The sequence below is a fragment of the Prinia subflava genome, chromosome 14 (assembly GCF_021018805.1).
Source record: "Prinia subflava isolate CZ2003 ecotype Zambia chromosome 14, Cam_Psub_1.2, whole genome shotgun sequence".
NCBI classification, from domain to species: domain Eukaryota; kingdom Metazoa; phylum Chordata; class Aves; order Passeriformes; family Cisticolidae; genus Prinia; species Prinia subflava.
Window position 1 is genome coordinate 17,230,205 of NC_086260.1, and position 121,896 is coordinate 17,352,100.

Here is a 121,896-nt window from a genome sequence, read left to right on the forward strand (position 1 = left end):
GCTCTGTTCCACGATTTTCATTTGAGTACAGGCACTGCAAACCCTCAACAGTCCTGCTCCCAGTGCAGGGATGTACAGCTTGAGCCTGCTGTCTGTGCACAAAAAAGTTCAGAAGGACTTCTTGGCACCTGAAGTCTACAGGAGTGTGGTGCTAATCAGTGTAGCAAAACAAAGGCAAACTGAATGTTTCACTGAAAGGAGCAGAGAAACTGGCTGGCACTTAAACCTGGGTACTGGTTATCTAATGCTGTTCACACAGCTTGAACACTTCAGCTTCAAAACAGGTCTTCCCTAGTATGAGAGAACAGCTGAAGGAAAAGGTGGTATGATGCTAACAATATATGTGACCTGCTGGATCAATTTAGGGAACATTTAGAATTCCTCATTAATCACGTAACGTAAACAAGGAAAATAAGTTTTTAATGATTAGGAGGTTCCTGAAAGACATATGGCTTATTTTGCATTCTGATTTAATTTTGTAGAAGAAATGGCCTGCCACAGTCTGCACCAAAACAAAAACAAGTGCCAAAACACAGTGAGAGGCTGTAGGGAACCAGGTGAACCATGGTGGTTCCTGGAGATTCATGTGTGTTGCCAGGGATAGCTTTGGTTGAAGAAATGGGACATACTGAGAAATTTGTGGGCAGCCTGGAGCCAGGACATTTCACAGAATCTCAGAGCAGGCTGCTTTACAGGGACATTTGCCACCTTCCTGACATGGCCAAAAGTGTGGACAACTGGAAAATAGGAGACCTCTGAGCAGGCTGACTGGTAAACAATCTTAAAAATAGGACAAGATGCATATTTTTAAGGCATAGACTCTTAAAGTGCTCTAGCACAATTGATCTATTGCCTGGAGTACCAGAAACAGGTTGGAATGTAATAGCAAGAAGTCATGCACTTAAAGATTAATTAGAATAACTGCGAGTGAGCTCAGAGGTTCATCAAATGTGAGATTACAAGAGGAAGAATCCAGGTACATTATTGGTTGTAGGATAACTATGATGCCACTGTAATGTGGTCTTAAAAATGCTAATGTATTCTGGGATGCATTGAGTGAGGTATTTTCAGGAGACGATGAGATATTAATATCGTGGTACAAGGCAGTTGTTAAGACCTTGCTTAGAACACTGCACACGGGGTAGAAGGTATAAAAGGACGCTGGAGGAGAGGAAAACCTGTTTGGAGAGAAGATTAAAAGCAAAGCAGAAAGGCAGAATGGATGATCTAATTAGTATTTATAGGGACATTTTAGGTAAATATCAGAGAAGCAAAGTTAGTTAATTTGAAGGGTAAAATGGTAAAGACCTAATGGCTATAAACTGGTACTGAATACATTTACACTGGAAATTAGAAAGTTTCTAGTTTCAGAAGAGTGGATACTGGAAAAGCCTTGAAGATAAAAGCAAGGCACCTTGGCTGTCTGATGGCAGCTTTGTTACCCAGTTCATCCTCCAAACTGGATAATAGAATGGTCTTGGTTTTCTCACAAATGGCCATTCCTGCAAAGGGGGTATAAGGAGATTTAATCCCCGTGTGATGAAATGTGTTTTTGCAGTGTGTTAGCCCCGTGTTTCAGGAGTTTGCTGACGTGCCAGAAGGTCCAGCAAGACTCCACTTCCTTTCCGTGTCTTTTTAACCTCCAAATCACCAGAGATGACAGAAAGTTAACGTGTCATGGAGCTGGCCAGGAGCAGGTTCTGTAAACAGCTGTCCTTCTGTAACTGAATGACGATTAATAGGACACAGAAGATCGTTTAGATGTTTCACGGATCAGACTGGTGGATCACGTTTCTTTCTCTACGCAGTTGTGTGTACCAAGGACTCATTTCCAGGATCGACGAGCAGTCTGAAAGGGCGTGCTCCTTGCTCTTATCGGCCTGAGAAGTTGGTGATAACTGACTTTTGAGGTTTTCTTCCCGCTGCACAGTAGTTTTGGGCTTTTGCAGAACAGGTCCTCCGTCTCTCGCGGCTGTGCTCTGTCCAGGGGCGGCTGCAGTGCCTGCCGGTGGCCGCGGAGATGTTCCGGGGGACGCCCGGAGCCCGGCCGGGCTGCCCGGATCGGCGCTGGGCTGTGCAGGCTGTGTTCGCTGGGGCTCGATCAGGCGGTGCGGCGGCGGCTTCGCTGGAATTGTTAATTGCGCGGTGCCGCGCCGGGAGCGCTCGGCGGGGCCCCGCGGATCGGCATGGCGAGACACCCCTCTAGCGGAGGGCCCGGGCCTCGCCCGCCCCTCGGCGGGAACGGGAGCGGGCGGGCCGCCGCGCCGGGAAACGGAACCGCGGGCAGGCAGCGCTCCAGCCCCGCGGGGGCCGTCCCTGGCCCGAGCCGCTGCGAGCCCCGGGCGGCTCCTGCCGGGCGCGGGCCCCGCTGTCCCGGGCGGCGGGCGCGATGGGCTCCCCCCGAGCGCCACGGGAAACGTCGTCGCTTTTTTACTTCAAGCCAGTGGGAAACGGAGGTTTCTTATCCTCGTGGAGAGCAGCATCTCTCCTGCGAGAGGGGCTGCGTGGCCGGCTCCGTTCCTGCCTGGCATCGCAGCGCATCGCTCAGGAGTAACCGGAGCCCGGCACGTCTCCGCGGTGCCGCGGCGCGCAGAGCGGCGTATGCGATCTGCCCGCTGGATGCGTAATGAGCAAGTTCATGGTTCCATTCGCTCTTCCTGCCCGCTGTTCCGGCACTGACGCTCTTGTTTATTTGTTACACTTTTTTGCTCCAGAGACAAACCATGCAGCGCACTCCATCCGCCTGCTCTTCGCCTCCAACACTCATTTCGGTCGGTAGCAACTGGTGTCCAGCACGGTGCGAGGGCACGTAGGCACGGATGAGCCCCGCTGCCCGCGGGCTGGGCGAGCCGGCCGAGAGCCCGCGGCCCGGAGCGCGTCCGTCCCGGCGGCGAGCGGACCGGAGCGCGGCCGCTGCGCTCCCGCCGCCGTCTCCGGCCGCCGCCGCCGGCGGGCGGATGCGCTCCCCGGGAGCGCAAAGGTTTTTCGCGCCCTGCTGCCGCTGTCCCCCGCCGACCGGCGGGCTCGCTGTCGGCCACCGCCTCGGTGCGGACCGGCTGCGCGGATCGGGGCGGGGAGCTCTCCCTTTCCGTCCCTCCGTCCCCGCCGCACGGGCAGGAGCGCGGTGTTGCACAACCCGCTTCCTTTTTCTTTCGCTTCGCTGCGCCGCGGGCAGCGGCGGCGAGTGCGCGGGGCGCCGGTCTCCGCCCCGGCGGGGGGGACGCACGGCCGGTGCTGCCCGCTCGCTCCCCGCCAACTGCGGCGCTGGCGCGGCCCCGCCGGCTGCGCGGCCCCGCGGGGGGGCACCGCCGGTCCCCGCGCCCCGACCGACGGAGCCGGTTCTGTCCGAGGGGAAGGGGGCTAAATCCTCGCCGGGGCGGGGGGGATGGAGCCGGGACCGCGCATCCCGCGGCAGGCACGGAGCGCCCGCTCCCCCGCCGGGCCGTCTCCCTTCCCGCGGCGCCCGGGCAGGGCGTGGACGCCCGTCCCGCCCCGGCAGAGTCGCGGTGGCGGCGGCGCGTCCCGTTACCGGCGGCCGAGCCCGCGCTGCCCCCGGCGCGGCGGGAGCAGGTGTCCGGGGGCAGCAGCCCGGGGCAGCGCGGCGGGGGCGGGGTCGGGGCCGGGCCCCGCGGGGCCGGGCGGGCGGCGGCGGCGGCGGGCTCGGCGCGCCCGCGGCAGGAGGGAGCCGGAGCGCCCGAAAAGCCGTGAGGGGAGGGAGGGCGGAGGGGCGGGAGGGGGGAGGCAGGCGGGCGGGCGGCGGGCGCATGCGCTCTGGCGGGCCGTGCCATATTGGAATGAGGCAGTGAGCGGAGCGCCGGGGAGCCCGAGCCCCGGCAGCGGCGCAGGGCTGGAAAAACTCCCCGCAGGTGAGGCGGGCGGCGGCGGCGCCCGCGGGCGGGCGGAGCGGCCCCGGGCGCAGCTGCTGGGGACGTTTTGCCGGCGGGGCGCGGGGCCCGGAGGGTTTTTCCGGGCTCACGAAGTTTGGATGCGGGAAAAAGGCGGCGAGGCGGGAGGAGGAGGAGGAGGGAAGAGGCAGGCGGAGCGCGGCGGGGAGGCGGCGGCGGCAGCGCGGGGGGGACGCGCCTTCGGCCGCGCCGAGGAGCGATGCGCGGGGCCGGCCGGGCGCCGCCGCGCAACTGCCCGCGCGCAACTCTGCGCGCTCCCGCCGGGGGCCCGCGGCGTCCCGCGGCGCGCTCGGCCGAAGTTGCCCTCCCGGCCGGCCCCGCGCCCGCCCGAGGACGCGCCCGGCCCCCGCGGGAACTTTGTGCGCGCCGCGCCGCCGCCCCGGCTGGTCCCTGCCCGCGCCCGCGGGGGGCCGAGCCCACCGAGCGCCTCTCGCTCGCCCCCCTCCCCCTCAAAATGGCGGTGGAAGGGGACCTTTAAACCCCGCTCCGCTCCGCACCCCCGCCGGGCGCGGCCGCGCTCCGCTCGGCGCGGCGCGCGTCCCGCCCGGGGCAGCGGCCGGCGTCGGTCCCCGTCAAGTGGCCCGTCAGCGAGCGGCTCTCGCCTCCCGGCCGGGCTGGCTGCCTGGGTGGGTGTGGGGGGAGAGGGGCGGGCGCCGCGGCCGCGCCGCCGGCTCTCCCGCAGCGCCGCCGCCCGCGCTGCGGGGCCTGCGCTGCCGCGGGGCCGGGCATTGTGTGCGCGCCGCGCCCGCCGCCGCCGCTCCGCTCCTCCGGCGGCTCCGCGCCCGGCGGCGCTCCGGCGAGCGACGCGCAGCCTTTGTCTCTCGGGGGCTCGGTCTGCGCTGCCCGCCGCTCCCGCACCTGAAGTCGTAAATCGGGCGCCGGTGACACTGCCCGGGCGGGCGCCGGGGATGCCCCGGGACGCCAACTTCGAGCTGGGGAGGGAGCGGCGCCGGGGCAGCGGCTGCGGGAGGGCTCCCGCCCGGGCAGCGCCGGCTGCGAGCGGGAGGGCGGGATGCCCGTATCGGAAGGACTGAGCAAGTTTTCCGTCTGTGGCTTTTGCGAACTTGCTACCGGCCCCCTCCCACCCCCTACACGGTGGAAATAATGAAAGGAGAAGAAAAACAGAGCGGGCAGTTAATTGTGAATTTGTAACTACATTCGCTGCTGCAGTTCTGCAAGGCCCTTATTTATTGAGAAATAGGCCAGCGATGCCTGTTTCACAGTCACATGCCCGCTTCAGCGAAACAATTATATCTACTTTGGAGAAACTTGTTGCCATTATAAAAAGATTGTACACGGTAACCCTCGTGTCTGACAGTTTCACCCACTCTGACAGCAGAATTCCGGTGGGAGAGGTTTTGCAGCAAAAGAAAAGGCCTAACTTGCTGTTCCTTTGCTGTTCCTTTGCTATTCCTTCGCTATTCCTTCCTTCCTTCGTGGGAGCTGGCTGCTGTCAGTAGCCCAGGAGGTTACCATAGCAAATGGTTCTGCCAGGCAGAATATAAGGTGCACCATGCAAAACTCACGCTGGAGAAAATGATAATCCACCTTGTAACTTCAGAAATATCATTGTTGCAACCTACTTAAGGTTTCTGATGGGTGTGAACTGGTCAGAAACATCTGATTCGTAAGAGGAAAAGTTGTTAATGGCAAGTAGTCTCACTCCATGAGGGATGGGGCTGTAACTTGTAGCATCTACAGCATCCAGCAGGATGGATTCCTGGTCTGGCTGCGGTCTGTGATTACTGTTTCAAAATAGCCAACTGTTGGGACAAAGTAAATCAATGTGAAGATAAAAATAGAGCAGTTAACTGAAAGCTTAGGTTTCTTGTGTGGAGGTGGTACTGACATGGATTTTACAATTAAAACAAAAAGTTAAAAAGTATCTGTCTATCTAAAAGATCATCTCTAGTGAGAAGACTTAGTGGCCTTCCTGCCTTGTATTCAGCCACTTCCTCTTTTGCCTTTGGTTTGTGAATTGTTGCCGTGATTGAGGGATGAGAACGCAATCTGGCTCTTCCCAGAACCTGTGTTGTGGAGATGCTTATGGACAAGACAGGCAACCAAATCAAGCTGCTCTCACTGCCTTTTTTAGTGACTCCTAGTGAGGAGGTGGCAGGGTAGTGTTGGGAGAATGGCTTTTGTTTGGTGTGTCTGTGCCAGGCATTTGCCCTGGCACACCTCAGGATCCTGTCAGGTTGGAGCTGACGCTCTCCTCATGGGAGACAGCAGGGAAACAGTGGGAGATCTCTGTAGTTATTGATCTCGATGGGTTTTTCTTTGCTGTTTTTTTCCCCATCTACTGTTTATTTGCTGGTATTGAGTTATCTTATCTGATTCTTAAACCTGGCAAATCTCCTCAGCAATTGTTGTGTGGGAAAGGTGGATTAAGTGTAAGCTGACATGCGAATGACTGGTAGAGTTTGCATGGTGTGATCTTTATATTCTGGGAACCTTTTCACTGCCTCATGGGGAAGATATTAATGAGTACTGCAAAAAACCCATGTGCCATGGTATGTTTTGGTAACACTTTTCAGGGTTTTTTTTGTAATTTCATGGCAGACCAGTGACAGCTGTAGACCAGTCTATCTGTCGTGGTTGCCTTTTGAATCCACTGTACCTGGAATTCACCTAAACATCCTCGCTGTGCTTCCACTTGTGAAGTTTGGCAGTGGCATGATCATCATGCAGTGATGCAGACATCAATACAGTCATTTGGTGCTGGCTTGACTTAAGTAATTGTCCTACAGCTGATGCACTTGAGGCACGTGGCAACTTAATTACACGAGCACTCTGACAGTGAAATGATTCATGTTAAATCCACTACAGTGTCCTTTAAGGGCATGGGAAAATTAAACCTGGAGGTGCTCAGCAAGGGGCATTTTGGGGAGAGAGCTTCCAGTGCCTAAAACCACAGGGCTTGCATTACATCCATTGTTCATATAATGACATGGCAGCTTTAATGCTACAGAATTGTCTTGGGATTTGGTTTCTTGACTTTTTAAGTGTGCAGTTCTGCGTCTTGTAGATTGGTCATTGACTTGAAACAGTGTAGCCTGTGCAAGTTACAAACGTTTTCTGGACCTATAACAGCTTTATTTTGTGTTGTTCATCTGACCCATCTTGTTTGATGATTGAGAGATTTTATGTGTCTTCTTTGTTTTGGTCTCCTGGAGCATCAGTGTTGCTGCTGGTAGTGGACTTGACTTTGTGCTCCTTTCCTTCTGCGTTTGGGAAGTGGCTGTCAAGTTTTAGGTCATGTGTTTAAACTTGAAGTGGGTGTTATTTAAAGCTTTTAAGGTCGGGGAGGGGGAGGTTCTCCCTCTCAGGGTTACTTTCTTACTTGAAAAGTCAAGGGATAGAATAAAGGGAAAGGAGTTGATTTCTTTTGTTTTGATTCAAGTGCTTGTTGAAATGGTCCTGAAGGCAAACACTGTGTCAGGGTGTGAGATCCTGAAAAGGAGATTTAGCAGTTCACATTCTTGAAGTTCAGAAAAAGTCAAAAACAAGAGTAATTTTTTTTCTTAGTTTTATATTAGTATCTTATGATTTTTAAAGCCATGACATCATTGCAATATTTTGTTGTAATTATGTGTTTTTCTGACTTTAATCCATCATTCTTTCCACTGCACGCAGTTTTCTTTATATTAATAAAACTTATGAAAGAAGCATTGAGATGCTAATTAGTGCTCTTTTGATTTTAAAATAGTTTCGGTTCCCAGGGTACAGAATATAAATGCATTTTTTAAAGTTAGATTTGGTGCATGTAAGACGCACATTTTCTATTCACTTTGTATGTGTGTTGATTTTTCCTCCTTCTTCCCAGACTTGCTGACAATCTTTGTGGATTGATGGTGGTCATAGGATAATAATAGTAGTAATAATAATAATAGTAATCATAATAATAATCCTAGTAACAATTATCATAATTGTTTTGCTCCTATTTATGGGTGAGAGTGTGGTTTTTTAAGTGTTCCTAGTAAAGGCTAGAATTAAAGCATTAAAACATGAATTTTTCTCTGCATTCTTAATAGGGCATCTCTTAGGGGAATTACATGTTTGAATAGTTTAAAAGTTCCCCTGTGAGAAAGGAGGGTGTGAGCTTAGGCTGGAACAAGATATTGTGCCTATCAGCTGGGACTCTCCAGGTGACTCTCCAAGTCTCTGGGAAATTAGTGAATTTTAACTAATGCAAAGCATGGTAGTTACTGAGTGGTAGGGGAATGCTTTAATAATCTTAGAAGATGGAAAGCCATAAGTCTTCAGGGGCAGTTTTCTGCTTTGTGTGGCAATGTTGGCTTGTCACCCACAGACACCACTGAGGTGTTCATCTGGGAACTGTGCAAATAAAGGGGGCCTGGGAGGCACAAGGCTGGGGAAGCCCAGGTCCCAAGGGCTCTTTCTTCCCGTCTCCCCTCCTCTTTTTCCCTTGCTTTTTGTCTTGTGGGTTGTCTGGGATGTCTTCATTCATCTTTCAGAGGAGACAGTGATGTGTAGATTTATTTTCCCTGTGAAAATAAGCATCCTAGTACAACACTTGTTGCACTCAGCACCATATAAAACCCCAGACCCTCAGTCATGTTTTGTTGACTTGGTTTGGGAAAGATTCATGAGAGGAGAGGCAAAAACCTGCACACAGGCAGGTATTCCATGTTAATCTAACAAGCCTTGTTTCCTAGGATAACCAGGTAACAAAATAATATTAAAACCTGAAGTAAGAAGGGCTTTAATGAGGTTTGCAGTAGAACAACCATCTCTTCAGTAATGCCTCACTCTAGCACTGGGATTCCTGCTCTTTCAAGTGTCTTTTTTTTTTTTTTTTATAAGACAGAGCAGTCTTAAGTGACACAAGCTTTTTGCTGCACAGATTACTTGTGGTAAATAATGCACAAGTAAGAGTTTTCCCTTCACTTAAAGTTGTTGGCAGCCATATATATTTTGTTCTGGTTTTTTTCACCTGCTGGGATTTGGCACATGGACAGGTTGTGCATGCTTTTACCTACAGTGCAGGTGAGTTGTAGCTACAGAGGTAATCTTAGCAATTTGTTCAGATTATGTGGACATTTAAAATATGATTATTGTCCCTGGAGTCATCCTGAGCAGCAGTTTGCTGGTTTTCAAGGTCATTGTTTATATTGCTGTGGCACTTCATTTACACTGGTTTATTTGCTGTTACACTTGAGGACACTCTTGTTCACTACAGAAATGATCTCTTTCTTCAAACAGATGAGTTGGGAAGGAGATTAGTGGAATGTGATGTTATCTAAAAGTGATGCAGCTATTAAACCAGCTTTAAGATTCTCTGAGAGTACTGATCAGTGAGAGAAGAGATGCATCTTGGATTATTTTTTTCTCTAAGAGTAAATGATGCAGGGCTGAGCGACCTCCTCTCCCATTTTGGCTGATTGGAGTTGAGGGCTCTCAGCATATCTCAAGAGGTGCTCTGTCTTGCAGAATTGGGTCATTGCTTGAAAATAATGATGGTGGTGGGGAACCCTGCAAGGTTTTACTGTTTGTCACTTAATCCTTTTCAAGGATGTGAGGGACTGCAGCAGTGATCCTCAAGTAGATATCAAGTGGATTGGAGAAGATGAACTCTGTCTTGATGTATTTAGAGACTGTAGTCACTATTTCTTCTGGCAATGGGTGACAGAAAACCATAAATAGCACCTTCAGATTTGTCATTGTTTCCAGGAGAAACCAATCAAGTCAGGAAGTGAAGGCACTTCCCCTCTGATGCTGGGTGCACATTTATTACAAATGGCTCTGTGAGTCCTGTGGGTGTCTCACCTCTCTGTACTGGAGCAAGTGATGCTCTGGCATTTCTTATCTTTTTTGTGATCTCTTGACCTGGGAAAACACATACAAATGCACATTTTTAAAATTTTTTTATCATTTAGTATATTTTTTCTTTTTGTTGCCTGACTGAATGAAATCCATTTGGGATTCTCTGCCTCCTCTGGAGCTGTAGTAATGTGCACATTTGCAGCTCAGGCATGCACTTTGCTCTCTGCACGGGAGCTGTGGCCTCTGGTTTAAAAAAAGAAAGTTATTTGTCTTGAAATCATAACAAAAAATTTAAAAAAATTAATCTAAGGACTGTGAAACTCCATTATACTGTAAAGCCTTGTCTGAAACCACAGTGGGTTTTTGAGAGCATCTTTCTTGTCAAAGCATCTTTTGAAAGGAGGCCAACGCTGGCTTTAGTGCCCAATGCCTTTGAGTGAGGGCATGGTGCTGAAAAAGCTGTGGTGTTTCACAGCAGTGTGGAAAAATGCCAGTGAAGCCTGACAGGGGTAGGCACTACAGACAGAGGCTTGCCCTCACATATATAGAAATACTAGTATTTATTTTTTCCTAATGTCAAGTTCCAAACATGCCCCCATTAATGTGTTAAGCACTAGATTGTTCTAATTGTGTTTTCAATAAATTACAGGGCCTGTCATTAGATTCCTAAGGAAATGTCCAGGTAGGGAATGCCAAGCAGACAGGCAGGGGGGAAAAAAACACTGAGATGCTTCCTTGCAGTTGGGCCAGCAAAACTCACAGAGAGCACATCCCAAAAAAGAAATTATTGAAGGTGACAGTGATTCCTTCCAGGATTAACTCTGCTCATTGCTTTTTAAAGTGTTACCATGAGGGTTAAACTAATGGCCCTAAGAAATAATGCAAGCACAGGATCAGTCAGAAGTGTTACAGATATAGCACTAATTGGCCAATTGAACCGAGCTAATCAACTCCTTTTAAATTAATGTGACCATGGGCACGGGCATAGGGAAATCTTCCCCTCTTCCAGGGAAGCTTTTCTCCTCTTTTTGCAAAACAAAATCCGGTCAATTTAGCTGTGAGGCTTTTTAGTCCAGTGGCAAAGCAGAAGTCTTCTTTTTCATGTGATTATTTTATATCGTAAGTTATTTGTTAAACTTTTTAAATAGATTTTGGAGAGGGAGAAGGAGCTTAATTTTGAATTCCTCTTTTTCTTATGGCCGAGTCTTACATTTTGAACTTATTCCTTAGCAAATTCAAACATGTACTTTGTCACTCCCTTAATGAAAACCAATGTATTTAGGGAAGTGGTTTGCCAAAGCACATGGGTCCAGTTTCTTTTGATAATAAACCAGTTCTAGATAATTCCAGCCTCACTGCAAGTGTAGAGGGAGTGTGTCCAACAGCTGCTTTGGCTGGGTTTGATTTTTTTACTGGTTCATCTTATGTAAAAAAGAGATCATGACTGGAAACTGAAGAATCAGGGAAGGTTGTTTCTTCTTCTGGTCTTCATACAAAAAAAAAAAAGACAGCAGAATAATAGCTGGAAGGGGAAGGTGACAATAAAAGTCACAAATTTTTAAACTGAAGTTAATGTTTCTTGGTTTAACTCTATGTTCTTACTTAATGAATACCAGAATATTGTTTTCTTTCTTTCTGCCTTCTCTGTATATGCTTTTAAGGTAAGAATACTCATTATCCAAGTAAAATGAAAGTGCAGTTTCTATTTCTAATTGAAGTTCAGTTTCCATCTAAAAGCAGCATGACAAAAATTATAATTCTTAATATTTATCCAATAAGAAGTGCTGAAATTACCTTTTCATAGTAAATCTACGTTTTTATTTCAGCAGTCAGTTTTAATCTTTTACATTCATATTTTGTTTCCAAACAGTGGTTGCATCTTACAGGGAACTTATTTTAGGTTATTGAGAAATTGCAGTATTGCATAGTTTAGTATGCTTTTATTTAAAGCAATTCATATAAGTGCTTTCCTTTTGTACTGTGATGTAGATAATGACATCAAGATACACTTTGTTAGTCTTGATCATTCCTGCGAGCAAATGTGGGTGTAGATAATATTGCAGAAAAAAATAAGAACTTTCTATCAATTACTGAAGGCATCTTTATAGAAAAGTAGCAGCATTGATGCTTCTGAAGAGGTGTGGTTTTAGGAAGCTGGGTCACAGTGGTTGCAGTGGTCAGGCTAGATGAGTCCCCAAATGAAGCTGTGTTTTTTGGGTTTCAAAGGCTAATGGCTTATGATTTCTTCATTATCTGCCTTACCTTAATGCATCTGACAAACAACATGGCAAAATCCCCTCCCATGTGTAAAATTAACCCTTCTGAGGTTCTACCTTAGCCATGGGATTTGGAACAAAAATACCACTGCAGTGGCTCTTGGGCGTGGCTGGGAAGTTTCTTTGCATTGCTGGAAGGAGAGTGCCTTCAAGTCTAGCTGAAACTGGGATGAGCATCAAAATTGCCATGATGTGTCAGATCAGACACCTAGTCCTGTGTCTTACCCCAGAAATCTCTTGAAATGGGAAGAGGCAGTGAAGTGGAGCAGGGCACGCTCCGCGCCGACGCGGCCGCGCAGGAATCGGGGCTTGGAGCTGTTCTCTGTCACCCTGATCCCTTCTGAGTCCTCATCTGCCTGTGGTCATGGGTGTGCAGATCATTGTGTGCCCTGTGAAAAGGTGCTCAGCCTGTGTTTTCTGGTTCTGGTGGTAGGAGAAGCAAGGAATAACCTTTCCTTATAGTTTTTGATACTAGTTTTGATTTGGCATCGCTCTGGTGCTCTCCCGTAGTCGCACTGTCCAGCCCAAAGAAGGAAATCTCTTGTCAAAGAAGGAAATCTCTTGTCAAAGAAGGAAATCTCTTGTGTTGTACAGAAGATGCTGAAGACTGTCTGTAGCTTGTGTGTGCAGTGCTGGACAGGGGTGGGTCTTGGGCATTTCTTGTCTTTGCTATAAAACTGAATATACATCCATCCCTATTAGTATAGAAATATTTCAAGCCTCTGATGCTCTTTCTTACCTTTTTTTTTTTGTACATCTTCTAGTATTTCCAAGGCTGTTTGACACCAGCACTACAGGCTGTGTCAAGGGGCTCTGGATTTCTAGTATTGTAGTACAATGTTTATTGTTCTTCTCCATTCCTTGGGGCTCTTAATGAGCATGAAATTGATGTTCCTAGAGAATTAGCTGTAACAGTTTCAAAATTCTGAGTTGCAGTAGCTAATTTAGATCGCATTGTATAGGTGAGGTTATTTCTTTTTCTATGTCTTATTATCTTGCCTTTAATTTCATCTGCTATTATCCTTCTGCAGTTCTTAGCAAACAGCATTTATTTTTTATCTATTGAATGGTTCTGTGTTGTCTTAAAACTTTGCACTCATTTCATGTTTGTGTGCTTCCCTTGAGAAGCAGGACACAGTGCATTCATTGGTCCTCCTTGTATTGGGAATAACTGCTTTTTCTTTCTATCATTGTTTTAGGTCTTTAAAAACAGCCTTTTAAGTATGAGATGTTCTAGAAGCAGCTCCACAATATTTCAGGTCTCATTGGGTGAGAGCACCCTCTAACCTGAGGTGGTCACTGGACTTGGGTTTGGCCTTAATGCCCAGGTTGTATCATCTGCTTTCTGCAACTCTTACTTCTTGGCAAATTAGTTGATGAATTACCTTCATTTAATGAAGTTTTACCATTTAGTGATCTTTGACTGGATCTGCTGTGCAGCATATGGTGTGGAATGTAACACTGATACTTTCAACTTTTAAAAAATATTATTCTGAAGTTCCCAGGTTGTGAAGCTTTTGCAATACTGGTAATTCAGATGTGTATTCCCAGACACCAAGCCTACATGCTGTGCTGTGAGTAGATCAGTTTGGAAAAGGACAAAATGAACATCCCTGGTCTGGAGGAAGGAGGTCAAATCAGTCTCCTTGTGGTGGCTCCACGGTGCCTTGTGGCCACACTTGTGTGATGGGCACAGGAGAAAATGTGACTTACATTTAATCCCTATTGTATGGGAATATGCCACAATCCAAAGGATTTATATTCCACATGATTTACATTCATATAAGGTAATAAGTATGCTGGAGATTGTTGAACTAAGAAAAGTGATTTTATTTTGCTGTTAATGAGTGTTTTTCTGTCACCTTTAGAAAATCTATTCACTCTTTCTCTGTACCTCAGCGGTTTTCTGTTCATTTTGTGGCCATTCACTTCTTCTGGGTGTGGCCAGCCTTCATAGCAGAGAACAAGCTTTTAATCTTTTGTGTTTAGAAGACCCTTTTTGTAACCATAAAGGCTAACAAAGTACCTTACTGAGAATTAAAGTTAAGATGTTGCAGAGATGTTGACCTCAGCTTTGGAAAGCTTTTAGGGAGTGTTTTTCTAGGCCAGTTCTTCACTCAATTGATGTTCTTGCTTTGCATAGAGATCTGATAATTCATTTTTTTACATCCCTGTTGCTCCTGGAGCGATTGTGGCAGTGCTGGGCTGTGCAATTTCCAGTTGCTGCTGAGGGCAGCACTTAAGTGGAGATGGTGTAATTTGCATCCAGTGCTGCACTTGCCACTTAATGTTCTCTAGCAGCTCCATTTCTATAGGGAAAAAATCAAAACAGACTCGGGCTGTCAGCAGAGATGTGTTTTTTAAACACAACCAGGCAACCGGTTTTCTTTTCCATTTAATCAAGAGTATATTTAGAATTGAATGTCACATCAGAACATGTGATTATAATACATACAGGTATTTCTAGGGGTTTAGCTCTAAAGAGCTTCCATGGCCTACGCTTAGATGCTGAATATTGACACAAGAGAAGAAAATGCAGGAGACTTCATAAAGTAACTTTCAAAGGTAGTGTTTTTAGGACAAAGATATCCTTTGTTGTTTTGGGGTGTTTTTGTTTTTTTTTTTTTTTGTTTTTTTTTTTTTTGTTGTTTTTTTTTGTTTTTTTTTTTTGTTTTGTTTTTTTTTTTTTTTTTGAGGCTGTTTTTATTACATCCTGCTACAGAATTAAAATTCTGATTTAATGATCACAGCTAATGATTCCAAAGTTGAAGTGGAACTTGAATAGAAGAGTATTATCTCTCTCCTGTATGTATTAATGGAACAAGGTTACATGTGACAGCACGGTGCTGATTGGAAAAATATATACTGAACTTTGCAGGGAAAGAGCTGCAAAAATAATTCAGTGGTGGGGGGAGGAAGTATGAATTTGAAAACACTTTTTACGACAGTGTAAATGTTCCAGTGTTGTCAGGATCAAGCTTGGAAATTGTACTTCTAAAATAGAAAAATCTTTTTCAGTTGCACTCTGTCTTTTGAGCCCTTAGGCTCAAGTCTTGTTTTTCTCTCTGTATGAACAGACATGAAGAAAAAATCGTACAATGAGAACAGATTTTCTTGTAATTTTACCGTTCCTGATGTTTGGGTAATAAGAGCATCATGCCTTCCTGTGAGCTCTTTACTAAAACCTTGTGCTTTAACTCTTCTTAGCCCTTTAGGCCTGTAAATGTTCTTTGGATTTGAAATGTGTAGTTGAAAGCTGTTGTCTTTCTTTTCTTATTCTTTCTTTTTTTCCTTCCTCTCTTTTTAAGCTTTCAGTACTTTTCGAAGGGAGGAATGAGAAGGGAGCACATCAGTTAATGAGCAATAAAAAAAGGCAAGGCCATATTTTTGTGGCATTTCCTAGAGAGAGAATTCCATGATTTAGCACAGCTAAATAATAATAATAAATAAATACAGTGATTCTATTTAGAAGGAGAAGTTCCAGGGGAAAGCTCCATTTTGCCATCACAGTTTGTGTGTGCAAGGAGCAGTAGGTGACTCGAAAGGAGCTCTAGCAAAGCTAAACCCAAAGCTTTGGCAAAGCTTTTAAAACAGCATTTCAGTGGAAAGTGCAGGCACAGCTCACAGGCTCCAGTGAAAATAGGTGTCTGCTCAGCTCCCTGTCAGAAGGCTTGAAGATCATCTTTGGCTGAAGATGTTTCCAAGATCATATGCAGGGACTTATGATGATTATTTATGTTGATGTCTGAAGTCTCTTGGAATTAATCAATCCCAGAAGACCTACACTGGCATTACAGCCAGGCTAGTGTGTATGTTTGTCTCAGTTTTGTGGAGTTAAAGTGCCACATTTAAAGCCTTGTTACTCTGAGATGTTTTCTCAGCCTGTTATGAAACTTCACTTACTTCACTTGAAAGGCTCCGGTACTGCTCTAACACCTCAAGTGTATGCAGTGATCCAGGCTGTAAGGTGAGAAGGAACCATATTTCTGTGCTTTTAGCCTCTTGTTATTTCTGCTTGGACATAATGCTAAGAGATCTACTGGCAGTGGAACTGAAATAGTGGCTGGATTCTGCTCGGTCAGTAGTGATAGCTGGAGAGGGAATTTCTTTTCAGACACCAGAAGTTGTGCCAGGGCACCAGGCAGCCAGGAGCAGGTCCTGCTGACACAGTGGCAGTGTCCTCCAGCCAGCTCGTCTTTGTGAGATTTGTTGGATGTCACAGGTAGAATGAAAATTATGTCATGGTACCCAGATCTGTAATTTCACATGCAATAGTGTGTCCTGTAAATACCTGCTGGTTGAGCAGACTTCTTCTAAGACATTTGTGATGGAACTTGGAACGTTGATATTCCAGGGTTACCTTCAGATAAAAAGGGAAATTTTTGTATGTTATCCTTATAATGCACCTTCTCTAGATATGCATGCATTTCCATTAAAAACCCATTTGCTAATCTGAGCTGGAACCCTTTTAAAACAAAATGTGAATAAAATCCTGGAAAGCAGTGGGAGACCTCGGGACTCTACAGTGAAAGGATTGAACTCTGCCATCCATAGCCTCTTATGAATAAAGTTAGCCTTCTAAAGATAAAAGAAAATTCAATTACAAAGCAAGAAGGAGGGCGAAGGGGTGTAATTAAAACACATAATCCTAAAAACAACATGAACAGTGCTTTTTCATGTTATATTTAAAGCGGTCTGCTTTGTGTGTGCAGTTGCTATTTGCTTAAGATTATTGATTTAGTTTCCTGGGGGAAACACTTTTGAGAGGATGTGAAAAGGATGACGTCTGTTGGTGTGATTTCACACGAGCATTCTACTTAAGGCAATTTCTGGAGAGTTTTCCTTCACTGCTTGCTAATCTTTCTTTGAGAAAAAAAAAATAGAAAAGGGCTGAAATGAAATCTGCTTCTCCTTTTTTCTCATGCTGCCAGCAGTTGTCCTGTCAGCCCGAGTGCTTCAGGCAGCAGGAGGAACCAGAGCAGCACGGGAGCAGCTCGTCCCCCCCCTCACATCCCATCCAGCACTTGATTCCCAAAGTTCAGCAGTTTGCACCTGGATTTTCAGGGCGTTTTCAGATCCACTCAGTCTTTGGTAGGATGTACAGCCTGAAGTCCCGTTAGTCTGGGAACTGGAGAAGCCTCACTGGAGTTTTGTGCTAATGGGGTATTGTAGTAAATACACATCTGCTCTGCCACAGTGTCTGTGCTAATTAGGAGCTCAGTCTTATGCTAATGGCAGGAGCTGGGTTAGACCACCTACCTTCTTGGTATGAGGAGTTAAAGCATTTCTTTATCAGGAGTGGCTTTTAGATAGAAATATTCTGATTCCATCCACAGCAGGGTGAGGTGCTTGCACACACTGACCTGCTCTGCAGCTGGGTCAGAAGGGAGAACCTGTAGGTGTTCATGAGTAATTGAGTTTGACAGGCTGTCCATCTCCAGACCTCATTCCTTCAGGAGCTGCAGCTGGTTTGATTGCACAAACAGGGATGATGTCTGATTTGATGGAGAGGAAGAAGCTGTGAGGAAGGAAAGGTGGGAGGCAAAAGAAAAATGAAAATGAGTATAGAGATCAGGGTTGAACATGAACTTGACAGTCAAGAGGTTTCAGAATATCTTTTGAATGCTCCTCTGTTCTGCTCTTAATACCATTCAGAAACTCATCTCTTTCCCAGTACTCTAGAGTTAAGTATTACCGTTTCCTTGCGTTATTTAATACTTTAGGCTGATAGCTTGATAAAATTTTAGTGGCATTATTTCATAAATTATTTTCTGCAAAAAGATTTCTCTGTTAAGGAAAAACTTTGAATTATTGTAAAGAAAGTATGCATTTCTTATAGGAGTTGATGTGCATGTCTTGTTCTCTGCTTAAATATTGTCTGCAACCTTAAAGAAACATTGCTTGAGTAAAGTTAATGTAAGAAAAAAAATATATAAGTTTTGTTATGAGGTTTCATAGTCAAAAAACATTCTTGTCTCTATTAATCTTTTACCTGGAATACTGTATGTCCTGTTTGTCTGCTTTTGTAAAAATAGCTTGTGCCATCAATTCCATTCCTTTGATAAAACTAATAATTAGAAGATATGCAATCAGAAACTAAAAGCAGCTATGCTTTTCAGCTGGAGAGAGCAAGTGTGTAATCACTGCTCAGAGAACAGGTTCCCGAATTCAGGCTGCCACCAGTGCATTTGCATTTTGAATCTATTAAAAAAATCAATCCTTTCAGAAAAAGTCAGTGGAAAACCTGTTTCTGGAAGAGATGAGCTTGCTTGTTTTCTCCTGATCTGCTGGGAGATAGAAATGGAGGAACCCAAACATGTTCATAGTGTTTTGCATGAATTGAAACACTGTGTGTGATTGTGGTCCTTCCCTCAGGACGTGTTTCCTGGCAGCTGTGTCTGACTGAGAAGTTCTGGGCTTCAGTCTGAAACTGGCCTTTGCCAAACGTGTCTTGCATTAAAAGTTTCACAACAGCTTTTAAATGCCTTTAAGTGGCTGTAGTCCTTTGAGGAGCCTCATCTCTGATGGGTTTGGTAATTAGCTGCTGGCAGTGGGTTGGTGTTGCTGGGCAGTGGGGATGTTCTTGATGGTGTCTAAACCCACTTTTGGGATGGATTGAATTAATGATGCAACTGCAGTGGAGATGTTTGGGTCTTGGAGATTGTAACAGTGACTTTCAAGTATTTCGTGAAGTATCTTGGGGAGAAGTTTGAGTATCAGTAGGAAACCACATCAAGAGAAAGGTGGAGATCTCTGAAAATAAAATGTATAACAAACTTTTTTGCTTTTAGCTGGTCTCATGTAATCTGAATGTTGAAAGTCTTTGTGGATTGTTTTAAGGGCTCCTATAGCATACTGTCATGTTGAGCAAATATATTCTAGGTGTTTCCCCACACAAAGAGTTACAGGACTCAGTGGTTTTCACCTGCTGTAGGTGCCAAAGAGGTGCAGAGAATGATTTACAGAACAGATTAAATACAGGGTAATTGTGCATGCCCACAGGTGGCTCTCTTCCCCAACAACAGCCATTTGCCTTTTTTACCATTGCCACTTTTATATGAGTCGGGTATTTTTTGATTTATTATTTTTGATAAATAAGTCACCCACACTCTGTCACACCTTTCACACGTTTGTATCTTCCCAGTTTTGATGGGCAATTGTTAATTCTGAAGTCTGATTGTTGTTGTCACTGCAGTGCTGGGGATGCACTTCTGCCAACACTCACTTTCAGCAGTGGTTTTGTTTTGATGTCGTGTCCCTCACAAGCCATGTACAAGGAGATGCACGAGGCATTCCCCTGTGTTTGCAGGCTGTAGATGCTCTTGCAGATGAGGACTGCCTTTGCTGGCTTGGTCATAAAATACCTTCTCTGCCAACAGGCTGAATCATTTCCATGCTACAAATACAAAGTTACGAGAGCTCCCAAATTTGTGAGATATTTTTCTTTCACTGTTGGCTAAAGTTTGCTTCAGGGAAGCAAGTGGAAGTTAATAGAAAGTGAACCTAGGGTTAGTTCATCCCCTGGAAAAACTTGAGGAAGGATGATTTGGAAAATTTAAAAGAAAAAAAATATAAACTGCAAAGGCATAGCTTTAATTTGCTGCAGATATGCTAATGCAGAGTTGATCTTTGTGACTTGTGTCTTTCAATAACCAATCAACTGTAAACCAAGAACTTGTAGCAAGATTGTTTTAACTTGAACTTTATTTTAACTTCTCTGTATTGTTATTCCCTTATATTGGTCAACAACACTTTATATGTGGCTGCTGATTAGCTTGATTTTATCACAATAATTAGTTTGATAAATTGTTGTAAGCCTAAAAAGATAGTTTTGACAGTCCTCTGTAGGAAGCTATACTGATAAATAATGTTTGCTGATAATTTTTCATTATGTATTTAACTGTTATTTGCAAAGTAAACTGAACTTAGACTAAAGCTCTTCCCATCGATGTGGACACTACAGTCATGCTAGATAGATTAACATTGGAAAACGAAGCCTTTGCTAATTTATCTCTTTCTCTCTTACCACACTCCCCCCTGCAGAATGAGAAAGCCTTTGCAGACTTTATATAAATAAAAAGGCTGAAACCATTTGTGCTGTCATGAAAATAGTGCAAAGTTTTGCAGTAACCTTAGTTCAGAGTTGCAGATAAGAGGCATAATGTGCCTTCTGTATTTTTGTGGGTTGCCTATCTGTTTTTAGGAACTGAAATAGAATATTGTGTTAGAATAAGAAACAAGATTGTATCTGCCTAAATACGAGAAACCCTTAAAAATTACACTAAGTGACATGAAAACAGAGAGTTCATGTCTGCTTGTTCATGCTATCAGTGTGATTTTGGGCACAAGATGAAGAGTGTTACATTGAATACTGTGGTGGAGGAGAGTTTGAGTCTTGACCAGGGTAAGGGAGGTACCAGTGCATGGAAGGGCTGGAGTTAGCAGTATGTCCCAGAAATAACAGGTTTCCAGAGTGAGACAGCCTGGAATGGAGTGGCCTTGGTTTAATGTGCATGTAATACACTAAATTAAATGTTCCATTTTTGATACCTGCCTGTTCTTTGTTGCTTGAACACCTTCCATAACAGTCTTTTGATCTTAACAATCTCTCTCTTTGAGAGACCAGGAAAGAAAAAACATTTTAAAAAATGCCTGGTTTTGGCTGTTGCAGCTTTTCAGCCATTACTCTGTGTATGTAACTGCAACAAACCATTTGTCTCTTCCAGTTAGAGCAGAAAGGAGTTGTTTTTCCTGTGGGCTGAGCCCATTTCTGGCCAGGATCAGGGATGCAGGGAGCACATGGGTGTTGTCACTGCCCTGTGGTACCTGCCTTGCTTTGTGTTATTGTACTGTCTTGGTTTGGAAAGACAGGTATCTGTCAGGGAAAACCAGAGTTTCCCTTGGAATGGAGAATGTAAAACCACCTCCCTCCAAATTATTACAATTTTGCAATTAGGAGCTTTCAGGCAAAAATATGGGAATAGGAGTAACAGTTCTTTATTAGGAATATTGAAAAATACAAATGCAGTAATACAAAAAACAAGCAAGCAAACAAACAAAAGTCCTAGAAAACCCTGGAACAGAGTCAGGAATACAACCTGACACCCTGTTGGGCAGGGTGTTGGAAGCAGTCCAAATAAATCCTCCTGGAGTGACAGATGTGCTTCTGTTGGAGTAGACATGATCCTGTAGTGGTTTTGAGATAAGTCTGGTCCTCTGGGAATCCAGTGGAAAAGAGGATGTCTGGGGTCCCTGTGTCCCCATTTTTGTCTGGGTAGGGAATGGTTGGCTCCTCCCCACTGTGTAGTGCATCTCACAATGGGATGATGTAATGTGTCATGGCACTGGTGAGCCTTAGTGGCCCATTAACAGAAGATATCCCCCGGAGAATGGACAGTGGTGAATGAGATAAGAAACACTGCCCCACCTGGTTTTAATTGCTGGTCTGTTATCAGAAGGCATTTGCCCTCCCACCCCTGGAGTTACAAGAGATAAAGAGAAAATAAAACAGAAATCATCTCCCAACTGCTTTCTACAGATGAAATAGAATACACTTTTTTTTTTTCTTTTTTTGTTTTTTTTTTTTTTTTTGTTACGTATCCCAAGACATGTACAGACACCATCAGTGGCTTCTGACCTGCCAGCCTGAGGCTGCCTCACATGCAGGGCTTCCTCTGCCTCTCAGAAGTGCTTTGGTACCAGGTTCCCTCCCACACCTTACTGTGCTCAGCCCAGCTCACACAGCAGCAGGGAGCGCTCCCAGCCTGCTGAGTGCCCAAGTGAGATCTTACACTGATCAAACTGGGAGCAGCTCTAGGTGAGCTTTAGTGTCTTGCAAACCCCCTGAGCCATCCAGCTCTCTCCACATGAGTGTGTTAGGTGGACTTTTCAGCTGCTTGACCATGACTGATTAAGAGTGTGGGGAAACTTGTGTGCTGTTCAAAATTTCTGTCTCCCCTTTACTTGACTTCAGTTTCTCCTTAACTATGAATTTTCCTTTGATGATGTCTGGTTCTCGTCCTAAATTTACATCATCTGTTTCTTGGATGTTGTCATTTTATTGTGTATATAAAGCCGAAAGGTATTTCACTGAACAGGGGAAAAGCTAGATATTGGGTCTTGTTTATTCTGATATCTAATGCAAAGCTGTTGATAAATATGTTTTAATAGTTTAGACAACTTAATTTTAAGGTTTATAACTTAATACTTTTGAATAACTGAGGGGGCAGTCAGAGTTGCTATTGGAATAAGTGCTCCCTGGAGCTTATAGAGAAAAATTGGATAGAAATTTTGAATAAGAAAGGTGTGATGTGAATAACTATAGTGGATTTCTGGGAAGTGCTGACATGTTCCACATGTTTTGAGCTGTGCTGAAATGTGGTTGTTTGGACCAACCCGAGATCTGCAATTTCTCCAAGCTGTGACTAAATTTTGCTTTCCTGTGTGACATCACATATCGTGATGTCATTCTGCTGGGACTTCTGCATGGTCTCATTCACTCATGGCACTGACCTGTCTGGTTTAGCCTTGGCTGGGGTGGGTCTGCTCTGTAGATGCAGATACTTTCAAAATTACTTTAATCTTTATTAGCTTTCCCTTTTTAAAAATCATGCTAAATACTCTCTCTTTGGAAGAATGCCTTTTTTCTTTTTTACTAAACAGTTGGAGGTGCAAAGCACGGTGATGTTTGTACAGCAGGTATTATCACACAAGTCCCACATGCCCTGGCACACCTGAGCTGAATTCTCCAGCTCTGTTTGTGTTACAAGAAGCTGTTGTGAAGTTCAAGTGCAACACAAACCAGGGGGAGGCACCTGCCCCCTCCTGGGACACCTGATAGTTTAGAATAGGAGTCTGAATCTCTGGGAAGCAGAAATTTGATGTGAAGGCTTGGGTGGTACCTGGGGCATTACCCAGCTCTGGCAGCAGATGATTCCTGTGCAGTTGCAGGGTCAGGAGTCAAGCAGGGCTCTCAGAAAGCTGCCAGGTGTTTTTTGCTGTCTGAGAACAACACTCCTGTATTAAGTCTTTAGCTTGGTGCATCAGAGAACAAAAAGCACATGCTGGTAAAGTAGGAGGTTATTTTCTGCTTTAGTGTTTAATACAGGAGATCTGGAGTGTGAGCCTGGAATCCCATATTGCTAAAACACTGAAGTGGCAATGAAGACTAAACCAAATGTCTCATTTCCTCTTAACAGCTCCCCAAGAGCACTTGATTTCAGTAGTTTTTCTTTAGATACTGATAGTGGATTAATTTGGTTACATTATAAATTAATAAGCCCTCATGGCATTTAACTTAACTCCCACTTTATTTATTCCTTTTGTAATTATTGTCTTTAACATCAGTGCTGCCATAAACTGGAAGCTAACTTTGAGTGTCCTCTGCCCACAACTTCTTCATAGCACAGTATTATAGGCTGTGCTACAGTGATGACTAAGAATCACTATAACAGAATTGTTTTGGGGTTTTTTTGGTAGGCATCTGTTTAAGATCAGGATGTTTCTAAAGACACTGTCATTTATGTCCCTTTTGGGTAGTTAAAAATTCTTGGTACTAGATGTCAGTGATGTGATCTCTCTCTGAACTGTCTATAAATGCATCAGCTATGAACAAATGAACTTGGGGTTTTGCATTAAATGAAAAGGTGCTAAGAGCAGAGGCAGAGAGCCAGTGTGGGTTCACTCGAACCCAGAGCACACCCAGTGTCCCACAGCACTGCTGAGCTAACCCACCTTGTCTGTGTTCAGTGCAACTGAAACCAGAACCCACGGCACTTTTAGCAAATTTGATTAAAAGATTGAAAAGACTGTGTGTGGCCTGAGCAGCTGTGTGGCAGTGCTGGGTGTCACCTCCTGACTGCTCTTGTTGGCTCATGGGTCAGTTCAGTGGTGCTGCAGAGATGGCATTGCCACCACTGCTGGGCTTTATTTGTGTTTGTGGTGGCAATAAGGAGCTGGCTCTGGAGCAGAGAGTGCAGGAAGCTTTAGAGCAGCTCTGAATTTTATCTTCGACTCCCGAGCAGCATTTGGCTTTAGAATCTTTAATCCCCAGCTGCCTCCTATGAAGGCTGTGGCCTTTGGGAGAACTTTTCTGATCAGCCTTACAGCAGTGGAAACAGCCAGCCTGAGGAAAAAGCCTGCCATAAATTCCATATTTCCTGATTTTTCTCACTGTGTTTTCCCTTCATGGGTGGGAGGATTGCATCTCTCTGTACTTAGATGTAGCACTTTCAAATCCTTCTAATTTCTATTCTTTTGTCGTCTCTGGCTTTGAAGAAAGCCAAGACTAGGTAGACAAGCTGCCTGGTGCCCTGGGGTTCATTGCCTTGCTTTTAGAGAAGAGTGCCAGGGCTGCAGGGCACGGCAGGAAGGTTGGAATGTCACATTCCCTTCTCCAGAGCTCAGCAGCAGGCAGCTGTCCTCCTGCTGCACTCTAGAGGCAGCAGGGGAACGTGATGTGCTGGGCAGTAGAGACCTCTGAACTTAGAATTTGCTGCTCTTTAGATCTGTTCTACCTGCGTTACTCTAAGCTCAGGGGAAATCATCTTTATTCACCAGTCCAAAACAGATAAACCACAGGCAAATTGAGTAAGCCTCAATTAAAATTAAAGAGCAATTGCCCAAGAAGAACTGTGAAGTAAAACCCACAAAATGACATTATATTATCTTGAGCAAGGAGTGAAATGAGCAGGCTGAAGGGTGGATTTTCTAAGGTTTAACAACTGGTGCTGTTTGTCCCAGGAGCCAGGGGCAGAGCACTGCTGGCTGTGTCTGTGCCATGGCTGTGCCAAATGGTTTTTCTGCTTAGCCAAAGCAGAAGGCTCACAGATGATGCTCAAAGGCTGATGGCATTCCCCACTCTTGTGATAGATCTGACATCATCACTGTAACATAATCAGTGGTTTTCAGGTAAAAGCAAGGAGCTATTTCCTCTTCTAAGCTATGAGTTCCACAGATCTGGTCCAGCTGACTGCATTGTGCAGGATAGGTGTCTGAGGCTTTTGGTAGTTGTAGATAAAAGTATGATTTCCCATTCTGTTCAGTGAGAGCTAAGGAAGATATATCCATTCACCTAAATCATTAATAAGTAACACTGAATTATCTTGACAATGGATTTTTTTTTCACCTGAAGAAAGCTGGAGTACAGGTGCTGTGTTCTTGACAGTGACTGATGGATGCAGCCCAGACTCTAAACTGTAAGCTGGCTTTCATATTGATTAAAATGTATTTGTGTGCCTTAAAATTTTGATCTGGTGAGCACAGATGAATTTTCACATATAAGTAAATGAAACATCTATAAATATATAAATGAAACAACTGTTTTCACTATGCTTGGGGTTCAGTTTGTATTCCTGATCTATAGTAAATGAAGTTGAACCTTTAAAAGCAGCTGCTAAAGTAAAGATTTTCATTTGACATGAGGAGCTGAATCATGTTTCTCCTCTTACCAGGTTTTTTTCCCTTGGAACTAGCACAGTTGCTGTTGGGTGTAAGTTCACTTGAATTTCAGAGGTACCAGACTCTGCTATAAACACAGCTGCTATTGAGTAAAATAGGTTCAGACTTCTCTAAAGTATACAAGTTCAGCGTTAGTGCAATAATAGATGCTTATTTCATTTACTGTCAGTCTGCCTGTAGACTTCCTTGGCAGACTAAAACATGAAGTTCCCCATGTGCTTTGCTTTCCATTAACTGATAAAGGATGCACATGGAGGGTGATGCTGCAGCTTCCCTGGGAAAACCTGCATCTCCTGGTCACCCAAAGGGTTGGATAGAGGGGCTCCTTCCCCAGATTTAGTGTGGAAGAATCCATGCAAGGATGTGCAAACCATGGTACTTATGCTGGTTAGGTTAGTTTATATAACATGCCCAAGTGTTGGGCACAGTTGTGTGTACTTCAAATATCAGCACAGATAAAGTCATCTCAGTTCAGAGCAGGAAACTGGTCAGGAGCAATTAATCAAGTACTGGTGAATGCTGATGGCCGTGGTCCCTCCAAGTCCTTGGCAGTACTGCTGGGGTCAGGGAAGCAGAGGTAACAGCCATCCACATGGAAATCCTGATTTTATTTTGTTGGTCGCTGTATGCTTGTGTTTCCTGTGGCTCTTTTTCTAACTGAGAGAAGGTGGGGATTTTTTAAAATTATTTTTTAGCTTATGGAGGACAGCTTATTTAATACATAGTGAAATGGCATAGTGATACAACTTAGCTGATAAATGAGAATCTCTGCATGACTGTGCTTATTTCAGGCAGTTTGGGCATAATGGTTCTCTCATCAGAATCAGCTTTAAGGAGACTGATCTCATAGAGGTGTCTCAGTTCTGCAAGTTCTTGGGTTAAAAAAGTGAAAGTGCATCATGGAATTTTGTCCTTAGGGTAACTAAAATATGATTTAAATAAAACAGGTCAACTTTGTGTGTGCAACCATCCAATGACTGAATATGTAGAACTTGTTAAATATCAACAATTAACTTGTATAACAAGGCTGAATTCCCTTGTTGTGGTTGTGAATAGGTGTTTTTGAGGACTATGGTGTGTAGATCTCCTAGAGCAGCAGGAGCACTGCTCTTCTGTTCACAGCACAGAACCTCTGGAGTGTGTGGGTGGTGCTCTGGTGGGTGGAAAGCATTGAGAGGAAACAGGGTAGAAGGGGAAAAGGGGTTTCAAGGCTTCCCAAACATTATTTGTGACTGATGCTCAAAGAAATCAATTGCTGCTGTAAATGCAGTTAACCTGAAAGTATGATCCAGACTCCTGTTTTGTGTTTCAAAACTCACTGAAAGCTGCTGTGTAGCTCTGAAGTTGAGCTGCATTGATCAGCCAAGTCCTAGATGACAGCAGCTGTCTTCCTGTGGCTTCTCCTGGCACGATGCCTGGGGAGATTTCCAAGATGTGAGAGGCACAGAGCAGTGCCAGCCCTGCTCCACGGCTGCAGGACAGGCTCGTGCCTCTGCTGCGCATCCCTTCTCAGCAAGAACACAGTCACTGACCTGTGTGCTGAGTGCTGCCAGGGCTGATGCTGCCAGTTGATGCCTGCTGGAGAACTTGGGGCAGTTCAGGTGAATCTAGAAAGGGAACATTTTCTTGCCTGAGCTCTGTGGTTTCTGGTCTGTGCTTGGGTATTTCCCAGGCTCCATCAGAACGGAGCCGCGGCTCTGTCGTCCTGTGGAGTCAAAGCACAGTGTGACAGCCAGGGTGATGGGGCACTGACAGCATGATAAATCACTGAACAGTGGGAGTTTCATTCATCCCTGCTGCTAGAATTGAATACTCTACCTGATCAGGAAGATGAGGGGGGTAGTAGTTGTTTATAAATCTTGTAAATAAAGGTTTAGCCTAGACGTGGTCTCCTCTTTGGCTTTGCTGTGTGAGTTCGTTCCAGTGGAAAGTTTATTGTGGGGTAGGGATGAATGAGTGGGGGTGGAACTACCTTCTTCAGGGCAGTGCAGCCTTATTTTGTGTTAGTTATGAGTGGAACTGCAGCCAAGTTATAAAGAGTGTTCACAAGTCTTTTAAAAATGTGTAAGTGGTGAAATCTGGAAACAAACATTTTGAGCTGCATTTCCTTGTTCCATGCTGAGGCTGAGCCCAGAGGAGCTGTTATTCTCAGGAAAAGCCTGACCTCTTCTTTCAGGTTCCTCCTCTTTCTTTAACATCAAAGGTTCTCATAGCACATGTTGAGGCAAGAAGTTATTTGGACCTTTACTGTTGGTGCTTTGATTTTTGCTCTCTTCATTGTTGCTCCCTTGTTTGTGAAAGCGTGGTGCTTGAGGAAGATTTTTGTGGTGCAGACCCTGGGTCAGTGTGATTTCCACCATTTCTTCACTGAATCCAGGTGTGGAGGTGAACAAAGCCATTGCACAAGGGCCCTGCTTGTGTCAGGGTGGTTGGAATCAGAAGCTTGAGACAGCTCTGCATTTTCACTTCCCTTAAGTCACCAAAAATCTAAACTGTCTGTGAGTGCTGGACTAAAATAAAATTTAGGAGAGGAAAAAGCACTAAAAAATTTACATTTGTTCTATTTTTCTATCTCATGCTGAATTCTAAGAGGCAGAGTCTCTTCCCCCTTTCTCCCCTTCAGAAGTTGTCCTTTTTGAGCCCTGGAAGCAGGAATGGCACTGAGCTCATCCTCAGCCTCCTGGATTGCCCTAAGCCAGCATCAAGCCATGATGCATACAACAAATTTAGGCTAGAAACAGGCAGTAGGCTTTTTTCTTCTCAGTAACTGAGTTTTGTCACAGTAACTGACATTCTAATGAACCAACTTGTAATTAATGTCAATGAATTTAGCTTGGTTGTTATTTAAATAATGCAGTCATCTTGGTAGCAGCATTTGTGGGTTTTTGTACCGTCATGTAGAGAAGACAGTGTGGAAAGTAGAAGAGTAAAAATCATTGAAAGCTAGCGATTTTGGAGGCTGCGAGAAATACTTATGGTGTTTATTGTAGTAATGAATGCTGTAGAGTTCATGGATGCAGAAAATGAATAAGCTCTTTGGGACATTGTTCTCAGAGTCTTTTCTCACATCACAGAGGATGATGCGATGGATTTGTTTGGCTGAAGGGAAGAAAAGCTTCTAATCGTGAAAGAAACTGCTTAGATGGACCTGGGGTGGCTGCTGTGTGAGGAAGAGCAAGTTTTTAGTTAGCTCTTTGTTTTGGCAAAGAGTTTGACAGAATGAGACCTGGATAGACAACTTTTATCTTAATTTGATTTTTTTTCCTGTGTTCTTTAAATCTAGGAAATAATCACTGTAACCCTGAAATATAAATAAATTGGACTGGTAGGGCATGAATTTTAAATGTAGAAGAGATTTGCTACTGTGGTATAGGTCAGTAAAATAAATTACAGAGTCTTTTGCTGAAGTGTTGGTGGGCTTGGTCCCCAACTTCACGGAAATCTCTGGGCTAACTGGTTAATGTTTAAAGAAGGGAATTTTGTTTCTGAAGTAACTGGCTGTTTTCTGGGTGTTTACTCTTCCTTTCCCCCTTAGTTCCTCTGTTCCTGAGGGCAAAACTGCAGTGATTGCTTTTACTGGGCCCCTCTTTTCCCTCTTCTTTCCCTTGCTCCCCCCTCCCCAGCTGTGCATGTACCAGGACGAAGAGCCTAACACCCTTTCCTTCTTGAGGCTTCTCTTATCAGATTTAAGTTTTTCAGGCATGATACTTCTTTAAATAATTATGATCTAATGTGTCTGTGGTCAGGGAATTGAGTGGTGCTAAAAGTGATCTTGTTGTCTGGAGAATATTTTGCTGTTTGCTCTTTATAATCCAGGCAGCACTAAGGATGGAAAAGTGCTGTTTGCAAGGCAGTAGTGAATCTCCACAATCAAAAATGCTAAAAAAGTAACTGGTACCGCTGAGTGAACACATGTGTAAGATAATGTTTAAAAGCCCATGGAAAGAAAATGTGTTTGAAATCTGCCTTGCTCAAGGTTTCAGAGTAAGGTTTGAATCAGAAAAGCTCCTGATCTCCCTTCCCTGCTACGTTTGCAGCATCGGAAGTGCCAAGGTACAGTTTCCAAAAGTTCTGACTTCAGCACTGCAAGGCTGGAAGAGCATTGTCTTTCTAAGTAAAAGTTTTCTAAATTTTCTAAGTAAAGTCTTTCCTGAGTGATCCCAGCTCCAGAGCTGCCAGGTGTTCATTTAACCTTCCAGTTTGTCATTACATCTTTTTGACCTGCTTGGTAAAAGCTGCCTCTTTACAGAGTCTCCCACAAGTTGTTCCTCTTTTTTCCCTTGGAAGCCCTTGCTTCCCTACAAAGGCTGATTTGCTGTGATCTGTCTCCCTTACCTCACAGCACTTTTTCTCTCCTTCCTATTCTGATAGCTCCTATTTTAGAGAGCTGCAAGTTGTAACCTTATTTTGCTTGGTTGGGTGAGGAGCCTCGATGCATTTCACTGCCACTGCAACCTTACAGATGCTCATCAGCATCTTCACCTTTGCCTTCTTTCCTTGAGCACTTAGACTTTAAAAATAACCTGTCCTTCTATGGCAAAACCTTTATCCTTCACTCCAAGAATTAAAATTAATGTGATTTGCACACATCTGAAGTGAAAGGTGCCATTTTTCTGTGGAAAAGAAGTAGCTTGCACAGATCACCTATGGCACAAAGGTATGAAATAAGTTTTGTAAAATTAAAATTCAGGTGGGGGGTTATGCAGATTGCCTCATTTGAATATTTAAATGTTCTGTAGCTTTTTGATGACTGCTTTATCATTGTTTTCCATATATATGCAATGATGCTCATTTACAGCCTTCCCCAATCAGTTATACAGCAAATACCACTGCTATAAATAAAATGTCATTTGCAGGAGACAGGGTTTTGGAAGTTAAACGAGGAAGAAATATTAGCTGTGATCAGTTGGTCAGGATTTTCTCTACAGGATTATTAAAAGGAGTGGTTGAAATGTAGATTTTCCATTCCCTTCTGATATTAGCCAAGGAATACCTCAGGATTCTGGATAGTGTTTCAGAAAGATTGTCCAAGAGAGGAAAAAAAAAAAAAGTCTGGGGATGTTATCTGGTGTTGCAGCTTAGTCAGTGTAGTATTTGGCAATGAGAAAGCAGCAGTGCTGCTTGTCACCATCCCTGGCCATGCAGCCTCGCCCTCCTCTCTGCCATGGCTGCTGTCTTAATCCTGCAGTCAGCTGTTTCTTCTCTCCAGCAGGAAACTAATAGCTGTTGGGTTTTTTTTTCCTTGTTTCTTACTTGGTCAGATCAGGCTTTGGCTTATTTGGTGCTTCTGCACTGTCTGCTAAATAATTCAGATATTTCTGTCTAGTTATTCAGTATCACTGGCTTTGCTTTTAGCACTTGAGCAGTGATGGTAAACTCGTATTTGTCACCATCAGTGCAAATACACTTATTTTTGCAGTCACACTCTGGAGCCCCAGCAGCATCTGCCAGATGCTCACACAGGCACACCTCGGGCTGCTCCTGCTCCTGCCACGGGCTTTCCTGCAGCTGCAGGGAAATGTCTCTTCCTCTGCAGGTTTATCATGGCTCACGTGGGAGCGACAGATCCTGCGCTGGGCTGCTGAATTTTGTCGAATCAGTCCTGAAGTGACTGAGATTAGATTAGTTCAGGTGATTATACTCAAGACTCCCTCATCAGCCACTCTATCTTTGGAAGATACCGAGCAGCTCAGGTCAGATTGCATCTCACAGTAACACAGGAGGTGTTCAAGAGAGCACAGGAGACCTGTGAAACAAGCTGGGGGTCTGAGTAAAGGCCTGTTGAACCCAGGCTGCAGAGGGCTTTTTCTGATGGAACAACTGATGGAACTTAGGATGAGGTGCTCTCAGCACTCATTTTTATCTCTACATATACATTGTCGGAAGTTGAATTTTGCCTCATCTAGGGTTTCTGACTTGAGGTGATAATTTTCACTCAGTGGTTGAGATGGCAAGTGATTCTATTTAATAAAAATGGAATTAGAAGTTCTCATATTCACATTTGGAGACTCGAGCAGAGGGACACAGGCTTTGAGATACATTCCCCAGTGGCCCCCATGCATGGTAGAATCGTGGTTTTGTTTTTGGCCTCCCCTCAGTTTTAGGGTGATAATTGACAGTCACGTTTTGGCTTTTAAACTGGGGAGTGCCTGTGAGTAGGAAATCATTGTAGTCCTGGCAAGGATTCACGTTTGAGTGGTGTAAAGGTGACGTGCATTGCATTGAGCTGGTCTGCTGGGGAGGAGGAGAGGAGAACATAACCTTACAGAAGAAGTGGAACCTGCTGCTGTTTAGTTTTCTGTGCTGCTGGTGTTTCTGTGCAGAGCTGGGGGAGGACTTTGGGAAGGGGGGTCAGGTCCAGGTCACAGGAGCTGTGAGGAAGAGGAGGAAGGGGTGTCCTCACCCGCTGTCCCTTGTCCCCAGGCTGGCAGAGCAGGGCTCTGTCTCCCTCCTCCTGCAGATGCTGTGCTGGTGCTGGCACCTGCTGCCTGCAGAGATATTTGGGAGTGTTCCAGGACTGCTCTGGTAATCAGACTTGCCTTGCACTGTGCTGAAACAGTGAAATTTAGCTGTGACAATAAAAACCTGAGGCACACAAGTGCTGAAGCGATGCTGGACTCTGAAACATGGGTTTGTGAAGAAAATGACTGGGCAGGCCCCCAGACCTGACTCTTCAAAGTTTGTAGTCTCATTCCTTCAGGTGTCATCTGAAATGAAGAACTCAGCATTTCTGAAAGCCAGCACTGCTGGCCTTGATGATGAGGTGGCTTTGTGGAGTGTGGTCAGTGTACATTGGGTTGTCACCTTTTAGAGTCCTTTTAGAGTCCTCTTTCCTGTTAATCTTCTCGTTATTAGGTACCACAGCGTCCTTGTTAGGGAAAATGAACTGAGATGTGACTTTCCAAAGACAGCTTCTGCAGCCACAGGCTTTCCCTGTGTGTCTGCCTGTTCTGTGCCCTGTGCTGGCCACTCAGGAATAAGTTGATTTCTTTGTAAGGAAAATCCTGAGTTCTTAGTCTGTTTTGATCCAGCTTGATTTGTTGTGATCATTGCTTTTGCTAAAACTGTGTCCTGTTTGCTCCTGCAGCTCTTATTTGCAGTCATGGAGGGGTTTTTTTTTAGTGCCACTGCTTGTTAAAATAGGTTTTCTGTCTCTTGGACAGTTTGATTTGCAGTTGCATCTGTCTGTACAGACCTTATGTTCAAAATATCATTAGTGTGCATAAAAACAAATAAGGATGCTGTAATTAAGGGGTTTTTAAATTGAAATTATTTAAGATTAACTGACTTAGATTGAAATTATATGATACCAAAACTGCAAACTTTGAAATAAGTTATTTTCCATCTTAATTTTCACTCCAGCCTGCCACTGACAATTTGACTAACAGATTGTTTGTCCAAGGAAGAAGGCCTGATGATCCGTGTATGCAAAGAAATATAAATGAAGTGCCACTCCCTTTGCTTTCTCCTAGTATGAATACCAGTATTTTAAAAACAGGAACATGAAGTTCAACTGCTGAGTCAATTTCTTAACCCAAATCTGAGTTGTCCTGTGGTTGTGGTGGCATTCAAGGGAGAGTTGCCCTTTCAGAGTGTAGCTTATGGATGAGAAATGGGTGTAATATATCACTTTTCTCTGTGTTGTGTACCATTTCAATGGCATGATAAGGGAAGGAAGCAAGTAGGAGTGTGCTTTTACATACAAAAGGTGTTTTATGTCATGGATTTTTTCTTAAATGTCTTATTTGCAAGGTACCTTCCTTCCCCCACCAGTCTTCTCCTTTAATTGTTGTATTGTCTGCAGTGATGACATCCATTAGTTGGTTCTCTGAAACAGGAGTTCATTTTCAAAGGATTTGGAAGATTGTGCAGAGTTTTTTTTCCCCTTTATGTGAACTGAGTGCTGAGTCAAGTTGAGTGTCCTGTTCAGATTTGATTCAAAGGTTTTCCTATAACATATGCAACAGAATAGAAGTTGGCAGTGAGGACTTGATGAATTAATTGAGCCTCGTGGCAGTATTAGGAACTATTTATTGTAACTTTGTGAAGACTGCAATGACCTTCATATGTTGTCTGCAGGCCTGACATCCTTTATAGATTGAAATTAATTTCCCAATCTGGTATTGTGACGTTTCTCCAGTAATTCTCATGTTTCAGGCACTTACGGATTAATTTGTATCTTTGTTAATTGCCTCAATGTACGTGCAATGAAGGTACCTTTTTGATTTAGAACACTTTTCCCTCCCACAGTGGATAGGCTCCTCAGAGGGAGTGTAAAGGGTTCCTTCCTCTGCCAGCAGATTAACTCTTGCCTGCCACTTCATCCCTTTCCCCATCACTGTATCCCATGGGATTCTGTACTTACATGCACCAGGCATTCACATCCAGAGGCAGAAGTCAGCTCATTTCCATCTGAGTGCTCTATTTCATCTCACCATGAATCATACAACATTTTACTGGTAGAATATTTGCTTGTTCATGCTGCTTGTCTTTGTACAGAGGATAAGAAGCTGCCAGGCTGTTGTCTGGGACTTGGGAGCAGCAGGAACCTCACGTTTTTCCTTCATCTTTTTTTCCAGCTTGTAACTTCAGGCAGTTGTATTCATGCACTAGGACATGAATTTAAAAAATCAACAATGAAAACAGAGCAGTCTGTTCTGTCTGGTTTCTTTATTTGGCCCATAAACCCCAACGTGCTCGTAGTCTGCATGCCATGAAAGTCGATGAAGAGAGCAGAACAATGCTGGAGATTTTGCGTTTCAAAAAGAAAAACAAGCCTTAAGGACTGGACAGGACTCCCAACTATCTTAAACGTTAGAGACAAACTGTATTTAACAGCTCCTATTGGCAACCACTTACAAACAATGGAACTTTTGGGGACACCCTGTTGTGTGTTATTCCCCTGTCAAGTCAATGCTCTCTCTGGCCAGTGGCATTTAAATTAGCTGGGAATAGAGCTGTGAATTTTACATTCTCACCCGGACTTAACCTGCAGTCCCGTGGAAATTGCTTTACTGGCTGGGTAGCACAGCACGGGTTATAAAGTCAGATGCTGTGATTTGTTGAGCTGGACCTCAGGATTGTTGAGGTGTGTTCTTTTGTGTGTTTCAAGATTCATTAACAAGGCTTCCCAGTTCTGGATGGTCAGGCAGGTCCAGGCACTGAGTCAAATCCTGGAAGCCACTGGACTTCAAACAGGGGTCAGGATTGGAAAACAGACATAAATTGACCTAATCTAAGTGGAAAAGATAAACATTGCATATCGTATCAGCAAAATTTTGCTAAATAGGTTATTGTTCGTTGTTTTTTTCTGTCATGTACAATAGCTCTGATGAAAGATTGAGTTAAAGATATGAGCACTGGTTTTGTGACCAAATAGATTTTCCTGTTCTCTGGTAAGTATTTTCATGCTAATAAAATGTACATTCACAGACATCTCCGCATTTTCAAGGCAGAAAGGACTAGCAGGCTGTAACCTTTGAGTCTGCTGTGAGGTTCCTGTTTGTTTGGCTGTGTAATGCCAGCCCTTGCTGTATTTAACCTGACCTGGGTGCTCTGGTTCCCAGGTGCAGCCCTGCCCTGTCCTGGTGACACAGCCACCCTGTCCCTGTGTGCTGCAGGCAGGGAGGGACCAGGAGCACAGCAGGATGCTGCTGTGGGAGTGCATCCCTCGGACACCCGTGTAGGTCCTGGAGGTGTCTGTGCATGAGGAACAGCAGTGTTAAACCCTCTAAATAACTCTGGGGTTTGCTGGTTTGGTGTGGGCAGAGCAGCCTGTGCTGGCTCTGCACACCTTGATGGTGGGCATTGGCTCAGGGCAGGGAAGCTGTCACAAACAGGCCTTTTATTCTGAATAAACCCTTGGAGCAGAAATAATAGGCTTGTTGTTGCATTGCAGTGCAGTGGTGCAAGCTGACTGAGCATCCTCTGCAGGGGTGCTGGATTTAAAGCATTTAAAGCATCCTATTGCATGAATACAATCACGTTCTATTGCTTGATGTGGTTACTTCCATGTGGAAGGTGTATGTTCCAGAGCCACACAACTCTCTGAAAGCCTGGCCTGCTGTTGCTGGCAAAGGCCTGGATCCTCCACAGCAGAATCTTTGCCCCTTTTACGACTTAAGAGAGTTTCTTTGAGAGTGTAAGAACAGAAGGTGTGTTCTTTAAATTCACTTCTCTTCGAGGAGGCTCAGCGTTGCTGTTTCAATGGAATGGATGAACCCGAGTTCTCTTCTGCTAAGACAGATTTGATGGGAGCAGCAGGGAGTTGTTGGGGTTACTGGTCTGTGAGTAGAGATTTCAGTGTGGGTGTGAGAGAAATTAGAGTAGGTTTTAATAATGAATCTAACTCTGGTGATAGTTCCTACTTGCGTTTATCTGCATGTATAATCTTCATGTTCAATGATATCAGCAGAATTCTGCTGCTCAGATAAGACAACCTAAAGGAAATGTTGGTGTTCCTACCTGCCTAAAAGGTGATTCAGTGGTTTGTTTGTCTTTGATAAATCCTTACAGAAGCAGGCAAATAAGCTGCTTTTTACAGGCCAGCTGTTTCATTTCTTGCTTTAAAGAACTGCAAGTCAGCCAAAAGTTTCTGTTCTCCCCATTGGGTGGGATAATTCCTTCAGCACCTGTGACTAATGAAATTGGTAGGTTTTTTATTGCTTTGTTATAAAGGCATCAAACTTTATTTTGCCTGTCCGTAGTCTGCTTTCTGGGATTTGCAGGAAAGATTTGGGGTGTGCTAACAATGCTGAGCCAAGGCTTCTGTGACAGGTAGTTTTCTTTCCTACAGAAACAACTGAAACTGATTGTTTTTTTCTTGTCACAGAACAGCAATTAAAATGGCTTGAAAATTTGGAATTTCAGCATAAATTGGAGATTGTAAGAAGTCTTCCACTTTGTCTTTTGTTTGTGGGAGGTCAGGTACTAAGAAGGCTTGTAAAATACTTATTTTGTTTATACAACTGAAAGTTAGAAAATATCTAAAATATTATCCAGGCTTCCAGCTGGTAGGGACTAAATAAGAGAAGACAAAATTATAAGGAAAGCCTTAAACCCTGTTTTGACTGTAAAAGGCTTGGAGATCTAGGAGCTTGCATGAAGTATGGGACTCTGGAGACCCTTTCTTGGAGAAGTAGGACCTCTGCCAAGGGAGAATGGCAGGAGGATGGAGCAAGAGGGGAAGGCATAGATGTGTGTACAATAACAGTTTGCTTCCCAAGAAAATACTTTTAAAGTCCTGTCTGACAGAAATTGGTGTGGTTGTAGAATGACAAAACCTGACTCATATTCCACGTGGCACCTGAGACAGAGGCTGGGTTTGTGCCCACCCTGCTCCTGCACTGTGTCACTGGAGTTAAAAATCCCCCAGGTGGGGAGAGGAGATGGGCAAAGCCTTGGTGGCTTTAGACACCCCAGTGCTGGTGTCACACTGCTCCTGCAGCTCTGTGGGGAGTGAGCTGCTCGTCCAAGTGCAGCAGCAGTGATCCCAAACAGCTCCTTCACAGGTATTAAAGGTTTCCCACACCAGCTGCTCTTCTGAAGGTTTGTTTGCTTTTGCCTCTCTCAGCCCCGATTTCAAGGGTGGGGTTTTTGTTCAGAGGAGGCAGAAATCTGCCCTGGTGCCTGGTAGAGGTGGTTGCTGCTCTGCTGTGGCAGGTGTGTCCTTGCACCCAGCTGGCAGCAGTGCTTAGCCAGAGTCCCTGGCATTTTCCCCAAAAAGGATGGGACTGTTTTAAGGAAATGTACTGACCCCAGCATGGGAGTTTGGGTATTTCTGTAACTGCGAGTGTATTGCTGCAAAAGACTGAATGAAACTCACACTGAATAGCTTGCAAATTAATTTCTCCAGCATGGTTGATTTTTGGTTCTGGTTGAGAAATTTGCACAATATATCATCTATCTTGTTTTGTGCTGAAAAGACTTAACTAAGAGGTATGAAACTTGCCAGTATATCTGGAAAGCATTTCACAGAAAAGTTTATGAATCAAGTACTACAAGTTGGAAGTTGAACCTAAAATTAAGTTGCCTCCTACCTGAGTAGAGTATTGCATTGGATTCTTTTTGTGCTGTAGAATTTTAATTTTTTTTTTAATAACACACTTCAATTTAAGTTGTCATCTAAGAATGTCCTTTCTATTTTTGAACTAGTTCTGTCAGTGAGGAGTCGGCAGAGTCTCAGGCTGGGTGGAGTCTCTCTCCTCTGAGTGGGTTTAAATGTGTTTTCCAAAGGGCTGATGTTTTCTGCCTGGCTTAGGACCCCGTGCACCTGCATTTCTCCCTGAGATCTGCTCACATTGATCAGGTGTGTGGCCTGCGAGTACCCAGCACACAAATCTTGATTCCCACATTCTCCCCTTTTCCCCTGGAGCCACTGTGTCACTTCGTGTGGCACAAGGGCCAGCTGAGACCTGTATTCGTGACTGACTGTGGTGGTGTTAGGTTAGGAAAAAGGTTTAAAAGAAAAGTGCTTGGAGTTGTGGTGGGGTTTTTTTTTTTGTGTTTTGTTTTGTTTTGTTTTTTGTAGGCTGTGGGAATTGCTCGTTTCTGCAGAGGCAGGGGCAAATAGAAGCAGGGGCAAATGAAGGGTGGGTTGGAGCTGGGATTTTGCAGGGCAGCGTCAGGAATTGGGGTCTGTGCCCTGTGGGTTGGAGCCTGTCCGGTGCAGTGCCAGGATTGGGCCCACCATGAGGAGAAAATAAACTGTTAATTAAAATAAATTGTTACAAAAAGTCTTTAGAAGAAGTGCACGTGTCCTTTCCCCTCCAAGGAAAAAATTAATCGCTGTTTCTCGGAGTGAAAAAGCGCAGGGAGTGTGTGAGGGGGCACAGGGAGCAGGAGGAGGCTCAGTGCCTCTCCTCACACCTCCACCAGTAACAAAGGGAAGGGATCCTCCGGGGCAGAGGGATCCTCCAGGGGAGAGAGGGATCCTCCAGGGGAGAGGGATGCTCCAGGGGGGAGAGGGATCCTCCAGGGGAGAGAGGGATGCTCCGGGGCAGAGGGATGCTCCGGGGCAGAGGGATGCTCCGGGGCAGAGGGATGCTCTGGGGCAGAGAGGGATCCTCCAGGGGGCAGAGAGGGATCCTCCGGGGCAGAGGGATGCTCCGAGGGGGAGAGGGATCCTCTGGGGGAGAGAGGGATCCTCTGGGGGAGAGAGGGATCCTCTGGGGGAGAGAGGGATCCTCTGGGGGAGAGAGGGATCCTCTGGGGGAGAGAGGGATCCTCCGGGGGAGAGAGGGATGCTCCGGGGCAGAGAGGGATCCTCTGGGGCAGAGGGATGCTCCGGGGCAGAGGGATCCTCGGCTCCCTGCACATTTTCGGGTCCAGAGCTGCAGTTTGCAGTGCTGAGGGACCCTGTCCTGTCCTGGCAGAGCTGGGACAGGGTTCCTGCCTGCCCGTGCCCAGAGCAGCTCCGTGGGTTTGAAACAGATTTTCCTGGGTGCCTTGGCACGGAGGAATTCACTGAAACCTGATCCTTGCTGGAGCTCTGTCCCCAGTCCTGAGGGGTGGCTCCTGTCCCCACTGGCTCCTGCACCTTTGTTTCAAAATAATATTAAGCCTCAGACACCAGCTGATTTACTTTAATTCAATATCCAACTTATGTTTGATTTCTTTTCATATTCAAGTGAGCCATCTGGCTTTAATGAACTGTAACTGTTTTTAATGCTGCCTCCAGTTGCTAACATCTGAATATTTCATGTGCTGAAAGGAGATTTGAAATGCAGAAGTGAGACTGAGGAGTCCAAAGTATTTCCAAATCAGCTCTGTTCCAGCAGCACTTGTGCTCCACTTCCCTCGAGATTTATCAAAAAGTAATCTTTGGGGTGCCAGACTGTAAGCAGCAGCCGTGGTGGGTGCTAATTGCAAATGCTCTCAATTTTGTGTACATAAAACACCACAACTGCTTATGAAATCCTGAATAACAACCCAGCTTGACTTGGGCAGCATATCAATCAGCTTCAACAGGAGCTGCAGTGTTTGGCATCTTCTAAATCAACAGATTCAAAAATCAAATCAGATTCAAAAATCAAATTCTCTTTGGTGCTCGGGGTTTGGTTTTGTGGGTTTGTTTTGGCGTTTTTGGTGAGGAGGGTAGTGTCCAAAATATTCTCATTAAAAAAAAAAAGGAATGTACTTGCACCACATAGTTTAGTTATAGAAGCTAATTGAGAGCTGTATCCTATAAACTGAAAATAGCTTAATTGCAGTTAATTCTGAGTATACTTTGCCAGGACTACACTATTCTAAAGCCGTGGCATATCCCCAGACCTGTTGGAATACGTGCCTTGCTCACAGCATTGCCTTTGTTTTGGCTTAGCACTGTGACAGCTGACAGACTTGGGATAGGGCATTACCAAGTCATGTTTTGATTAATGGTTAAAAAGTGTTTTGTTGGTTAGTTCTTCTCTGTGTGCTGAGCATTGTGCCAGTGACATCAGCTTCCAGCATCACTTTTTAAAAGAGGGAAATAGATGGAAGCTCAGTCTGTGTAGGAGGAAGGTCTTGGGAGAGGATAGTCAGGGAAGATGTGCTTGAGTTACTTTACCCTGCACTGCTTTGTCCTGTGAGCCTGGAAAAACTCAGGCTCACTGTGTGAGGGACCAGTGGAGAGTGAGAGTGGAGCCTGTGCTTAATTTCTCAGTAACTTTCTCACAGAGCTGGACTGGGAGTTGATGTGTGACCTTGTAGTTACACGCTGAGCACAGATTTTCTGAGCTGGAGTGGAGCAGGTTAGAAGCCTGTAGCAGAAATTAGCAGCTGGGTTCTATTCCAGACACACTCCTGTGAAGCTGTAATGAATAAAAGTTATTAGTGTCTTCTACACAGTAGATTTTTCTGGCATTCAGCTGCCATTCAATTGGAGCTCTTAATGATAACTCTTGCTACTCTCAAAAAATTTTTACTTTCACTTGTAATGACAATTTTTGAAGTTGGCTGTAGTTTTGATTGTACTTGAACTCCTTACATGACTGACTGGATTTTTTATTCTATTCAAGTCTGTTGATTTATTTGTGTGTGAAGGAAGCTACCAGTGTTGTGTACCTCTAAGGTTATCAGGTACTCTGCATAGACACCATAGCTGTACAAAACTCAAAATCAGAGACTTTTCAAATGTGTAGGACTTCATTTTTATAAACCATTGTTATTCAAAATGTGTTCATTTCAAAAGCACAGCCTATGTTTTTAGAACCTGATTTTTAGTCCTCTACATTATTTCAGGTATCTCACTTAAATGAAACGGGTACTTCACAGATACTCAGCAAGAATGCAAAGGCTTTTTGAAATAACCTTTTCCTTAGAAGAGTTTTCAAGCCAATAATCTTGGTTTTATGGCCGCTCATCTCTTTAATTTATATGAAGATGTCAGTCAAAGCATGTTATTTGTAAAGAAATACATCACCTAGACTCTTATTTGCTATACAGCTTTGCTTGGAGAGTTTTGTAACGAAACAAAACTTGTGGTTCACTGCCAATGAACAGGTGGGCTTGCTTTAAACCTGTTTTTACTTATTTTCTACCATCCATAATGGAATAATTGTTTAATTGCTCATAGTACTAGGTTTGTAAATTGGATATTAGGAAGAAATGTTTCCCTGTGAGGGTGCTGAGGCCCTGGCAGGGGTTGCCCAGAGCAGCTGTGGCTGCTCCATCCCTGGAATGTCCAAGGCCAGTGGGGTGGGTCCTGAGCAGCCTGGGAGGGTGGAAGGTGTCCCTGCCTATGGTGTGGAATGAGATGAGCTTTGAGTTCTCTTCCAACCCAAACCCCTCTGGCATTCTACCTTAAAAGCAGCTAAAAATCCCATGAAGGTTTTCTTACCAATTGTTCCTTTCAGGTTTTTTCCAGGATCCCTTCTTGAATGTCTCAGCTGCTGTGGAAGGCGGGAGGCGGCTCATGAGCACCCAACAGTGACAGCCTTGGACTGCCCTGCTTCTGGCTGTGGGAACAACCACTGGGTCCTGTGGAGATGAATGGAGAACAGCAGTATGATGCAGGTAACAAACAGTGCAGCCCAGCTCCCTGGCCAGCTTTTCTGAAAGGATTAGCAGTGTGGAAGAAAGATGAGCCCAGTGAGTGTCTCATAGTGCGTGTGCCTGGGGCTGCACACAGGGAGAAACTCCAGTCTCACAGATTCTGGGTTGTGTCCTGGCTGTGGGGCTGTCATGGCTGTGTTTGTTACTGCTCTGTGTCAGAGCAGGGTGTGTCACTGGCTTAAAGGGAAACAAAATCTGGCCCACCTCTCTTGGTGGTTGTGTTTCCAAGAAGCTGTGACTTTCCTTTTTGTGGTACCACTATGAGATGGGCTGATGAAAAGCTTGGTGGTGTTAACACTTAAGGCATTTATCTTTCAGAGTGGTTACTACCTAGTTCTGTCCTTGTGTTCATCTTCTTCTCAATATTTTGGCAAGCTTTTGCTGCTGGTTGAAAAAGTCAGATAACTGGAGCTGTTTGCTGCCACTGTAATCTGTCCTGTTTTTCTGAAGTGCCTTGGTGTGTCCTCTTTGGTAGGCTTGTGATATCAATTCCTAACCTCCTGAGAGTGGTGTGTTGTGATAAATCAGCTCAAGTCTTGGATCACATTGGAACACCAGGCTAGGAAGAGCCTGGGGTGGCTGGGAATGCTAACAGCTTTCTGAAATGGTTCTGGAATTGTGGGGCTAGGGACCATCCATTTTCTCTTGCCTGCCATGACTTGTCCCTTTTCTTTGAGGAGGTCCCAACCTATTACAGTTTATATAAAGCAGCTTTTAATTTGTAGTTGATAGTGTAAACAATTGAATCAAGATTTTATCTGAGTATTCGTTTCCTTTGGTACTTGTCCAGCAAGATGCACTTCTCATGGGACAAATTCATTATTGGTAATTTTTGTACCTTTAATTTATGGAAATCTAATTGTTGTCAGCGTTGCTGAAGAAATGGTAAACATAATTTTAATCTATAGTGGTTTTTAGGAGAATGCTGTGGTCTGCTTTATGATGCTGAAATATGCTTTTTGATTGTTAATTACAGAAGTCAGTCAAGTTGTTATCAATGTTGTATCCTCAAATAATCAAGAAAAGGCATTATGGATGTGGATGTAGAATTTCTCCTGACACATGCAAATACTTTTTCCTTGCCTAGTGGGAACTGCAGGCTTCTGTCACAGAGTGGAAGGAGGGGAGAAGTGGTGTGAGAAATTGTTTACACAGTCAGCAGTGATAGTCCACAGGCTGTGAGAGCACATCCTCAGTCTTAAAACCTTTATTGACATTTTTCCAACTTCCTCAAAAAGTACCAGGTCACAGAGTCCTCTTTCACTGTGTGCTTTTGAATAGCTAAGGAAAGGTTTGATGCTGGTTTGAAATTACTCAGCAGCTATTTCCCTGAGCATCCTTTTGTGCCAGGTTTGAGTACAGGAGGCTGTGAAGAGCAAACAATAAATGATGAGAGCTTTACTTGCATTCAGAGATAGTTCCCAGCAAATGCCTGTGTAAGCATAAGCACACTGGTTTTCTTGTGCCCTCTAATATTGTTTTCTGAAGTGCTTTTGAGTTACAGCAGTCCAAACCAGTGCTGGAATGTTGCCTTCATATTCTTTAACTGGTGTAATTTTCTTCCACTTAATAATTTGCAGCAGCTTTTGGGGATGCTCCTCTGTTTTTCTGATTTTTCATCCAAGTTATCTGGCTCCAAGAACCCAGACAGGGCTCAGGGTTGTTGGTCGTGATGCTCCCCTGCACTGTGAGGGGAAAAGACAACTTTTATTCTTGTCATAGTCTTTCCCAACTCCTGAAATTCCAACCTGTCTTTATTTATTCATAGCCTTGCAGCTGGTGGAGATGAAAAAGATTAACTGTTATTAAAATCAGATTAAACTATATCTACATTTCAGGGTGAGAAACCTTTGGGTTAGCCTTACTGAAGTCTGCAAGGCCTTCAGTTGTGATGTACTTAAATGTCCAATGTGACAGTCTTCAACTAAATCACATTAAAGATGCATGAAAGTTATTTGCAGTGAGAATTTAGCTCAAAGATGAGAACAGCCTAGTGTAGACTGTTTCCATTTCACATATTTTTAAGGGCTAACTTCCTTAATATGTCACTACATTCTCCAGTCTAAATGGTATAATTCCATATTCTTTCTCTACCTGTATGTATCAGAGAGCAGCAGGATGTAATTTGTGATAAAATTCAGGGAGAGTGAGTGTTCCCAGTAATGCCAGTAGAAATAGTGACAAATGGGAAGTGATGCACCTGCCTGGGAAGCTGCTGATATCTTACAGAGAATTTTCTCACCTCCAAAGTGGATGAATATTCTCTTCAGAACCTCTGTAGGACACTTCTCAGATTGTACTTAAGAAAATGTTACCTTGATTTGAAAATTCTTCTGACACAAACTGGTTGCATGGCAAGGCCAGAGAGACTGGAACTGTGTCAGGTTTCTTCCCCTGCCTTTGCCAAAGTTGTGCTTTGCCTCTGGGCTAATGTGCTGCTCAGTCATCCTGTCCAGTACAGAGAAATAAGTCTCCACATAGTAGAAAGCTGAATTCATTTAGGGCTTTTAAGTAGCAATTAAAGATATGGGGAGAAAGGGAGAGTATATGTACACCCATGCAGCATTAGATGAATAAATTGTGCTTTGGAATCAAATGCATTAAATATTTTTTGCTTGTTGTCATCTGTCGCACTGATTTGCAGGTTTTCTCACAGTAGCAAGGACCTGTGCTGTAAATGCCTGAGGTTTATTGAACATTCTGAGCTCAGACTGATCAGTTTAATGCAGACATGTGGCCCCTCAGGAATGTGGCTTCGTTAAACTGGTCCTGTTTCTCCGGGGATGTGCCAGCCTGTGAGGATGGAGCTGTGCAGTAGGGTCTGCACAGAACAGTGCAAGGGTGTGGTTTAAGCAGGGCCTGCTCTGCTGCCACTGTCCTCCCAATAAAACCAGAAAAGGGATTGGATTCTGACTCTGAAAGCCTTACCAGAGAGATGGTCCTTTGCTGCACTTTTGAGGGCTTCTGCATTCAGGTGTTGAAAAAGAGAGGCTTGTTTTGGGGGGTTTTTCTTTGTTTGTGTAGTCCTACCACATGCCATAATTAAAAAGCTAATTTGCTGCTCTCATTGTGAATCCTCATACAGCATTTTGGCTTGGAGCTTTTGTCCTGTGAGCTTTTCCTATTCCACATTGCTCCAGAAGGAGCTGTGCTAAATAACCTGGGATGCTGTGGCAGCTTTGTGAGAAGCAGCAAACACGATGGTCCAAACCCTCAGCTGGGTCAGCCTTGAAAGGGAGGAAAATTCCCCATCTCCGTGCTCAGTGGTGGAAGTGAGAGGCTGATCACCTCAATTCTAAAACCTTTATAAAGTATAAACACAAGCTGAGTTCAGCTTTTGTGAATGAATGGACTGAAAAAGTTGTGGGTGCATTTTGCAGAAGTTTTTAAAAATCCCTCAGACTGAAGGAAACTCCCTAAAAGAAAGTGGCAAGCATCTTAAATTTGCCATGAGTGTTGTGGATGGGGATATGTGGTGGGGTTTTTTTAGGGTGGCTTTGGTGTTCGGGGTTTTTTTGCTTGGTTTGTTGGGGGGTTTGATTTGTTTTTCCCTATGAAAAATGGGGTTTTTAGTGAGCTTTTGGCTGTGCTGATGAGCTGTGGGTCCTGAGCAGTGCGGAGCAGCCTGAGCCCTTCCCTGCCAGGGGAGAGCAGCTCCGGGTGTGGGGCTGAGAGCCCCGGGAGGAGCTGCGCTGCCTCATCCCGCCGGGAATGGGTCCAGCCGCAGGCAAACCGGCTTTCCTGGGAGCTCCTTGTAGCAATTAAGTGGCAACATCAGTTACTAATTGACCCTTTCAGTGTGTGAAGTGACCTGTGGCTCATTTAAGGAGCTTAAGTGCCCCTGAGTTATCTGATGATAACGGGCCCGAGGAGCTGCTGCCTTTGGGAGGCGCAGGGCCACGTGCAGGGTGGTTGTCTGTGGGAATCCAAAAGGCAGAAAACCCCAGAAGGTGCAAAAAAGTCCCAGAGAGTAGGCAAAAAGCTGAAGAAAGGCTGGGAATCTCAAAACTTTCCCATAGGAAGCTAAGAAATTAAGAACGAAGTGAATATGTTTATACCTATCATAAGGAACAAGAACAAAGACCGACTGCTAGTTCAAGATGTAAAAGGTCTTAGATATATGCTTTGCAAAGATAGAAAAAGTTTCAATTTTAAATAATGAATTATTGTGTATCATTTCTTAGGTTTACAAAAGTCTTTCTGTTAATATTAAACCCACGTGAGCTTTCTCTGATTTGCTAGACTAATATGACTCTAAACTTCTTCTTGTAAACTATTAGTTGAGAAAATATCTAGAAAAAGGCTCCACATCAGCTGTGGCCTTGTCTCTGATCTAGCTTTGCATGGATTTTGTTGTTTTCCTGTGTCTCTAGCTTATTGCTTGTATGATATGGACAGATAATAAATCCCAGGTCTGCAACTAGACAGAGTCCCATCGTGTTTGTGAGATGCTGACTGATCCAACAGTTACCCAGGTTAATTTTGTTTTTAATGTCTGAATGCTAAACATAACAGGCATACCAGCAACACCAGCCACTGTATGATATCATTAGCATTTAGAGAAGATTTAAACCCTTCAAAAACTGGTGGGGTAAACCCAAAGAGCTGAGTGAAGGGTTGGGAAAAAATTTCCCCCGTGTTATTTCCTCACAGTAGGTAGCATTATTAAAGTAACCCCAAAAACACACAGTTAGGGTGTTATAGCTCTGAATCCATGTGCCTTCCAGAGGAAGTTAAAATTTTATCCATGAACTCCTCACCTTGTGAACCCATAAAGCAAACCAGATAACAGCCACAGCAGCCTTAGTTATAGGGGCTGTGTTTAGATAAGGGCCTGCAAATGGGGGAAATATAGCCATGACCACCCAAACCAGGGCAAGCTACACCACATGGTGCTGTCCAGCGAGGCCCCATATGTAGTACACAAGAACCTAAGCACCCAAAAACTGCTATTCCCTTCTCTCAATGTCCTCATGGCTGCTTCTCTTCCCTCCTAACAGGACAAGGTTCCATCGTGCAGGACCTGCTTTTTGGGGGCTGGAGGGGAGTGGGGTTTGTTGCTGCAGGGTGATTTTTGGATGGTTTTCTTTGGTTGGAAGGAAAATTAGAATTCGCTCCTAGGTCTGATTGACCAGAGCTGGTGTTTGTTCCCTTTTGATTCTGAAGCTGTGAACTGAAGTGTTTTTATGGTCATATAAAAATAAAGTTCTGTTTAAATGAGTTGAGAAATCTTACTCGATTTTAACAACGTTTTGCAATGAAATTGTTTTTCTTAGAATGGCTTACATCCAAAGCTTTGATCAGCTCCACCCTAATTTGCACACAACCGTGGTCTGTGTCTTAACCTTTTCTTCCCTCAAGAAATTTCTAAATAAAACTCCTTATTTGTTTCTGCAGGTGATTTCTTTAGTAAGTTAAAAATTATCCCTTAAAAGTGATAGTGATATTCAAGCTCTGAATCTTTTGAGCTCTTGGGCTTATGAAAGGCCAAAATAACCAGTTGTGGTTGGTTAAAAACAGACAAAGCTGGGTTCTGGAGAGATAAGAGTCGCTTTTAAAATAGATAATGTCATCAGCAAACAACAGCTAACTGAATATACATGTTTAAGTTTTGGGAAGTGATAACTCCTAGAGTCACAATGAAAAGTCAAAGATGAGTTTAACCATCAGTCTGAAGATAAAATGAACCAAATAAACTCAAGACTTGCAGGTTTTTAGTCTATTTAACGTATCTCAGACTTTTGGACAAATATTTGCTTTTCTGTTGGAGGACTGGGAATTGTCCCAGAGCTTACTTAGCAGGTTGTTAGCCTGTCCAGGGGTTGGATAAGGGCATGTGGTGGTAATTAATTATTTTTCTTCTTATGTGTAACATTTCTTACTCAAACTACTGCTGCTTGAAAGATCATTTACTGCCTGTCCTAGGAAAGGCACAGGGTGTAGGAAATGCCAGTGTCCTGTAACCTTTGCTGGGCTCTCCTCGGGCTTGTGATACACAGAGATTTCTCTGTTTTCAAATATAAACAAGGTATCAGATTTCCTGGTCCTGAGAGGGGGAAAGCTCCGTTGTTCATTCATAAGTACAGCTATGGTGCAGATGGTGGAATCAAGGCTGAAAATGAAAATGAAAGCTCTGCTCCTGTCACTGCCACCCTGTTTTGCTGCTGAACCTCGTGTGTTGAGGTTAAAAACACTGCTTGCATGGGCTGGGATCCTCCCTGGCCATCTCACTGTGTTCCTGCAGGAAAAATGTCACATGCCTGCCTCTAAATAGGGGACCTGAAATCCACCCTGTGCTGGCTTGGTGACTTTTAGCAAAGTGGGTCTGTGCTGGAGAAAATGGGAAGAGGAGAGGAGAGGGGAAGAGGGCCAAGCCAAAGCTGAAGGGGAGACCAGGGCTGAGTTACAGGCTTGACAATAATGATAGAAAATTTGACTAATTTGTAGTGTTGCTTATTATGGGTGCTTGCTTTCCCAACAGCCTGAGTGAGCTTTGAACGGTGGTTTGAGTGGTTTTAGCACATTTCTGCTTTAAATGCATCTCATGATGAAGTTTTCTTGGTTTAAAGAAGCTGTTACACTTTATGAGCTGGGCTTTTAAAGGGACCAAGTTGAGTGGACTTTACTTCAGTTATGTCTCAAGTTGTTTTCTTTAGAACTACCCTGAATCCCTCTCTTTGCTTTTGGTGTTTTAGAATAGCTAAATGCATATTATCTAACTTTAAAAAGAGCACAGTCATATTTCAAAGGGTTTTTTAGACTTTTCAGATTTCTTACTAGTGGTATTGCTCTTTCCTGGATGGTTTTTAATTTAAAACACCAACAGTGCAGTGTGCCTGGAGTTCTGGGTCTCTCATATTTGTTGATACAGAGCTCGTCTGCCTACGGTTCCCTCTCACAAATTGTAAGCAAATTTGTGCTAAACCAAAATCCTCAGGATTTTCACTGTTTTCCAGACCAAGTCCAGCTTGAAAGTGCTGTTCACAGGCAATGAAAGACCAAGTGGGATTGTCTATTCCTTGAAATGTGTTCACTGCACACTTGTGTGCTCAGCCATTTGGAACTGAAGTGGGTTTTGCTGTGGTTTGTAGCAGCCTAAAGCTACGGAGTTAGAAGTGTTTGGCTTCTCTTCCAGATGCTGGTTCCAGTGTGGAAGAAATGGAATTCAACTGGGATGAGTATCTAGAAGACACAGGAGCAACTGCAGCCCCCCATGGATCTTTTAAACACGTGAGTAAGGGAATGTGTGTGTGCTTAGCATCTCCTGTATTGTTTCTTTAATACACTAAATATGCAGGGTTGCTTCGAGAAAGTTGCTACTCTCAAATTTGGAAGACTAACTAGAATCATGTTTTTATAGAGAAATGTAGAATTTAACCTTTTTATTGTTGTTTCTTGTCATCCTCTCTGTATGTAGCACAGGGTAACCCCACCCACAAGTGCTGAAATCTAAGGAGTTCAGGTCTTTCCTGCACCAGAAGATAAGCCTGATTTTTCTCAAGAAGCTCAAAATATTCAGTCTCATTCTTCTTTTGTTGATTGCTCCTGCTATGGAGGAGTAGCTTCAGAAAGCTGGTGGCAGAATAGTTCTTGAATAGCAGAATTCCAATGTGCTCTCAAAGAAGGCTTTAATGGCAGACCTCAAGGAGGCAAGGAGAAAATAACAGCTCTGCCAACACCTGACTGTAGTAGTTAGGAAACAGGCTAGGATAATTACTGATCACAGGCTTAATGAGTATGATGAAGTCTTGATAAGCCCTTGTCTTTGCCCTTGGACATCTTAAATGTTTGCTGGTAAGGTCCTGGAGAGCAGTGTCCCATTGGGGGAGATCTGAATGTGAGATCTGCCTTCTTGTACAGGGTCCTCAGTGAAGGTGAGCTGTACAGAGCTGGTGGCCAAACCTGTTGGTTCTCTTCCAACAATTAAAGCACCTTCCAGACTGCCAGACTGGTGACTGTGTGTGGCACATTGCTTGGAAGACACCCTGTGGTGCTCAGGCTTTTGGGTCCAATACCATGACTTTCAGCATGAGAAAACTCAAATCAGCAGGAAAACAGACTGAGGTCTGTTTGTGAAGGATCACAAAGCATTTTGAGTCCAAGCGTAACCTGGAGAAATGAAGACTATTAAATTATCTGTTGAAATATGTCAGTTGTGCTAGTAGTAAAGATTCACAGAAAATACAGACTTCACAGAGGCTGTTAGAACACTGGGATGCAATTGTAAGTTTTTTGTTCAAAGTAAAAATTCAGGTATCTCATTTCTGAAGGGAAGTGTACTGTGCTTGCTTTAATTTTCCTGGATGTGCTGAGGCTGTAGCAAGAGCCAGCTTAGAGTGGTGGTGTCCATGCAGCTCACACTGAGGGCACAGCAAGGACAGAGCAATGGCATTTTGCAGTAGTGCAAGGAATGGTCTGTCTCTTCTGGTGTGGTTTACCTCACTGGTTCTGTTAAGAGAGGCCTGCTATCATAGCTTGGACACTATACATTACAATTAATTGTAATGCCAGCTTTACAGCAGTGGCCAACTGGATTTTGTTAATTAGCAGGAGACACACTTTGAAATACTCACTGCACCTGCACAAGCTCAGCTGGGTCAAGTCTGAAGTCTGGTGGCTGTGGCCATGGTTGATAAAAATACGATTAGATTTTTAAAAACCTCCACATCTGTATTGTTATTACTCCCTACCTGTGAGGAGCAGAGTGCAGTTTGGCTGGTGAGGGGACATGGTGATGGAGAGTGGTTGGGTGAGGAGGTGTGGGCAAAGCCCAGCCCCTTTGTCCCACTGCCCCGGGGGGCTTGGGGGGCCTGGACTCATTGATGAGTGTGGAAATAGATGCCTGCACATTCAGAATGGAACTGTTGAGCATTTTCTACCAGAGCTCCCTAGAATTTGTCCAGACCAGTGTTGGTGTTCTCTGTAGTGAGCTTGACATAAAATTCTGAGAAGTTATTGCTGACACTGAACTGACAGGCAGAGGGAGGAGCATATTTACATCAGAGTCTTGCTGTTAATAGAAATGCAGGAGTGCATGGTCACATGCTGGGGGTTTCTGGTCCATGAGAAGGTGATGTGTTGGGAAAGGTGGAGCAGAGAGCCTCGCTGCCTCCCAGTGGAGAGTGACAGCCTGTATTTGTGACAGGACACCGAGACAAGGTTAGTGTGACCCCAGGACACCTCAGGTGAGTGATCTTCAGTGGAGAGCAGGCAGGCACTGCTGTGGCTATGCTGTGGTTGTGATCCCTCCAGCTCAAATCCATGGTCCCAGGTTCTTGACTTTAGCAATGACATACTTTATAATCCACCATCAGGAGGGCTAGCAAGCTTTACTCTCAAAAACAAAACAGGAAAAATCTGAGCTGAAGAATGGTATTGGCACAAGAGCAAATGAACATATATGATAAATTAATTAATATAAATGCATTTTTAAGTGGAACTGTGTGGTTTTACTTTGGTTCTTTTTAAATACTGAAGTATTGAGCTCCCATTGTGAGTTGTGGGTGAGAAATACCTGACTCATGTTGTAGGAGAATACATGGTCAGGTTAAGAAAATGTAATCCATGGTTACACAGCCTGTGTTAGCAAAGAACTGGACTTGCTGATGGGAGAAGTGTCTTTCTATATTTGCATGCTTATATTAATTCTGAAAGTTTTGCCTTGCTATGAGTAAGACACCTTGGAAAATTTAAGCCACTTCTCAAATTGTGTTCTAATGTTTAATTTGTTAGCATTTTAAAAATGAAACAATATCAAGATCCAAGTGACTGTTTGGCATAAAATATAGCAGGAAAAAGAACTTACCAAAAAGCTTGAGCTGTAATGAATGCCAGTGTTGTTATCCCCCAAGTCTAAATACATTTCCTCTAGAACTGGATGCTCTTTTTTAATTCCTTTCTGCTCATGTGTGTGACCATGAAAAACAAGCTGATGTTCAGCATCATCTGAACACATGTATTTGCTGTGTGTTCTTACATGCTCTTAATCCTTTTTGTCTGTTCCTTGTAATCTCCCCCTGAGCTGAGTCTCATCCCTGGGTCTGGCTGGTGCCGTGGCAGAACCTGGGGGCAGCACCTGGTGGGAAGGAGGGGCAGAGCTGGAGTCTCTGGAGGGCAGAGCCAGCTCTGCTGCCCTCTCAGGCCCAGAGCTCCAGAGATGCTCTGAGAGCTGCAGAGGTGCTCTGGAGGTGCCCATCGTGCCCACCCTGCTGCCCGGGGAGCCTCCCTGGAGAGCCCCGCGGTTCCCCCGGCCCAGCGGGCGCGGGCAGCGGCTCCGGTGTTCCCGGGAAGGGACCAGGAGGGCTCGGGAAAGGCTCCGGCTGCAGGGAACGCTCCTCCTGCTGCTCTGGTTTGGCTCCAACCTGCTCTCCCTGCCCCGAGGCTTTGTTGAAAGATCGGGTACAGAGAGCAGCACAGATTTCCCAATTCTTCAAGGGCTGCGTTGAGCTCGAGGCTTTTCTCTCAGGAATTGGAACAAGTTTTGGGAATATCTCTTCAGCAAGACAACTGTCTTTTTCTAAGAGACACCCTCCATAATACCACTTCAAAATGCCTGCAGGTATTGGGTCCTGCTGATTAGGTTTTTAAGAAGAGATTTCTCTAAGTAGAGGGTATTAACCTGAAGAATATGAACAGTTAACACAAGCATATGCTTTTCTTCCTGGTGTAGTTCTCTTAGTTTTATTTTTAGCAAACCAGTGTGTGCTGGCTGATGAGACTATAATAGCTATGGCAGTTACTGAACTGTCAGCACAGAACTGGGAATAAATACCCCAGAAAATATCTGCTCCATCTGCATCATACTGAAAGCCTTTCTTGTAGTTGGTTTAAAGAGGAAATGGAACTTGGGACATCTTAAAAAAGAAAGAAAACATGAGTTCCAGTCAACTGAGAACAGGGAATTGACATGTCAGAGTTTTAATTAGGACTGAGGTCCTGGAATTAAGCACAGATCAGAACATTCTATAGAGAGAGCAGAGCAGGGTCCATCTGCTCTTTTGGGATTATTTGAGTTAGGAGAAGGTAAGGATATGAGAAACTGAAGGTATTGTCTTCTCTTTTGAGTCTCCCATTTCAGTGTCTCAGTGCTGTGCAGTCAGATTGGTCACCTGCCCACAGCACTCCCAGTGTTTGGTGCTTTATTGTTGTCAAAGCTTGAAGAATACAGACTGATTATGTTCCATGCAATTTATGTCACAGTGCTGCATATAGAATTGTTTAGGTTCTTGCACAGAGAGGTTAAAAACCCTTATTCTGCACTTTGTGCAGGTTTGTGACTTCTTGGATGAGCATGGTGGAAGAGACAGATGCTGTTACCTAAGGCATGTGCATGTACTCTAAATGGGCTTTTTGTCCAAAGGCACTGAATGACACAGTTTAACACAACAAGTCAAAGTTGTGCTGCTGAGTTTGGCCTTCAGTTTTGCTCAGGTTGACAGCCCAGCTGTGAGTGGGAAGGCCTTGCAGTGAGCAGAAGGGTATTGTACAGGGCAGAAAAATGAATGGCACTGCATTGCTTTAAGCTTGAAAAGATACTCTGAAATGCAAAGAAGATTTCATTGATGATGATTCCAGTTTGGGTCCCATAATGTGATAAAGCTGTTTCTCTGAAGAGGCTGGGTGGCATTTGGCTTGGGATTTTTTGCTAATGAACTTGTCTGAATTGTTCCCTCTGTCATTCAGCAAAGTTTCTGAGAGCTGCTCAGATGTGATGATCTTCTTCCTCTTCAGGTGGATACAAGTTTGCAGAATGGTTTTGCCCCTGGCATGAAGCTGGAGGTGGCTGTCAAGTCTGACCAGAACACCTACTGGGTTGCCACCATCATCACCACGTGCGGGCAGCTGCTGCTGCTGCGCTACGACGGCTACGGCGAGGACCGCAAGGCCGACTTCTGGTGTGACATCCTGACGGCTGACCTGCACCCCATCGGGTGGTGTGAGCAGAACAAGAAGGTTCTCAAAGTGCCTGAAGGTACCAGCTCCGTGTGCAGGAGCAGGGGAGCAGCCAAGGGGGGCTGTTGTCCCGTGGCAGCCGGGCGGGCAGCCTGTGTAGCTGCTGTGGTGTGCAGGTGCTGTTGCTGTGGGGAGGAGCTGAGGTTATCTGCTGTGTTTTCCTGAAATCCCATGACAGAGACTTGTGGTTATCTTAATCACCATCCGCCAAAATCTACTGCTTTGACATTTCCTTTAAGTTTTTAGTTTTGTTTTGTTTCTTTGTTGTAAGTTGTTACTGGTGTGTGGCAGATTCCCTTGAATTAGGCAGCGCAAGGGTGTGGTAACGTTTTGTGTCTGAATAATCTTCATCTGGCAGGAAAAGTCACAGCCTTTCTCTTTCACTCTTTGCTTAGGGATCAAGAACAAGATACCTGACCAGGAGGAGTTCCTTCAGCGGGTGCTGAAGGGGGCCTGCAGTGCCCCTGCTAACCTGCTGGAGGGGGTAAGTTTGACATACTGGGTTTTGTCTTGGCTTTGCCCTTCATCATTAAGGGGACCGTATTTGAATTGGAAGTTCAGTTCCCTTTTGAAGTTTAGGGAACACTGTAATATGCTGTTGACCCTAGAGTTCCACTCTCTAGTGTTTCCTGTTTACAGTGTTTAATTTTTTTGGTGGTGTCCTGAAACATATCTGTTGCTGCAGGTTTGGGTTGTTCATTAATCCTGGCAAAAGAAAGACCTTTTTCAACTCCCTAAGGTTTCAGTCTTCTTATTCTGTTCCTCCCCCATACAGCTCTAAGAAAATAATGCTTTATTTATATGGCTTTCATGTTGTCTTCTTTCTCAACTGACTCCTTTCACTTTGCATTGTTTTGTTTTGGCATTTTTTACCAATGATCATGTTATTGTTTCACTTAAATATTACATCTTTGCTAGTGGAGAACCAAATTTTTATCTCCTGCTCTGCACTTAAAACAATATCTGCATCTTATATCAGTGTCTGGTTGTAAAGTGCAGAACATAATGGTTTTTGGAAAATGCCTTTGATGTCTTCATTACAGCTAACAGTTCTGTCTGTGTGTTTCTGTCTAGTCATCTTTGTATGCTGGATGACTCAGTTTTGGAAAGAGGTTATTCATGTTTCCTTCAAACCTGGAATATATGAATGATAATGTCTCTCCAAATGATAATGAGGACTTCAGTGAAATGTGTGACTGTAGGTACAGGCAGTGCAGAATCTCTGACACAAACACCAGAGATCCTGAACGTTGTCACTTCTGACTTGAGTTAGGAAGGGACTCGGATTCCTGTGCTTCTGTGTTCATTCTTCATTTATGCAGACAAAATGTGTGTAAAGAGGTGGAAGTACAGCACTTGTTTTGTTCTGTTGCACAGAATAATTTGTGTTCCTTTTGTAGCTCCACAGAGGGAAGAATCCATTGGACCTCATCGCACCCGGCTCCCGCCTGGAGCTGCAGAACATCCGGGATTCCCTGGAAGCCTGGATCGTCACCGTCGTGGAGAATGTCGGGGGGAGGCTGAAGCTGAGATATGAGGGCCTGGAGGATTTGGACAAATTTGACCAATGGCTCTTCTATTTGGACCCTTTCCTTCACCAAGTGGGTTGGGCAGCTCAGCATGGATACAGCCTGCAGCCACCTCTAGGTACCTGACAACATGGATCTTGCACGTGGTGATCAGAGGCAGAGGCTGCTGCTTGAGTGCTCTGAGTTGTCCTTCTGGGTGCACGTGGTGGTCACATAATCTGTGTGACCTGACAGGTCCTGTGCCTAATAAAATGCAGCTGAAGGTACAAAGAGTCCTACAAGACTTTGCACCCACCTGTTCTAAAGCTGCCAAATGCTTCTGCCTGTCAAAGCTTTCCTCCTGTTTGTGCAAAGGAAAGGAGTGAGGAAGGGATTGCCTTCATGATTTGGGTATTTTTGTTGGTATGTTTGTTTTCCTGGGGTGGAAAAAGTCTTATGGTTTTGGAGTATTGCTCAGCAGGAGCTTCTGCAGTTGAGACCCTCAAGCCTGCTGGACTGATTTAGATACTGTTTAAAGATATAAAAATGTCCTTTAAAAGAAGGAACCAGTGCATGGAAGTGGAGGCAGAGGCTGGGACAGATGGACACATCTTTCAGGCGTGTCCATGTCAGGGCAGGTCATCAGAGGAGGGGGCCAAAAGTGGCAGAAACACAAAGGGAGGCTTATGAGCTTGCTAGTGATGTAACAGGTTTCCTGATGAGGGGAAACATTGGGGTAAAGAATTTGGCAGTTTAGAGGGGCACAAATTAAACTTTATTGCTAGTGTTCTGTGGGAAAAAGAGGAAGAAAAATGACTAGTCACTCTTTCCCTCTCTTTTTCCTTAAGCCATTAGGTCCTTGAGGAGTGAAGCAGATTGGCAGGAGATCCTGAAGAAGGTGAAAGAGGAGGAGGAGGAGTCATCTGTTCCTACAGATCTTTTTAAGGTAGTTTAATGCTGTGGATGATACCATGGAAATGCTATATTCTTGAGAAATGATTCAGGGCAGTCAGTCACCCAAAATTCTGTCCTTGTTTTGTTTTGTTGGTTTTTAAAATTTATTTCCTTTCTCTCTCTGGTTTAAAAATGTGATTATAAGGAAAAATAATCCGTATATAATCCTGGTATCAGTTCTTGGTAAGTTAGACAATGCACCCATCACAGTTAATGTGAGTCATGGTTCACATGTTTTAGTCCTTCGGGTTCTTCGTTCATTTTTCTGAGCTTTGTTTGGACCCATAAATAGAGGTAGAGGTGCTGTAGCTCTTTAATTTGTTGGGTCATGTACAGAGCAGGATATAGATAATTCTGGAGCAGAGCCCTGCTCTGCAGGTTTCTGTTAGCCTGGAGATGGAGATGGCCTGGAACTGTGTGGTTCTCATTTAGTGTAGTTCATGAGGGGTGCTACAGGTGGCAGGAAAAACCTCAAAACATTTCTGTCGACTTACAAGACCACTCTGTGTTATCAAGTTTTACTTCTGTGTGGAGAATGTCACAGGAAGAAGTCACAGGGACTCAATTCCCTAGAACCCATCAAAGGCTGTCAGTCTCAGGGGGCATTGTTGGCCTTTTCATTTAGAGAAGTTGCTGGGACATGGGAGGTAGGTACTGGGACAGAAGGTACTGGGACATGTTGATTTCTTAGAATGAACTGATAAAAACTCCTTTAAAACTCATCCTCTTTGGATGATTTATGAGGTGCATCTCTGTTTTGGAGGAGGGCAGGTAGTCACAGCAACACATCATTTTGCAGGATAAACCTGTGATTGGGGTGCACTCGTTCTGTGAAGGGATGAAGCTGGAAGCTGTGGACCCAATGGCTCCCTTTGTGATCTCTCCTGCTACAGTTCTCAAGGTACCAGGGTTCTTAAACCAGCCCTGCTAAGATTCAGTTCTACTGCTACTTCTATTCTTAAATGCTCAGGGAATTCTCATTAACTGGTTATCTTAAAAGCTTGTGTTAGTTTTCAGATGAAGTGTTTTGTATGTCTCCCTCAGGGGACAACTGATAAAACAACTGCTGATGGTGAAGCCATTGGAATTCAATGGAGGGGAAAAAGTTCCATAAAGATACAAGCTCAAAAGATCAAATGATGAGAATTGTCAAACCCAGTTTTTTAAAATTTGATATAATCCCTCATAATCTGAGTATCCATCTGGAGATAGTTTTTTGGGGTTTTGATTTTGTACACATGACATTTAGATGGCCTGATTTCCAAACAAGGGGTTTCAAAGTTGAAATGAAAACTCTCCAGCATGATCAGGTGTTACTTTTCTTGCTATTTACTTGTCCTGCTTCTATTTACTTTAGGAGTGTAGTGGGTTTATTTGTGACAGTCTATCCTGGGACACAGTTCAGCCTTGTTGAAATAAGCAGTTTGTTATAGAATAGTAAGAAGACAACAAATGCTAATTTTTGTGCATCTTTCATGAGAAAATTCCCTAAAGCACTTGATCATCTTATCTTTTAAGTGCTCAGACATCAAGTTTTATTATTTATATCTGTTAAATTTCTGGATAACACAGTTGAGTCTGCTGGTTTATAAATCCCAAAGATTCTTTTAATTTAATTTTTTTTTTGTAACCCTTCCAGTATTTGGAGGTAAAGGGTTTCCATCAGGCAGTGTTGCTGTTTAATAAAGTTCTCAGAATCTGCCTCTCACAGGAGCCCGTGGTTCTCTTTTGGCTGACTCCAGGTGTACAATGACCAATATTTCCTGATAGAAATGGATGACCTGCGAGCCGAGCGTGCGGGCGGCCAGCGCTACGTGTGTCACGTCGGCAGCGCCGGCATCCTGCCCGTGCAGTGGAGCCTGAAGAACGGGCTGCACCTCAGCCCACCCCCAGGTACGCCTGTGCAGCCTCCTCCTGCTTCTCAGGGTTGCTGTTCCCCAAGATTCTCCTCGGGGTTGCTGTTCCTCGAGGTAACAAGGTTTTCTCTCAGGGTTGCTGTTCCTGAGATTCTCCTCGGGGTTGCTGTTCCTCAAGGTAACAAGGTTTTCTCTCAGGGTTGCTGTTCCTGAGATTCTCCTCGGGGTTGCTGTTCCTCGAGGTAATCAGGCTTCCGAGCTTCCCTTGCCCAAAAGGTCTCACATTGGAGCCAGAGAAGACAAGCTGAGTCTGCCAGTGCATGTTTCCAAGGTTGTTTATTCTCCATCATCTCTCAGTTCTTTCTCAGCTCTGCAGGGCGTCCCCAGCAGAGCAGGACACGCGTCAGACTGGGTGGATCAGAGGGTCCCGGACCTTTTGTACCATTTCTCTGACCCAACAACCATCCACAACAAACTTTTTATTTACAGAATCTTACCAATACTTACTACCTATGTTAACATGTCATTTCTACTCTAACCAATCCTTGTGATACAACTCAACAGAAAATGGGGGATGAGAGCAAGAACAAGGAGGACAGGACCACTCCCCAATTCCTCTATCTTGCCTCTTCAAACCCATATACTAAAAATCCTAGATTCTACATTTACACTCTGTGATAAACTAACTACTACTTATTTCAAATTCTCTCAGCTTGTAATTCTTCATACAATGTGGGCATTCACTCCCGTGGCCAGGGATCAGAGGCAGTGTCCTCCTGGGCTCTGTGTGAGGCTGGCTGACCCCCTTGTACAGATCCCAGACCCCCCTGTCCAGTGTCCAAACCCTCCAGGGTGGCCAGAGGGATGTCCTGGACTCTGACACCTGCTCACCCCTCTGCCCAGGACAGCCCAGGGCACGCAGCAGCACCAGAAAGATCCACAAAATCAGGAAGTTTGAGTTTGGGGAAGTGAAGTTTCCCAGGCGCCGGCGTGGGTTTGGGAGGATGGGAGAGGCTGAGGGTGCTGGTCATGCATAACAACCTGAGCACTTTGAATGAATGGAGTGAGAGCTCCAGGCATGAAAGAAATGTTGATTTCAGACTTAATTAACGTGGTATCAGAAGCCTGTAGTCTTTGCATTGGATTTTTGCTTCTGGTCAGAATGGAACATTGTTATTCAACATTTTATAATATTTTTAGGCTATCTTATCACTCAGTAGTTAATGAATTATTTTTTATACCAATGGCCTATCAGGCACTGTTGCAGATTGTTCAAACATTGCTTCAGGACATAAGGGAATAGGATAGTATTCCTGCACTGCTGAAAAATTTATTCATTTTCTCAAACTGAAAATGTCAATGGTACTGTAAAACCTGGGCCTCTGCTCTCTTATTTGCCACCTTGAAATTCAGAATGTTTTGTTTTAGCTGCTCCTTGCTCCAGAGGAGCAGGGACCATAGGATGTTTGTCTCCTGCCTTTCCTTGGACAAGGTGTGAAAAGTGACTCTGCCTGACCAGCATTTCCTAGAATTTTGCACGTGAAAAGTGAAATCTCACTTTATAGGCATGTGACTGGAGCTGACAAAGATTTCAAGTTTCTCCCTGGACATTGTGGAGTTCTGAATTGTGTGAGGTCTCAAGAGCCCTACTGGCACTGGTAAAACTGAGAAAAATGAACAATAGAGTCTTCTGTAGTTCAGCCCTTTCTGAGGAGAAGAGTCACAGAATAAGTTAGGTTGGACTGGTGAGGTCATTCCTCAAAGCCTGGCTCCAGTTTTGAGCCTCTCACTACAAGAGAGACATTGAGGGACTGGAGCATGTCCAGAGAAGGGAATGGAACTGGGAAAGTGTCTGGAGCCCAAGTCCTGTGAGGAGCAGCTGAGGGAGCAGGAGGTGCCTGGAGAAAAGGAGGCTCAGGGGGAAGCTTTGGCTCTCTCCAATTTTAGATTGTCATGTTAATACTATATTCTTACACTGAGTTTGAAATTTTGTTTGATTTCTTAAACTGTTGTCACAGGTGTCCCTTCAAGGGGAGTGGAGTAAGTGCAGCACTTATGTCCTTGCTAATTTACTGCCAACCTCAAACTGACATGACAGCACACTTTTGTGCCCCATTCCCTTCAGTTATTTGCTTTTTTTTAGATCACAGGGAAGCCAAGTATTTCCCCCAAGAAGAATATAATTTATCTTGGAAGAATTCTCTGTATCCTGATGGATTCCTTGTTAAGACACTTCCCTTCAAACATGTGCAGATCTACAGCTGTTATCAGACTTGATGAGGCTCTTGGCACATCTCACTGCTCTCTTTAATGATTTGGTATTAACATGTCTGTGAGAGAGTAGCATGTTGATACTGTGCACATTTTGAGAGCCCTGTTTTAAAAAAATAGTTTCAGAGCAGACACAACAGCAGTTACAGAAATCTTTCCTGAATTTCATCAGTACTCTGTGAAAAGGGTGAAGCTGCTTTCCCGTGTTCCAGTTGCTGCCCTTGTCTGCTTGGCAGAGTCATGATTCAGGTTAGAGTGCTCTGACCTCACGTGGCTCCCTGAAGTCCTAAGCTCACAAACCTGAGTGACCCAAGCAGCTCTCAGTGCTCTGTCAGGGGGTGTGAAATGAGTCTCAGCTGTTCAGCTCTCACCCTTGGCTCTCTGCTCTCCTAGGTTACCCTGGGCAGGACTTCGACTGGGCTGACTACCTCAAGCAGTGCGGCGCTGAGGCAGCTCCCCAGAGCTGCTTCCCTTTGGTAAGGCTCTCCTGCAGCAAAATCTCCTCTGCTGCCTCAGTGACATTCCTCGTTCCAGGGAGAGGAACCTGCTGTGTGTTTCTTACTTTATTGCCTGTCCAAGTAGAATAGAATATTTCAGCTGGAAGGGGCCTGCGATGATCAGTTATCCTGTCCAATGCCTGACCCTCTTCAGGGCTAACCAGAAATTAGGGGTTTGTCCAAACCCTGACAGGGATGGAGCTTTGGGGCCCTCTCTGGGGGCTGTTCCAGTGTTTGGCCACCCTCTCAGTGAAGAAGTGCTGCCCAGGCTCAGGTCTGGCCCTGCCCTGGCACGGCTGGGAACCATTCCCACACATCCTGTCACTGGAGATCAGCACCTCCCTCTCCACATCCCCTCCTCAGGAAGCTGCAGGCAGCAGTGGGGTCACCCCTCATCCTCCTTTTCTCCAAACTGGACAACATTTCACCAGCTTTGTTGCCCTCCTCTGGAGACATATTTGAATACCTTAAAATCTTACCTGTGATAACTCAGGAAGCAGGAGAGATAAGAGAGTATAAATGAGTGTGAACTGAAGGTGCTGCATGCCAGCTTCCTAGATAGGGGAGCAGTGGACCAAATGTTTCAGTTATGATAAAGCAGACTGCAAATAAATGTTTGTTTTGTGAAATTGAGATGTGTAAGAGTCCGTGGAAGAGACACAGAACAGCATCAGCATCAGCACTCCTGTAACTGTGGAAACAGGGCCTTTTAATAGACCTCACTTTCATTTACTAAGGGTACTCTTTCAATCTTCCATCCTTTCAGCCTGAAAAATTAATTCCATTGTATTAATCAATAAAAAGCCATCTTAAATTAGTACCAAATAATCATTTTACATTAATCAGTGCCTGAAGGACGTGCAAGATGTTGGGCTTTTGTTGGTTCAGTGACAGTGTTGCTGTCCCCCAAAGCACAATACCTTGTCAAGCAGAAAAGGGTACTTTTAACACCTGCCTTCCAGTTCCATTTACCATACTTGGGCTATTGTAGTGCTTAGGGGGAGAAATTGGAATAATTATTAGTTTTTGAAGAGAGTGTTACTGGCTGTGAATTCCTGTTGCCCTTGTTCTGTGTTGTAAACTGTGGCATCTTAGAACAGGCCACTGAATTTATTATCCCTTTTCTGAGAAGAGTTGATCACTGTAAGCTAGTTCCAGAATTCAAAATGTATTGATCCTGTAATTACATTGCAGAGTGGCTCTGGGAAGAGGAGTCCTCTGTCTGGCTGAGATAAATTAATTATCTTTAATTCAAGAGCTCTGGAGCTGGATAAATACCTATTCTTATGTTTTAGGGATTTTTTTTTTTTAATATAAATGCAAACTATATTGGTGAATAAAGTAAGACCCTACTTATCCAGAAAATGTAAAATGAAAAGAAAGCTTCCTATTCTGCCTGCCAGAACTCAGATGAGGCAGGAATGTTATTCGCATACGTAAAGTGGATTTCTAAGTTAACATGATAGAACAGAGACCCTGGTCAGACTATTTGTCAGACTTATCACTCAGGTGGCAAGCAGCAGAGAATTTCTGATTGCTGAGAATGGACTCAATCCTTTCAGTGAGCCTCAGCATCCTTATTTTTTGAAAACAAATACTTTGCTAGGTCTGTCTGTAGAGCCTTTTTTAACTTAAATTCATTGTAGTTTGTAGTATATCTTACTTGTATTCAGTGTGCTGATTATCTGAAGTCTCCTCTGTGTTGAGTACCTTTCTGTGTTATTCAGGCACTGAGGGTTTTATGTGTTGCTCCTGTTCATGGATATTTATATCCTATCCTGGATGCACAGCTGGTGTCTCACTGAGGTATTCTGGCTTTTTCCTAGTTGACTTCTGACCACGGATTTAAAGAGAACATGAAACTCGAGGCTGTGAACCCGGTTGATCCTGAAGAAGTTTGCATTGCTACAGTCACCAAGTTAAAAGATTCGTACCTCTGGCTTCAGCTGGAAGGTGAGCTGATCTGGGGGAGGAGAGGAGTGCTTGCCCATCACTACCCTTGCTTGTAGTGCCATCCCCAAACCTCAGCAGTGTTTGGAGCAAACTCACTGTGTTCAGAACACGGTCAGCAAGGCACAGTTTCCGCAGTGAAATCACAACCAAACCCCACTTGCATTGTCTGTTTCCAGCTTGCCTTAGCTGGCAGTGCTGATTTGAGCCAAAAATGGCATTTGTGCACTGCAGTGTCAGTGCTGGGCTCGTGCAAAGGCCGAGCGGGGCTGTGGAAAGCAGGGCCTTGTGGCAGTTTCACAGATGAGTGACTTGCATTCTGAGCAAGCTTTGGCCAGACCTGGGAAGGAAAGTTTCTTCATTAAGATAGAGTAAGCCTGTGTCAGCTGTTCTCCATTATAATCCCATTTCTTGATTGGAAGTGCATCAGCATGCACTTACTATGCACTGTGCATCTCTGCTAAACTGCGGAAGGAAAATTCCCATCTCCAGCCTTTAGGAGGAAGTAAACGAGGTCAGGAAAGAATCTGGTCAGTAAAAGGGGATGAATAAATGATTGTTATTGTGTTCCAGATACACCATAAATAAAAGCAGCTTCACTAACAAACATACAGCAAGTGTTAACCAAATCAGGGGTTTTATGACTTGTTTCAATTTTTCCTTTTCTAAACTGAACAGGCTCCAAGAAACCCGTCCCTGAGTGTATAGTGAGTGTGGAATCAATGAATATATTTCCAGTGGGTTGGTGTGAGACGAATGGATATCAGCTCCGGCCTCCTCGCAAAGCAATAGGTACCAGCTCTCTTCTATTTGCAGTGTTGGGTTAGAGACCTGCCAGAGCAAATTACTGCAGAATTATTGCTGGCATCGCTGAATTTGGAAACATTCATCATGCTCACAGAGTCTGTGTGTTGCACAACTGTCCCCCAGGCTGTTGGGGCCAGTTGGAAGCCCTACAACAGCTCCAAACCCCCCCAGTGTTGGCTTGAGGCCCCTGCATGCTGTAGGGGCCAGTGGGGACAATCCATTTGTCATAACAAAGAAATCCTATCTGTGTATGGACACCCCCCATGCTCTGCATCCACTCCTGTCTGAGCTGTTCTTGCCTTGTGTCTGGCTGATCCTGATGCTGATTTTACACTTGACTTGTGCAAAGTAAAGTTATTGCCACAATAAAATGGTGTGGAGGGTGTGCACATTTTGGAGTCAAAATAAAGAGGACTGATTTTCTCAGTGGGCCAGCTGGTGATGATCCCTCATGACAGAGGGCTGAAGAGTAAACCCGACTTTTTTAACTACACTAGTAGGTAAAATAAGATAGTGTCTTCTCTCAGCTGCTTAGGGAGACATGTTTATTAAAGTTTAATGGGGGTTGGAGAAACTGAAGAATTTCTTGAGTGTTCATTAAGTAAGATAAGGAAAGTTTTAGATTGAAATAGCTGTCATTTTCTGCAAGTCAAAGCAAGAGAAATTAACCCACTTGCACTGCCAAGGACAGGTGAGGAAGAAGGGGGGATCCCAATTAGATAAAAGATGATTTGAAAAATAAATCCAGAAATTTGTTGGGGCCAAAGCCTGAAATGCTGAAGAGGCATCATGTTGCATTACGTTGTTTTATTTTCCTACCTGTTTGTGAAAGCCAGAATTAGCAAGTGGACCCATCACCTAAGTGACTGACTTTGTTGCAACAGTGTTTTCCTTCATAACAATTGTCTTAAGTCATTTGTGTTTCTAACCAGCTGATTTCATTCCATTTCAAAGTCAAAGTGCTGAAGTTACTGTGCCAATAAAGTGGCAAGTTGGGCTGAAGAACATAACCTCTGTGTGCTGACAAAGACAGCATGTCATTCCTTTTTGGCTGGTAGTACAGATGGTTTAGGGGCTCTGATGCAAAGAAAGAGGTTCAGAAGGTCAGATTTCGTAGAAAACTGGGCATATGCATGCTTGATTTAAAGAATTTCTAATGGAAGTTGAAGTAAACCTTCTGGTTTTCTTCAAATGACTTGGGCCAGTGTGCCACTCGTGCAGCTGGGTCAGCTGTCTGACACTGCAGTGGTGGGAACACAGATCCTTTTTGCTGTGTAACTTAGAAGAAATGAGTCCACTGTATATATATTGTTCTAGATGCTTCATTGGTTTGCCTCTCATATTTTGCTATTTTTTTCCTTTCAGTAAACAAGCAGAAAAAAATTGCAGTAGTTCAACCAGAGAAACAGTAAGTACCAGGTTATTTGCTATTATTTTTTGTTGATGTTTCTCTCTTTATTTTTCAATTGGAAAATTTGCTGTGTTAGGGAAGATGTAGATTTGCAGAAGTGCTGTACTGAGGGTTGAGAGATTCCATAGTGCATTTGTGTTAATGCTGGTAGATTCTGCTGATGTTCAAAAAGACCCCTTGCACTACAGGAGGAGGAGATGGAAACCTTGGAATTTGTTTTTTTGTAATTGTTCGTTCCCAGGTAAAATTTGGCAAAAAGAAGAGTTCTACTAATATCTACAATTAGTGTAGAAACTCTGTGTCATGCATGTAGAACTCAGTCTTGTGAGCCTGCTCAGAAATGCTCCATGGAATGCTCACAGTTAGCTTTATTGACTCTTACAGCTTTACAAACACCAGAGCTGTCAGGAGTCCTGCCAGTGTTTGCACTGCTCCTAAAATACTGAGCAGACTGTTCCCCCTGTTTTGTAATTGGGATCCTTACCAGAGTACTGGAGTCATCTTGGTTGTATTTTGTGTAAAATGCAGCTTTCTCAGAATGCATCAGGTGAGGCTACACTGCCTTGTGCCATGAGATGTGGAGTTCAAAGGAGTCAGGGAATGTAAACTCCTGTGGGTAGCTTTGGGAGGTGTCTGTCACCACGGTGGTCCACGGACTTCAAGCAAGGAAAGATTGCTGCTGGCTGTAGCAGGACAGAAGTCTTTTCCAAATGGAGTTTAGTCATTTCTGCATGTTATTGTGAAACAGGGGAGCTATGAAAAGCAGGTTAATAAAGCTCGAGCTGAGGAGAAGAAAAGTGTAAATGTTTCAGTAACAGAGAGGTGACTGTCATGACTATCTGTCTGTTTTCCCAACCTCCTTCTTTTCATTTCAGAATTTTGTCTTCAAGGACAGTTCATGATGGGCTAAAGAACCAGGAATTGAACTCTTCTGACTCAGGTATTGATCACAGAGGTCAGACTAACAAAGAGTTAACCTGTAGGAGTCCATCTGCTCAACCCTGCTAGAAGAGGGGAGAGGAGGAAAGGGTTTGGAGATTTTCATCCCTTGATGATTTGTTGAACTTCAAAAATGAGTGAAACAAACAAAAACCTGCAGTTACTTGTGTTCTGCATTTCATATGTGCATTAAGCCTGGAAATCAGATTTTTGCACCAGCACATTGCCCCTCCAGCAGAGGATATGTGAAGCTGATTTTGTACTGTGACACGTGCAGGTGACCTTTCATTGTCACCTGTTACCTTTGATACTGTGGGGAAGCAGGTGTGCTGTGTCTGCACTGAGAGCTGGTGGATTCTGGCTTTGGGAAGCAGATCTCTGTTTTTTGTGTTAACTTCATCATGGTGATAAACAAAACCAATTCAAACAGTAAACTACTTTGTGTGCCAGATGGCAAAATCTAATAATTTTCTAAACTGTTGCGAGAAGGAATGTGATGAATAAGTACATCTGCTGGTGAAAGTCACACAGATCCATCCATTTGGCAGCAGAGTGCCTCCTCTGCTGTTTTCTGTACAGTGAAGTGCACATCTGAAGCTTCACCAAAAGCAAGTGTGATAAAAATGATGTGTGCTTGTTTAGCATTTTAATTGGCTTTTAATAGAGTCATAATGTAAATTTGACTTCATTTATTTATCTGCCAGTTTTCAACTGCTGAATTTAAGGTCTTTAAGTGATAGTGTTGCTCAATCAAGAAAAACTACAACACTGCTGGGTGAAACAATATTGGTTTTGTACATAAGTGTATTGCAATATATATTAATACTTGAATTTTGAGCAATGCTGATCCATTGAATAGATGTAGGGAGCTTGATATCAAAGGTCAGTTTAGCAGTTCCTGTATCTTTTGTTTGCTAATCAAAGGAAAAGAATCTAAAAATGCAAAACAATTTGATGCAGCAGTTTAGGATAAACAATGGAGAATAACTGCCAGTTTCTCTGGTGGCAAGAGTTTGGGGGAGAGAAAATTGACTGGAAAATTTACCTGTAATTGCTGTGTAGGAGCTGCTTCTGCCACCAAAAAGTTGGGATTGTCTTTGTCTGTTGTTCTCACTGGTGTGATACCATGAAGCAGCAGACTAGCCAGGAGGGAATGTTTCTTTTCTGATGCATAACCATCTTTATTTACTGCAGCTTGACAATTTGCAAATACGGGTGTGAAGTGTGAAAAATGTTTTGGCAGCGTGGAATAACTAATGCTGCCATTGGAAACGTGACACAGAAACTACCTCAGATCCCTGTCATTCAGGACTTTTCCCTCTCCTTTTCCTACAGCACACAAACTGTTAGGTGCTGCGAGATTCTTTCCTGGGGCGTTTGCAGGTGTGATTTAAACATTTGTTTTGTCGTTTTTCACTTCTCAGTGGTAATTAATGGCAAGTACTGCTGCCCAAAGATCTACTTCAACCACCGGTGCTTCTCGGGGCCTTACCTGAACAAGGGCAGGATTGCAGAGCTCCCCCAGTCCGTGGGGCCTGGGAACTGCGTCCTGGTGCTGAAGGAGGTGAGCTGGATAAATACACTGCAAAAAGCAGTGTATCCTAAACACCAGAGTGTCTAATTACAGATGGGTAATTCAGAAATGTAAGCTGATGGTCAGTAAAGGGTGTTTTTTGCATATAATAAAGTATAAATCAGGAATGGTTTTATGAACGGCTGATAAGAGTAAAAACCTCTCATTTATCTAAGTAACACTCAGCCTTCTACTACTAAACTTTATTTTCTGTTAAAACAGTATAACCTATAATTACTACAATCAAAGGAGTTAGTATCTTTTTTTATAGCTGCAATAAATGTTTCCATTTTAGTTAACAGAATTTAGCTGGAGATAATACCAAAATTCCTTTACGGTTTGCACTGTTGATGGTAAAACAGAGGTTTTCTTAGTCAAAATGGCAAACTACATTCAGTAATTGGGAAATGAAAAGAGTTATCTGTGTTTTATATGTTGGATACAATTTGCTTGGATCATTTGAAATTGCAATTTGGCTTCTTAATGCAATTGAGGGAGAAGGAGGCCATTCTTTGATGCCAGAGAGCTTCTTCTCCAGAAGGTGTTTCACAGCAAATTTTCAGATACTTTAATGTAATAATTATTTTTCTGAAATTTCAAACAAGATCATGGGGTGCTTATTATCTGACCTGAGAGGCTGGAAATCTCCCAAGACATAACTAACTGGATATGCACTCTTGACCTGTAATGAAATGATCACTTTATATATAAGAATTGGCTCAACATACCTGGAATTTTTGTCTTCACTACCGAGTATCTTAACAGGGAGGGACCTTAAGAAAGACTGTCTGGCAGACATGGTGTAAAACAAGAGTCTGGTTGTCAAGAATCAAGCAGATTATTGAAAAAGGTCCATTTTTGCATGCAGAAAAGTACCCTATCCTTCCTGCTTGTTTCAGTACTTTATTGTAAGAACTGCAAAAGAGCAAATGTGAAATTCTGTGGCAGCTTCATTTAGTCTTGAAGGTTTATTCTGCCTCATTGCCTGGAAGCAGAAGGGGTGCCCAAATCCTGCTGATGTGCAGGTGCTGAGTGGTGCTGAAAGTTCAGCCAGCATGCTCAGTTGTATTCATTTCAGTCGTGAGTCTTGTAGGAAACCTAGAGAGAGTTTGGTGCTTGCATTATATGTGACACTTTTCTTTGATTTCTGGACTGCTGTATTAGTAGCAATGAAACTGCAAATTTGTAATGTCAAGGTTGTTATGCACCCAGTTGGGAACGATTTGGAATAAGCACATAGTGAGCATAAAAAGTACAATTAGAGTGCACATTTCATACCATCCCCCACTAACTTCAGGTTATTCACAACTTCCAAGTTACTTTACAGTACCTGAGAAATTATCATTTTATTAAAATGCAGACCTTATCATGGTTCATGGAAGCAAAACAGATGAGAGTTTAGGATTCTGCACTGTGGTTTTGTTGTAAGCAGTAGGTTAGCAGGCAGCAAAATCCCGCAGCATTTTTTGGCACATCTTCACATGACATACAATCTTTAAGATAATGGCTCAGATTTAGCCAAGGTTATGCAAGTTTGGGAGTACTCAGCCCCAGGCATTAATTTAGTGATGTGTAATTCAAGGGCAATGACTTGGAAATTGCTGGATACACTCGTGACTCTGCAGACAAATTCTGAGGGCTGGGAAGGCCCAAAGTGTCGGCTGCTCTCAGTGTTCGTTTTGGCACCGTCAGGAGGTGTCTGTAATCCTGCTGTGAATGAGTGCTTTGATGCTAGATAATTTGGATGAATAGAAGTAATTTCCCATTCTGCCCTGGCACTTTAAACCAGATTTATTGTACAAATAACTTACACGTGTTTTCTGCCCTTCCCTCCCGCGCTGCAGGTTCTCACTTTGCTGATCAACGCCGCCTACAAGCCCAGCCGCGTCCTGCGGGAGCTGCAGCTGGACGAGGAGGCTGCCTGGCATGGCCATGGGGAGACCCTGAAAGCCAAGTAAATTCTTGTCCTCTTCCCTCTCTGGTCACTCTCAGTAGCTGTTCTCCACAGTCCGTGCTTTAACTTGCATTTTCAGGAAAGGAAAAATCACTTGGAGCGTATCAAGATGCCAACAACCATTAAATCTTAAATTCTTTATAAATTTCTTTATGAATTCTGGTGGAGTGCATGTGGTTTTAATGCTCCATAATATGGCAGTGTACTCTGCTGCAGGCATGTGAGCAGCTAGAGACTGGTGTGGCACTGGTACAACATTGTACTGACAGACTTGTGGGTGAGGTTTAAGATTACTTAATTCATCTGAAGATAATTTGTCAGTGTTTTAAAGCAGAAACATGTACTGCTTGGGAAGCTTCTCAGGCATTTCCACTGAAATTTCTTAGTGGAAAAAGATGCTTCAGAAATAAAGTTAGAAGCTTTGAAATGACCTGACATGGATGTCTTTCTACAGCAGTCTACCCTAAAGCACTCCCAGTTTTCCTGCTGAGCTTTTTGGGTTGAAGCTTCTTTGCAAGATTACTTCTACAGCTAGGAAAAAAAAGCAGTGAACATATTTGCATATATTTGATAAGTCCAGATATTCCTTTATAGTCTAGGGATGGTTTTGTAATTAGGTCACTGTGTTTGCATATTAGAGATTAGATTTTCCCAATACGCCACTACACACTTCCCTACATAATTTTGAACATGTCAGTAATTCTTTTGTTGGATCTGTTTCATATATAAAAAGACATCTTTCCATATATTGAAGGATTGCTCTGAATTGGGCAATAGGAAAGTGACAAAGGTTAGTGTAAATAGAAGGTATAGCTGAGGAATAAAGAAAAATATATTTGTTTAGTCTCACTGAATTTACTGTTTTCTTTCATTTGCCACAGTAGTGACACCAGGGGTATCTGGGCTATGATGATTCAGCTGTTTATTTCAAGGTATTAATTAGGTACTTGCAGGCTGAAACATCTCTGGTAGATATCAGCACATGCTTGTAGCTGTGCTGGGAGAGCAGAGCAGAAATGCTGAGCAGCTCTGGCAGATATTGCACAGTGCAGCTCTTTCAGTGTAATGGCAAGGCTGGTGGACAAAAAGGAATGATTTCTTCATTTAAATCAAACAGGAGCAGTATGGGAAGTCATGCAAGTGACTGTCCTGGGGAATTGTTCAGCAGCTGGACAAAAGCTGGTTGGGAATGTGGCAGTGGTCCCCCTGCCTCCATAGGATGAGCACAGAAAGGCTCATCATCACCAAAAGCTGTCTGCTGGTACCTGAATGAGCTCAGTGGGCGCTCTCAGCCTTGGTTTGAGGAATATGTGGCCATGTCACAGTGGGCATTTCTGCAGGCCCATAAAAGCAAAGAGAGAGCAAACAGTCTGTAAGCAAAGAAAATGAAATATCTGAACTGTGGGACAGTCCTCTCAGATGGTGTTTTGTACTTGTTGATGGGGCAGTGTTGCTGTGCTTGGTACTGCAGCCACCTTGGTGACGGATTTTCTTTATTTGGGGATCTGACATAAGAGACAGGAGCTCCTGTTTCCCAGACTTGGCAGTCCATAAAATTCATCATTGCTCATATTTTCCTCAGTTTGATCTCAGTATTCTTGTACACCTCTGAATTAAGTCCTTTTTTTCCTGATAATTAGGAGATCCTTAATTATGCCCTGTTTTCAATGCTAGATACAAAGGCAAGAGCTACCGTGCGACCGTGGAGGTTGTGAGGACGGCGGATCGCGTGGCAGATTTCTGCAGGAAAACGTGCATCAAGCTGGAATGTTGTCCAAACCTCTTTGGCCCTCAGATGGTGCTGGATAAGTGTTCAGAGAACTGCTCTGTCCTGACAAAGACAAAGTACAGTGAGTAGTTCCCTGGTCCATACCAAGGTGGAGCTTGGAGTGTTATGTTTTAGTTTCTTTTGGCTTTGACATGAGAAGGAGCAGCTCAAGCACTACATAGAGAGGCCTACAAAATATTCATGTTCCAATGTGTAGGGGAGAAAAAATTCTGTATTAAGTGCTTTACTTCTGTTGTGTGCTTAAAACTTTATCTTTTTATAGCAACTTTTTGTACAACTGACCAATATTGTAATTTACGTGGCATTATAATTGCTTTTACCAATTTGTTGTGGGTTAAAAATGCAACACCTTCAAGCTCTTTTCTTAGTTTTTAGGGATTTTGTAGGCTGGCTTTAACCATTTGACACTGTGAGAATGGAAAGTGCATTGAGGCCATGTTTAAAAACTACAAATCATCATAAAAGGCACCATTAGATTGGACCATGTCTTGGATAATTTTTGTATAAAATAGGATCATTTGGGGGCTTCCCAGAGATGGAGGAAGTAAATCTTTACAGAGCAAACAAAACTGATCAGTAACTCTTGTTCCTTAAACCAAATTGAAGTGCAAAATACAGACATAGTGATTTGGAAGTTTTGCAGAAGTGGGATTCCTATTGGGAAATGTCCTTGTACTGATTTTCCAGTCCTGATGAGGGGCAAACATAACCAGTGGCACTGAAGGTGCATTTCCACACTTTGCTCCTTTCTTCTGTCCTGGTAGCACACTATTACGGAAAGAGGAAAAACAAGCGGATAGGTCGGCCCCCGGGTGGCCACAGCAACATGGAAGTGGCCATGAAGAAACCAAATAAAAGACGGAAGAGACGAAAACATTTCTTTGTTCATAAGAAAAAACGTTCTTCTACGTCCGTGGATAACACTCCAGCTGGGTCTCCCCAGGTAGGACACTGCCCATAGATCTGGGATGTGACCTTTGACTGCTTCACTTGAAACAGCAAACGTTAGTTCCTTGTAACTCCAGACTTACAGCTGCCTTTTTTTCGTTTTTCCTAACTCTTCAGGGCAGTGGGGCAGAAGAGGAGGATGACCAGGATGAGGTGGATGAAGAGTCTCTGACTGAGGACAGCACCTCAGAGCACCAAGATGAACTCCTTGAAGAATCAGAGGTGTCAGAGAAGAAATCCCTATCCTCATCTCCCACGCAGAGTGAACTGTCTCATTCCCTGGCTCAGGACCGAGACAAGCGGAAGAGGAAGCTCAGGACCTTTTCCTTTTCTGATGATGAAAATAAACCTCCTTCGCCAAAGGTAACCTGGAATGTAGATTTCTTGCTCCCTGTTGAGCAAGCACCAAAATCTCGGGAGTATTAACCACAATATATGTGTTCTCTGTTCCTCTGTGATGGGCACTTAGAGTGAAAACTCTACAGAATAATTAAAATCCGTGATGTTTGTTATGGTTGTGTTGTAGGACTGGAATAAAGACTAAGTATATGTGATATTTTGGGAATTCTTTTGACTTGTTTAGGACATAAAGATGGAAGTTGCTGAAAAGCTGCAGCTGGACAGTAACCCTCTGGAATGGAGCGTGGCTGATGTGGTACGATTCCTCAAATCCACCGACTGTGCTCCGCTGGCAAGGATTTTCCTTGATCAGGTATCATTTTCTGTCTGTTAAATGTTGAATCTGCCACTTGGCTTCTTATCCTCTAAGGAGTCAGAAAATGAATTTTTTTTTAATAGGGTTTGGAGGAAACAAACACTTGTGCAACCTGCAGCAGTTTGAGAGAGGAGAGTTCAGGGAATGACCAGAATTTTTCAGGTTTTTCACTACTGGGGGAGGGATATTTTGGTCTGCAGAGCATCTGAATCCTAAATCTACAAATAATGCCTACAACAAAGCACCATGACAAGAGTCAACATTTTATTTACATGGTTAAAATCTGCCAAAAAACAGTGACTATTAAAACTACTATTAGAGGTAAGGGTTAGGGTGTTTTATGGTGGTGGATGTTCCAGATAAACTTCACCTTGTGGAATCTCTCTTTCTATAGGAAGATGCAGTGGTTGGTTAAAATTACTTTCTACATGAAATTCCCTTGGTTTCTTTTGTTTGGTTGTATTTTTTACAATAGAATCTCCTGAGAGTCTGTGCCTCAGTGGATTTGTGCTGGCATTTTAAGAAAGGAGTTAATTTGTTGTGTGTGACAGATTTCTAAGCTGCCTGGGAGAGCATGAAAGAAACTTCTAATTCACAAACGGTCACAAATCTGAAATTACAGCAAGTCAAAGCTGAAAGAGCAGGGAGAATAACAACAAAGTCACTATGGAATTTTTGTCTTCTGACAGGAAATCGATGGCCAGGCACTGCTGCTGCTGACCCTGCCCACTGTTCAGGAGTGCATGGACTTGAAACTTGGACCAGCTATTAAACTCTGCCATCACATTGAGAGGGTCAAACTTGCCTTCTACCAGCAGTTTGCAAACTGAGGAGCAGCTAAGTTGAAGTGGATCTTTGAAGCACAACTACAAAAACAAGCTCCTTTCTCTCTAGCAAGTAAAGCCAAATGAACTTAAACTGAGGCCCTGGTGACCTAAAAGTGTGTATCAGCCTCGTCTTTTTCTATTTCAACAGAAGGAAGACAACATCTGGAGCAAAATACCAATGCAAACACAGGGGCTACTCTACCAGCTGCCAGCTCGGGAACACAATAGTCTCTTGCTCTATGGTTCCCTTTTTTTTAATGTATTTTTTAATGACTACAGAGAAGTCTCCTCTTGTGGGAAATGACATTTCAATAGTTCTGTTGGCGCAGAACTTTAGAAGAAGAAATGGATCCTGTTTACGTTCGCATGTAGGCTGCCAGAAATAACCTTTCTGTTCCTGATGTTTCACAGAATCCCCTTCCCTCCCTGTGGATGAACACTTGCTTTACCACAGCACTGACTTTGGAATGTGTTCTTTGCACATTCGTGTGTTAATGTTCAGATTTTTAATGAATTTGTTCATTGTTAGGACAACAATGTGGCCACAGGGTTCTGAATGTACAGTATAGAAAGGGTGTGGTTCCTTTTGAAGTTTTTTTTTTTGTTTATTTTGGTTTGTTTCACTGTTGTTGGTTTTGCTTTTGTTTTTACTACCTCTGTAGCCTGAACAGTAGAAGCGATGAACTAAAAAGGGAGGGAGCTGCTCTTTCTGGACACTTGGTCCCTTGGCTGCACAGCAGTCTCACTTCTGTGGACATGTCCAGAGTGCAAACCCACGTCAGCACACACAGCTTCTGTTCCAAAGCTTTAGCTGAAACTTCTGTAGGCATAACCTGGATGTTTCCTTTTTTTCAGATGTCAGAAAACTTAATTATTTTGCACTTCTCTTACAGGCAGACTGTAGGACATGAGGAAGGAAAGAGAAAGTGCCTCTGCATTTTCTATATTTAGGTTATCAGGTTTTTAATTTTTTTCTTTATTGTATGAAGTTATTTCCTTTTTCTTCTAGCAAACAATTGGGCCATGTACATAGAGCCCTGTCAGCAGACTTTTGCTTTGCTACCTGAACATCTGTTTAGAGAATACACTAAGGAAACTGCAATCAATAGAGGACTGCAACGTAGCTCTGCCACTGTTTGCGTTCTGGACACTCTTATGAGCTTGACTTTGTATTTTTAACTATCTACAGATGCTTGATCAGACTTGATGAAAATTTGGTGGGTTGGCAAGGCATTTGTGTGCTTTTATTACAGAAAAGGAAAAGGACCAGTGGGACATCTTAATTCATCAGTAGACTCACAGTAGGATGAACTGCTGATTTTAGTTTTCCAGGGTAATAAAACCCAATCAGCCACTTACTGTAGGCCAGTGCTTTACACCTTGAGTAACTGGGTTTATGTTACTTTCCATTAAAGGTGTGGGGAAACTCGCATTAGGCTCAAGATCTGCATCAAATAAGTGTTGAGTTTTAGCTGGCTTGTGTTCATTCACTCTGCCTGTTCTCAGAGTGTTGGGAGGAGCACAGGCTGGAGCTGGATGGGTGCAGCTCTGCTCCTTCATGTCCTATTCAAATCCATCTCTGCAGGAAACCCCTGGCCTACCAATGCATTTGAGTTAGGAAGGTGTTTGCTGCAGGAATTGGTTTAGGAAAGATGCAGTAGTTGGGTTCTGATGGGCAGGAGTTACTCTGGTCAAATGGAATGATTCAGTGTCCCTTAGGCCCAGTGTGACTGTCCATTGCAGAGCTGTGAGCACGATTCAGCAAGGCTGTGCTCTGTGCTCTGTGGGCTGAGCTGGCACAGGCTGTGACTGTGCCTGCCACGTTGGTGTTGAGGGGGAGCTTCCTCCAGTGAAAACTGCTGGCACTAAGCAGAGCTCAGTAACTGAGGGTTGTTGCTTTTGCCCCTTAGAATAAATGCCTAGTCAAGGCAGAACTATTCACACAAGTATTAAAATCATATTTATTTTTTTCATTCCAGAATCAAAATGGAAATGACAGACTATATATTAGCTGAATATTCTTGAGGGAGGGCAGTGTGTAGCTAGGAAAATTTTTCTCCCACTTTGTAAGCAGAGTGTGAAGACACAATTTGATTGAAATCAAAGTGTCCCTTTTTCCTCCTTACACCAGATATGTGGCCAGTAAATGGAAGTTTTGGCTCTTATCCTTTGCCTGTACTCCAGTCCCTTAGGACAAACTCATTCATAAGCCATTAGGCTTGAAAAATTTCTAAAGAAACACTGCTGCTTTGCTGTCAGCATCTTGAGAAATTTGACCAGTGGAGAACTCCTGGGCTGGAAGATGATGCCTTTGGGTCAGTGCAGTAGGATCCCAGAGTTCTGTTGTCCTGATGCCTGGCAGGATTGGCCTGCATAGCCAAGAGATGTTGCTTCCACCTTTCCCCATAGACAGACAGATGTCTTTTTAAGTAGTTGTCAGAAGAGAACAGAGCTGAATGTGTAATTTAGTGGACCTGTTAACATGGTGCCTAGGGTTTTAAATACAAATGTCATACTTCCTTTTCTCAGTAAATGAAGCAGTCAGCAGTTTCAGCTGTTAGTGGGATACTTACTGGTCACCTTTGGCATGTTTTATAGGCTGGATTTTTCTGCCTTGTTTTGGGAGGCACTGACAGTCTGGTCCCAGTGGGATCTATTTTTGTTGAGATTTTCAAAAGGGATGTTTTCATTATTTGTGAAATGTTTTTATGCTGCACACGGGTACTGTACACTCTGTTTCCTGGAAAAAAATGCACTCTGTTTTATTGCTGGATTTAAAAGGAATAATTGGGGCTTTATCTTGATGGATGATGTTTCTACTTGACTCTGTTTCAAGTTCCTCTTTCTCTATGTGTGGCAGATGACACAACTGCACTTACTTGTTCATCTTACTCCAGTATGACTTGAAATGAGCTCATGTGCTGCTTTAGTCACTCTGTTTCTTCAAAACTGGATTTTGTGTAGCTGGTGGCTGAATCTTGGATTTGGGTGTCAGCAATGTTTCACCATCAGAAATCCCTGGGACTGCAGGAATTTAGGATTCAGGGGTTTGTGCTGTTGTCTAGCACATAATTCACCATACAGTACAACAAAGCTGGAGTCCAGGAGAAAGGCACTGATGTTCTACAGATGTCTTCAGTACCAGAAAATGAACTCTCCACTGAGCCTTGTGTACTGTTAGTGTGGCTGGTAACAGGAGTTTACCCTTGGCTTGACCTGCTGAGGGTTTGTGTTCTTGCTTGTCATATTTTCATATGCATTGTGCAGTCTTGAGTTTGCACATCATAGCTTTAGAAACCTGGTGGTACCACTATGGCTGTGCTAAGCTTAGCCTTGTTAGGCAGGAAGATTTTGTTGGGTCATTGTTGTGTGCTTTCTGCACCAACTCAAGGATTCTGTAACAGAAGAAAAATGCAGTGGAGGTTTAATGTGGTAGAATTATCCCTTAAGCCCAAGCAGCTTGCAGTCCATCCTAAACTGAAAGCAGTCCTTCCAGGAGAGGAGAGGTACAGCACTGATCTTGATGAATGAAGACTACTTTTTCCCTAACTCTAAACATTTCTGGAAGTTCTCTTTGAGGAATGAAATAAAAGACAGATTAATTTCTGTATTGTATAGAACTCCAGGAGTGTTTGCAGTCTCTCCTGGGATTAATGGAAACAGTACCTTCAGAAGAGTTCAGGAGCGGTTTTAAAGATTACATTCCCTGTCACAACTTTTAGCAGTATTTTGTTGTTGTTTTAGGATTTGCTAATGTTTGTTCTTTATTCCAGTGATGCTTTAAAGGAGGGAAGGAGTATTTAGCTGCTAGGTCCACAGAAGTGTAAATATATTTACAGTCGATTGGACTGAGCACTCCATTCTTCTGTATGAAGTACAAAGCCTTGGTACTTTGTTAGCAGAAAGCCCAGTGGCTTGTGAGATTTTTGAATGTAATGGAATAGGCTTCAAAACTATCAAGCTCGAATTGGAGACTGGATACCTTTGGACCAAATCTGTTGTTACTAGATGAAGTAGCCTTACCAGAAAGCCAAAAATATGATCCTGTACAAAGCTACTCCTTAACCAGTCCTGTCACAAAGTGTCAGCCTGGTTACTGCCTACTGTGAGCTCAGATTACCTGAAAATAACTAAGCACAAAGACAAAGGCTTGGTCAGGAGACTTCAGCTGTAGAATGAAGGCTCCCCTTCCAAGGGATTGTGTGCCCACCCCTTGTTTCAGAGTGCTGCCACCCTTCCCCAAACGTGCATGTAGCCTTGTTTTCAAAGGCAGCCTTTTGGGTGAAGGATTGCACTGGGACTTGGGAACACCAGAGACAACAAGCCTCTTTTATTGTTGTAAAACCAAAATACCAATCTGTATGAAAGACAATGAAAATGAGTTAAGGTTAGTGACACTTTGTCTCTATGGTCATTTGTTGCTTCCTCAGCGTGGCATCTGTTCTGAAGTGCACCAGACATGCAAGTGGACTTTTGATGAGAAGACAGAGTTGCTCTGTTCAGGTGTCCAGCCAGCAGTGTTTGGCTCAGCTTTAAGCCGTGGAAGTGAGCAGGTCTTGCACTGACAGAGTTCCAAGGCAGTGGCTCTGAGTGACTTGGCACAAACAACAGGACCCCTGGCCTGGCACAGATCGGGGGAGCAGCCCTGGGGCTCTGTCTCAGCTCATGGGTCAACACTGAGCTCTGGGCACAAAGGAATTCTCACCCACTCTGAAAGCTGAGCACCAGTTTCCAAGAAACCTCATGGTAAAACAAAACAAAAAAAAATCTGGAGGTGTCATGTTTCTCCTCTCCTCTTTTTTTTTTTTTTTTTTTTTTTTTTTTTTTTTTTTTTTTTTGTAATTTCTGTTTCAAATAAATTTAAAATAATCTCTATAGACAATCAGAGGTCTTCTAGGAGTTTCTGCCCAAAAGGGTGCCAGCTCCACACCTGTGGGCCTCTTTCTTATACTAACTCATTGGAACTGATGCACTTTTCCTGTATTTTGCCTTTTTTAATTAGCTGCTTGTTCTTAAACAAAGATTTAAATGCATATTGTGTTGTGTCCCTTCTGCTTGTTTTATCTTTCTTTAACTTTTAAAAGAAAATATATATATGCAGTGAGACTGAAGTACTACATGGAAGAGAAACATGCACAAGAAAATATGCCTATTAAGTCCCACCATTGTTTGAGCAGGTGTAACAATTTAATCAGAGGATTTTTTAAAAAAATATTTTGGATGGATATTTTACTTGTTTTGTCTGTAAATAGTGTACAAAAGTTTGTGTTATATGACAGTTTTAAGTGGTTGTAAGAAAATTAAAAAAGATACTTAAACTGTTACTGATGGCTTTGGTATTAATATCATCATAAATATCGCTGCTGACACTGAGCAATTTTCCATCTTGGAAACCTGTGGAAAGCTGTCTGGTGTGTTTCATTACTGGCATAAAAGGTAAATGCAAGCCACATAAATACCACTTAGAGAGGCTTCATGTTAAAGAGCTTGATTTGGTTTATTCAGTTCCCTCAAATGCAGGAATCCTCTTTATCAAAGCTTCTTCTAAGGTAACAGGTTTTGTTTCACAGGGTGCTGAATCCAATTAATATACAGGAGCCGAGGACAGGACCTACAAATTGCAGTAATTTTATTTTATTGCCTTATTTGAACCTTGGAAGCTGCTTGATACAGTCCACTGCAAACCTTGCAGGTGCTGCAGCTCCTTCTGGATGGTTTTGTAAAGGTTAGCGCTACCCCAGCAAACTGAAATTTTAAAACAGGCTGGCTTTGCTTCTTCTGAATTACATGAGAGTCCACAGGATATTTCAGAAACAACTTTGCCTTGCAAAGTTCTTGTTTCCTTACTTGGCATTCCAACAGATTGTACTCAGCACTTGTTTCTTGGCTGCACTTCAGTTACCTTGAGCTGATTTTACACTGGGTGCAGAAAATGCATAGGAGTGGGATGAAACTGATTTGCTTATCACTGTCTTTAGACCTCTATAAATATGTAGGATTTAACATAAATCTTCTACTTGCCTTCACAGAGCACTGTCTGCTTGAGAGAAATCTGAAGGCTTGCAAAGAGTACATAGCAGGAGGCAGTGATTTGTCTGCCAGAGGTTTCAGAAAGGCTTATAGGAGTCATGATGAGATGAAACCCTTGAAGAGGTATTTTGAGGGGGGATGATCTGGTCTAAAGCATGGAATATGGAGTAACATGAGGCATAAGCCCTTTGAGTTACGTTTCTAGATTCATGTCTGAAACATAGTTTTGTGTATAAATAGCATTAGGCAAATCTTTAACCAGTATTGGGGTCCAGGTCAGGTACGTGTGTGAGATGTCTGATGTTCAGCAGCAGCTCTGAAAGCTAAAAAACCACCCTGGGCCACAAGCAGGTCAGGTCCAGGTTGCAAATGCAGTGCTCGGTGGCTGTTACCAGCATGTGCAAGGGGGAGAGAAAGGGTTCATGTCTTTTCTGGTAGATAACTATTTGCTTTCCTGAGCTCTTGCTTTTGGCAGCTCAGAGCAGAAGAGCATTAACCTGGGGCCAGGCACTGGACAGACTATTTTGACTGTGTGCTCTCTAGGTCAGAGACCTGAGAGTATTTCTTTCTCCAGCTGCAACTTCCAGACATTTATGACACAGCCTAAAAATTAGAAAATCACTGTTGTGTGCCAATACTGTTTGGCATTACCTTCCAAGAAGGACAGTCACGTAGGTAGGCTTGCAATGTAGACACAACAAATGTTATTTAAAGAACTATTGATTCATGTGCTTGGCTTTGCTTTCTGATATATTTAAATGTGCTTTCTGGGTCATATTTATAAGTGAATTCATATTTAGACAGCGATTTAAAATTATTTAAAGAAATTAAAGAGATTGTGTAAGAAAGCAATACAATGCAGCATGACCTGGGTTGATTCCACACTAAAAATAAGAACCTAAACTTGATGCAGTTCTGGCTGGAGAGGATGGAGAGAGGTACAGCACAATGGGATCAGTCAAGGCTCGCTGGCCAACAGGTCCAGTTTTCCAAATGAAAGTGCTGACATGTTTTGTTTAATCCATTGGGCAGGGGGCTGCCCTTTTATAAAGGATGAAGCATTTTTGCTGAATAACCCAGGTCATACTTTCCTCCTTCTAGGGTGACAGCAGCCTTGCCTGACCTGTGCGGTCCGGGCTAAGCAAAGCCTCGGGTGCTGTGGTTCTGACCCGGGGATTCCTCGGGGCTGTGGTGCGGTGTAGAAATGGGGGTGGAGGCTGGAACCAGACGGTGTTCGGAAGCTGGAGCCGGTGTTAAGGTGCTGGAGCCAGTGTTTGGAAGCTGGAGCCAGTGTTTAGGTGCTGGAGCCACACGGCGTTGGCAGCTGCCCGCAGCACCGGGCGCTCCTGTGCCGTGCCCCTCAGCCGGCTCTGCCCGAGCGCAGCGGGCAGCCGTGGGGCTGACCCCAGCCTGTTACCGCGGCCGCGGGCTCGGGGCCGTCTGGCGCGGCCGGTGCAGTCGGTGCGGCGGGCGGAGCGCTGAGGGTGACGCGGCGGGGCGGGGCGGGAGCGGGGCGGGCAGGGAGCGCAGGGAGCGGGGCCGGCACGGCCGCCATGCGCCGCTGAGGGCGCCGGCCCGGCCTCGCCATGGGGGCGCCGCCGCCCAACGGCAGCCTCGGCCTCACCGCCGGCACCCCGCGGCCCGCCGGGGCGCCGGGGCCCGGGGACCGCGGCTGCGAGAACGGCGCCCTCATGGACAGATTCGGTATCTTCCTGCAGGGGCTCCTGGGCGTCGTGGCCTTCAGCACCCTCATGCGTGAGTGGCGGGGCCGCGGCCTCCGGCCTGGCGGGGAGCGGGCGGGCGGCCGGGGACGGGCCGGGCTCGGTAGCGGGGCCGCGGCCGCGCTGCCCCGAGGCCGTCCCGGGCAGGGCCGGGGCTGTCCCGGGCTCCCGGCCGGGGAGGGCTCGGAAGGGCCGCGGCGGCCTCGGGGGCGCAGCCGCCGGCGCCGCTTTGTGGGTGCCGGGTGAGCTGGAGCGGGGCCGTGCGGGGAGGCCTCAGAGGCGGTGGCTCAAGTCCTTCGCTTTCTTAAACTTGCCTTCCTAATGCTCGTACCCGTGCCGATAGAATTTATTGGGTGGGTGTGTGTTCTGCTTGGAACAGTGCCAGCAGGAGGAGGCGGTGTGTGCGGGACCGCTCGGGTTTGGGGTGTACAGAAGTCACGGGTTTGGCTGATCAGTTTTACTGCAGGTGCGCCTTGTCATGTCCCCAGCGGCAAAGTCACACTGGTTTCAATCCTTCCCCGCTTCCCTGAGGGCCATTCCCGGGAACTGGAGCAGCCCGGGAGCTGTGTGGCCGCTGCCGGAGCTCAGCTGATGGGCAGAGCTCCTCACGCTGCTTTTTGAGCCTGGTGGAAAGGCAAGGAAGGTCTGTGGTAGCTCCAGCCCTGTGGTGAGGGAGTCACAACAGCGTGAAACAGTTCTGGTGGATTTGTCTCTGTCTTGTGGTCTCGTTAGTATCCTTTGAGTTGAGAAGCAGAAAAGAAACCCAGTGCCATTTATTACTCAGCTGAGTGTGACCTTGCTGGTAGCAAAAAGTGGGAGAGGGAGAAGAGAATATCAGAGACGTGTTTTATAGTTTGATCTGAAGACCAAGATCCTGTTTACAGTAGAAATGCACTGATGCCTTTTCATGCCTTTGTTATACTATTATGATTAACTCAGACATTTGCTAACATGTTATATTTGCATGCCTTAGTGTCTCAGTCACTATTAACAATTACATTGCTCTTGTAAAAGCTATGTGTGTAGCTATCATCCTGTGACTGAGGGGTAACAATAATCACTGGGGTAGCATTTGGTCAGTGACAGCAGCCTCATACTTATAGAAGTTTTAGCAGTTTCCAAACAGAAGTACCTCTGTATAAGAAGATGATGGGTATACAGTCTTGGTTTTGGATTTAAGGGACACAAATAGGTAATTCTTATGGACTGGGCATCAAAAGATGAAGAACTACAGATATTAGTTATCAGGGTGGTATCTTTTTTTCTGGAAATAGTATCTGTATGCATATTACAGTAACACTGGACTAAGTGAAGACAAGAAAAAGTGAATATGAAAAGTAGGGACTAGAAAAATGAACACCTTGTTGACTTTCTGACTTGGTTTAGGTACTGCTAAACCATGAACTGTGAGGAGACTGTTGATGCAGTCGTGGCAGAAGGGAGTGGGAGGAGGGCAACCAGTCCTTGCAATGTACTGCTGAGAAAAGGAGTCTGTGTCCGAAGCAGACTAGAGCAAAAACATAGCAACTGATCACTCTTAGAAGTTCATATATTCAGAAACAGAGGGTAGGTTTGTTTGTCCCAGCTTTGCCAGCCACGTTCTCTTCCAGTGTTTTGTGCCTTTCCCTGAGCAGGAGGAGAAGCTGGTGACACCACACGAGCCTGTTACACTGGTACAAGAGCAGCCCTCAGTGTTAGGGGCTGTTTTATGTTTGTCTGATACCTTTGTCTGAATGTTTCTACCCATTGGCATGATAAAGTCACCCCAGCACAACTTTTTGTCATATGCAAAACGCCTGGTGTGTTGTTCCAAACCCTTTAAAGTTTCCTCAGCAAATGGGACTTTTTGTGACAGATGTGACAGAAAAGCAGGACCTTGTGGCTGAGGACAGAGGGGGAGACCTCAGCAAACAGCAGGGCACCTGCACTGCTGCTGTCCCCGGGCTGCTGGGGCAGGAGGGGTGGCACAGCTGCTGGAGCTGCATCCAGAACTGGTGGCATTTAAGCTCTGGTGCTGTGGCTGGCTGGCACAAGAGAGGTGCTGGCACAGAGGGAGGAACAAGAGGCTGTAGGCAGGGGCAGCTTGAGATTTGTGACTGCAGTCAGCCCCTTTGGAACAGCAGTAATTCTCTGTGTGCAGCTGTATCATTCTCCAGCTCTTACCCATGACTGTCTGGTATTTAAACTTAATAAGGAGGAAGTAACTTGTCTTCTTTTTTTCTCTTTTTTTTTTTTCTTTTAAGGAAACACTAGGAGATGTTCTAATGCTTTAGTTGTGATTAATGATACTGAGCCCTCTGTAGTAAAAGAAATTAAAGCAATGGCACCAGAGATACATTGCACAATTGCTCTTTATGCACAGAAACTGTCTTTCTTTGAAAAATATTTGATTTGACATATGAAGAATAGGAAACTTTGGTAAGTGGCTAAATCAAAGGCTGAACCAGACATGCCCTTTTCTAGATAAATTTTACCATGCTTGCATTCAGTGAAAAAAAGAAAATATTTTTAAATGTAAGCTATTAGAGAAGGAGGACTTTTTCTGTGCCTCACTGCTGGATGTTCATCTACAAAGAACTGAAGGACTGTTCTGAAAGCAAAATTATTTAAGATCTGACAGTCCAGTGTGCCACCTTTTTGTTCATGCCCCTGTTCAGTTGCTGTAAAGCTGCGCTGCCAGCTGACCTGCCAGTGACATCATTCAAACTTCATATTTGAAGGGCTAAAATGTGTTAAGAATCAGGTTTTTGGTTTGTGGAAGATGTGGTGGCTCTCTGCCAGAGGGAGTGTGGGAACTGCCCTGCTGTGTCTCTTCTGGTACAGGTAGGAAAGGCTTTACCCCAGGCACATTGTCAGCCTACCTTGTGTGTTCCCTCACTACTGGATGGGCACAACCAAGAAGTGACAGGAATGGTGAATTTCTCACTTTGAGATGACAAAATATTCATTTGAAATTAATTCCTAGGTTGCCTTTTCTTTGTAGCTCTTGACTCCCTGTTCTGACACACAGGGAATGAGGATTAGTTTCACTCACCCCACCTTACCATTTAAATGAAAGACTTCCTTCTAGGTTTTTCCAGGTTCAGATATAACCTGTCACAACCCCCTAACCTTTTTCTTGTGGAATGTGCTTTAGCTAGTGATCATCTATCCTGAGTTTATATGGGAGCTTCCCTATCTCCCTTAAGAGGAGTAGAAGTTTGCATGTGGTTTTTATTGCTTTAAGGCCTCACAAATCCACTCCTCAGTCTCTCTGATTCCAAATTGTACCCTGCTGTTCTTGATGGGAAGCATGTGCTGGGAGGTCTTTTTCTGATGTCTGAATCAGAGGTGAATTTACTTAATACTAGCAGAGCCCACCTGTGTTGTGTTTAGTTACTGTGAATTAATTTTGCTGCTCATCTGTGAGGCTAAAGATGTGTGAAACAGTTTCACTCAGATGCTACAAAAGTTCCAGGACGGGAGAAGATGAACTGAAGTTGGGTGAGACAACTTCTGTTGAGTCTCTCCTGACCACAGACTGTCACTCCCTATCTAAGGGAACTAACTGATGAAAAAAACCCTCATTTTGGCAAGTCTGCTTGGACTGGCAGCCCTCTTGGACTGTGGTCACTAACTCTCAGACCTGTTAGCCTCTTGTTTTTAAGTGTATTGCTTGGTTTTGTTCTTGTCCCTCCTGCCTTACATATGGATTTGTTTTTCACTGTGGTTTATTTAAGCCAAGCCACTTCATAACAGGAAGTCTTAATGAGTTTCCTGTGATGGAAGAAATGCATGTTTATGCTACAGGTCACTAAACCAAAGATAATATTTTTTCCAAGTTTGCTGCTACCATAGTTGTATCTTATTTCATGGGATTTTGATTTAAAATGATGGCTTTGTTCCTTAGGTGTTTCAGGTTCCTTGGTGCAATATTTGTGTTTATTTCCTGATGCCACAAAACAGGTTTTAAATACTTTAGTATAATACCATGTGTTTTGTCTGTAATTGCAAGCACCTTCTGAGCATTCTGTGCTTGGTCTTTCATTGATAATGAATGATAAGGGCGGGGTGTTGGGGCATTATTCTCACACGTGTATGATGTTAGGTGTAGGTTTAAATAACTCCATTTTTATTACCCAAACCTGGGAAAGGCACTGGGGGAAAACCCACTGCCCATCCCCTTACCCTGGCAAACTGTTTAAAGTAGTTTATTTACTGAGCTTGTTTGTCAGAAGCTTGGTACCTTATCAGTGTGGCAGTGTTTGTTTTGGGCTACTTAGGAATGGCCAAGAATTCAGATGTGAGTTGTACTGATGAATTATTGAAATAGAGGAGTCAGTTTGTTCTCTGCAGGTAGAAGGTTTGTGTCTGTCTGTGAGGAAAATGTAAATATGCTGTAAAGGAGATCAGAATGTGGGAGTCTGTTCCCTTTTTATGGCCTTGTTACAGTTTATGTCTCTACTCAAACTGAGAAAGGTTTACAAAAGTGGAATGATTGGGTACAGGTGCAGTGAATAATTGAGTAGGTGGGTTTGCTGTTGAGAGTCACAGATGAAACAAAAAGAAACCATTCTAATAAAAGATACTATATATATTGTAAGGTGCTCTCTTTGCTTACAGTACCTTAAAGGAAATACTTTAAAACTACATTTTAAATGCCAGTTAACTTTATGGCAAAGTTTTCCCACTTAAAAAGCTGTCCAAGGAGAAGGAATGCTTTTTCACATAATAAGCTACCTTAGTAGGTAATTTAGTAGAACTTGAAATGCCTTAGCAAAAAAGTGCTTTTCAGAGCAATTATTTCATATTTACATGAAGGCAAAGGAGTAATTTTGTGGGAATAATGTTCTGGGGAGAAGGAATTAAAGGTAATTCCGGTTGCCTTTAACAAAAGAGCATAAAGTAAGCTATTGAATACAAAAGGTCTAAACCATATGATTTAGTTGTTTTCTATAGCAATTTTCTTTCTGCTTGAGCAGGCTTAGAAAATATGAAAATGTGATAGCCTGTAACATCAGCAGTGGAATACAAGCCTCTGAGTAACAGCAACTAGTTTATTCTGCATTTCCTGAGAGGCTGGGTAGGGGCCTGCTAGCTTTATTAATAAAAGCTTTTCTTCAAAAGAGCTTATATTATTCTGACTTGCTAATACTGCATTCTGGAATGTATTTTCTCTGAGTGCTGTGGTTTATGTTCATGTTAATTCCTGAGGACCCCTCGGCAGGGTTCTTTGTGTGTCTGCTATTAGAACTTGTCTCGTACAAAAGCATCAAATCACAAATGGGAGCTTTCCTAGTGATGAAAATATGAACAGCATTGTACCTGCACTCTGCAGATACGATGAAAAACGCACTTTGTTTCATTTTCCTACAACTCTCACAAGTGCAAGCTCCCAGCGATTTACCTTCCCAGGTAATTGCGGAGCTGGCATTCCCATGTGTGCTCGGGAATGAGTGTAAGGAGCGCTCTGGGGATGAAATCCCTCTGCAGGTAGAGGAAGCCTCCTGAGATGTGCTGTTGAGCTGTGATGAAAGGCGCGGGTTGGGAGCGCGTTTATACAAAGCGGGAAGTGCCAAAAGCTCCCCGGGGAGCCGCGGGGTCGGGGCAGGACCCTGGACAGCTCCGGGTCACCGCCGCCCCTGCCCGGGGACAGGGCCGGGGCTCGGGCGGCGCTGTCCGGGGACAGGGCCGGGGCTCGGCCGCCCGGCAGGGCTGAGGCAGCTCCCTCCGCCTGGCTGCGGGCCAGGGAGGAAACAGGATGGGTGATGGTAGTAGAAATATGTTATTGTCTCCCTCCTTCGGGCCCGTTCCATGGCAATTAGTGACGATCGGTATCGCAGCGCACTGCAGTAGCTGTTGTTGTGTGGGTTAAGTGTCTGCTTGTAGCTGCAGGACTTGGAAAAGCCCTGTGAGGTCGCTTTGGTCACGACTAAGTAAATTGTGCCTTACAATGATCCAGTGTTTCCTTATCCCCAGATGGTGAGGTATCGCTTGCAGCCATGGAACATTGCTGCTGCTTGTTTGTTTTAAATAAATCATCAGCCCTTCCAGTGCCTCTGTGACATCCTGAGCCATGTTCCAGACAAATAGGAGAGATGCACTATGAGCTGTAGCAGAAAAAAGAAATCCAACCCTGGCTAAGTTAGCAAAGTAAATTACTTTATTTTACCTTGCTAATATTGTATTACTCTTTAACATATGAAACATCTATATGGAATAAATTCTGTCCCTTGTTAACTCTCCAGAAAAAGGCAAATCTTGCTGTACAAAAGCATGTAATAATAGGGTTGTGCACTGCTCAGCAGATTCTTTTTAAGTGAAAGAAATAACCTGGGTTATTATTAAAACTGCTTGCAAGATGTCCAATTCTTAGTTGCCATAGATTGTAATAGCACTTTATTGGGCCTCATGTCCTGATCCTGTCAGGTCATTAATATTTTAGTGCCACTAACTATCCTTGAAACGCCATGCCAGTAAAAGTTAAGGAAGATAAGGCACCAATGTAGACAAATAATCTGCAATCTCTAAGTCTCTTTTCATTAGGTCTGATGCCCTACTTTGTCTTGCTGGCTCAGAAAGTGTTACATTTTCTTATTACTCAGCTGATTGCTGGATGTAGTTGTAGGCCCTGTAATAAGATTGTTCTAAGTATAATTACACATGTCATTCACATTATGAAATGTTTAGGAAAAGGGATAAGTTATGTTGACATTTGTAAACTGTTAAAATAATAAATTATCCAGGAACTCTAAAGCTGTGTTTAATTAGGATGAACTTCTGGACTGTTAGCTAGACTGGTGTTTAACTCTAAAGTGCATCATGAATGTCTTCTTGACGGGTGTTTTTTAATTAAATCTGTAAGGAGCTGATTTGTGCAGACACACAGGATGCAGTTTTGCATTCTGTGGTGATATTAATTTCATGGTTAATGAAGTTTGCATTTTTAAAATGGTATTTAACAAGGTCTTACCTGTGTGGATTTTGTTGATGAAGTAAAAAATGAGGTCTGGTTTCTCATGCCTGCTGGTAGGAAATGCTTTGCATTCTCAAAAATTTCTTGATCTCAGCAAAATTTATTCCCTGTGAAACTCAGTTTGTTAAATCTCTGGCAAACTGAGTACAAGCTCAGAGCTTGCATGAGTCTTCCTTTGCAGGTGGTGTGGTGTGGGCATGAGGTTTTAGGGTTTAGTCAGGAATAACTAAATCTGTTTACATTGCTGATCATGATACTGAAGACCTGTTTTTCTGCCACTTACCCTGAATCACACATTTTACATATATTTGTTGTCATAACCTCATACATATGTTGTCATATGTAAGGAAGGCTGAGAATGAAAATGAGCTAAAATGGATTTACAGTTCAAATTCCTCACAGCTCACTGTTCAAGGTTCAGATTCATACTTCCAGGTGTGAGTTAGTTTATAGATATGCAGAGCTACAGCAGGGGAATGTCGTGTCAAGGAAATTACTAAACCTGGTTTTTTTCTGGGTTTTATGATGTTTTTTCCTCTTAATGTTGCATTTTTTTAATAATAATCAAACATTGTTTTGTAATTCGATACATTTTGATATAGTTTTGGTCATTTTTGTCTTCTGTCACATTTTTGGCTATCCTAGGTTGTAAGACCAAGCATTCCTCCTCTCACAGTGATTAATATTTTGGCTTGCTTGAGAGAAGAGGAAAACTGTGCCACATTTCCTTGTTTTTCCTGGTGGGACAGTAACAAGCTCGGGAACAGCTGCTCTGGGAGCTGCAGAGTGCTCAGGATGTGAAGATTCGTGACCAGGAATTTATTTGGGTGCTGCTTCTGTTTGAGAGGTTTCTCCATTGCTCCACTGACACAGTGGAAGGGCTGAACCAGTGGAACTAACTACAAATAAGGTTCACTACAGCAATCTTGGACAGACTAGCCAGTCCCCTTGAGTAAGTTCTTTACTTACAGAAACAACCTTTGCTTGCTTTTTTTTTGTTTCACTGTGATTATTTCTTTTTTTTCTGTTTCTCAAAAATACAGGGTTTTTCCAGGGAACAAAAATGACTTTAAAGTTACAAGCAGCTATTCACAACTGCCAGCATATATGCTCTGTCTCTAATAATGTTTGAAGATACTATGCTCTAAAATTTCAGTTCCTTTTTAGAAAAATTGCCTCTGCTTCTTTCCTGGTCCTGGAGAAGCTGCTATTCAGTATCTTCCAGCACAGCTTCCTTGCTTTGAGGGAGGTGGTGTCACTAAGAGCCTATGTTATTTTATATACATAGGACTTAAATTGGAAGGTAATTGTGATGTTAGAAGATGAAATAGTCTAAGGAGCTTTAAAATTATGGGGAGGGGAACCCCACCCTCTTCCATCTAATCTTAAACCTTGGGTTGCTTATGGCAGTATGTTTTCAGTGTTCATATGTTTAATTTAAGAACTGTATACCTAGTTGTTAGATACATTGTATCAAAGAAGTCTGCATAATTGACCTCTGACTCTCCTTTCATGGTATTTGATCATGTGTAAAGAGAATCTATGAAAGTAGGTTGTGTTATCTTTTGTTCTTTTTGAAGCAGTTGGTGTTGTATGAAATGTCTGTCTTGCAATTCAATGCTCTGTTAGTTCCAGCCTAGAAAGACTGAATTTGGTAAGAAAAACTCTTTAGAATTTAAATTGCCTCTGAACATACAGTTTACACCTACTTTTGGCCTCCTTGATTTAACATATTTGCTGTTTTATCATTTTTATAAAGTTTTTACAGTTTTCCTTTTACATCCTTTTTGTATCTGAACCTACCTTTCAGGTTTGCTTTCTGCTTTTAAAATTGCTAGTTTCTGCTTTGCTTAATATTTTAATGAATGGTGATTGAGTTTGGAGCTGTGCTTTGGCAGTTCTGCCCGTTCCCAAGAGCTGATTTAAAACAAGCAGCTTGAATGACTTAAAGTTCATTGATATCTGTTGTTCAGACTAATAACATTCAGAAAGCTTCATGTATTATTGAGTGATCTGTGAATGCTGTATGTGAAAATGGTGTTGTGAATCGTAAATTGCTGCTTAGTGCACATTAATATGGATTGATTCTATTTGTTTTGTACTAAATAATTCATGTTTCCCAAATGGTTCTGATTTCTAACAGAGAAAAAAATCCACTTGAACACAGCAGACTGTATTTTTCAGTCTTCACTGGGTGCTTGTATAGCATGGCAGGAATGGCACAGCTGTTTTTCTAGCAACCTTGCTTTTTCATTTGGTAGTTGTTTAATGATACCTGCTTCAGAGTATAAAAGTGTTTGCAGGAGGGATCTGTATCGACTTTCTAAAGTCAATCTCACAGGCATTTTCACTGGAAGCTTAGATTTGCTTCGCTTCAACTATCTCATACCTGTTGGAAAAACAGAATAGCAAATGCATCTGTCTCTGAAAGTGCTGGGAAACAGATTTATTATGACTTTCAAACAGAGCACACCATGACCCAACACTGCTGTGTATGCTAAATGCAAAGATAACAAGTGCCTGTCTCTTAAGACTGAATCGTGGCTTTTAACTTTATTATTTGGATAAATATTTCCTAAGGTACTTGTGCTGTTTACCTTAGAGTGCTTAAAGCAGCTACTTGCAGCCCTTTATTCTGAGTATTGCCATGGCTTTAGGAGCTGAGGGCTGGATGCTTCTGTTTACAGTGTGTGTTGTAGATGCATTTTATGACTTCTAAAATGCTCCTCTCTCTGGGGAGACAGCAAATAGGTTAGTAATCAAAAGTGAGAAGCAATTCTCCCTCTGCTAAGTTAGTTTAGCAGTTTTAAAAGTAAGCTTTACCTTAAAAAAAAAAAAAGGGAAAAAGCTCCATGACAATGACTATTAATGTGGTGTGTCTGGGCTGCTGGCTCTGCTAAGTTGTATTTGTTTCCTTTATTGACAGCCAAGTTAATGCATCTGTCAGAGCCACACTGTCTGTGCTACCAGGATGCACAAGATCAGTCTTGCTGAAATTGTCTTAGGCTGAGTTGTATGCAGGTAATATGATTTATTTGTGTCTCCCACAGCCAGTCTATACAAGCTGAGGATTTAGGAAATTTTTTTGGAGCTTAAAGTATGTACATGTTAGGAATAAAAAACTCTCCAACCTCATGTAATGCATTTGGCTGCCTTTCCTGAAGCAGCAGAATCATCTGATTTATTCCAAAGCTCAGACAGCGGTATTTCGTACTCTTCTCCTGATAATGATTTGTCCTCTCCTCCCCTGCACTGTGAAGGGGAGCTTTACTTTGTGATAGCCATTCCCTGCAAATGACTATAAAGTTTTAGCTCTCACTAAACCTTTGAAGGGACAAAATTTACAGGTCGGTTTTTAGCTGGCTGTGGAAGCAGGTAGGAAGTAAACGCTTTTACACAGGTGGCTTTCAGTTAGTGTATTCCACCAGTGTTTATCCAGCAAGCACTTCTTCCCATTTGATAAATAGTGTGAAATCCAGTGCTGACACCGTGTTTTCAGTCATCCCATGTCATCTGTGTTGAGACAAAGGAGCCCAGGTCAGGAGGTGGCTGGGCTTGATGGATGCTTGGCACTGGCGTGTTTAACTTTGCAGTAAGACAGAGCCCCTTGTTCTCTGCTCTGACAAAGGTGCCGGTCAGGCCCAGGAAGGTTTTGCTGCCTTAACCACAACATTGTCATCACTGCTGCCAGTGGAACAGCCTGGGATAGGATCTGTGGTTTGCAGGTACCTCGTGGCTGTCCAGGCACTGCATCTTTAGTGTGACATGTCCCTGAATAACCGGCTGGCTGGGTCATTAAACTTTATTGTGTCCAGCTTTCTGTGAAGTTTCTCCCTGGGTGACCTTCTTTAATGGACCAGTTCTTAATTACAGCACAGATTCCTTAAGGCCAAGGGCACAGTGGAATTAAGAAAGGGGTTGGGTACTTGCATGGCTAATACTGTTTTGTCTCTTACAGAAGTTTTAAAAATCGTTTTTGCCTGGCAGCAAAGCTGGGGGTTCATGCACTTCATAGTGTGTCAGTCTAGTACTGACTAGAACTGAATTTTCCCTTGGGAGAGTTATTCCATAACTTTTTTCATCATGAAGAAACCATGGTTACTGGTGTGTTTCTCCAATGCAGCAATTTCCCTGGACATCAGTTCTAGTCCAATATAATTTCTGCTTTAGTATCATGAGTGTCTCAAGTGTGGAGAAGTCTGGGTCCTTAAATGATGTAGAATTCTGGGGTCCTTATGCAGGGAGACAGCAGCAGGCTTGCAGGGTGTCCTGCATTTGAGCATGTAGCTAATGGGACATAGGAATAGAAAGAAGAATTTGCAGTAGGGTAAAAATGAATTGCCAAGAGCACAGTGTATTTTGGGGCTGGAGAAATGAGCAGCACACCAAAAACACTGGTTCTTTTGGTGTTTTCTTTTGCAATTACATTTATTACCTGTTTTAAAACAGATGCCCACAGATTTCCTTTTATTTTTTTTTAACTTTTGAGCATGGGGAGATGCTGAGCTCGTAAGTGTCACAAAAGCTTTTGGCAATTGAGTGATACATGGTTTACACACCTAAATATCTTTTGTAAGGCGTCATTGTAGCCTATTTGGCATGTTGCACTGTTAATTCTAAAACAAAAAATTCTGTTTTGGGGAAATCTTGCATGTAATCTCATGTAATTCCTTATTCTCACTGTGCTGCTACCAAGAAAATAATGGGAAGGGGTCAAAGTGAAATGGCAAGACGAGCCTCTTAAAGGCTTTGCTTTAACAGTAAAGGGAGGTAAGTTCAAATTAATGATAAAGATCACAACATGAAGTTCACTGGTAGCTGTCATTCCATAGTTATATGAATTGTCAGGACTTATTAGTGTGCATATGCTTGTTCAGAACAGACATGGTTCCCACTGTTGTGGGAAAAGTGTTGATACTAACAAGCAGAACAGTGTTTTTCAAAGTCTACCTAAATAGAATTTTAAAAAATAAAAATCTGGCCTGCATATGTCATTGACTTTACAAGTTTTTACAGGGTTACAAATTGTAGGTTCAAATTTGTGAGGCGTGTAGTCTGATAACCAAATGTTCTGAGAACAGTGCCCATCTCTGAGAGTGGCCATCTGAAAATCTGCATCTGATTCCAAGCTCGGGTGCTCCTGCTTGGTGTAACTTCAGCTGTTACTCCACGCACAGTGAGCAAACAGCCTGGGACAGGAAACTTGTAATACTTGTCAGGAGTGCTGGAAATGGTGTGAATCAATACCAAAGTAGCTCACAGATCCCAGCAGTCTTGCACTGTGAGGGCTGTGTCGGAGGATCTGTCTGGTTGCAGACAGATTATTTGGGAAGCTCACACTACAGCAGATTTCTCAGTGGGAGATTCTGTCCCTCCACATATGTGTGTGTGATTTTCAGTTAGCCATACTTTAGTCCTTTGATAGTTGGTTCAAATCTTGGAACTTTTTAAGTGTCAGACCACAGAAAAATGAGTTATAGACTTCCATACCATTTTTTCATGGAAAGAACTCCAAATGTCACCTGCTCCCATCCTTGCTCAGAGCAGGGCCAGCCCATGTCTTCTTGCTTGGAGCATTGTCCAGGGTAATTTTCAAGGTCTGTCAGACTGCAGTCACTGCATGTTTTTTGGCAACTTGTTGCAGAATTTATTTGCTCTCACTGGAATTTTTTTACTTCTTTCACCCTGGAATTTCCCTGTCTCCAACTTGTGGCTGTTTCCTGTGGCCTGTGCACTTGTGAGAAGGGTCCAGTTCTGCCCCAGCTGAAAGTGCCCACGCACGTGGGGAAACATGAATGTGGTGTGCAAATGTGATCCTCACCAACCTTTCCTCCTTTTCTCTTTGGCCAGCTCAGCCATTGCTTTGCTGAGGTCTATGGCAGAAATACCTAGGAGGTTTATGAAATGAAACATTCAGTCACATGCTCTGTCTGTGACCCATCTTTGAAAAAGTTTTGAGGAGCACTGGAAAGAAACACAGGTGAAATTGTGTAGAAGAGCAGTACTGTCGTCATGCAGCTGCAGACAACATTGAACATGTTGATTTTACTTTTTTTTATTTCAGATTAATGAGCTAGAGAAATCTTTGATCTTTGCTGGGGTCAGAAAGGCTCTTACTGAGAACTGCCAGAACCTGCATCTAAGAAATGCAGTAGTGCGTGACGTGTAGAAACATTTCAAAGATGTGACATGAGCCAGGTTTGTGCTGCTACAAGAGCAACCATCCAGAAACTTGGAGTTCTTGAATCCGTACTGAAGTTACTTCACATCAGCAAAATAGTTCCTGTGGGACTTCTTAAGGAGATGAAGGAGAGAAAGGCTGGATTTCAAGTGTTGTTTTGCATATTGACAACTTGGAGAGGTTTTATTTCATTTCTTGTCTCTCTCCTGGTCCTTATTCTTCCCTATGCATCTTCTGAAATTCTGATTGCAAAACTCCCATGTTCAAGTAAGCGTTAGAAACCCTTCCACACTATTCTGGCATTAATGATTCCTGGAATTTCAACGAAATGGAAAGACAATGAACTTGAATTTTGCATTATCAATACTGTGTCTGGTATGCTTATCTATTATCTGTCCATCTAGCAGCTTACATGCTTGTTGGCAGAAGTGTTTTTATTTCCTTTCCTGAAAAATTCTGGCACTGAATGTATCAACAAGCAGCACTTCTTTCTTCATTTATAATTCAGCACGAAATTCTGAGCATTATTATTTAATTAATATTAACTCTGGTGGCGGGTGCGGCGCTCCGAGCTGGAGCATATGGAGCAGCACCACGTCCTCACAGGCAGGAGCCGGCAGATTGAGATCCATCTGTCAGCTGACACAGGCACGAGAGAAACTGGGACTGGGGCTGGCAACAGCAACCCTGGCTTCTTTTGGGGGAGGGCTACGGGAAAAATTACTGTCCCCTCCCAGTGGAGGGGGCTTGGAAAGTGCCAATAAAAATTCTGTTAAAAGCCTGCTTGGCTTTTGGTTCCAAAAGTAATGTATTACTGGTGAGCATGCTGAGGACCCTCAGCCTACTGGTGTGGTTGATGCAGCCTGTTGGGTTTTTGCTCAGTTTAGTTACTGGGAGGGCTCAAATTCTGCATCAGGGGTCTGTTGGGAAGTAGCTGGCAATGTCTGCATCGGTCAGAAACACCTGATGCTCACAGACACCTCTGCAGGGAGCTGGGCTGGGCAAACAGCACTTTCATATGGACCCACTGGGCTTTCAAGTGTACAGGTACATATTCATCAGGTTGCACCTCCTAAAGATTTTACTGATTTAATTTGGGGGTATTCATTTTTGTGGTGTGATCAGCCAGTCAGTACATTCCTAAAAGTCAACTGCAGAGGCTTTCCAAGCTTGCTCTCCTGTTTAATGTTAACTCAAATGAAATGTTGTGTTTCTAGAACTGGCCAGAGAAACACAGACCTTATCAAGGCTGCTTCTCAGTACAGGTGAAATTTGAAATGCTCTTAGTGGAATGCTTTTGAATAGCCTCTTCCAAAATGAATTTTTGTGATTTTTTTAAAAGAAAATCATTAATCCAGAGGCATTATACGAATGCCTATTGCTTCATAGCAATAACAGACAAAAGCCTAAGCTTGGAATTCACCCCTGCCCAAAGCATGGGCAGTAGCAGTTTAATGCCATTTTGTCTGCAGAAAAGCATCTTGCACTAACTCCACAGTAAGTTGAAACTTCTGTTTCTTGCATTTGTTTTGTGATGCTTTGTGGCTTCCTGTTGTTACACGAAAGTGCCACTAATTAAAGTAATCCATAGTGTGACTGGGGAGGACTTGTCATAAATAACAAACTGGTTAACTTGGCTCAAGTGTTGCTCATTTTTAACAGAAGTTTTATATTTATGTCATGCTGTTCAGAGGGAAAACTGCTGGCAAATATTGCCATTACAACTTTATCTTTGGTGTAAATGTACAGTCTTTTCATCTTGTCACTTTTTAGTTTCTCATGGGCGTGAAACAGTTTCTCTCTGCTGTCAGAAGCGGTGACAGTGAGGTGGCAGGTTGGCAGCTTGGTGTTCCCTGAAAGTGCTGCCCTTCCACCTTGGAGGTGATTTATTTAATTGTTTTATGAGGACAGTTGACTCTGGGGAAAATTGCCTTACTTGTGAAAAAGTTATGACTGGTTCAGAAACCAGAATGTGATTTAAAGGCTTGTAAGCTGGGCAAGCATGATGCACACAGAGCATCCTGTGTTAAACTGAAACTCATCACTAATACCTGGAGAAGCAGGTTAAAATACCTGTTGGTATTTTGCCTGACTATACCTGCTATGGTTTGTGCCTCTTGAATCAGAATGTCTGCAATTTGAAGGGGTGAAGGAGAATCAAGGCTTCTTCTTTTTTTTTTTTTTTTTTTTTTTAACAGGAGATCATTTTTGAAATAAGAGCCTAAATAATTGTTTTTCAAAAACTTAGGTTGAAGGAACTGGTGAGTGGTACTGAAATTTGGGCAGAAGGAAGTAAAACCCATATGTAAAGCCCATTCTTAGTGGAAAGGTCTCGCGTTACCTTGTGTTTGTCTGTCTTTGGGATGTGTAAGGATTTAGTATCTTGCAGCTGTAACAAAGAATAGATCTGTGTTAGGCTATGAGCCCGGATCTGACAGAGCTGAGGCTGCCACAGCCCCTGTCCCAGGTCTGACCTGTGGCAGGGCTCCGTGTGTGTTCCCAGCAGGAAAAAAGGTTTTCTAGCCCAGAAGGAGTTAGGAATGGAATTTCCTAGGAAGACAGGACAAACTGCAGCCCAGACAGAACAATTCTGTGGACCAGCCACTGTTCTCACATCAGCAACTGCTTTTATGCCCTTGTCCCTCTATTTCCCCACATTTGTTCTTCAGGAGTCACCTGGAGCCTTCCAGATGCACCTGGGATGGGTTGGAAGGACATGGAAGTAGCTGGGCAGGGCACGAGAGGAGCTTTCTGTCAAATGCCCAAACAGTTTGTGTAATCCCAACAATCAACTGCATTGAAACTGCAATAGACAAACTTACCTACTTTTCTGCCTTTGTCTATAGCTGTCAATAATTTTAATACTGATTTTTTTTTTCATTTTCAATACATTAACAATTGTCAACCTTTTTGTGAAGGGATTATCAGACTAAAAAAAACCAAACTCTTCTTTCCTTTTTTAGTTCAGTTTGCTGACAAAATAGAGACACATTATCAGAGGATGTATTTGTCCTGCTAGTGATTCACTTGATTTCATTCTAACCCCATGCCCCATGTTAGGAGAACAGTTTCCAGTTTGGGCTTGGGTCTCCAGTGAGACAAAAAACTAGCTCTTTCCAATACCTACTTTCCTGTTGGAAGTTGAATTTTCTGGATGGGCAGTTGTAAAAGCTGAGGCCAGTGGAATGGTGGTCAGATTTGGAATATTGTTTCATGTGAGGGATATTGGCAGTCAGAGAATGGAGCTCTAGGAACTTAGAGGTGACAAAAGGGAGCTTCTTTAAAAATGGATCCTTGGAGTTTGATAATAGTGAAGTGCAGTAGTGAAAGATCCGTTTCATTGAAGGATATCAGGTTTCTCCAAGATGATTTGCTTTCACTTTTCTGTATTTTTGTTGCTTTGTAAGTTGCTGATTGTCTTCAATTTTTTTTTTTCTCCCTAGTAAAACGCTTTAGAGAACCAAAGCATGAAAGACGTCCCTGGAGGATATGGTAAGTGTCTGCATGCTTTATTCTTAACTTCTTTTCTTCCTACATGTTGTAGAAATTGAAGGGATGATGTTCATCTATGATGATTGAAATAAAGAAAAGTGATGACAAGAAACTGGTAACTGTCAGTGAAGAACCAAAAAAGTTACCAAATACATCAGTCAGGTTATCTTCTGTGTGTTTCCTGGGTAGTCATTTCTTACTGAACGCTTCAGGAGTCTGTAGAGATGTTCATTTAGGCATAAAGCTTCAGTTTGTGCTTCTTCCTAAAGATGGAAACTTAGAGTAGCCCTAAGATGCATCTGAACATCTACAAACTTGCATAAGCTTAGAAGAAGTTCTCAGCTGGGCTCAAATAAAATCCCATGGTTTGTTGATATCCTACTATGTATACAACAGAAAACAGGATGATAAAAGATACAAGTACATCAACCATAAAAAATAGAAGGTATAAAAAGTGTATTTATGTTTATTATTTTTAAAAGTTAGTGGATTGAAGCCATGCCAACATAAGCTGTACCAATTTTGAGACTGGTGTAAGTGTTAGGCTGTCATTGCACTTGTTCAAGACTTCAGTGGTTTAAATTCCTCTCATACAATGTTGCTTCTTAAAACTAACACTGACCTTTATTGTATTGAAAAAATAAGTACGAAATCTTTGTGTACTACAGTCTACCTCAGCCTGAAATTCTGATAACTCTTAATTTTTAAGCAAAGAATCTTGTTCTGGGACTCAAGTATTGTTATTTATAGCATGGTGTACTGATTAGATAAGTAACTCACGGGCTTCCTGCCTCATCTCCAACACTGCTCTCTGTCATGCAGTGGATGAAGAGATTAAAGTTCAAGACAGTTATCAGGGAGGGCAGATGAATTCAGGCATAAAATGTCATTTGGATCTGTTGGGGTGTTTAGATCTTTTTACACATGGAAACAGAACAGGCAAATTGTTTCTGTTTCTGTGTAATACAAAGAACACATTCTTGCCTGCAGAATACTCTTGTTATGATTTTACATTTCATTCAACATCCACTGAAAGTTTTGGTTTTATGCAAAGGATGCTGAAAAAAGAATGGTAAGGGCTGGAGTCATTACTGAATCACTGTCTAAGTGGGGGTTTATATTTTCCCCTTGAGTAACAAACTGTTTTCTCTCTGACTTTATCATCTGCTTTGGAGATAATACTGTCAAGGTTGGAATTCTTTTGCAGTGTGTTCTAAGCTCTGCACTGTAGATAAAATTCAGTGAAACCACTCCATGCTTTCAGGTGAAAAATATGCTGGCTTTTAAATGAAATACTGTAGATAAAGGACTCATTAGACACTATTAAGTTGTTCGCCCACAAGCACATGATGAGGATTTTATTTATGTCTGTGCCATAAGCTTGCTAAAAATACATAAACATAAAAAGTCCAAAATACCTATCGAGACTGGGATACTCATTGTTTCCAGGAGGTTATTAAAGACTTAGCTGGAGTTAGTCAGGATTAGCTCTTGGATAATGCATATGATGCCAAGAGGATATCCGCAGACTTTACCTTTACAGTGGTAGGTTTCAAGTTAATGTGATTTGGGTTATTGTTAGGAAAAACTAGGGCCACAATTTAAAATGGAGCATTGTTAAGTAAAAGCTAAATACCATGATACTTTTATCATTCTGGTGTTCTCATTTGGAGAAAAAAAAATTAATGAGAGATGGAGTTTTAATTAACATAAATTTGCAGTGTCTGGCCGTGTTGTGAACAGTTTTGTGTGTCTTAAAAACTGTTTTTACTTTACATAGGTTTTTAGATACTTCCAAGCAAGCCATAGGGATGTTGTTCATCCACTTCGCAAATGTCTATTTATCAGACCTTACAGAAGAAGACCCTTGTTCACTGTGAGTGCCTAATTTTGCAATAACTGGTCTTTATGGAAGTCCTGTAGCTGGGTTTGGTGTATGTGGATGGTAAGGCAAGATAAAGCTGAGAGGACAGTTTTCATGGTAAAAATCAGTCACTTTAAAAAAGCTGTGGTTTAAACTTAATTAATCAAGGATCAGGGTTCTTCTCTCTAAGTTCATGGCTGGCAGGAGTCTGGACTGTAGCTATTTTAAACCTAAAGGGCAAAGCCTTGCTGCTTGTCTCTCTCCAGTGAAAGGATGAGGACTTGGGATGCACATTGCAGTTCAAGTTTGTTTACTGAAGGTGCTGGGACCAAAGGAAATGAATATCCAGTTGTGCTCACTGTAGGAAAGCAAGGCTGTAATATAAAATGAGATTGCTTTCAGAGTTATTTAGCAAAAAATCATTTGTGTTTGTATTTGCTTTTAAAACCTACATTTGGCTGCTGCAGTATTATTTTCATTTTGTTAAAAATGGGAAATCTTGCTCGGTAGCCAAGCAGTTAGTACAGAAATTAATTCTGCAATGTCATGCTTGGAGCAGTGTGACTAAATAGATAAGCATTTCTCTGTAGTGTATTAAACCTGAAGATTGTATGACTAAGACCCCGACAGGCTCTTTACAGGAGCTCCTGAAGCAAATGGGAATTGTTTGGGTTTGTTCTTGATAAGGCTCATGCTCAAAGTAGCTTACACATTGCTGGTAATGAAAGCTGTGAAATTACTTTTAAAAGCCCTCTAATTTGCCTTTTAGAACCCATCCAGTTCCTTTCGATGGCATCTGCTCATTTGTTGTTCTTGGGTAAACAAAGGAGACACACAGCTCAAGGAACCTGCTTGTGTTGCTGCCCAAGCCAGTTTTATATCCCTTATCCCTGGTTCTTTCTGTGCCCCTACATGCATATATAGGTATGCATGGTATAAACGTGCAAGAACATTGCTTTTCTCTTCCCACCACAAAGCACTGTTAGGCAAAATGCATTTATTTTAGCACGCTGACAGTAAAATTTGAGTTATAATTATGACAGTTTCAACAATACCAGGCATCACTGTAGGATTTTCCTTGCTTATAGATTTAAGAATTTCATGGTAGGTGTAAAAACTGGCAGGTGCAAATTACTTTTATTCCATTTTCATAACTCAAAGTATATATTCAAGTGAGGTAACAAAAGCATGTCAAAAATTGTCAGTGTTTAAAGCTAAAGCACAACAATGTATTACAGTATTTTAAAATTAAAAGTAACTTGGTACTATGTTTTCAAAAGAAAGGGATTACTGACATGAGCATTCTCTCCTGCATCTATATATTTTTATTTTCAATTCCCATTTTTAATGTAACATGGCACAAAACAAGTTACAGAGTGAGGTTATTCAGTGTTCTCAGGATAACAGAAATTACAGTGTGGAGCTGGATAATTTCTCAAACAAGGGTGCAGGTTCTTGACAGCAGAAAAAATATCACATAGCATTAACCAATATCTACCTTAGCAAAAATATTTCCTAAGTTTGAAAGTGGGTCCAGGCTTGCCTGGCAGCAGCACAGCAGGTCCTGGGGCAGGGTAAGGACACATCCCGGGCGAGCACAGGGAGTGAGCCCGGCGTTTCTCGGGAACACGTCGGCGTTTCTCGGGAACACGTCGGCGTTTCTCGGGAACAGTCGGCGTTCTCGGGAATCTCGGGCATCCCCGGTGTGCCAGGGGCTCTGGAAGAGGTGCTTTGAGGTGCTTTTCCCTGCTCCTGCTGCTGCCTCCCTGCCGCGGGCTTACAGCAGCCTCTTGTGGCCTCGGCGGGACTCGTGCAGGCTCGGGATTGCCGACATTCCTCTGCGAACACTCAGTCTTGATTTTAATGTTTGATTAACGCAGCGTTAATAAAAACTCAGATTTGGTGAACAGTTATTAGAAAATAACTATTTTTAGAAAGTTTTGGGGATCTTTAAGGACAGAAGAAAAGTACTGAGACTGCTAAAACTGTTTAAATTTTAGGCTCTTTGTGTAATTACAGAAGTGGATAAATGATTGTTCTCAATACTCTGGCTTATCAATACATTTACAGATCTTCTATCAACCATGGTGTAAAAATACCCCGAACCTGTAGAAAATGGACCCTGACTCTATGTTTTCTTTCCTGCTTTTCCTTTCCAGGTACCTCATCAACTTCTTGCTGGATGCCACCTTGGGAATGCTGCTAATCTACATCGGGATCCGCGCGGTCAGCAGCATCGTGGAATGGCAGCAGTGGGAGTCCCTGCGCTTTGGGGAATATGGTAAATGTTTCTGTTCTGGCACTGAAGGGATTCTCAGAATCCCAGAGTATTCCAGCAAGTGGTTAACTCATCCTTTAAAATCATTTTACAATTCTTTTAATATTTCACTTGCCATGAGGATTCTTTTAAGTTCTATATCTAAGTATGCACTTTTTGTCTTAGAAAGCTCAGCAAATCTCTGAGCATTTACTGAGTTTGGAAAAACTGCTTGAATGTTTATTTTTTTAAGGAGTGATTCAACAAATTTGGATATTGACTAGTCTCATGGAAAAAGTACCAGCATGATAATTTACTCTGAAACACTTCTAAAAAGATGATTGCTGGAAGGTCATTTCCTACTAAAGCTTTCACTGAAACATGTGCCACTGTCTGAAGATACAGACCAAGGGTTCTGCCAGCCCTCTTTAAACAGCCACATCCCTTCAGAGAAAGGAATGGCAGGAGGGCCTGTGCTGCTCCTCAAGATCACTGGAGCTTGTGCATGTAGGGCCTGTATCACTGGTGGAAAATGCATGAGGGACAGACTGAAATCACTTTCAGGTGAAGCTGCAGAGTTTGTCTTCCATTACACAGAAGTCACTGATGTGCAGAAGCTGTGGATTTGCAGCTGCAGTTGAGAATCACACATACTCAACACCGACATTTAATTTTGTTCAGTCTGTTATTCTCAAATTGCTGAAAGTGAAAGTTTTGTGCTAAAAATCACATTTGCAGCTCCTTGCGACAGGCATGGGAGGAGATGTTGCCTTATAAGTGAGCTGTGGCTCTTCATCAGAGAGAGAAACAACAGCCCCAATGGTTTGGGGGGGACAAAGTTTAAAAAATGTTTGTCTAAAAAATTAAGAGCTTTCACAGCAGTTTTATAATTTTTACTGCTAGGATTTTGGTTTTGTAGATTTCTTTGGTTTTAATGATCCTAAGTAGCTGACAGAACTAAGAATAAATAAAAGCCTTGTGAAATTGGAGCTTTAAAAGCTTGAGAAGTTTGCAATCAAATAACATTAATTGCTATTTGCTTTAATGTCAGAGGTTTAGAGATGGTGACAAGCAACTTAGGAGAAATAACTGCCTATACCATTAGGGCATGTTAGATTTATAGAGATGTGATGTGTGTCTTTTAGGATACAGTTTATGGCCACTTAAGCTGTTTAAATCAGCACTGCCACAACACTGTTAATCTGCTTTTATCCCACATGCCACAGTCCAGTGTTTGCACTCTTTTCCTTGGACTGGTGCATATCTGACTCTTCAGGGAGCTGACCAAGAGAGAGAAATTCACTAGATGTAGAAAAATTCACTAGATGTAAAAAAGTAAATAGTTCCTCCAGATTAGTCCCTAGGCTTGTGTCTCTAAGGATTAGGTAAGCACCAGTGCCCAGGGAAGGTGAAGGGGCGAGGAAGGAGGTGACACCTTGCCCAGAGCCCCATTTTCTGATTGTTGGTTTGGCCTGAAGCCATTTAAAGATGTTTGAGCAGCTTTCAGCCCATATAAAACTTGAGTTTCCATTTAGAGAAAAAAACTGTTTTATCTATTACAGTTATAAGTAGGTATTTGTGATCATGTCAGTTTTTAGGTTTTGTTTCTTCCTAATAATATTGTGATTTTTTTGTGTGTAATCTGTTGTCCTTTCCCATGTTAATGTTCTTTCAACAGTAAGCAGTCTGTGTGGGTGGGGAGATGTGGGGAGTATATTCACTCCCCTGAAATTTCTCTATTTCTCACTGACTTTCAAAATGAACCTGGGTTTGTTTTAGTGATGAGGCATTTCTGACTGCAGTAATTAAACCCTTAAAATCAACAAATGAACTTGTGTTCTGCTGTGGAGGTGGTCTGTGGCTGCTCCAGAATTGTCACTTTCAAACAGGAGATCTGAAACACCTGAAGCTGTTTATTGAGTATTCTCCTGTGTGTGTATTAATGATGTATGAAATTACACAAACCCTCTTTTGCTAGTTCTCTCTAGTGTCAGATCATTTTATTAGTTACTTTCTTTCCTGCATCTTTATTAATGTGCTGTCCTGCCCTTTGTGTGTTAGGTTCTTAATCAAACTATTGTAGGGACTGTTTTAAAGCATATTGCAAATCTGCATTTCCATTAGTCATGTGGGAGAGGCTTCTGGTCTGAAGAGAATTAGAAAGCAGATGGAAAGTTATTAGTTTTGGCTGTGCAGTAAGGTTAGGCCCTCTCGATTTCCTACAGGACAAGTTGCATTGGATCATTTGCTGTCATCTTCTGTGAAGTGTCCCTGTTGTTCCTGAAGTGAAAATCCTTTTATTGCCAGTTTATTTAAAATTTTTCAGTTTGACCCAAAGAACACTCTTATTTCTCCTAGGATTTTTTAAAATAAATTAAGTTGGGTAGAAGAGGGGACTAAAATGCAGTTCTGTGGGGTTGCAAGTGTGTTTGGAACTTGGGATTTTGAAGTTAAATATGGATGTTTAGTATAGAATCACAGAGGGTTTGATTCGGAAGAGAACTCAAAGCTCATCTCATTCCACCCCTGCCATGGCAGGGACACCTTCCACTGTCCCAGGCTGCTCCAGGCCCCATCCAGCCTGGCCTGGGCACTGCCAGGGATGGGGCACCCTGTGCCAGGGCCTCAGCACCCTCACAGCCAGGAATTCCTCCTGATACCCATCTGACCCTGCCCTCTGGCAGTGGGCAGCCATTCCCCCTTGTCCTCTTACTCCACAGTCCCTGCCCAGCTCTCTTGGAGCCCCTTCAGGTACTGAAATGCTGCAATAACCCTGGAGCCTTCTTCTCTCCACACATCTCCTCTCTTCTCCATCCCATGGCTCACTGAAAAGTATCAGACTCTTGAGGCATTTTAGCTGGAGTAGTGAAGTCCAGTCCTCAGCTGGGAGATCGGTGTGATTTCAGGTTGTTTGTAAGTGTGGGAAAACAAACAGGAGCCCTCCTTCCACTGCCAGACAAGTCTCTTCTTGTGACTGAGTGATGTTTGTGTTTCTAGAGCCTAAATAATCATTTGTCTCAAGTTAGTTCTCACAGTGAGCTCATTTCCCATCTTAGCTCTATTACTTGATCCCTGGTGATTCATTACTTGAAGCTGTCACAAAAATAGCAGTGTCCTGCTGGTTTTAAAAGCCTCTTCTTTATATGGAGGATAGTTTTTAAGCATAAATGCCTCAAGGAAGGAATGAATACCAAAATATCAGCATTTATAAATGGTGGCTGTTTGTACAGCAAAACAGCCCTGCAGTCTGATTTATGAACAAAGGGCCATGACGCTCCCTCAAGGGCTTTTTTACATCAGAATTTTTAATTTTATTGCATTTGTCTTCATATCTATGGTTTTGTATTTTCAGATTCATTACATCAGTAGTTGGATTTTAATGGAAGTGCAGAATCAGTTAATATATCTGAGTATTTAAAGAGGAGAGAAGCAGTCATGATCTGTACTGAAAAGAATGTTCCCTGCATTCTCCTTCCCTTCGTCTTGAGCTACTTTAGCTGCTGCCAGTAGAAAACAGGTGATAAATCCCTCCTGGTGATATAAACTCCACTGGCAGCTGAATTGTGCTGTGGCCTCTCTGCTTGGCTTTGCCTGTCTGTGGCAGAGCTCAGAAATTGTATTTGATGCATCTTTTCCCCTCCAGCTCTTCATTTGCCACATGCAGAGTAACTTACTTATAGCCACGTGGGGTTGTAGCACTGACTTCAAAACTACTGAAAATTAATTTTGGAGTAGTTCTGTGAGTTGGAATTTTCTTAAGAAAAGAATTTCAGGATCTGAAGAACAGAAGGAAGTTACAGGGTAGAGGAATAACAGGTGATTGATTCAAGAACTGTCTCTAAACATCTACAAAGCAGCTGATGGCAGTGGCAGATACAAGTATAGACTAATTTGGCATTGCCCAGCGTTTTCCAAAAATGCTGTTACAGTTGTCACTGCAGAGGAGTCAAAATTTTTCAGTTTCCTTCTTTATTTGCTTTTCTTGCAGTAGCAAGATTTCCACTAATTTGTTGGATTATTCTATATGTGACAGGAGTAAAATCAGAATTCAAGAGATGACTGTAAGAGACTTTAGAAATTAAATTAGAGCTTTATGGCTTCCACATTAACTTTAAAGTTCTAATTTGGGTTTGTGTACAGAATCTCTGAATTTACAAATATCTGAAATATTCTTTAAAGCACCTTCTGGGTGTGGTAATCTTAACTTGAATTTCATGGCTCATAAAATCATAGAAAAAATTGGTTAGAAAGGCTCTCCAGAGGTCATATAATCCAACCTATTGCTCAAAGCAGGATTAATTTCAAAGCTGGAGTGGGTTGTTCAGGGCATGGTCCCATCAGTTTTTAATATATGATTTAGGATTTAAGAATCCCTTTATCTGAACAAACTACTCCAGTAGATTTAACCATTCTGACTGTGAAAGGTTTTTTTTCCTTCATATCAGAATTGTATCTTCACCACCCAGTCTGTATCTTCCCACCTTTCCTCAAGGATACTGTTGGGACACTCTCAAAAGACTTGCTGAATTCAAAGTAGGCAGCATCCCTGTTGTCCCACTTGTAATTATAGCTGAGAGATAATTTTGTGGGTGCTGTAGGGCACACAAAAATCCTCAAGTGGAATTTCATATACACAACTTCTAATTTCAGTCATGTACCAAAAAAGAGCCCCAAAGAAAACAGCACCACTTCCCACAAAAACATCGTGTAACAAAACATTTATTGGTGAGAGTGCACAACACTTTTAATACAGAGTTTCACAGATTTTGGATGTACAAAGTCTCCTGGGAGTTGCAAAAGATGCAAAATTGTTTTCACTGTCTTTGCTTTTAGGAATTAAGTAAAGATGAGAAAAGAGATTAGAATAAACTGTTCGTTTCAATAGTAAGGCTGTAGCTAAAGTTAGATTATTTTTTAATATTTGCTAATTAGTGAGAAATCCTAGAGAATGCTAATAAAAATGTGGACTATAGAAATTAACTGCTAAAATTTAATTCTCAAGCCTAATTCAGGCCTTCTATCTTCAGAAGAATCACAGTTGCTCGACTTTGACTTACTGATGTTTTCCCTTTCAAACTTCCAATTCTTTGGGTTTTTACAAGAGAAGCTGTAACTGCTTTATGTAATTATAAAACTCAAGCGTTTTAGTTGCTTTCCTCTCAGACTGTTGAATGTTGATCACTAACCTGTCCTGTAAAACTTGGTTAGGAAGTATTTGTTGTTTTGAATTCCAGTCTGATTTATCAGTTTCTCTGCGTAGCATTTCAGCAGCAAACACCAAGTCTCAGACTCTCACCAAGTATTAATCCTGAAAGCCTTTCAGGAGTGTTCCAGAAAAGGAAGCAGCAACTGTCCATTTTGCATTACAAACACATAAAGGCATCTGATTTTCCATTGCCCATTATTCATCCTCAGGCTGAGAGTTCAGAGCTGCCTTTGAAGAGATTGCAGAGGCTGCTGCAAAGGCTGAAGATCTGTCACCCCCTCCAGAGCTTGCTTTTGTTTTCCAGTGAAGTGCAGCTTCAAGCTCATCTGCAAAGCTTGTTAGGCTTACCAATCCTCTTTTTTCCTTCCTTCTTTTTCTTTCTCTACCTTCTTTCAAAGAGTCTAATAGTGTGCAGAAGTTTTCCTGTTCAAATATTTGTGGTCTTCTTTGTGTTCTGGCAGATAACTTCATGCACTCAGGTTCTCACTCTGCCCTCGAGGTGCAGCAGAATTTCAAACCCTTTCACATTGGAACTGAAATATGATCCTAATTTTTTATTCAGTTAAATTTTTCATAGCAGCTCTTGCACCTATTGCTTCAATTGGTTGCTAACTTTGTAGAGAGAAAAAATATGTTTTAAGGTAGCCTAGGGACAATGGTGGAAATCTAAGTTCTACTTAGACTGAAGGGAAATGTGTTTTCCCCAGCCATGTTTCCCTCAAATTTTCCCCTTTAAGACACTTAATATGTCATGATAGAGGATCAAAACTAACAGTATGAGGAGAAACACAATGAAAATTTATTCATCTTGCTTTCATCAGATTATATGAAACAGTGTGAGCATATCACAGGTACTGCTAAATGGGACAAGGTCCTGTTAGATTCAATTTCTGATACTTTTTGAAAGCTGGGATGGGGCAGAGGGAGGGGAAGGAGGAGCACTTAAAGAATTGGAGAAGGCACTTCTGGAGGATTTAGCTGCCCTGCTGCCTCTTCTAATACTGCTTTTTAAAGATATTTACTATGAAGTAAATCAAATCTATGCATGTATTGAACCTTTCATCTTTCTTGCAGGTGACCCGCTGCAGTGCAGTGCTTGGATGGGCCAATGTGCCCTGTACATAATGATTATGACATTTGAGAAAACCATCATCATCATAGTGCTGCTTATACCTCAGTGGAAAGAGGTTTGTGTTTTTACAGCATTTTACAGACAAGTGAATTTTAGGAGGAAGCTGTAAAGACTTCCAGCAGTGTTTATTGGTTTGGCTGAAGCATCATTATTGTTCTCCACTCGTTGCCAATTAACGCTGTGCTAGTGGTATGTTGTTTTCATTTAATTTGGATACTGCTGATGAGGCCTTTCTCCATTGCCAGGAATATCATATTGTATTTTGAGGGGTTTTTGTAAACTGGAATATCCAACATTTATTTCTTTCTCCTTGTCTAAAGTACCCTTGAAACTACTTAAGTGGTTCTTTCTTTTCTTAACTCTAGTTCTTGACCACAGCTATTTTGTATTCTTGTAGTATTTTAAAGAATTTTCTTTGCCTGACCTTGTTGATAGTTTTTAACAGTAGACTTTTAGAAATTTGTGGTGGATTAGTGAATCCATTGATGCTGACTGGATTAATCTTTATTTTGATGGAATCTGTGCAACCAGATATTCAAAGTGGTGCTGTTACTGCCCATTAAAACCAGTTAGCTCTATTGTATGCCCTGGACTACTTCAGGAACCCTCTTCTCCTTACTATGTATTTTGTAAAACTCTGCTCTGTTTAAATTTCATAAAGATGGAATTTACAACATATTCCTTGGGAGCAGCTCTAAAATGTTCAAGATGATTCTAAGGCAGCTCCTCAGACTTCTGTAAACAAAAATGACAGAGATAAGTCTCTTGTCAGCTCCACTTACTTCTCTGTGGTAATTTATGAGCTGTCCTAAATACTTTGCTTTTCTCAAAGCTGCCCTTTTTTGGTTCACCTGCGTTATTTCTGTCACATTAGCTTCCACATGAACAGTGTGCACGTGCTGCCATGAGCTGAACTCGATTTTTTCTTTTCACAGGTGGCTTTATTGAATCCCATAGAGAACCCCCAGCTGGAGCTGGCAATCGTCATGCTGATAGTTCCCTTCTTTGTTAACGTTAGTACAACTCACTTCAGGAGATGTTTGCTTGGATATCCTTCTGCCATGTGTTCATTAATTAACACCACTCCTTAAAACACAGTGTACCTTGGTGCTTAAGTTAATTTTAGGGCTGCTAAAGGATGGGTAAATTGTCTGGATATGTAGGTTTTACAGAGCTGAAATCCATATGGAGCTTGAAAGTACCAGGGTCAGGAGAGGGACAGAAATGCCTCACAGACCCCTTTGGCCTGATGACTTCAGGAGATTGACTGACACAGAGATTATAAAATTGCAGTGAAATTTGCTTCAGGAAGCAGTTGGTGTAAGGACAGACGTCCTGTGGGGTATCCTGTGTCTGACCATAGCTGATAGCAGCTGGCCTGTGGTGGAGCAGAGGAAAAGGGCAAGTGTGCAGTCATCCTTCCCAAAGTATTCTCTTGCAGCAATCTGGGATTTAGGGATTAGAGCCAGAGGCAGTGGGTGTCCTTGCATGTAATAGCTGTGGTAAAGCCTTGCTGTGTGAAGAGTTAGTACATGATCACTGTGAATGGTCATTACTTTTTTTAATTTTCTTCTCTTCCACAAAGGGTTAAAGTAGCTGGGTTCTAGAGCATTCCTGAAAGGTGTGATAAGCTATGTGACACTGTGCTTAGCCAAGATTCAGCTTTTGGCCAGTTCAGAATTATTGTCAGGTTCATTTGGTCAGTCTTTGGACCTTCCTTCTGCTCTGAAGAAAGCTGAAGTGTCGCTTTCCCCTTCTTTTAACAGGCGTTAATGTTCTGGGTAGTAGATAATTTCCTTATGAAGAAAGGGAAGACAAAAGCTAAAATTGAAGAAAAGGAAGCAGGACAAGATTCAAGAAATGGAAGTAAAGTCCGATACCGGAGAGCAGCATCACATGAGGAGTCAGAGTCAGAAGTATGTAGAGTTAATTATTGTAATTAATGCAATATCAATCCAGTTCATCCCTCCTGATATTGATTTCATTGTAGCACTGTCAACTTAGGTTTGATTTTCTGAGCGTGTACCTCTAGCAGTAGCTCCTAGCATTGGCATCTGAGAAACAGTTAAGGAAAAAGTCATTGTTGTACTACTCTGGCAGATAATTTCCTTCCAGATGGGCAGGAAGACACAATAATATATGTAAATACCACAGGTGAGCTGTGCTGCAAGTGCTTTAAAAAAAACTTCACAGGGAATACAAAACTAACAGACATTTCTAATTCAAAGAGAGGTTAATAGCTTAAAGGTAGAGGGAGCTGGTGGAGGCAGCTGACCTGATTTTTGACAATCATTTACATAGTTGCCTTAGCATAACTTTATTCTAAATTACATTAAGTGAGCAGTTTTTAATTCAGCTGAAAGATGGGTGGTTTCTTTGAAGGTGAATTGCTTTAGCTTTAGTAAGTTAATGTAACTTTTCCATGTGATAAACAGTGCTATTTATATGGGGTTTGACAGGTAATGTGACTGCCCTGTTACTGTTGTGGATTGAGACCTCAAATATTCTCTCAAGCTGCCTCTGCTGTTCTGGCCTCACTCTTTGGGTTCAGAGTCAGTGGCTGTAGTGAGATTAATATGCATCCATCCAATTTACTGGAGGTTTCTGATAGGATCTGCAGTGATGTTTGATAGTGTGGCAGTAAATCCTAATTGTGTTCTGGAAGCTCTTTTCTGAGCAAATATTACGGTGCTTTGCAAGCATAATAAAAAGTAAAAGTTTAAAAGCAGAAAGGAGTGTGACTGCTGCGTGTGCTCAGAAGCTGTAATTTGTTTTTAGATCCTCATTTCAGCAGATGATGAGATGGAGGAGTCGGACACTGAGGAGGACCTGTGCAGACTGACCACCCTAAAGCCCATTAAGAAGAAGAAGCACCGCTTTGGTCTGCCCGTATGACACATTCCTCGGCCTGTGGACTCGCAGGTTTCATGACAAAAACTTCTGTCTGTGGGGTTTAATGTTGCAATTGCATCTCCCTTTTCAACTGACATAGAAGCAAGGTCTACCAACAGAAGGCAAAGGAGTTGGAAGATGTCCAGTTCAGTTGCACTACAAACACACTGACCAATTATGCAAGAATGTCTCCTCATCGTGTGTGCAAAATGGAGAAGTCACTAAGGATCCGTGTGGGAAGTGTCAGAGAAGATCAGAGAAAACAAACACAGAATCTTTCACTTTCAGTTACTGAGGGACAGTGTATGGAGTTCTCAAAAAGGCATCAGAGTTGACTATGATAAAGGACTGTGTTTTATTACTAAAACTGGCTTTTGCAGCATAATTCCTAGAGCAGAATAGTTTATGGTTACAAGCTGTAACTTAACATATTTTTTTAAGTACAAATGTTTACTTGCTACCGGGTACCTATGGAACTAATAGGTGGAACAAAGATTTTTTTCCAAGTCTTCTCAAATCTATCTGACTATTTTATATTTAAGTTATATTTTCATACAATTGTATTTAAAGATTCTCTTTATCAGAGAAAAGGGTACCATTCCCTTTTTTGTGCAGAACAGGTCAAAAGATTTGTAGTGAAAATCTTATTTATCGTTGTCTCCTGATTTCAGACAAAGGGATTGCAAAGGGAAAAGCTCTCTGTCACTGCTGAAGTCACCAAATGTCACTAAAAAATGCCGTCCTATGTGTGCTCTTGACCACATAATTTGAAAATATCTTTTTCAGCAGGAGGTGGTGTTTGCGTATTTGACAAAGTGCGCTTTAGTCTATAACAAAGATCCATTGTGGTAAGTTATTTGTGAAAAGAGCATCTGTGGATGAGTCTAATTATTTCTGTTTCTGCAAGTCTCTTGTGCATACCTCCCAAATGACCCAAAAGAGATGGAACATTTCTGATACTTTTCCTGTTGCAGGGCCTGCAGTACAGGACTGTGATCTGATTGAAGCAGTTGTGCTACAGTATTGCAAATAGGATTGTGTCCCTTGTTTTTTGTTGGAAATCAATCTTCTATTTAATGTGCTTAACAGCAACAACAACAAAATTTCTCCTGTTTAATTTCCATAAAGTCTCATTATCCTTCAGTAGTAAAAGAACAATCCCAAGAGGTACAGTGCAGTTGATACCACAGCATTTCTGGGATTTTCAGTGTCTCTTCTGATAATTGAGAACACGTGGTGATCTGAAACCTAGCAGACATGTTTTCAGTGACATCCTTTTGCTTTGCATAATTTCTAAATGATTGTTTCTGACAGCTTTCCTTGCTTAGCTAAACCTTGTGCAGGACAAGGCGATGTCTCAAAGAGGTGACAACAGACCTTAAATGCAAATCTGTTGTAGTATCTGGAGACTAGAAAAAATCCAAGCCTTAAACCAGTTTCATTGGAAAACTGCTCAGAACTTTTTAAGACTTTTTACATTTTTTTATAGATTTACTAGGTCTTAATGTGATTTATTATCCAGACCACTTAACTGGGCCTTAGTAAATACTGAACTGTGCATTCCCGTGCTTACTTTCACTATTCCAGCATCCCTTTTCCCAGTGGCTGCTGAGGGGACACGATGCTGTGACACCTCAGGGTGTCCAGCCAGCTCAAAGGGACATTTACCAAACCCGAGATTTTAGGTGAGCCCCTGACCTTTGTTACTGAGCACTGAAACGTAAGAGCTGCAATAAGTTACAGTACTAGTGTTTCCTTTAGACTAAATCTAAAAACTAATGACAGTGGAAGCTTACCTGAGTTCTTTTGACAAGGGGGTGGGGAAATGTCCCTAATCAGTGTTGCCTCTGGTTTGGGGGGTTTGGGGTTTATGTTGATTGTGTGACTCGCATCTTCTCTTAATTATTGACCACTGGGCAGGCGCAGATCTCCAAAAGCACAGTACTTCAAGGAATTCATCAACAGAATAGTCTCCTACAGCTCGCTTTTCCAAAGGGATTTAAGAGCTAGGACTGGCTCTTGTCAGCATTTGTTTTTTTTAGCATAGGGTTTGTTCTATTTCAGATAGTGAACTAAAGCTACTGACCATGTGCTACGTCCCAGTGCAGGGCCATGGCTGTCCTCACCAGCTGAGATAACTGAGCAGCGCACACAAATTTAACTGTATGAGCTTGCATCTTATCTTCCTTTTCCCTCCTCCAGTTACTTCAATTATCAAAATGATTCTAGTCTCATGTTGAGTCTGTGAAGTGTCAGTATAAAATTATGGCCTTAATCATGTAAAAATACTTGTTTTGAGCAGACCTCAAGCTTATTGACCAAGTACAAAACAGTATGAAGTGCTACGGAGCAGTTTCTTGAGGATGGTTATGGCAAAGTTTCTGAATGCTTATCTTTCATGTCTTAAGTGCTTAAATGTCACTTGATGTGAGATCTAGATATGCCTAGCAAGGTGATGTAGTAAAGCACTATGATCCAAAGGCACAGAAGTATTTTAAATACCACAGTAGTAACAGGAGGAGCAACCTTCAGAGGGGGAAAAATTTCTTTCTCTACTAAGATAATAATTTTATTCAGAATTTTAGCTAAATAACAAAATCTGACTGTTTTTTCTATACATTCTTTGTTATAATTGTGAAAGAGATGGAAAATGTAAAATTGGCAGTTTTCCTCTCTGTGAGGTAAAAATTGGAATTCTTGCAGTAATCACGAGTAGGACAAGTCCTTTTGTCTGACAGGCTTGCATGTGTGAGAAGGGAGTGTGTGCTTAGTGCTTCACTGTGTCTTACCACTTATTAAAATATATTGGCAGTACAGTCTGAAATGGACTTTTCATAACGAGTTGATCCAGCAGTGATACTGCAACATCACATTTGCTTTATCCTCCAGTTGTCACTCAGATTTCTGCCTGGCAAATGTACTTCAGGACAACTCGCAGCAAAGGTTTAATTCAGGCTGTGCTTAGAAAATAGGATTCTGTTTAATGAAAATAAGCTATGTAGTGAATGCCAAAGTAAGATAAAGGGATTATAACTTAGAGAAGAGACACAGAAATATTGGTGGAGAAGGAATTTACCACGAGTGGTCAACCTAAATGCATTTAACTGTTCCTAGTATCTGACCTGTGACACATCTGCATAAACTTAAAACACTGGTGTTGTCTAATCTGTGGTTTCCAAGGTCTGGATTCAATATGTTCAGGTCCCCTTGTCTTACTTTAAGTAGGTGAACGCTATCTGTTAATGTTGCTAACTAAAATGTACTATAGCTTTTCTTCAGGGAAAACTCAGAAACTGAGTTGCAAATTAGAGCAATGCAAAGTGATCCCCTCGGGCAGGTCTGACCCCTGCCGAGCCTGGGGAGGGGGCTTGGGCTCTCCCGCTCTGCTCAGAGCTGAGCATCACGAGGAATCTCTGCCACTGTGCTTGACTAACCCGTGTTTGCAACTTTGCCGTGCTTCTTACAGGAGAAACCAGTAGTGAAAGCAAATAAATCCAGCCACACCAAGTCAGAGTACATCTACAGCATAGGCGTGCAAACTTTTTTAGGTGAAGTTTCCAGTTCAATTACTGAAAATGACTACTATGGTTTTACAAAGTAAAACTGCAGTATCTTTAAAAAAGGGACTCTTTTGTAGGTGTTTTCGTCTCGTGTGGATATCCGTCTCAAACTGAATGTGAGGTTTGTTTGTAAGTAAATTCAGAGTATAACCAATGTGAGCAAAACCAACAGCTGTGTTCTGTTGCCCTCTGTTTGGACCATATTGTTTAATCAGTGGTGTTACCTTAAACTTTTAAGGGTATCTGATGTAATTACATGATATAATGGTTTACAATAAAGTTTGACTTATTACGGATTTGTTCACTTGTTTTATACTTGTTCTGTTTCAAAGTGCCTGTGTTTCAGTGTTTATGGTGTGCTCTTGTGGGAAGCACGTTCTGCTACTTGAGTTTAACTTCAGCTTTAATTGTGCACACTGTTATGTTGATTTTAATTTCAGTATATTCATTTACCTTAATGGCAAGTACCATTTGATCAGGAAGAGCCACTGTTCTTAAGCTGCAAATTTTGTTTACAAGTTTAAGAATCCTTGCAGGCTCCTCTCAGAGCAGTTCCCTGAGGAAGGTTTTTTTCAGCTGCACAGGGTGGACCCAATCCTGCCTCTGTAACTCCTCTAACATTTCCCTGTTATTTTCATACTTTGCACATACCACATCCAAGCAGCCCCATACCCATTGCACCCTTACAGGGAATTCAGAGTATAATCTTCACTCTACCAAGTGTCAGGCCCCTGAGAGGTTGTTAGCACTTTCCTGGAGGGGACGTCAGATCTTCCATGGGATTTGGAGACCACAGTGGCAGCCGTGTGTACATTCACTAAATTCTCTTATGGTCATTGCCATATTTTAGTTGGAACCATTACTTCAGCAAAGGAGTTTTCCACAATTCCTTCTGCAGTGGAAGATTAAAATTTGTGTTTTTAATAGCTTGTATTTTTAAAACTTAAAATTTTTAAACTTTAAAACTTAAAATTTAAAACTTGAAAAATTTGTATTTTTAATTTTAAAACTTGTAATTTTAACTGTTGGGAGCCATCTTGTTCCATTGTCATTCATGTCCCATTTAACAGATCACAAGGACCTCAACCAGGTGAACAGGATTTCTACTCTAAAGTAGAAGTAACTGTAGATTTAGGCTGGGTTCTTTGTGAGGAAAAATAACCCATAATCTTTGCAAGAAAATGACTGTGCCCCTTGATGAATGCTGGTTTACAAAATGTAATTGAAGAGAACAGAACTCTCTAGGCTTTGGGGATATTCCAGAAACCTCAGGATGTGCTGCCTACCTCTAAGCACTTCACCTGTCCCAAATGGCAAGCAAGGTTCAAGTGGTTTGATTTTGTTTGTATAGATTAAATTGCTATGAACTCTGTTGCATTTGAGTGAGGAATATGCACCAATTAACTGAAGCAATTTTGAAAGCTGAAGGGAAAATAATAGTTCAGTGTCTTGAATTCTAAATATTTGCTTTAAACACAGAGAATGTTATTTTCCTGTCATAATAGATAGCATAGCGATGCTTGTGGGACTGTAGAGAAACGTCTTAGTAGAGAGCTGTTAGTTTGTACAACAGAAAAAAAAAATCTGTTTTTCTAAAGTCGGTGTTTTATTCTTCTGTTTTGTTGGCCAACTAAGGGCACTGCAGAAACGCTTCCTCTGGTTACTAAGACATGGGTTTAAAATAGAAAATCAACCTAAGGAATGTCTAAGGACGTAGCATCCAAACTGCTTCTTAGCCTACAAATAATTCCCCCAATAAAGGAGAGGCTCTCAGGCCTGGGAAGAGTTCAGCTTGAAGGCAGGTTGGGCACTGGGAGCCCTGGGGGATTGTTCACAGCCCGTAGATCCCACAGTCCTGCTTGTACAGTGCTGGAGCTGTGGTTTGATGTCATCTTTTCATGGTGAAAAACAAAATTTTTTATAACCTTTTGTGCTCCTCTGTACCCTAAAAGCATGGCAGAGCCTGAGGAAAGAGCAGGGCAGATTTCCACCAGTTGTAGAACTGGTAGAACTGGTGTAGAGAGAACAGTTGTAGAGTGCAGTTGCAGAAGCTGATTTTTTTTTTTTTTTTTTTAATGATGTCAAGATTTAATGTAAAAAACCAAAGGGGAAACAATCTCCCACTCAAACCTCTCCCAGGTAATGAAAAACAGAATTCATGCTCAGAGGTGACAGGGCTTTACTTAATTGAAAAATTGTTTGAAGAACAAATATTAAAAGTTCTGGGAAAGGTTTTACAGCTGCTGGCAAGTGCAGTGGGGAACACTGCATTTATCTGTGTCTGAGTAGGCTGTTCTGTAGAGATGTGGGTGAAATGGTTAAACTTGTTAATAGTGCTGGGAAGTAGAAAGTGATTTTACTCTCTCAGTTGTGTAAGAGCTGGCACTGGAGCATGATCAGTGATAAAGCTGTAAGGGTAAAACCATACCCTACTTTTTTAACTCTCCAAAAGACACAAAATACCCTTCTGTTAAAGATGCCTAGGCAAAAGTGATTCAGGGCACAGCTTTGGACATTCGATTTGTATCACCTTTAGAGAGCACATTTTGTATGCTGGGAAAGCAATGCCCACTCTGTTTTTTCCCCACCCTCCCCCGAGAGGATTCAGAGTCAGTTTTGTGTCCATAACAATATTTTGCCTTTTAAAGCTATAAATAGGCCCCGGCGGACTCCCCGGGAAGCGTTTTTGAAGGGTCCAGGCTTCCCCGGCCGCGCTGCCGCAGCTGCCCGCCCCCGTCAGCCCAGCGCGATCATGGCCAGAAATAAATCCCGACAACAACAGCTTCCCTCGACCTGAATCATCCCGGCGCTGCTTCGGGAACATGACCCAGCCCCTGACTTCACTCGGATGCTCTATATAAGTCCGGGAAAACAACAGGCGCTCGCAGAGCTCACAGGCTGGATTTACTCACAGTCGGGGACGACCTGGGAGGGATTTCCAGTGAGGGAGCACCGCAGTTATGTCACAGGTACGGGGACATCTGTGCTCTGCCCTCCCTCGGAGCAGTGCCTGGCAAACCTGCTGCTGGGTTGGATGCTTCGCTTATTAGCGAGTGAATTCAGCTTTTCTGCTCTGTGACTTGTGTGATTCAAATATTTTAACAAATACATTCTTAGGATGGGTTGTTTGGTGAAGAAGGAAAGCAGCTGCTCTCTACATGGTTAATTAATTTAGCTTTAAAATGTTCTGGTTTACCTTAAATATTTTTATTTGTGTAGAAAGGGAAAAATCCTTTCCCCTGCTCTGCTTTGGGATGTTTCACAGAAGGAGGAATCTCTGCCTTTCCAACGCGCTTTTTCAGACAGGGATTCTGAAACTCTGGTTTGAAAAGAGGTGGCTGTGCTGAAATGTCACTGTGTAAAGCTTAGTGAATTAACATGCAGGAGAAAAGAATGTGACTGAAAATGAAAACTGTTAGGATAAGATATTTGAGACTGAAATTTTGTATAAAATGAACCCTTTAATATTCATTTTATAACTAACCATTTGTCTTTAATGCATTCCCCAATAATCAGTGTTTCAAAGTACTCTTGAAATGAGCTCAGAAATGGTGAGGTTTCAGGTAAATGTTACATATGCAACACAAGCTGCATGTGCCTGGCAGAGCTCTCCTCAGCGCAAGAGTTTTACAGGATTGGTGGGATGGAGAATAGGAGCACAGAGAGAATGGGAGAGCACAGTTCTTAAGAGAGTAACTCATTTCAGCTGATTTTCTTTACTCCAAAGAAAATGGGACTAAAAACCTAGTTGTATGTCTTGTAAAGTAGCACTTTTGACTTGTGACAGGAGTAGATAAAGCACAGGCTGCATGCCTGTGCCAGCTAGGAATGGCTCCCGGCAAACCTTGCTCACAAATTCTGGCAGCAGTTAGCAGTGGTGGGGCTGTGACAGTGGCAGCTGCTGGCCAAGGCTCACCCTAACCTCCCTGTGCACCAGCTTTCCTCTTCAGCTGGGACCAACTAATCCACAGCAACTGTCCTGCTGGAAAACCCTCTGTGATCAAAGCATGAGAAGGTTTATTTCAAAATAACTGGGTGACATTCAGGAGTTCTGCTCAGCCTGGCTGTATCTTTGGGCATCTCAAGCTCCACCTTTCCTCACCCTGCCCCCAAGAATTCCCTTGTCCCAGTGGGAAGAAGCCTCATAGTTCCTGTCTGTTGCCCATAATGGGTGAAGGACCTTTGCAGATTTCCCATTTCTCTTAATAAAGCAAGAGGCTTTTTCCCTTCATGGATTGTTGCCTGCGGCAATGGGCATGGGCATGGGGGACTGTTCCCATCACGTGCCAGCTGTCACTACAGAAGGACAGGTGACTCCCTGGATATGGGGACGTTTGGTTCACCAGCAGAACAACCATGCACAGTCTGTTTTGAATTTTGAAGGGTCTGTCACCCTTTCCCCTCATGTGCTCTGGCTACTCATGAGTGTTTTCCCCAGAGATCTCATAGATGTTTTGTTTCCCACAACACATGCAAGTGGGATTGACAGTGAGCTATTCTGAGCGTTCCCAGGAATTTGCAGCAGGCAGAAAACGTGCTGAAGGCTCCAGTGGAGCCACTCCACCCACCCAAGAGCCAGCCATGCATGTGCTGTCTCTGCAAGCTCCCTGGGACTCACTGCTCCAGCCATTCGTAGGCCTTGAGGGATTTGTTTCCCTCCACAACTGCTTTGAGCAGCGCCTGTAAGTGCCTCAGTGGGTTCCACCACTGCCAGAACCCAAATATCAGAAGCCCTGTGTATGTAGTGATGGTCGGAGAAGTTTCTTGTTGATTTTTCAGTGTGTGAATCTATTAGAGTTGGAGTGTGGGGGTCTTCTGTTCCTCTTAATTATATCCCTGTGCCCCTGACTCTTGCCACGAGGGCTGCCTGGTGGGAAAATCTATCCATGAGATAATAAACTGACAGGGGAATGCTTATCGTGTTGGCTGCTGCAGAGTGAAGTTGTGTCTGACTGTGGAGTGCTAATTTAAAGATAGGGGTAGGCTGATATGAAGCAATGTTTTCCCTATTCCCTTGTAGTGGGATAAACTGTAAACAGATTAGTACTTGGCTGTTGCAGTGCACCACCTGATGATGCATCTGTTTCTGTATTAGATTTCCTTCACCTTCTTTGGGTTCCAATTCCAGTGCTTCAGATGTGTTCAGTAGAGAGCCCTGTTAAGTGCTCAGATGCTTTTGTTGCTTAAATTTAAGGTTATTGACTATGGGTCAAGTGTTTATTCCACTTAAGGCGAGTCCAGAGTCTCTGACCAGTTTCCCAAAAAAGTAGTAAGTAGACAGAGGCACAAGCCTAATTTAGTAATAAAGGGATTTTTCCTTTTCAAATATTAGACAGGTTCTTGAATTACCAATCAGTACTTGCAGAATGAGCAGGCAGGGCTGGACAGAGAAAATCTAAGAATATTTTTTTTAAATTAAGCAGTCCATTACTATTTTAAAGGCTGTACAATAAAAAGACTATTTCAGAACAGTAAGAAAGGTAGCAGATTTCGGGGAGGGCAGTGAAATTGTGATTATGGGAAGATCTGAAGTAGCTGAGTATGTAACATCAGAACTGAAATAGGTGAAATGTTGTGTAAGCAACTCTGTATGTTGTAGCCTTTGGGTGGAGGCAGCTTTGTTCCCTGTGTTTGAACACAAAATACTGATGTGTGGGTCTGTTTCCTAGCCAGCCCCTGTGAAAAAGAAGCGTCCTCCAGTGAAGGAAGAAGACCTCAAAGGAGCCAGAGGAAACCTTGTCAAAAACCAGGAAATTAAATCCAAAACCTACCAAGTGATGAGGCAGTGTGGTAAGTCTCCCTGACTGGAAGCAATTAAGCAGAATAAAATATTGACTTAAGTGCCCTTTTCAAGTGAAAGGGTCACTTCTGGAATAGCAGCCTGCTGTTCTCCTGATGGACAAGTGAAGTATTTATCAAATGTGTATATATGTATTTCAGCAGCAGTAGTTTTACTCCTCAAATTTGGGTGGTATTTCACTGATTGTCTCTCCTGGTTTTCTTTCCCAAGAACAAATGGGCTCCGCAGCACCTTCAGTATTCAGCCGGGCTCGGACAGGGGGTGAAACCGTCTTTGAGAAACCTAAGGATGAGCCAGCCAAGAGCGTCTTTGGCTGATGGTGGAGCTGGACATGTCTCACCCAAATGATTGTTGTAACATTTTTCAAAATGTCTGTTCCTTACACTGAAGTCACTGTAGACTCAAGTAGCTAATTTCCACTATAAATCCCTAAGAAGGAAATATACTCATGTCAGAGTAAAACTTCCATGTTCATTTTTATTACATGCTGTCTTTCCATGTATTGGACAATGTTTGCTATAATTGTTTAATAAAAAAAGGTTGTTGGACTCAGCATGGCACACTGCGGTGACTCATTTCAGTTTGGGCTCAGATTAATTCCGTGGGCACTTTGGCACTACAGGTGATGATTTTGTCTGTCAAATGCAAAGAAACACCCTGATGACACAGCCTCAGTGTCAGTGCAATTTCTTCACATCATGCCCTCACCAGGAGGAGGAGCTCATCAAAGGGGCAGCACAGAAACCTGGAGGTTTCAGATTTGTGTTGCCTACAGTGGCACCTTGGCAAGGGCCCTAAAGGTGGTGGCATGGCATAGAGCGGTGGTTCTCCCCTCACAGCTTCCTACTCATGGCTCTCCCCTCACAGTTCCCCCTCATGGCTCCCCCTTTCACGGCTCTCCCCTCACAGTTCCCCCTCATGGCTCCTTCTTTCACGGCTCTCCCCTCACAGTTCCTCTCACTTTCTCTCCCTCATGGCTCCCCTTTCACAGCTCTCCCCTCACAGTTCCTCTCACTTTCTCTCCCTCATGGCTCCCTCTTTCACGGCTCTCCCCTCACAGTTCCCCCTCATATCTCTCCCCTCACACCCTTCAGGGCAGCAGTGCCATGATTTCCTCCCATGTAGCTCAGCTGTGAGGGCAGGGCCTGGCTCTCAGAGCGCCCCAGCACCAAGGGAAGGATTTCAGCTCATACTGCAGTGGCTTTTTCCTCCCGTCCCACTGGATGAAGTGAGAAGTGGATGCCAGACCCAGCCGCCATGTCCTGCCATACCATGGAGATGAGAACCCAACCAGCATCTCTGTACAACACCAGCACACTCTGAGGAGGAGCTGGGTTTTTTCAGTGCTGATTACTTCTTGATTTGTGGCATTAAACATCAAACCTGTTTTCTCC

General features: G+C 43.1%; 2 protein-coding genes across 3 annotated transcripts; both read left to right on the forward strand.

Annotated features, from left to right (window-relative positions):
• The first annotated feature begins 3,777 nt into the window (after window positions 1-3,777).
• Window positions 3,778-78,254, forward strand: SFMBT1 (Scm like with four mbt domains 1). The gene is made up of 21 exons (XM_063412000.1): window positions 3,778-3,866; window positions 41,263-41,422; window positions 48,597-48,691; window positions 53,192-53,432; window positions 53,809-53,897; window positions 54,814-55,060; window positions 55,770-55,867; window positions 56,675-56,776; window positions 57,618-57,768; window positions 60,396-60,478; window positions 62,326-62,452; window positions 63,128-63,241; window positions 64,622-64,664; window positions 65,543-65,607; window positions 67,031-67,170; window positions 69,024-69,133; window positions 70,808-70,983; window positions 71,687-71,865; window positions 71,988-72,233; window positions 72,454-72,582; window positions 73,275-78,254. The coding sequence occupies exons 2-21, from the start codon at window positions 41,395-41,397 to the stop codon at window positions 73,413-73,415; spliced, it is 2,604 nt and encodes an 867-aa protein (XP_063268070.1). The 5' UTR covers window positions 3,778-3,866; window positions 41,263-41,394; the 3' UTR covers window positions 73,416-78,254.
• A 2,698-nt stretch (window positions 78,255-80,952) lies between these two features.
• LOC134558301 (musculoskeletal embryonic nuclear protein 1) lies at window positions 80,953-121,055 on the forward strand. Of its 2 annotated transcripts, XM_063412002.1 has the most exons (11): window positions 80,953-81,197; window positions 97,743-97,791; window positions 99,572-99,667; window positions 101,815-101,936; window positions 108,193-108,305; window positions 109,186-109,263; window positions 110,017-110,166; window positions 111,029-111,139; window positions 112,492-112,507; window positions 120,376-120,492; window positions 120,713-121,055. In XM_063412002.1, the coding sequence occupies exons 1-11, from the start codon at window positions 81,029-81,031 to the stop codon at window positions 120,817-120,819; spliced, it is 1,128 nt and encodes a 375-aa protein (XP_063268072.1). In that variant the 5' UTR covers window positions 80,953-81,028; the 3' UTR covers window positions 120,820-121,055. The 2 variants fall into 2 exon arrangements, with proteins under 2 accessions (XP_063268072.1, XP_063268071.1); XM_063412001.1 differs by lacking the exons at window positions 80,953-81,197; window positions 97,743-97,791; window positions 99,572-99,667; ... (4 more) ...; window positions 111,029-111,139; window positions 112,492-112,507 and adding an exon at window positions 117,458-117,671 and having other exon boundaries at window positions 120,372-120,492.
• The last annotated feature ends 841 nt before the right edge of the window (window positions 121,056-121,896 follow it).

Excerpts from the sequence above, each read along its gene's own strand:
- SFMBT1 (XM_063412000.1), top strand. The coding sequence starts at position 41,395 with ATGAATGGAGAACAGCAGTATGATGCAG. Across the intron at positions 48,692-53,191 it reads CCCATGGATCTTTTAAACAC|GTGGATACAAGTTTGCAGAA; the intron begins GTGAGTAAGGGA and ends CTTCCTCTTCAG. Across the intron at positions 53,898-54,813 it reads CTGCTAACCTGCTGGAGGGG|CTCCACAGAGGGAAGAATCC; the intron begins GTAAGTTTGACA and ends TTCCTTTTGTAG.
- LOC134558301 (XM_063412002.1), top strand. The coding sequence starts at position 81,029 with ATGGGGGCGCCGCCGCCCAACGGCAGCCTCGGCCTCACCGCCGGCACC. Across the intron at positions 81,198-97,742 it reads GGCCTTCAGCACCCTCATGC|TAAAACGCTTTAGAGAACCA; the intron begins GTGAGTGGCGGG and ends TTTTCTCCCTAG. Across the intron at positions 120,493-120,712 it reads CCAAGTGATGAGGCAGTGTG|AACAAATGGGCTCCGCAGCA; the intron begins GTAAGTCTCCCT and ends TTCTTTCCCAAG.